The 144,179-nt window shown below is 41.9% G+C and overlaps 1 protein-coding gene across 1 annotated transcript; it reads right to left on the bottom strand.

Annotated features, from left to right (window-relative positions):
* Window positions 1-53,824: 53,824 nt before the first annotated feature.
* Window positions 53,825-137,708, bottom strand: PARVA (parvin alpha). The gene is made up of 14 exons (XM_048484027.1): window positions 137,439-137,708; window positions 80,413-80,502; window positions 80,286-80,300; window positions 77,149-77,307; window positions 74,384-74,524; window positions 72,627-72,742; window positions 69,662-69,720; window positions 69,065-69,084; window positions 65,081-65,142; window positions 64,818-64,886; window positions 62,676-62,777; window positions 61,270-61,342; window positions 57,600-59,282; window positions 53,825-57,456 (listed from the first exon to the last, which is right to left on the bottom strand). Exons 1-13 carry the CDS (start codon window positions 137,572-137,574, stop codon window positions 59,206-59,208), a joined length of 1,119 nt encoding a protein of 372 aa, XP_048339984.1. The 5' UTR covers window positions 137,575-137,708; the 3' UTR covers window positions 53,825-57,456; window positions 57,600-59,205.
* Window positions 137,709-144,179: the final 6,471 nt, after the last annotated feature.

Here is a 144,179-nt window from a genome sequence, read left to right as displayed (position 1 = left end):
TCACACAGCCCGGAAAACCCACAACAACCAGTTGAATCCATCTGTGAAAGCCTTCTACAATACTTTCAATTTTTTAAAATCTAGGGAGCCAAGATTCTCCCTTTAAATCCATGCAGAAGGGGGAGGGGTGATTTAAAGGGAGAATCTGGGGGAAATTGGAAGGTGCCTGTCAGGGGAGCAATGTTTAAGTTAGCAGTACCAAAATTTCAGGCTACTTTCAGGAGACTCTCTTGATGATGCCACCCAGGTTTGGTGAAGTTTGGTTCAGGGGGCCCAAAGTTATGGACCCTCAAAAGGGTAGCCCATCTACTATTAGCTCCCATTTAAAACAATGGGGGATGGGGCATCCCCTTTGGGGGTCCATAACTTTGGATCCTCTGAACCAAACTTTACCAAACCTGGCTGATATCATCAAGAGACTCTCCTGATGATACCATCCAGGTTTGTTGAAGTATGGCTCAGGGGATCCAAAGTTATGGACCCTCAAAAGGGTAGCCCCATCTACTATTAGCTCCCATTGAATACAATGGAGGGATGGGGCACCCCCTTTGGGGGTCCATAACTTTGGATCCCCTCAACCAAACTTCACCAAACCTGGCTGGTATCATCAGGAGTGTTGTCTGAGGGTAGCCTGAAATTTTGGTGCTGCTAGCCTAAAAACTGCGCCCCCTGCCGGCCGACAAAATAAAAACACAAAAAAAAGCTTTAAAGTATTTTTTCGATTTTGGTGCCCCCTGCAGGTGCGCCCGGTGCATCATGAACACACACACCCTGTCCCCTGGTAGCTTTGCCACTGTTCCCAACAGATGACTGTGCGGTGTGCAGCCTCTGACTAAAGGTGTAGTGAAGTAGCAGCCACTCCCCTGGCAATTGTCAAATTGGTCTTGGTGGTTGAAAATGCAATCAAGCTGTAGCTGTTTTCAAAGCAGAGGTGGTTTTCCATTGACTGCCTCTGTGTATCAGCCCTGACCTTCCCTGGAGATCTCCCATCCAAGTACTAACCAGGGCCAACCCTACTTAGCAGCCAATATCTGCCAGGATTGAGCTAGCCTGGGCTAACCAAGTTGGACAAAGTGGTCTTACGTTTTGAATGTTTCTCCTAACATGCAAGTGAAACCTAGCCTCTTGTAATTGATCCTGTTAGATCTAGTCTTGCCTTCTGGAGCAGCAGAGAATGGTTTTTGCCCTCCTTCATGTGATTATAGTTTCAGTTTTTTCTCATTAAGGCTAAATATACCTATTCCACTTTTCCTCATAGGATTTATTTGCCAGTCTCCTTGACCATTTTCATTGCTTTCCTCTGAATCAGTTCCAATTTCCCTACATCTTTCTTGAAGTGCTATATGCAGAAAAGGACACAGTATGCCAAATTGTTGTGAGGGGAGGGGGCAACTGCCATCAAAGAAAATACACAGAGATATCCTGTTTCCCCAAAAATAAGACATCCCCAGAAAATAAGACGTAGTAGAGGTTTTGCTGAAGTGCTAAATATAAAGCATCCCCCGAAAGTAAGACGTAGCAAAGTTTTTGTTTGGAAGCATGCCCATCAAACAGTACACCAGAGCATGCAGCTGTGGAGCGGAAAAATAAGACATCCCCTGAAAATAAGACATAGTGCATCTTTGGGAGCAAAAATTAATATAAGACACTTATTTTTGGGGAAACACAGTATGTACAATCAATTATATTTTCATTTGGTGTGCTCAGGAAATAAACTTTTACTTTTATTGTGACTAATTTATGGGAAAGCAGAGACAGATGGGTAGGTTTTAATATCTTGTCAGCTATAAAGGACAGTGGAACAAGAAGTCATAGGTTGGTTAGTGGAGCTTTGGAGGGCTTCTAGCGACTCAGCCCTAGAGATGGTAGTGGTCCAACAGCAATCTATGCAACTGGAAGGGAAAGGGTTAAAACAGACATGGAGGACTGGTGAGTATCATCCACGTGCCTCCTGTTATTCTATCATATTCTTCTCAAAAGACAAGAGCATCCTGAGAATACAAGGTTTGACGTCTAGATGGCTAATATTTTTTCTGTTTTATTTCTTAGAAATGGTATGTTTTGCCAATTGAGGTAATCCTAGCTCATCTGTATTGGTATATTTGACCAGAATGCATGTTAGTTTTAAAAAATCATCTTCTTAAAGTGTGTGTTGACTGCATCTTTACTCAGTAGGAACTACAAACAGGAGTACAAATAATACTAAATAAATAAAATCCCCAAGCTGCTTGGTCAATCTAAACCTATTTGCCTTCTTGGTGACTTCAATCTCCATGAGAATTTGAGAGGAGTAAAGTCTTGGAAAGAATTTATTTTTAGAGAAATCTCTTGAGAGGCATGAGTATTTTCCCTTACCAACCTGTGCATTTCTGGGTGCCAACTCAGCTCTCTCTACCCTTTGGTGTCTTGGAGTAAGTGACAGAGGAAAAGATAAAGGGTGAGAAATCTGACATGGGGTTGCGATAAATTGGGTCTGATTAATACAGAGGAGAGCGGAACTATTTCTTAATATAATCTTATTAATTAATATTATTAAGTTAAAATTGCATTATCCTTTTTGCAGCCTCATATACAGCTTTCAAATGAAGCAAAAGTCCAGGGACACATTAAAGATTAACAGAATTTGTTCCCACATAAGCTTTTATGAGTCAGAGCTCATGTCGTCAAGAGGTATAAATCATTAGGTATATTTATATACACAACAGAATGGAAGGGGGAGATGATCATTAAAAAAAACCCAGTGAAAAGAATAATCAGTCTGCTTAGAGTGAATGAGAACTAGTCTGAACTTTTAACAGGCAGCCATAAGTAAAATAACCATTGAATAAGTTTAGTTTAGGGTGAACCAAGATGAACATATCCAATTAGAACACTACACAGTTATACTTTAATTAACAATGATGAGGAGTGGGATGTTTTAAGATATTAGCATCAATAGCCAGTGAGAAGTGACAGGCTGTTGGTTAAAGTTTTTGGTGAATGCTAATTCAGCAATTTCCTATTAGATTCTGCAGGAGAACAGCGACTTTGAGATTAGCAATAGATTGCTTGAAGATAAAAATGTTGAAGATAAAAATGTTCTCCCACTGGTTTCAGAATACTGCAATTTTTAAATACCAACTTTTTTAAATACCAACTTATTCATTTGTATAAGGACTATGCTGTTTTTCTAATGTTGAGGCAAATGTTTCTGGGTACCATTCTGGCTGTGTTGATTTGTTTCTCTACTTCATTCATTGGGAACAGTAGTCTTAGACTTCCTATTGTAAATTCTTAAGATGAGGGAGGGTCCATGTCAGAGGGTTTGGAGTGGATGCTTTTATAACATAGTGCTTGACTGTAAACAATGGATTGTTCATCATGTTTTTGATTCCTCTCCCATTATGTATAATATGGTCCTCCAAGTTACAAACGCAGTAGAAACAATTTCCACATAATTCAACCCCACCTCATCCCTTTTTGACTGTTCTTCACCTCCAGTATACAAACACCTTCTGCTTTTATGTTACCTTTCAGGAACATCTCATGCTAGGTTCTCCTGCTTGGTGCCTATGGGTGACATGGCGACCACCAGTACTTGTCCTGGTGTCCACCAGTCTTTTCAGAAAGTGGGACTTTTGCAAGGCAGAACTTGTTATTGGCTGCCCTCATTTAAATTAATAATAATAATAAGCCTTTATTTGGCATAATACAATAAGATCATAACACAATACAAAAACTGTGATAAGGAGTATACAGATACAAAAGTGTGAGATAAAATATAGACTATTGGTTATGCATCACCTCCAATTAAAAGCATGCTACCAATTCACAAGTTTCATTATCAGAACTGTCCAAGAGGAAAGGGAGTTTACCTGACTCTCCCATTTCGCTGGGTATCCTAGAAAAGATATTGGAATATTTTAATCTGATGTTTGCAGATTTAGGGCAGCAGAGCAATTTATGTGCCAATGTTTCAATTTGTTGTTCACCACAAGAGCACACCCTTTCGCTCATTTTCAAGTTGTTAAATCTACCACGCAATAAAGCAGAGGGAAAAACATTGAAACGAGCAAGTGTGAGAGCTCTTCTCTGAATAGGATTAGTCAGAAAATACAAATAAGGAGCCATCCTATTTTGATGTTGAGGTATTGAAAGATGTAAGGGTGAACAAATTTTCATAGCAGCCCTAATTAAATTAATTCATTCACTTTCCAACAGTTTTTGTTTTAACAAGTTGTAAGATTCTGAACTGGATAGCGGGAAAAGTGAGTTGAGGGATATATCAAGTGATTCAATCTTTCTCTCTATTAGAGAGAACCATAGATTAACCTGGGTATTAGATAAAAGCAGGTGAACCAGCGAATGCTCGTTGTATAAGAAATGCAGATGAAGCCTGATTTTAAAGGCTCTCGACCAGGCCCTATAAACGAATGAATTTTGGCCCAGCTCTAAACAAAGGGCCGCATAGGGTGCACAATTTGGCAGGCCCATAATTTTACGAAAAAATTTGGATTGGACCATATTCAAGGAATCGTCAACTGCGCTAAGCCAGATAGGAACTCCATAAAGTAGCTGCGCTTCTATCTTGGAATTAAAGATTTTTAGTGCTGCTGGGACAAGGGAGTGGCCCTTTCCATAAAAAAAGCGTACAATGGTTGAATAACTGTTGGTAGTCATTTAAATTAAAGGGTTTCCATGGAGGCAGTAGCAGCAGCAGCCACTGGAGGATCAGATGCTGATAGACACCAGGGCTTCTAGTTCCATTTCAACCTCAGGCATTCCTTCTTTTTATTTCCACTTCTTTTTCTCCTTCTCACCCAGGGCTTTCCTTCATTTCTCTTCAGTCGACTTCTGTGACTTTTTTGCGAAGTGAGGAAAGTGGGATTGTGTTTGACTCTGCTTTCTATGGTACTCATCTCAAAATTCCAAAGATGACTGAAAAAGGTTGGGAAGCCTTGATCTAGTTCAGGGGTAGGGAACCTGCGGCTCTCCAGATGTTCAGGAACTACAATTCCCATCAGCCTCTGTCAGCATGGCCAATTGGCCATGCTGGTAGGGGCTGATGGGAATTGTAGTTCCTGAACATCTGGAGAGCCGCAGGTTCCCTACCCCTGATCTAGTTTGATCAGGATACTGTGAATTGTTTTGACAATGACTTTCAGAATGGCATCAGTGTGGTATTGTTCAGAACTATGGCTTGGTGTTTTTCAGTACAAAATCCCTTGCAACCCTGTTTGCTTTCTGCCAAAGTGGCAGAAAGTCCAAATGAGCAATGCATATACACCCTAAAAAATGTTGGGATACAAAGGACAGAAATCAGAGAAAAAACAGCACTTGGTAAATCTCTTCATAAAATTTTGAGGGTCTAGATTTAGAGTCTTGGATGTTGTGAAGTACTACTTCAACAAATGGCAATTGGACTGTGGCCTTGCTATGGAGTAATCCCTTATGAACAATGAGTGAGACATCAAAATTGAAATAATGCCCATCCAATCAGAAAGCAATAAAAAGCCCTGTCAAAGCAGCTGCATAATTCAGCAGACATTGTGATAAAACAGTGAACAGCTTTCTTCACATTACAAATGCAGCTGCCAGGCTTGGTAAAACCTGTAGACAGGGTAAGGGGACAAAACAAATAACAGTTGAGTAATTAAGCACAATGCATGAATCTAGAGGGAAGCAAGGCAGGGACAAAGGATGCCAGTGTCATTCAGAAAGGGAGCCAAGAACTGGAAACAGGCAATTCCCCACACAGTCAGTTTTAAAAAGTGAGCAGAACCACTATAAGAAAAGGCCATGACCTGTGTTTCAATTTTTCTGATTTTATTAATAGCGACATGGTGAAAGCAACAATGTACTATTTTAAGGAATGAAGACCTAAAACAGTTCAGTGCCTGTTAGTAGTGGTCCTCTTCTTCTATAGAGATAAATGCTGCTTCTCCTAGTATAAAGCCCAACTACAGCTAATGTAGATTGAAAACATGTAATAGTTCACTTTAAAAAATGAAATATTTTAATATCTTTGCAAGCTACTTTGATTCCAAATTCATAAGACTTATTTGACCTAAATTAATTTTAGGAGAGTTTTTTGCTCGTTAAAAATGCCCCATTGTGGGCACAGGGAATGCTTCGGTACAATGGGAAGTTCCCCACAGCACTCGGTGCTGCAGCGTTTCTGCCATGCTGTTGCCCTGCCACCGCTCCGCAGTAGTGGCTTTGCTATGGGGTTTTCCAGAACCTCAAAGGTTGAGGACCTTTTGGAATGCCCCTCTGTTGCTCCGGTGGCTTCCACTGCTGTGGAAACTCCTCGGCAGCAGAACAAGGCCATTTTTCCTACTTGCCGTTCTGGCCCACCCCTCCAAAGAACAGGCACCTCTCCCCCTTGCAGTGGAATAAAAAAACCACAGAGGGATAAACCTTGCAAAATCTTGAGAGACTTTGCAGAAAAGCAGCATGTGAAGGCGCTGCGAATGGGAGGGCAGCGATTTCCTGGCACATGCAAGGAGTTTAGATGGGGGGGGGGGGGTAAGGGCTCCGATTCCCAACACCTGTTTTGTGCAGAGTCAACTAAATTGGTGAAAGTGAGTGGGGGGAGCGAGGGAGGGGAGATTCAGCCAATCAGAACGCGGGAAACGGAAGTTGCCTATGCATGCCTGGAAGACATTGCCGAAAACCTCACAGTGTAAGTGGAGGAGAGCCGGGGAGCAGTCCAAAGTTAATAGCAGGGTAAAGATCACCATGGCAGCTATGCTCCCAGATATAGCACGGGGCACGGGGCATTTTTACTGTGCAAGATCATCCTAAGATTAGAAGCTGCAGAGCCATATTGCTTAAAAGCAACTCTGCTTTAGTCAGGAATGTGCAGTTCCCAAATCATTCTCATTCTTTGTATAAGAAAGGCATCTGGTCAGTAAACTTTGTGCCTTATGTATCCGACCTAGATGATACCCTATCAACTTGTTATTGATCACTATGTATAGGAAGAGGGGAGTAATCCTGTTGGCAGCTCTTCTTGTTAGTAATTTACAGTAAAGTCCTAAGCATGTATACTCAAAAGCAAGTCCTAATGAGGTCAGTGGGACCTCTGTCTCTCAGAAAGAATATCACAAAGCTAGTGAAAGTACAGAAGAGGGAAACAAAGATGATTATGGGGTTGGAATAACTTTACTATAAGGAAAGACAAAAGAGCCTGGACTTATCAGCTTACAAAAAAGGATGGTTGTGTAGGTATATGATCAATAGTTCTTCTAAGCAGTCCTGGCTGCTGTGTGGAACTTCCAAAATGCTGCCAGGCAGCTCTTTATCTGCATGGCACAAATATAGTGGCCATGAGGCCAAGCACATGCACAACTTACAGGGAACTTTGGATATGATAGAGGTTTATAAAGTTAAGCATGATATAGAGAAAGTCAATAGAACCTTTTTCCCCTCTCCCATAATTTTAGCACTCAGAGCACCCAATAAAATTGATGTGAGGCAAAGGCAAAAGGAAATACTTCTTTACTAGATAAGTATTTAAACTATGGAATATTCTGCCAGAAGACATAGCAAAAATTCTGATGATAACTGTCTTTAAAATGAGATTAACAAAATCCATGGAGGAGAAGGAGAAGTCCATCAGTGGCTAGGAGCCATGGTGACTAAAGGGAACCTCTGTATTCAGAGGCAGAAAACATCTGAGTAACTGTGCTAGGAAACACCATCAGACAAAAGTCATGCATCTATTTCTGTCTTTGGTCATCCAGGGCAATGGGCTATAGGGTTGACAACTCCAGTTTGGGAAATTCCTAGATATTTGGAAGTACAGCCTAGTGATAGTGGAATTTGGAACAGCAAGGGACTTCAGTATGTTATAAAGCCATACAGTCCACCCTCCAAAACAATAATCTTATCCAGAGAAAGTAATATGGAAATCAATTGACTACCCTAACTAATGCATGGAGGTTGACAACCCTAACTGCTACATGAAGCATGTTTCCTAATTAGGCAAACCACCAGTTTGATCCAGAAGTCTTATGCGCTAAGAGTGTTTAGGATGCCATCCTCAGCTATCCTTTTTCAAGGTCCTATCCTCATTACATCCTTTAGAAACTTCAGCTTATGTTATATGGACAGTGCAATTGTACCAGGTCTGCTCAGAATCCTACTCATATTTAACAAAGCTTAGACCTACAAAAGCATTCTTAGAATTTCATTGGATGGTAAGTTGTGCTTAAATTATCATGGCCTACATCTGAGTAGGAGAGTTTAAATAGAGATTGAAAAGAGATTGAAGGATAGGATCACACTGTGTGGTACTCCACATAATAGGTCCCACAGTAATGATAACTAGCCTCCAATGGCAATTCTTTGAGTCAATCCATGAACCAGTCTAATGCATGTCTCCTCATATTTAATTTTGCCTCCAAGCACATCAACATAAGGGTATGTGGCACTATACCAAAGGCTGCAGATCAATCCTGTAGCAACAATGAAGAAGCATAGTCTTTATATATATTCATACAGAAGTTTTCATTTAAAGCCACCAATGCCATTTCTGTCCCATAGCCCCACCTGAAGCAATACTGAAAAAAAGAACTAGTAATCTCAACTGGTCTCTCAAATACTTTGCCTAGAGAAGCAGCTTTGAGACTACATGATAATTGGTCATGTCACTTTTTTAGAGACAAGATAATGGATAATTACCTCATTGAGTGGCTGAGGGAAGGTGCTTTGGTTTAGTAACTTGATTTATGCTAGATACTCAGGGATTGATGATGTTTTCATTTCATGGTTTTAGCAGTCAGGATGGGCAAGGATACAGGACACAAGTAGTGGTCTTCCCAGATCCCAGGATCCTGTCAACATCCATCTTTCATGTGTTCAACCTGTAATGATTTTAGAAAGATCCAAGGCAATAAAAGAAGCTTTAAAATTTTGGGTCATCCCTGGTGAGGTATCCTCAGGATGAATGTTACAATCCCAGAAGTCCCTCAGAACAAACCATCCTGTCTCCATCACCTAATCCAAGAGTGCCTCTGCCAACTAAGAGAGGGCGTCACTGGGAAACAAGGCAGCCAGTAAACAAGCAGAATGCCTAATCTATCCTTAGTCCCTAATATCAGGAGAATACATTCAATGCAAGAGATAGTTTGCATTGGAAAATGTCTAGAGACCATGTTGGAATAGTTGAAACAAAGTTGGCTGAAACTGGATCTAAGATGGAGTTCCTGTGGATGGGCTGGGGGCATTCAGGATTGAATCACCAGCTTCTGATTTTGGATGGCAAGAAATTAACACTAGCACCAATAATCAGGAGTCTGAGTGTGATTGTGGATGGCTCTCTTCCCACAGAGGCCCAATTCACAAATATAGCTTTTGGGAATGTTTAGCTTAACTGGCAGAGTTAAGAGTAGGTTTAGTGAAACCCCAGAGCTTATTCTGCCCCAAACCAGTGTGAGTTCCTTTTTGGAGTAAGGGTGGGAGTTTTAGGAGAGTGTTCAGAACTGTGGTGTAAAGAATTACCGTACGTAAAGATACCTGTGCATGTGTGAACCTATGTGTGAAGTCATCTGTAAAAGTGTGAAGTCATCTGCCCCTAGGGCAGTTACATCAGGGTCCCCTCATATTGAGGGGTCCTGCCATCCCCCCCCATGGGGGTAGGTTTTAAATTGGGGTCGGACGCCTTTTATTATGTATTATGGTTTTTTGCTGTTTTATGAGTTTTAAGCTATTTTATGGGATGGAGCCTATGTGTTTATATTTGTACGACCGCTCCTGTTGATGTTGTAGTGAATGTTGTTCACCGCCCGGAGCCCTTCGGGGATCGGGCGGTATACAAATTAAATAAATAAATAAATAAATAAATAAATAAATAAATAAATAATAATAATAATAATAATAATAATAATAAATGAAACTACGATCTCTAAGTAAAGCTAAATCTTGTAACTGAAACAGTCATATAAGTGAACCTGCATTTGCTCAGTAACTTCTAAGACGTATCTGCCTAAAATAATGCTTAAGTGCCTCTCTGAAACAACAACCTGAGAAGAGAACTTTGTAAAATAAAATCTAGTTTTTTTTAATCTTTCAAACACCTCTCTAGGATATATTTTTACCTCAGTTTCTGGTGGCAGCAAATATAGATTTAAATTTTCCTGACCGGATTTTGGTTTAGAAAGGCCTGTGTGTGTGTGCACGTGGGAGTGTGGGAGGGCCAAGGCCAACAAACAACTACCAGTCATCTTATCCTTAGCAACAGGATTTCCTCCCCTTTTGGGGCCTCTGTCTCTCCCCAGGGAGTGGGTGCTGTTGCAGGGACCATCATACCTGTGGGTCCACTTTTACTGATACACCCCGAAAGAGTATTATGTTCAGCTGGTAATAACTTCCTGGGAGTAGCATCTGGCTGTCCTCAGCTTTCTCATCTCTCGCCCAAGCCTGCTGGAACTCTCTATTACGTGAGATGTGAGCTCCACAGAATCTGACTCAGTTCTGCAAGTCTGCAAGACTGAGATGTTCCACCAGGCCTACAGTTGATGCAGAGATGGTTGCATCTTAGCTGGTCTCCCTACCCCTATCTTTGTGTTTCACAACTGTTTTTCTTTTTTCTTTTTGGATTTGCTTTCCTTTTTCTCCTTCCCCTCCCTGCCCTTACCTGTTGACCCTATCATTGTATTGAATTTCAAAGGCACTGATCAGAATTTTAAAACTAGAATTTTAAAATTAGTAAGATTTTAAAATATTATGTGTAGTTTAAGCTGATTGTATAAATCTGGATGTCAGGCACCCTGAGCCTGACTACAGTTAGGAAAGGGTGGGATATAAATCTAATAAAATAAAATAAAAAAGTTGAAAGATGCATGGAGAACAATAGCCAGGCCTGCACACCATTACCAGAGTGGTGTTAGTTGGGATAGACATATACCTTTTAAGGCCATCTAAGCCATGGATATCACCACAACTGTAGCAGGGAATTCCATAAATGAATTATATGTTTGAAATTCTGTGAAAAATACTTTATGTTTAGGGTTCAGCAATACTGAAAATATTTGTTAAAATTCTGATTCAGGCTTATTTGGGCATAAAATTATCTATATACCCAAATAAGATGAATATCATATTCGGTATCCCAAATAATTCAGGTCCGTCTAATTTCTTTTTATTTTTTTGGTGTTTTTTCTGGTTTTGGCCAGCAGGGGCACATTTTTAAAACTAGTGGAACCAAACTTTCAGGGTATTTTGCGGAGACTCTCCTGATGATACCACCCATGTTTGGTGATGTTTGGTTCAGGAGGGTCAAAGTTATGGATCCCCAAAGGGTGTGCCCCACCCCCATTGTTTCCAATGGGAGCTAACAGGAGATGGGGGCTACCCCTTTGAGGGTCCATAACTTTGGATCCCCTGAACCAAACTGCACCAAACTTGGATGGTATCATCAGGAGATTCTCTGGAAAATATCCTGGTGCTGATAGCTTTAACAATGTGCACCCCATAGACCCCACCAGAAATTCCCCATTGGCTAAAATGGAGCCACTTCAGAGCACAGAATCTCCCAGCTCTTCAGTAAGTTATATGGTGGGAAAAATTAATTGTTTTTTCCATACATTGACTTCAAAGGAAATTGCTGTTATGCCCAGCTGGCTCTGTTCTGGAGATTTTATTGTGGGCTCTGGGAGAGGGGTCGTGCTTTGGGTAGGGGCACCTATTTTCTGCAGGGCTGCTGATGTGTCGCCTGAAAGGAACCAGCCTCTTTGCTGAAGTTTGGATGGTTGGGCATTCATTCTGTGGACATCAGGTTCACCTTCAATCAGATGCCCACAGCATTTGCTCCTCCCACGCAAACTTCAGCAAAGTTGGGTGCTGATTCCTTTCAGGAGACTCACCAGCAGTCCTGTGGGAAATTTGGTGTCCCTACCCAGAGCAATACCCCCAGCAGAGCCCCCTCATTGAAATCTCTACCACAGAGACAGCTGGGCTCACCCCAGTCCACACTTACCACTGCTTTTTTGTGCCACTGCAGTGCCACAGAGCATGGGATGCGTGATTGTTGTATTCAAACATGTGGCCAGGGTCATGAGCTGTTATGCGATGGTGCTTTTGGGATGACCAAGTGGAAAAATCAGGAGGATCCATGAGGATCTGTGCTTATTATCCACATTTTTGTGCCATTGTGCCATGACGGAGCATGGGATGTGTGATTGTTGTGGGGAGTGGCAAGCAGGGCCACTGGGAGAGGAAGGTGGTGGTGCAAGCAGGGGCAGCGGGAGCAGGAGCGGAAGGTGTGGGGGTGCAAGCAGGGGAAAAGGCAGGGGAGAAGGGATAGAGAGAGAAGGGACAGAAATGCTGACTGGAGGAAGGGAGAGAAAGAGAGACCAATTATCATCTAACCCTTTATCTCCCTTCCTCTAGCCAGCATTTCTCTCCCTTTCTCTCCCTTCGCCATGGCATGGGGCATTAGTTCAGGCCAGTGATCTTTAAAGTTTAAAGATCACTAGCCTGAAGGAATGCCGATTTGGCAGTGCCGAATCTATAAAAGCCGATCCAAATAGCTTGAATTCAGATCAGCTTGCATTTGGGTGGCTTGCCTTCAACCCGAAAGCAAGCCAAATTAGCTCTTTTTGCGATTTGGCATACCCAAATCACCAAGCCTATTTATGTTCTTTATTCTGATAAAAAGCACTTATACTGCTTTTAAGTTTAGAAAATATCATCTAGAAAATATCACTATGAGGTACTGATGTTGAATTCTTTCCTAGCCTGCCAGTGTTCCTGCTACAAATGTGCATTTCTCCTCCTCTAACATTTCAGATTAATGGTAACACATATCACTACATATAAGGGCCAAGTTAAATTTCCACCATGGGGCCAGTTATGGCTACCAGCTGGGGTTCTGGAACCCTCAGGTATGCAGGAAAAATCTAAAATTATAAAAGAAAAATATGTTGTAACCATCTTATCCTTAACTATATTATGTATGCAGAAATTGTGGTATAATAACTCTAGCATGCATACCCAAGGCACTTGCCTGGAAAACCAAGATAGCTTGGTTGAGCCACAATAATGGAAGAAAGAAGAGGTAAATGGCAGTGCTTGGGAGGAGGGAGCTATTTGGTGAGGGTGAGACAACAGGGAGCAGGAAGTGAGAGTAACTACTGAATTTCCCCCCATTATGTTTGGAATTATTGGGGATGGGAAAAACCTGGAGTGGTAAAAAAATGGGAAAGAAGGCCTAAGAGGTCCCGTCTTCTCATTGCTTTTTTGTTCTCAGTTGCTTTCTCTTGAAGATATTTTTTTCTCAAAAAGTATGTCAGGAAGGAGAATCTAACCTAATGATTGTTTGTAATGTGTAGTTGGCCCATTTCACCTAAAATGCATACAAATACATACAGTTGCATTTGTAACTTGTGTCAATCACAAACCTACCTTTTAACGAAGACCTCAAATTTTAAAAATACATTCACTGGAATTAATGCTCTGATACTCATATAGGACTCACAACCCTTGCCTTCATCAGTGTAGGCAATGATGACAATATCCTCAGCTATCTCTAACAGCAAAAGGTTCTGACTAATAGGGTTCTGCCCTGCCAGAAATTGCTGCCAATTGGTGTAGAGCTATTGTTAGTCCTTGCTAAGGACAAAATTGGCACTGGGACTTGGCACAGCTAACTTATCCACCCTCACCCAGTAATGCTTGATACTGGTCTTTGCTGCTTATCCCAGCATATGTTGCTCTCTGTAATTAATAGGTACAGATAGTCATTCTGACTAAGATTACACTGTTAGAATGAAAATTTCGCCTGCACTTCACCACATGGAAAAATTTTAAAAATTGTATTTTTAGGGCCAACTATAAAGACATGAGAGCTACAAAATAACAGTTTCCTAATTTCATTTCTATACTGAAATGGGGAAGTGCGCAAATTTATCAGGGTAATTGTTAAGGAACCTACAATTTAATTTTTCCACATAAGCCATTTTTTTATTGTTCCCTTAAGCCTTCTTATGGGACAATATGGAGTCTGCATATATTTCCATTGTGAAAGAAGAGGCTGCTGGCGGAAATAATTATGATCAAACATGGCTGAAGGCACATAGCCTTTGCCCCTTGTAGCTGAATTTCAGTATTTTTTAAAAAGAAAAGCACTGTGCATTTCACACACCTACTTCTTGCTCTCAAGTATGTTTATAACCTTCCTCCCCACAAAAATGCCTGTAGCCTCCACCCCATTTGAAATCTTGCACAGGAGTCATCAACGCTTTATTTAATGAAAGCTACTTCTGAGTAATGAAAAATATGTATTTATTAAATTTAGTTCTGAAATATGTATATCCCACTTTTCTCTAATCTACATCCAAGGCAGCTTACAAAAATCACAATAAAATTACAGTAAATACATATATCAAAACAACAGTTTAGAACTGTCAGGCCTGGCTCCTGCCTGGGCCTGGCATTGGTGAGCTGGAGCCAAGGTCACACCTGCACTTGCTGTTATCTGAGTTTTGAGGCCCCAGTCTGTTTTCTATTGCTGTGCTTGTAACTAGAGAAGTATGCATACCTCACTCCTACCTCCGCTTCCTGGAGAAGGGAGTGAGCCCTATCACTGTCCTTGGGCTGAACACATAACAATACTGTCATCACACTATCCTTTTCTTATGCAAGGTATTGTGGGAATTGGTGGGAGGGAAGAACAGCCAAATGGGCAATGTTTGAAGAGATATACCTGCTGCAAAAGCTTGAGTGCCAGCTGTGGCTTTCTGCAGCAAAGGTCTTGACACAGTTCAGTAAAGCTTTTTCTAAGTCTCAATTATTTTCCTAAGTCTCAATTATTGACTGGAGTAACAGACCCTTACATTAAGCTTCTGGATTCCCAACCTTATGCCCAGACCTACTACCCGGCTGGGTCGAAGTGGACCCTAACCACTTCCAACAGTGGTTCAAACTCCAATGATGGAGCCCCTCCACCTGACTGACTGAAGCAGGAACCCCTAACTGCCCTCCCTTGGGAATGTGCCCAGCCCAGCTCCCAAACGTGGCCAAGGGACTCTGGCTGGGGCCTATGGCTGGGAGTGAGGCTGCCGTACCCTGGGGCTCTGGGATTTGTGGATGATGGAGGGGCCCCTGGCCTGTGACTGGCCTGTGACTGGTGGGAGCTCTGACAGTTCGAGCATGGCCCCAAGCCAAGGCAGTGTGCTGACGCCAAGAGACGGAAGAGCTCCATCAAGAGAGTCGACCTCCAGAGGGAGAAAGGTGAGATGTGCTTCGAACTGTGGGCTATGCCAAAATCCTAGGCTCCATCTTATGGAGAGGAGGGGCACTGCTCTGGCTCTCAGCTGTCTCAAAGGCTCCCAGCTGCTTTGCTCATGCTTGTCCTACCCAAACACTGCAGGCTAATGGCCAAGAATATGAACAGGCATCCCCCAGCACTACTTGCAGGAAAAGGTCAGCCAGAAAAGGCTGGAACCACTGTAATAGTGTCCCCAAGGCCTAATTCATCCAGGGGAAGGATACCATGATCCATGGTACTGAAAGCTGCTGGAAGGTCCATCAGAACCAGCAGGAATGCATCCCCCCTGTCTAGTTCCTGGCATAGATAATCTAGTATGGCAAACAAGGCTATTTCCTTCCCATACCCAGGTTTGAAACTAGAGTGAAATCAATCCACAACATCTGCATCACCCAGTCACCTCTAAACTGGGGTATTCCAAGCTATACTTCCCACCAGAAAGTTTTGTTCTGACCTAGAAATGGAATATACGCTAGGCAGAAATGAATCTATTAGCTCATCAGTGCAGAGAAAATTGCAGTGAAATATATATATAAAATATAAAAAAGGAGGGAAGACAGAAAAAAAGTCTAAAGTAGATGTTTTTCATAATCCATCGCAAGAGTTGTCCAGGGGGTGCATGAGTTACTCTACAGCAGCCAGTGAGTTACTGGCAGTTTTCAAACTCACTGGTGCAGGTGTCTGCCCTATCAAATAAAATGGCTTGGCAACAGTTTGTAAAAACTTTCAGAAATAATTCTCCCCCACCTATTCAGGAAGTCCATGCATAGGAAGAGACAGTCATTTAGATTTATGAGTTCTAAGCCATGAAGGACTTTAAAAGTCATAAATAGCACCTTGAATTGAAAAGAGCCAATGTGGTATAGCAGTTAGGGTGTTAAGAACAGAATCTGGGAGACCTGGGTTCAAATCCTAACTCTGCCATGGAATCTTGCTGTGCCAGTCACATGACCACAGTACCTCACAGGGTTAGTGTAAGGATAAAATTGAGGAGAGGAGAATAATGTTAGCTGCTTTGGATCCTTTTTGGAGAGAATTTGGGAACAAACTGGCAGCTAGTGAAGCTGTTTTAGAATAGCCAAGATAGTTCCCATGGTCCATCAATGGTCCATCATGGTCTGTCAATAGTTGGACTAATGTATTCTGATGCAGTTGTAGTTTTCAGGCTGTCTGGAGGGACAGCCCATCATAAAGCAATTTAATCATCATGTTACAAAAGCATGGATTAGTACAGGCAGGTCGGTTGAGTCTAAAATAACAAGAGAGTTGGTGAAACGAGAGTTTGTGCTTTGATTGTGTGATCCTGCAGCAGGGGGTTGAACTGAATGGTCCTTGTGGTCTCTCCCAACTCTATGATTCTATGGTTCAAATGTAGCTGGTAGAAAGCACTCTTGGCTACTATACAACCTGCTACTCAAACATCAATGTTGGGTCCATGAGAACCCCCAAATACTTAACTTGCTCTGCAACTGCCAACTCTTCTCCATCCAAGAAAAGTGGATCTAATCCAAAGTATCAGTTGTCCCAACAAACATAATCTATGTCTTACCTGGTGGGATTCAGCTTCACCTTAGCCACTTTTCTGTAATTACAGATAGGAAAAAAAGGAAAACATTCACATGCTATATTATTAACTAATGGAAGTTGCTGCCACATATTTGATGATTGCCACTGCTTTAGATGGCTTTAGAAGAAAGTTATAGGAAGTCATTAAGAATGGGAGAAATTTTAATTTTGACTGTGAACATGAATATTAAGTGTTCAGCGTATTTAACAGTATTAAAGAAGAATAAATGATTTTGATGTTGAAAAAAAGAATGGGAGTAGAAAGCACTCTTGGCTATCAACCTCAAGGCTGTTAACCTTCAAAGAACCAGGACACGTACAAAAGCAGTTGAAAATGGACTCCACCTGGATACTTGCAAATGTGCTTCACCCACCTGGACACATACTAATACAATTGCAAATGAACTCCACCAGATACCAGCAAATGCATCTCATCTCCTCCCACCTGAGAGAAGGCCAAAACAGATACCCATCCACAGAAATCACTCTACACAGTGCCATGGAGAGAAACACATCTGACTATGGTGTACCTCTGAATATGCCAGTCATAGCTGCAGATGCAACATTAGGAGCTAAAACCACACAGCCTGGAAAATGGCCACACAGCCTGGAAAACCCACTATAGCCAGCTATTATCCAGCAAGCATTGCAAAACTGGCTCTTCAGAGTCAGAAGGCCATGCATATCTGCCCCAGGCACCCCCAATGAAGACACAAGACAAAGCATTGGTTTTCACTGGTTTATTTAAATAATTAATTGTGTTAATCTATCATTAACATATTTAAATAGTCAGGCTATGCTAGACAACCTGTCAATAAAACCACCCAGACACCAAACTCAAACTGCTTCTACTGCTGACATTGTTTATTATTGCTTTAATACAATATGCAGAGAAATGTTGTTCAGCACTGAGGACACTCCTTCCCAGCCACAGCTCACTGCACAGCCAGTGATGTGCTGTTCCAGACATGCCCTCCATCACTATTGAAGTTTCAGTGTGTTTGCTGATAATTTCAACCCATCATGATCAGCCTGCTCTATCCCTGCTGAACTAGTTATGGCCTAAAACTGTCTGAAAGACTAGGCCTATTTAACCATCTCTGCCCCAACATCGCAAAGCAAAAAAACAAAAAAAAGAGGCCTCCACAAGCAATCAGAGAAACTCCCAAAAATTTCTGCTTGGGTCCAAGGTGACACCCTGTGATGTTAAATGGAGGGTGAGAGCATCAGCAGTGAGGAGAAAAGTCTGCATAAAGAAGATGTGGCCACAATTTATGTGATAAAATCATGCTTTCTTATTGGCTGCTTCAAATGTGGCAACCTAATTAAGCTTCATGTCTTCCTTATCTCCAGGAAAGTGCAATGAGACAAACCAATCCCTGGCATGAAACTGAAATCATGGCCTTAGTTTCAACAAAGGACCGAGAACTCTCCCCCATGTTCTGCTTATGGGCTTCCCAGAAGCATTTGGCTGGATGATGTTGGAAACAAGATAGGGATGCCAGATCCAGGTTTGGAAATACCTGGAGATTTTTTGGGTGGAGCCTGAGGAAAGCAGGGTTTCGGAAGGAAAGGGATTTCAATGGGGTATAATGTCATACAGTCCACCTTCCAAAGTGACCAATTTCTCCAGGTGAATTTATCTCTGCCCCTGGAAATCAACTGTAACAGCGGGAGATCTCCAACTATCACCTGGAGGTTGGGTACCCTAAAACAAGAGGTTGGACTAGATGGACAACTTGTTATTACTTTACAGTTTTGCCACTTGTATTAAAACCTACATCTTCATGCTTTCCCTGAGCATACCACATAAGCCATTGCATTCATCAAGCACTGTGACAGAACCATATTTGCTCCAGCTGCTTGGGCAAAAACTCACACTGGAAAGATTTACAACAGGCATTCTTTGGCTTAAAATACTTACCCAATGAAGAAATCACAAGGCTAGACTGGTTTCTCAAAATAGCCTTGTACAAAACCAACCCCAAAGAGATACAGAACAGCAGTGGTTGTTACCTACAATTCCAAGCTCAAACATATTTATTTTATTTATTTATTTATTTATTTTTTCAATTTATATACCGCCCGATCCCCGGGGGGCTCCGGGCGGTGAACAACAGGAGCAATCATACAATTATAAATACATAGGCCCCATCATAAAATAACTTAAAACTCATAAAAACAGCGAATACTATAATACGTAATAAATAAATAAATAGAAGGCGTCTGGCCCAATTTAAAACCTACCTCCCTGAGGGGGGGGCCAGTGGGGCTCCTCATGTGAGGAGACCCTGATGCTGTAAATCAGCCCCAGGTGCATAGAGCGGTGAGGGGGGCACCATATTGGGGCAGCTGGACACTCCAAAGGCCCGGAGGAACAACACGGGCGTACAGGCCCTGCGGAAGTCACCCAGGTCCCGCAGGGCCCGGACAGCCGGGAGGGAAGGGGTGTTCCATCAGGCCGGGGCCAGTGCCGTAAAGAGGCCCTGGCCCGCGTGGAGGGCTACAGCTCGCGATCAATAGAGGGGCCGGGGACCACCAGCAGATTGGCCTCCTCTGCAGAACGCATGAGGCCGCATTTGGGACCATATGGGGTGATGCGGTCCCGCTAAGATACGATGGCCCCAGGCCGCCGCGAAAGCCTTAAAGGTCAAAACCCACACCTTTGAAGGTGATTCCTCCGAATTCAACCCGGAAGCCAAATGCAGCTGCCGCAACACAGGCTGGATGTGGTGTTCTCTGAAGGCTTCTCCTGTGAGCAGGCGTGCATGCCGCATGTTGGACCAGTTTTAACTTCCGAATCAGAACGCAAGGGGAAGGCCGGCGTGAAATGAGAGTTGCAATAGTCCAGCCTGGAGGTGACCGTTGCATGGATCACTGTGGCCAGATCCAGCCTGGGAGAGGAAGGGGGCCAACCGCGGGGCCTTGCCGGAAGATGGAAAAATGCAGTCCGGGTTGTGCCATGGGCCACCCGGGTCTCCATTGAGAGAGAGCGAATCCAGAGTGGGACCCTCCAGACTCACCGAACGGAGGAGGGTCCCTGGCGCCTAATAGAGACCCCCCTCCCACACCGGCGGCTGGAAATCCCCTTAACCTCACCCCTCATTGCCTAGCCAGAGCAGATCTCCGATCTTCGATGGATTCAGTTGCAGCCTGCTCTGCTGCAACTAACCAGCTACCCGCCTCCAAACAATGCTGGAGAGCAGCGGGCTGCAACCGCCCCTCCATCAACAGAATGAGCTGAGTGTCATCGGCATATTGATGACAAATCAGCCCAAAGCTCCGCACCAGCTGAGCAAGTGGTCGCATATAGATGTTAAATAGCCATAGCCCGGGGATAGCAGCGCTCCCTGAGGCACTCCGCGACTGAAGCGGGCACTTCCTGGAGGCTTCATCCCCGCGACCACACTTGCTGACTCCCGGTCCCGGAGGAAATCGAGGCAATCCACCTGAAGGACAGTGCCCTCAGAACCCCCCGGAAGCGGCCAGATGGGTGGGTCAAAAGGTCATGAGTCCGTAACCATATCAAAGCGCTGCTGTAAGATCTAAATGGCAAAACCTAAAGCAGCCGATCCGGGCCTTCGGGTCAAGCTGGATACGGAGCTGTCTGGCCCTGTGACGGCGACAAGGAAGCGGTCTTCCGTCCCATGCCCAGCACGGAAGCCGGATCTGGAGAGCGATCCGAAGGCGTCGATGCGTCATCCAGGAAAACCCCTGAAGCTGCGCCAACACCACTCTCTCAATTACCTTCCCAGAAACGGTAGCGACATTCGAGACGGGGCGGTAATGGTGGCCAGATCCCCTGGATCTAATGATGGTCTTTTAAGAGTGGAAGCGGACCACTGCCTCCTTCAACCCATCCCGAAAGACCCCTTGCTCAAGGGAGCCATTGATGATATTCAACAGATGGGGTTACGTAGCTCCCACCCGGCAAGTTTTTATGCCGCCAAGCCAGGAGGGCACGGATCCAGAGGAAGGGACAGGTAGTAGGTCTAACAGCAGCCAAGGCCCTGTCAACAGCGGGCTTCGGAGCAGCAGGTAGAACTGGGCCAAACTTGGGCCCGAAGACGCGCAAGGGAGCCTCCAGTTTCCCCTAATTGTAGATAACGTGGCGGGAAGCGTCCTGGCCGAGGGCTTAACAGCGACTTTATCTGCAAAAAAAAGCTCATAAATGCCTCACAGCCAACAGCCAATGCGATGGTTTGTGGACCTCTTCCGATAAGGAGGTCAAGGACCCGGATTATGCGAAATAATTGTGCCGGGCGAGAGCTAGCAGACGCAAGAGAGGAGGAGAAGAAAGCCCTCTTCGGGCCTCCCTTCATTGCCATCTCATAGAGCCTTCATAAACGTCCTATAGGATGTTCGCGCCCGCTCCGTCATGAGATTTCCGCCACACCGGGCTTCTAGTCGTCTAAGCACCCACGTTTCATCTGGCGCAGCTCCTCGGTATACCAGGGCCTGCCTACCACGCCAGCTTAAGAGGACGCCGAGGGAGCAAACAGTCTCGGATGGCATCGGAGAGCGGGAATTCCAGGTCCTCCACCTGCCTTCATCGAGTGTGCCGGCGGGTTCAGGGTCCCGGCAGAGCATCTCAGGAACCCCATTGGATCCATAGAGTCTCCGAGGCGAGGGCATAAATCAGCCCTCGCCTAGAGCGAAGGGTTTTGGCGCTGCAGGTCCATCCGAAATCTCTTCAGGGCGTAATGGTCCAGACCATGGCACTTCTATCCATAGAGGATATGACCATATTAACCCCCAAACCGAAGACCAAGTCCAGCGTGTGACCCGCCCTCGCCCAAGAGTGGGGCCCAGAGACTTACTCAAGGAGGTGCGCTCCAGTGTCGCCATGGATGGACACTAGGTCCGCTGACCATCGCGTGCATGAGGCGGCGTCTACATGGACATTGAAGTCCCCCAGAACAATAAGTCTGGGGAACCGCAATGCCCAGTCCGCCACCACCTCCAGCAGCCGCAGCAGGCTATCCCCTGGTGCGCTAGGCGACCGGTACACCAGGAGGACCGCCATCCTCTCCGCAGCCAACCACTCTAGGCCGACACATTCCATGCCGGTGATCTCCGGGATGGGGGCCGCCCTGAAGGGAATAGAGTCACGGATGAACATCGCCACACCTCCCCCCCGGCCCTGTGTTCGTGGCTGATGGAAACACTCAGGTAATACCCTACAGGATTACCATAAGTCAGCTGTGACTTGACAGTCCCCACCCCACCCCCAGATACAGCTATGCCATGCTGGGGTAATCCTCCAATATGATATATGCCACCATAAGTCACCATTGCTCTTCTACTCTTATGCAGGGGAAAATACCTTACAATAAAACAAAATAATTGGTCAAAAGAATAACAATCTGACATGGCACAATACATAAAACCGGTACACACCGGTTTTATATAGTACTGTTTTAATTGTTTTTTAACTGATGTTCACTGCCCTGAACCCTGTTGGGAAGGTACAGGATACAAATTTAAGAAATAAACTAGTGGGAGAACATTCAGTCTCCCAGCACTTTTGTTTATCAGTGTCCAGCAGATCCACACTGGGTCAGGTTTCAGGGATCAGACTGCTGATAAACACATTACAGTAAACAAAGGTAAAGTACCAGACAGCCATTAGATCATATCTTGACTTAGCCTTCTTTGTGATGTGTAAAGGTTATACCAGCACAGTACTCTAGGAAAGAGGAAGAGGGTGTCAGGGGAAAACCAAACAGCTTCCATAGATTCAGTGTGATCTTAGAAGAGTTCAGTCAGAGTTTGGTGGTTTTTCGCAGCAAAATTGTACCAATGTTAGCATGGGGAATATCCCAGTACAGCCTGGAATTCTTCATGGTCCTCGAAGCTGCTCTGGGCCTGCCCATACATTGCACTGCCATTTTCCCTTTTCCCCACGGCTTAAAAAAACCGCCAAATTGGAGGTTCTTTTGAAATGCTCCTGTGTGACTCTGCTTGCTCTGTGTGCTTCCACTGCCATGAAAGCACCACGGCAGCAGAACCAGGATGATTTTTCCTGCCTTGCCACTCTGGCCCACCCCACCAATCAACAGGTGCTGGGATTTTGACAGAATCAGCGCCCTGCACCCCACCCCCAATCTAAAATCCTAGTGCATTTGAGAGGACCAGCACCCTGCACATCCCCCCTTGTCTAAAATCTGCATCCATTTGAGAGGATTGGCACCCTCCACCCCCTGTCTAAAATCCACGGTTTCTCCCTCTGTGTTTTTTTCCACTGCAATGAAAGCCATGTCTCTTCTCAACTTGGAAGGAGTTTTGGGTTCAGACTAGAGTCATTTAAAACTAAACCAGTGAAAGTGAGTGGAGGGAGAATCAGCCAATCAGAACGCAGAAAATGGTTGTCCACGCATGCATGGAAGAGATTGTGGAAATGCTCACAGTGCATATGGAAAATCCCTGGGCTCGAGCAGAAACAGCTGGGGCATATCACACTGGCCCTGTCTTGACTCCTGAGAAGAACCGGGTAGCAGTGGAGAATCAGAAACAGGGAAAAAAGCACCGGGGCATGTAAGTTCCCTGGGGCAATATGTTTGTGCCCTGCGCCCCTGCCCTGCCCTCATCCTGCCCCCACATCAGAATGCCCCCACCCTGGAATGCCCCCCCACCCCTGCACTGGCGCATGCCCGGTGCAAGACGCCCCACCCCACTCCAGGGCGCTACGCCACTGAATGTACTATTAATCAAATTCCAATTACATAGTCCAGTGGTACTAGAGAAGATTTTATGGACTCAGATACTCAGTTACATATTAAGAATTCCTCTTTTAAGCAATAACCTCTGTTCCTTGCACTGCATGCAAAGATCTCCCCTCCAGCCCTGCCAAACAAATGATCACAGCTCTCAGTGTAATAGTGTGGGTGGAACTCAGTAAGAATTAAGGAATTAAGAAAGCAGACAGAATATCTCAGTGATGCAAGGGAAGACAAAGAATGGGAAGACAACATCTGGAAAACAACAACAAAGTCAAAACTAAGAGGGATCCAGAGCAGGAAATGATAAGCAGACATGCCCCCCCCCCCCACCTCTGCAGCCATAGGGCCTTGCTGCCAGCAAAAACATAAGGGAGTCAAAGTGAACAAGAGCACCCAAAAAGGCACAGAACACCTTCTCCCCAAATAAAACCCTCACCCATTCTGTTGCAAGAAATCACGCCCCCTGAGAGGATGCCAAGGAGAAATCACCAATGATCATCTGCAGTGGCCTCAGCACCAGGCAGCAATTATATTTTCAATGTTAATGTTTATGGAATGTTTTAAACTTTGTTGTAACCCATACAGAGTCCTTCAGGGATAGGGTGGGATATAAATCCAACAAAATAAAAATAAATAAAATTGGAGAGGCCATCCCCTCAGTGGGGGCTGTGCCCATGGGACCAATGCAACAAACAAACCCAGTTCAACCCCCCCCCCCCATACAACTGGACTGATTGGACAACCCAGAGGACCTGGCATGCACACATGAGGGAGTTTCTGGTCTTCATCTGCACCCATGTACATGACCGCAACAGAGATTAGCCGTTCCCCATTTGCTTGACCCCACTTTAGGAATGACAGGGGTAATCATGGATAATGGTAAAAATGTTCACACTCAGTTCCAATGTGCCTTACATTAGGAAAGCATAAGGTTGGTCAGAACATAAGAAAAGTCTTGCTGAATCAGACCAAGACCCATCAAGTCCAGCAGTCTGTTCACATAATGGCCTGCTTGGTGCCTCTGGAAAGCCCACAAACAAGATAATTAGCAAGGTAGTTAAAATTTGTTGCTGATGAAAGAAGAGAAAACAGTTGAAATGTAAATCCTTTTTGCAGGAAAGAGATTATGAATTGAAAATATGATACATTAATAAAATTAATTCTTAAGGGAGGCAGGAAAAATGAATGAATTTTTAATGTTATCAGACACAGAATGACAATTGGAAATAATAACAGTGCTTGGAACAACTGGAACAAAAATTGCTGTCCGCCTTTTCAGGAAAATACAGAAGCAGAACTGAACACAATATAAGGCAATAGTAAAGATGATTTTCATAAAATCAGATTAAATTAATATAGACGTTAACCTAAAAGTACAGCATAGCAGTATAAAGTTACTCAGGGAAACAGTGGAATTCCTTTCCATTATGGTTTACAAGCACCAAAACATGAAAGAAATTCCTCAGACTGTTCTAGTATCATGTGGAGATATTTTTGTACGTTGCTTGCCATGATTGAATAAGGTGGAAAGACTGCTGTGCACACTTTCTATATGATCTAGCCAGCATATTGTAAAAATACAACCTTCTCTCATTAAGTTACTACCGTGTTGAAGCATTTTTGGCTGTTTCAGTACAAAACAGATCTTGAGAAAACACTGCATGAGCAACTGCCAGGAATACAAGCCCAACACATCCTACTGTTGAATGATTTTAAATGTAAATCCTTGGTTAAAACTCTTGATTTAGTGCTTAGGGAGTAGCCTGAAGTGAGCCCTAATATTGTGGGTGTAATTTTTGTGCTCCTAAATTATTGCATCCTCAGTAAACCACAGGTACTGCCAGTGGCTTCTGATGTCTAACAGCTTGTTAATTCACTCGGCAAATTACTATTTAATTCATTGTGGTTACAGAATTACAGGCTCAATTTATTAGAGGTCATTGCTGAAAATCAGGTGCTAAATGAGCTTTGTATGGGAGCCTTCTAATTTAATTAAATGTCCAGGAACAGAGCAATTTCAGAGGCCTTGTTGCTGATTTTAGCCTTGCTCAGGTTATCAGGAATGCCTAGAGATTGCTACAGTACAATTCTGAGTATTGTTCTCAAAGTGTTCAACTGGAAACTTTTAGTTTATTAACAGCATGAGTAGTTTTATTAATGGCTATACAGATACCATATGTTCACGCACAAGTAGCTATGATTATTTATTTGTATTGTTATTTTTAAGAACCCCAAATAGTATAACTGGGACCACACCATGTTTTCCTCACACCAACAATGTGAGGGAGTTTTCACTGAATTGGGATCTAATGAAGTTAATGCTAAATTGAAATTTGAATCCAGATCTCACTGTCCTAGTCCCACACTCCATCCTTAACACCATGATAGATCTAGCATTGAATCACTTTTAAATCATCTGTTAAGTACTAAAGAATAATATTTGCTACTCAGAATATTTAATCTGATTAGTTCAAGCAAAGTAGGAGTAATTTAACTGTGCAAGATTATGCTTCATGGCACTATTCCCTCACTAACATCAAACCAACTGTACCTCAAACTGTGCTTATTTATTACAATCTTACATTCACTATTCATAAATAAAGACCTCTTCTAGATAAGTAGCTTGCCACCTAAGCAACTTCATGAAACAAGACATATGTAGTTGTGTGGGTTCTTTTTGAAGATATAAACATCTACATAAACCTCTCTGTTTATAACCAAATAGTAGCAGTGTAACCACGAAGAGATGGGTTAAAACTAAATAAGCTTAAGAAAGCTCAAGCCGATACAGAATAAAATCAGAGAGAATTTTATTCGGCCAACAACAGGCTAGATAGTATCAAGGGAGCCACACAAAATGGCAGTGTGTTCTCACTTTTATAGTATAAAGACAGGTTACATCAAAATGGCAGAAAAGAACACACCCCCAAATGCCCACATCATCAATCAATCATACAAAAAGGTGGAGATCTTTCTTTTCCCCAAAACAATTGGGGTTGTCCAGAATCCTTATTGGAAGATGTCAGCATTTCGTCCTTTGACGTTGTGTGAACTAAAGCCCTGTTACTTTCTTATCGGTATTGTTCTTGTTGCCCCCTTTCCCTAGACAAAGCGTCTAAACAATTTCATGTTTCTTTCTCTTGTCTCAGGAAAAGGGCAGCTTCAAGGTATCTTTCTGGGGACAGTAGGACCTCGAAAACAGTTTGTTTGCACATTTTGTATAATTGTGAACAAGGGGCATTCTTCAGGGTTATCAAGCTTGCCTAGTAACAGTAAAAAAAATAGATCTTAAGGCCTGCATGATTTCTTTTGTCAGCAGCTTTCTGGTTGCCATCTCTCCACCACAGGAAAAGTAATGGAGGGAAAGAAGAAAGCTTTTATAGTAAGCAAAACTAAACCCCTCTTTCTATCTTCTGCGCCTACAGCAGTATAGTCACATAGTGTGTAACAAGAACTGAGTTTCAGGTTTTCAGTTTGAGGATGTAACAATGTCATATGAAGACTATTGTTAGGTCTAAAAATAGTCTTCCTTTCCTTTCCTTTTCTTCTCCTTTTTTGCTGTCAAGTCACCATTGACTTATGGTGGTCTGATAGGATTTGCAAGGCAAGAGACCTGCAGATGTGGTTTGCCATTGCCTGCCTCAGTGTCACACCTCTGATATTTTTTGGAGGTCTCCCATCCAAATACTGGCCCAAGGTTACACAGCAAGTTTCCATGGCATGAGTGGGGATTCTGACACCTTAATCACTATGCCATGCTGACTTACGCAAGGACAAGTCTTGGCAGTGAATAATCCAAAATGAAGGCACCCTTAATTTCTATCTCATCTGGCAACCCAAAGTCTTCATAATCTATCTGCAAAAACAGAGGTTTCATAACTTGTTTCCTCACTGTATTGGAAGAAGGATTTGCAACAGAGCCCTATACAAAAGCTGCCAAGACAGTCAGTAGACCAGGTCCTATACTCTTGTTGCAAGGTCCAGAATTCCAGATTAAAGGTCATTAGGTTCCAAAGGAGCAATGATTTTGTAAGTGGAAAGTAGTCACCACTTTTCTTAATAGGAAAATACTACTCAACTGCTTACTTTACAAGGATTATCTTGTTAACTGTGACTGCAGAAATCATTGTAGTGTCATAGAAAAATGGATCAACAGGCTGCCCATCTCAGGAAGAGAAAACAAATAACAAATAAACATATCCTTTTCTACCAGAAAAAAAAAACTAGTAGAAAGCTATAGACACCACATCTAATTCAGCAAGGGCTACCAGGTTCTTTTTGGCCATTGTGAAAGATTTGAGGGGGAGGGGGAGGGTGCCAGATGCAGGCTGGGAAACTCCTGGAGATTTGGGGATGGAGCCTGAGGAGAAAAAGGACCTCAATGGGATACAATGCCATGGAGTCCCACCTACCTCACAAGGTGTCTGTTATGGGAAGAAGAAGGGAAAGGAGCTTGTAAACCACTTTGAGTTTCGTTTCAGGAGAGAAAGTTGGGGTATAAATCCAAACTCCTCTTCAAAACATTCATTTTTCCAGGGAAATGGATCTCTGTCATCTGATAATGAACTATGATTCTGGAGAATCCCCAGGTCCTACCTGGAGGCTGTCATCCCTACAGCAGATCATGTAATGTGCCCCCAAAATTACATTCATAAGCATCTCCACTTTCATTTCCCAATTCCTCTTCAAGCAGATTGACATGATGATTGCTTTGAACTGTACTGCAAGGCCTGACCCTTGGCAAATTCACAGAGCATCACTCAAGGGGTAAAAGACTGCTCTACAAGGAATTGTCCAAACTTTTTCATTTTCCTGCACTGTTCCGTGAGAGCAATCTCTGTTCCTGCTGTTACTGAGCAGTTGCAGCAATAGAACAAGGTCTATGCTCTAGATTTTCACATGCCAAATCTGAAAATGTCACTCTCTAACAGATGGTGATGGTGGTGCAATAGGTCACCAAACACCAGCTTGAAAAGGCATTTGGAGAAAAAAATAAACATGTGAGGGTGGAACATTCTACCCTGAGATTATTCTGGCAATTTTAGGAGGAAACTATGCTAGGAAAAATATATAAACAATGCACACTATGGGCAGAGGAACATTTTGCATGTGTTGCTTTATTTTGTTTTAGCTGTTCTGAGTTTGCTTTAGATTAGAACACAAAGCCATCTCAGTTCTTTATGGTGATCCAAACGTAAAAATATCTATGAAGTTATATAACCTTATTATTTTCCTCTGAGGTGCTTCAGAACAAAAGTCATAACATTTTGCGGGAATTTTGACTTGTTCTGAACACTACAGATTTTAGGGCCCCCACCAGTTACACTCCCTTTAGTCCATTGAGGTCAATGGGGTAAGAAGGATGATACTTTTGTTAAGATTCCCTTGCAAGCTGCTTCATAATCCTAGAGTGATTTTGACCCATCACACTGAAAGCTCAGCATATTCCTCTCAGCCTTGCCCTATTCCAGATTCATTGTCTACTTTTGTTCCCCTTCCCCAAGGCTACGTCTACCACTGTCATTAGTACAATCACTAAGGAAGAGCAGATAAGTGCCAGTGAATAATCCATTTTGTCAGATTCCTGTTTCTTCCTTCTCCAAAACTGAATCTACTGTTTTTAGAATTCCATTGACCCCCAGGGGTACAATACAGTAAGACAAAGAAGACTATGATAGGAGGAACAGACAAGAAAATTGCCCTAGACCAGTGACGGCGAACTTTTTCAAGACCGAGTGCCCAAATTGCAACCCAAAACCTACTTATTTATCGCAAAGTGCCAACATGGCAATTCAACTTGAACACTGAGGGTTTAGTTTAGAAAAAATGGTTGGCTCCGAGGTACGTGTTACTTGGAAGTAAGCTTGTTGGTAGTCAGTGGGTTTGCTTTGAAGCAACCGTGCAACTCTTCAAACGGGTGAATCATGACCCTAGGAGGGTTTACTCAGAAGCAAGCCCCATTGCCAGCAACTGAGCTTACTCTCAGGTAAAGAATCACGGTTTAGTTCTTCCCATGAAAATCAGTGGGGTTTAACAGTGCTTCCCCCCCTCCCCCCACATGACGCACTCTGTGTGTGTAATCCCCATGCCCAGAATGGGTTGAACCAGTAAGGGGGTGGAGACTCAGAGCAGCAGAAAGGCTGCAGAGCTCTTTGGAGAAGACAAGGCTACCAGACTCGGACCTTGATTTCTATAAGCCCTTAACACCTTGTTAAGGTAAACTGCAATATTATTGGGAACTACTGGGAAGGTAGTTGTTTGTTTTTGCTATGTTGTAAATGTTGGAGTTTATTGTTTCAGGGTTTCCTTTTGTGGTTGTAATGGGTGAGAGTTCTCCTGGAAACCTTCATCATGTTGCATCCTGTTCATCAAGCCCTTGGAGTCTTCAGGAGCCAACCCACTTGCAAAGAGGAATTGGACTTGGCAGTATCAGTAGACTGTAACTAGAAGGACTTGAAATGCAACCTGAACAGGACCTTGAATTGTAATATTAAATGTTGATGTTTAAATGTTATTTGTAAAGAGAAGTAAACTGTTTTGTTTAAATTTGGTTCTTTGCAACTCCTTCCAAGTACTGCCCCACAGAACCCACAAGCTGAGGTTACATGTGCACATGCCCACAGAGAAGGCTCTGAGTACTACCTCTGGCATCTGTGCAATAGGTTCGCCACCACTACCCTAGACAACACCACATGCACATTTTTGGATCCAGGCTAGTAGTTTTTGTTACCTGAATTTTCCATAAAACCACATCTTATTTTACCTATCAGCAGCCCCGTCTAGTCAGGATTCTGATTATTAGAAAGATGTGCAAGTTATTTCCTGTTACAAAGAACCTCTTCAACTTAATTTTACATTCAGCATATGGTTGACAAAAAAGATACGATCATATCCATACAATCTCTTTTGAAGAGTTGGAATTGATTCTGGGGCTGCTTAACACAAACTGGAAACAGAGCCCGATCTCTCAGACTATGTGTGTGCAAGGTGCCATCAAGTTGCAGCTGACCTATGGAAACCCCAGCAAGTGGCTTTTAAGCAGAGAAGAAGAGGTGATTTGCCACTGCCTTTCTCTGCAGAGTTTTCCTTGGTGGTTTCCATTCCAAGTACCGACCCTGCTTGGCTTTCAGAATCTGATGAGACTGGGCTATACCATGCTACCTTCCCTCCCACTGAGACCATAAACATTGCTTAAAGCCATTTTTTCTACACAAGTCATGTTGGCAAATGTTTCAGAGGTCAAGTGCTTGTAATGGATTTAAAACTTACTTTTTCTTGTACAGTTGCACTTGCACCAGAGATATACAAAAACTGATCGGTCTTGATTACAGAACAGTGCTTCAGGTATCATTTTTTAAAAGGCATTGTGAAAACATGGAAACAATATACTGGAGAACTATACAGAAGAAAAGAAATAAAAGGATGACAGATTCCTTCTGAGAAGAATCTTTTGAAGAAAAACCTACAGTTTTAGAAAGTGAAGTAAAAGCTGCACTGAAAGCAATTGACAGAAACAAATAACCAAGAGTAGATGGAACATCAACAGAGCTTTTCCAAGCCACAGAAATTAAGTCCATCAAAATCTTGACAAGAATATGCCAACAAATACGGAAAACAAAACAATGGCTCACAGACTGAAAATGGTCAAAACAATTACAATAAATTGTCGAAGGCTTTCACGGCTGGAATCACTGGGGTGCTGTGTGGTTTCTGGGCTGTATGGCCGTGTTCTAGCAGCATTCTCTCCTGATGTTTTGCCTGCATCTGTGGCTGGCATCTTCAGAAGATCTTCAGAAGATGCCATCTTCAGATCCTCTGAAGATGCCAGCCACAGATGCAGGCGAGACATCAGGAGAGAATGCTGCTAGAACATGGCCATACAGCCGGGAAACCACACAGCACCCCAATTACAATAAAATTACTATAAGTATGTATAACAAAGCAAGAATTTAAAACTATTTTATTTATTAAAATATTTAGATCCCCAGATTACAAAGATTTGTTCCCCCTGAAGAAATTGCACCTTTGGAGGCTAAACTCTATGGCATAATATTGCTGGTGAGTTTTGTTACTTCCCAAAACTCTGTCTTCCCAGGCAACCCCCCCCATCTCCAGGAATTTTCCAGGCCAGTGTTAGTAATCCTATTGTACCTTGGCCTGGCTCAGTAGTTGGCACCATGATACTGGGCTACAGTTTTCGCAGACAGAGGCTTCCAAGAGGGATGGAAGGATGGAAAGCTGAAAAGAGAGACAGATAATGGTAAGTTGGCTAAGTGATGGGAGACACAGAAAGAAACAGATAAGGCTGAGGATATGGAGGCTAGCAGGAGAGAAAGAGGAAATAGTATAGGGATAGGGTACATGAGAACTTGAGAAAGGGATGCCAGTCACCAGGGGCTTTCAGGGGAGTTAAAGAGGAAATAGTGAGGAGGAAGAAAGGTTAAGAATTTATGGCACAGAATTTGTAATCATTTTGCTTTAGGAGAGGAAGAGAATAGTTATAAGCTTTACCTACCTGTGGAATATCCATATGTTTATAGTGTATGGGTTATTTATTCTCTGAATAAAGCTTATCATTTGAAATGAACATTCTACCCATCACCCTGCTGAATCAGATTAGTAGACAATGTAGTCTGGCATCCCGTCTCACACTGTGGACAACCAGATGCTCTGTAGGGCATATAACCGGGCATAGAAGTTTACTGTTGCCCCCTAGCACTAGTGCCCATTGGATAAAGTGGCCCCAAATGCTATACAACAAAATATCAGTAGCCTAGCTGCCTTAGCAATACAAGTCTATTCTTCATCTTCATACCCTTATTCTCACTGAGGGGAATACTTCATTTATTTGTAGTGACATTGTCACATAGCTAAATCTAATTTGATGCATGGTTATATTGTCACATTCACATTGTGATTCCTGATCAGCTGGGATCCTGTTTGAAAAAGGAACTCAAAAATGGTGCTGCGGGAACAGCTAAAAGGGGAGATGTGGAAGCTATCAACCAGGAGAAAACTGAAAGAAAAGAACGCTTGTGAGGATTGAGGGGTGATTTTATCTCTACCTAGTCTTCATGTTAAAAATGTTCGATTGTGAATCTTTCATGCAACTCCACTCCACAGGATAAAGTTCTTTAATGAGATGCTTTCTGCTTCAGGAGCTGTCTTTCTACTACTTTCACTCTGAGCTGAAATGTCTCTAAAAACAATAGTTAGACTGGATTGCACCTTCTTCTGAATCACAAGAGAGAATAACTGAATGCCATCACTAGCCCATGTATTATTCCAGGGAGCCATGCATTTGAAGACTATGTAGGCAAGCCAGAAGGGAGCCAGAAATGTAGGCTGGCCACCTGGTCTTTCTACAAAATAGCAGCTGGGGAGTCACAATGAGGGGAAAAAGCACTTTCCACCCCTGACTAAAAATGTTTCTACCCCCTCTTTTTTTTGGCACACGTGGAGAAATAAAGTTCTGGAAAAGGCCATCTAGACATCATTATTTATTTTATTTTTAATTAGATTTAATATTCCATCCTTTCCCAGCACATGGTCAGGCTCAAGGTGGCAAACAAGTAAGAATATTCTGAAGAGTAATATTTAAAATTATTCAAAACACATACAACAATATCAATAAATATCAATAAATAATTTTATAAACTTGTTAAAACTTCTCCACTAAATGATTGCTCTCTTTAAGTATTTGAAGGGCTGTCATAAAAAGGAAAAAAGGGAGCTGTTCCTGTTGGCAGTGGAGAACAGAACTTGCAATAATGGGTTTATATTATGGGCAGAAAGGTACTTTAGGATTTGTTTTTACAATAAGGATTGTTCAGCAGTGGAATCAGCTGCCTAGGGAGGTGGTAAGCTCCCCTTCATAGACAGACTTTAAGCAGTGGCTGGACAAACATTTGTCTGAGATGCTCTAGGATAATTTTGCATTGAGCAGGGGGTTGGACTAGGTGGCCTGTATGGCCTCTTCCAACTCTATGATTCTATCATTTTACTGAAACTCTTATGGCCTTACCACATTTTAATCATTCATTGTTTAAAGGTGTATTTCCTTTTGTTCAATTCTGAATCCACTTCCCATCAACTTCAACCTCTAATATTTTGGAGAAGGTGAAAAAATTCTCTTTGTCAACTCTCTCTGCCCCCTGCATAATTTTATAAACCTCTATCACAGTGATAGCGAACCTTTTCGAGACCGAGTGCCCAACTGCAACCCAAAACCCACTTATTTATCGCAAAGTGCCAACACGGCAATTTAACCTGAATACTGAGGTTTTAGTTTAGAAAACACGGTTGGCTCCGAGGCGTGCGTTACTCAGGAGTAAGCTTGGTGGTAGTCAGTGGCTTTGCTTTGAAGCAACCGTGCAACTCTTCCAACGGGTGAATCACGACCTTAGGAGGGTTTACTCAGAAGCAAGCCCCATTGTCAGCAACCAAGCTTACTCCCAGGAAAAGGATTGTGCTTTAGTTCTTCGCATGAAAATCAGTGGGGTTTAACAGTGCTTAACAGGGCTACCTACACTGCTTCCCCAAAAGTAGATCTTAGGTTTAATGCTAATAATCGAGCCCAGCGGCCCAGGCCAGCCTAGATGAGGGGGGGCGACTCTGTTTGCGTGTGCCCACAGAGAGGTGCCACCTCTGTAACCGTGCCACAGGTTTGCCACCACTGCTCTATCATGCCCCCCCCCCTTAGTCATCACTTTTCTAAACTGAAAAGTCCCAGAAAGTCTTTCCTCAGGGAAGGTGCTACAACCCACTAATCATCTTGATGGCACTCTTCTCTGCTTTCTTCAGCTCTGCAATGTCTTTTTTGAGATATAGTGACCAGAACTGCACAAAGTATTCCAAATGAGACTGCACTATAGATCTATGCAGGGGCATTATAGTATCAGCATTTTATTTTCAATCCCTTTTCTAATTAACATACAATTTTCCCTTTTGGCTACAGGTTCTAGCTGTACACAGCACACAGTGTTGACACTTTCATTTAATTTTTTAATTTTTCCATATTAGCTCCCATTGGAAACAATGGGGGATGGGGGCACCTGGGTGGTACTGGTATCAGGAGAGTCTCCCAAAAAATTCCTGAAATTTTGGTACTGCTCACCTAAAAGCTGCACCCCCTACAGGCCAAAAATTGAAAAAAAACCACTAAAATATTTTAAAAACCACGAACAGGAGGCAGAGTTTTGGACATGTAATGGGGGGGGGGGGTTGAACGCAGGAATCCCCCCCTTACCTACATCCTTGGTTATGATTGTATCCAGCTGGAAATCAGAGTTCAACTTCAAGTATTATATAACATAAAGACTTATTTAGGCATATACATAGTTATTTATGATGTTACTAAGAATAATGCCTACCTTTTATACACACACACACACACTCACTCACTAGATAAGTTCAAGTTAATTATAAATACCATTCACATGCTAAAGGGGTGGATCCCACCCAACACATGCAAATCAGGCTTGCTAATCGCACCCTTTACACTTGTTAACAGACAAATGGTTATTTCTCCCACCTTGGACATTCCACAGGTATATATACTCCACTTGCTTTACTACCATCAGATCCTCTGAAGATGCCAGCCACAGATGCAGGTGAAACGTCAGGAGAAAATGCAACTAGAACATGACCTTACAGCCCAGAAACCACACAGCACCCCAATGATTACTGCCATGAAAGCCTTCAACGATACCATTTTAATAACCTGATTAGAGGAAGACTTTCATGAACTATCATAAGATTGTTTTCTTTTTGTGTACAAAAAAGTATATGTATTTGTCTAATGATTTTTGAAAATATAATCAATAAGAATGAAACAAGAAATAACTAGATTGCTTAATGACTAATGATTAAGGTTGTTCCTATCCAGTGTAATATCTAATGTTAAACTATTTTTATTAATATCACTATGAAGTAAACAAGATTATAAATGCAGATCCATCTAATATAATCACTCTAAAATGTAACATTACTATTATCATTATCATTATTATTATTACTAGCATTGTTATATTTGCTCATTTTTATTTATTTTGTATTAAATTTCTTTTCCTTTCTTGTAACTTTTTGTTGATAAAATAAAAACTATTCTAGCATGTATTCTAGTAGTCAGTTTATCAGTTTATGTGCCCCCAAAGAGTTTGATGCGGTCACATTATATGCATGCATACATACATACATACATACGTACATACATACATACATACATACATACATACATACATACATACATACATACAGTGGTGGGATTCAGCAGGTTCGCAATACTTCGGCAGAACCGGTTGTTAAAATTGTGCTTGTAAACAACTTCGGCAGAACTGGTTGTTAAAATTGTGCTTGTATTTGAATCCCACCACTATGCATGCACATGCGCACGCATGCATGCACGCATGCACGCACGCACGCGCGCACACACACACACACACACACACACACACTAGATTCTGACTATTTTAAGACCAGCTGATGTAAATAGAAGTCCAGCTGATTTAAATAGAAGTCCAGCTTAACAGTCCTGTGAAGATTTATGAGACTTCAAAGTGCTTAATTGTGGCTGCATCTTGACCATTGTCTATCACAGTACAAAAGTGGTTGCACCAAACCTAGATTTTTCTTTAGGCAAATTCCAGTGCACTGTTATGGAAAGGAAGCAGAATAATCTACTGAGGATTCCAGCAGTTATGGTAGGGTCTACATTTAGGGTTTTTGTTTTTTTGGGATCACACAGTCCTCATTTCAGATTGTAATACCAAAGCCCTTCTGAGTGCATGCAGCAATATGTACTATTGCCATCTAGTGGAAAGGTAAGTTAAGACTGCAAGTGTTTAATTTTGATAAACCAAGCTTTTTAAATATACATTTTAGCACAGTCTGAATGTTAGATTTCGTTTAGAGTCATGGATATGCCCAGTAGTGTGTGTGACTGCAGTTTATAGAAAGTTCTCCAGAGACATAAATGTAAAAGGTAAAACTTACATTTATTCAATCATCTTCAGTTCACAACTTTGTTCCAAGAAAAGTAAATAGAAAGAACCCTAGTCTAAAGAGATTACTTTCCCTACAACAAGTGGGCACAACTAACGCGCCATCACGTGTGTGGAAGTGAGTGGATGCTGCAGTGGGAAAGGCCCCACTGAGCAGGCTGCCATTGACCATGCTACTACTGTTCAAAGGCTAGAGCAGGAAGTGAAGCTAGCATGGGGAAGAAAGGAAGTTAGTGGGATGGGTCTCCCTGGCCCAGACAAGCGAGTGGCAAACAAGAGAGGCAACATCACAGAGTGAGATACACAAAGGCACCCCCCTGTGTCCAGGTATAATGCAGAAGTCGCTTATTCCAACAACACTCCCTCTCGACACTGTACATGCAAGTTTCCAGGTATACAATGTTCAGTTTGTCACGCAGGCTTTGGAACTTGTCTCTCTTGGCAGTGGTTTGGTCAAGATGTCTGCCAGTCAGCTAAGTATCTGTCATCATATCAGTAGGACTAGTAGCTTTGGTTTCACAGTTCCTTTCCTTGGCCTGTAAGAGTCTTACATATTGGATCCTTAATTCCAATGTGTTTAGTACGTGTACTGTTCTTTCTGGAAAGAGAAAAGAGCTATACAAACTCTGGTTATCTCTAGCATTTGTACAGGTAAAGGTTCATCAATACCAAAAAAATCTCTCTAACAACATTAAAAAAAGCTATTGTAATTCTCTACATGCCTCTAGAAACTGATACTCAATTCTGATTCAGTAGATGAGTGAGCAACAACACTTTGTTTCACGGCTCGCCCAACTTACAGCACTTCCCCCATAGAAAAAAAACACCATTATTAGCCACTGGTGGTAGATCTTTAGATCTGTTCTTTCCCAGCCCAATCTGCATCAGCATATCCCAAATAGTGTGGATCTTTAGTTGCTGGAAGTTTCCAGTTTAAAGTCTAAAGTGTCTCTTTAAGTACTCCTCACCACTCGCTTAACAGCAGTCCAGCGTCTCCTTGTGGTGGGTGTGCTAAACCCTTCTGGACAATATACTCACAGCTAGGCCAGCAATGTCAGGTTCTGGCTTGTCATTGCTAAGTACAAAAGCTTGCCTATTGCAGTCCTTGTAATCATTGTTGTCAGGTAGCAAGTCATCAGGTAGTACTTTGTCTGTAGAAATCAGAACTCATTGGGGTAGGTGGCATTTCTGATTGACACCTCTTCCAGGTTCAGACTCTGTAGCAGTTCCAATATTTTCTTGCTTCTGGCTATTAAGAAGATAGCTTCCATCTGGTTCACGTTTCTGATTTGGATCCCCAAGTAGAAGCTTTCGGCATCTCCCAGGTGCTTGACTTCTACTTCCCTTGTTGAGTTGGGATATAATCCTCAGCACAGCCGCTCAGTTTCATTTTCATGGTAAATAATCAAATCATCAAACATATGTCAGGATAAACTGTCCATCTCCCATTTCTGGGTGTCTTGGGCTATAAAGACAGGGGTCTGCATTGCCTTGTTTGAAGTCCCTGACTTAGTAGCATCTTGGTTGGGGCTTTATCTGGACTCAAGCTTTTAGCTGCTTGTTTCAATCCATAAAGTCCCTTTCTCTGAAGTTTACAGACTAAATGTTTATTCTTTTCATCTATGAACCCTGGTGGTTGTTTCATATAAAGCTCCTGTTCAATTTCGCCATGCAAAAAATGCGGTTTTAAACGTCCAAAATGCTCAGTTCTCCCATGTTTCTAGATGCAGCAATGCTTAAGAGCATTCTCTAATTGTAGAATATTTTACAACAGGTGCAAAAGTCTGATCATAATCTGTTCCATAGATCTGAGAGAATCCTTTTGGTAGCAACAAGTCTGGCCTTATATCTCTCAATCTGACCTTCCACATCTTGTTTAGCTTTAAAAACCCATTTACAACCTGGAGCAACGCTTCTTACCCTTAGGGTAGTTCTGTGGAGAGTCCATGTTTGGTTTTTAAGTGTAGTGCAGCTGATTTCTTCTTGTGCTGCCTCTTTCCACTTCTTTGCTTCCTGGTTCAGGTATCTGCTGTAACTCCTTCAGACTCATGAAGCTGGAGTTCACATGCAGTGATGGCGCCCTTGTGGTAGGTAAGTTTCGCTCGGCTGGAACTCCCCTTTGTTAGGCTGCACATGAGGAGCCTGAGGAGGGCCAAAGGTCTGTCTGCCTCCACAGTAGTCTGTGACTCCTCTGCCTCACCTGTCAGGGTCTGGGATTTCCAACTGCTCCCTCTTCAGGTTGAGCATTTGCTGGTATCTGCACCGATGATGTCATCCTGGGACTTCTGGGCCATGTAGGATCAGCTGGTCGCTATCGCCCATCTCCCTCTGAATGGTCATCCATCACCAGCAGGCTTGCCATCTCTGGGTCGCTTATCAAACTCGCACAACCTCTGCATATAGTAATTTGGTGTTAGTTTCCTGGATCAAAAAATCCTGTATCCTTTTACTTTCTGGAGAATAGCCCAAAAAAATATACCTGCTTAAGCGTAGGGTAGGGTCTAGCTTGGATCTCTTTTCTTTGGGTATGTGAGCATATTTACATCCAAAGACTCTGATGTGTTCTAGCATTTGGTTTCCTGCCATGCCATAACAACATATGGAGTTGCTTCTGTGGCTTTGGTTGGCAATCTATTTTGTAGGTAAACTGCAGTCATTGCATGCCTCTCCCCAGTAGCTTGCGGGGAAGGCCTGAATCAATGAGCATGCACCTAATCATGTCCATTATATAAATCGCATTTCTTTCTTTCTGAAATTCCATTTTGTTCCATGGCTAATGGGCTACAGTAAGTTCTATGTTGGATCCCATGTTCCCTCAAGAAATTGTTTATAGATATGGAATTGTATTCTCCGGCCTCTATCCATTTTGAAAACACCCTTGGGTTTCCTATTAAAACTTATTAGATACTCATAGCAAACATAACTTTTAATTTCTGTTCAGTCTGAGACTTTTCTTTTTAGCAAATAACACACAGTGTATCTCGAGTAGTCACTACCAATAAAAGACAAACAGATAGGTGTTAAGCATACTTCAGTTGGATGCTGGTTTGATTGGTCCACATTAGGATCAGAGTGAATTAAGTCAAGAGGCTGCTTAGAGCATCTTTGGCTTTGCTTTGGGAATGAAGGCCTTAGTTCTCTCTCCTCTTAAACAACAATCACACAATTGGTTATCATTGGGACAGTCTTTTATGGAAATACCTGTTACCAAGTCCTTGCTTTCAGCTTCTCTTCCAGGATGGCCTCTCTTTTATCACGTGGGCAAACCTCCCATGCCAGGAGCTCCAAAGACTGTTGGTGGTAGAAGGGTTACCTTGGCTGTGCAGGCTTGTAGTTCCCTCACAAGTCCAGTTCAAAAAGACCTCCATTTCTTAGGGTACCTTGTGGAATATAGCTCACCACCACGCTGTAGATAGTGCACACATACCATTCTCAAAAGTGAACAGGCAAATCCTTTTTCTGATAGTGTAGGGACGCTGATCAGATTAGCCAAAGCAAGGTCTGTAAATGTACAGTGACATTTTCAGCCACAATCTCAGTTCCATTACCATCTAGAAGTTGGCAAATGTAAAGTAACTTTGCCCTTTCCATTCACACTGGAATCTGTTTTTCCATTGGCTAAATACATTGCATCCAGTGCATCTCTGTCTAATTCCATTGAACAAAGCAACATCTGGAAGCCATGTGCCTTAGGAAGCACCGCTATCAATAATCCAAGGCTTATATTTTTTCAATAATTAGTTTTGTATCATGTGGGTTGGTGCAAAAGTTGAACGAATTTTTAGGAGTAAATCCCTTTGTCTCAGTGTGGAATAAGCAGTGTGAGATGGCTCTGCTGCCAGTCTCAGCATTCTTATTGCGCTTCGACACTCCCTCTGAGGTGACCCAGGTTTCTATTACACTTGAAACAGATGGGTGGCCTCCTTTCCCCTGTGGGATTGTATTTTCTGTATTCAAATGATTTAGTTCCCAAATTCTCTGCCTCTGGCTTCTTGGGCAATGTAACTTGAGCTCATTCTTCCCTCTGCCTCTCTAGAGAGATACTCTTGCTGCTTCATGTAAATTCAGACCTAGTTAGTCCTAGAATTTCCTCAAATGTGCAAAGGCCTGCCCTTTGAAGCATTTCACAGGTAGAGACAAAAGCTGAATATTTCTCTAGGCAATGAGCTTAAAAGTAGTCCAATTTTCTTAAGTTCTTCCTCCAGAACTGTGCCAGTGGTTGCTAACTTATCAATCAGATTCAGCAATTTCTCTATATGGCAATCAGCATCTCCACTTTTCTTGCAATTTGGATTGGAAAATAGTTGTTTGAATAAACTCACTTTGCTATTTCTGTCTCTTGTATCCAAAGACCCCTTTTAATGCTTCTAGCATGTCTCTTTTGGCAGAATCTTGTCCTTTTAACATACACTAGTTGTGAGTTTGTGAGAGTACTAACACCATTACATTCATGGCCTTTCATCTGCTCTTTGCCATCTGGTCTCTTTCATTTCCACTGTTTGGTTTCCTTTGGTGTAGTTAAAAAACAAAACCTATGCCCCTCTTTCCCCTTATTTGGGATTGAATTCTGTAGAGCCATGAGTTAAAGTTCAGGCTCTGTAAGCTTCCTCAAGAATTGCCTTAATGCTTGAGCCATTTTAATCGCAAAAGGCTTTCTCTGGCAATCTCACCATAGTCACACACACATAAGAAAGGGGGAGCAAGCTTTCAGGCTATGCAACCTTTTGTTACTCGCTGGCCTGTTAGAGCCAGGTGAGCAAGAAAACACACAAGAACTCAAGGCAATGGCATGTTAAGGCTTCATGTAAGGAAAAAATTTTGTCTCTAACTTTAAAAAAATATCTGGCTTCCAAAAAATAACCATCCCTCTGCTACCATGTTAGATTTCTGCTTAGAGTCATGGATATGCCCAGTAGTGTGTGTGTGTGGACTGCAGTTTATAGAAAGTTCTCCAGAGACATTACAAATGTAAAAGGTAAACTTACATTTATTCCCAATCATCTTTCTCAGTTCACAACTCTTTGTTCCAAGAAAAAGTAAATAGAAAGAACCCTAGTCTAAAGAGATTACTTTCCCTACAACAAGTGGGCACAACTAACACGCCATCACGTGTGTGGAAGTGAGTGGATGCTGCAGTGGGAAAGGCCCCACTGAGCAGGCTGCCATTGACCATGCGCTCGGTTCAAAGGCTAGAGCAGAAGTGAAGCTAGCATGGGGAAGAAAGGAAGTTAGTGGGCGGTCTCCTGGCCCAGACAAGGAGGGCAAACAAGAGAGGCAACATCACAGAGTGAGATACACAGCACCCCCCAGTGTCCAGGCATGCAGAAGTCGCTTATTCCAACACTGAAAAGCACATCTCATATTTTATTTAAGCTGCTCTTATGTTTCTCAGAAAAGATTACTTGAACAAAACAGGTCCTTCTTGGAAAAAAATAGACTATGGACTGTTTCTTAGGGCAAGTTCCCAAGATATTCTGCAAATGCATTTGCAAGATATACACTGGGAGCTGTAGTGGCAAGCACCATACATGCTTAGAATGATTATTGTATTTATCAACAGCAGTGGACTTATTCCTTTCCACTGCATATAACCATGCTTCCAAATTCATGTTCATACTTTTCACTTTCCAGTGCTTAATGGGCCAGACACTTGTGTGTACATATTGCAAAACTCTTGCTTCATATAGTGGGAGTTGGCCCTTAAGATGGACTTTGTGTCCAGCAAAATGGTCCCGCTGTTATATAAACCCTAAACTGATCAGTATCTAGATACATATATAAATGACATCATTACTGTAAATGACACATGACCCCCTCCAAGGAACCCTTGGACATATGAAGGAAAAAACAGATGCTTTCTTCATCTTCTTGGAGTTCCTAAGGCTGAACAAACATAAAACACTTCATATGCTACAACAGCTCAGTCACAGAAAAGGTGGAAAAACCTGCCCAGCATAGTTAGGAGGATGCCTGAGTCTGCCACAAATAGTTAGGAGGGTGGAGCGTTGGCAACAATGGTATTTTTCCAACTAGCATTTTGAAAATATTTTCTTCTATTTGCAGTCATATAATGTTGAAATATGAATCTTTAAAAATGCCATCTGTGGCACAAGTATGTTGGATGCATGGAATGCACTTATTCAAGAAGGGTTCCACATGATTTAGCATTATGTTTAAAGAGTTCTTAATCTATTCATTAGCCTGTATGTGCACAGTATCTGGGCCCTAAATTGCTTCTGTGACTATAAAACACCTAGCATACTGATTAAGGACCTGTTTAATGTGACATCAGACCATGTGGAACAGTGCATGATGACATCAGGCCCAATGGAACCCTGCATTTAGAGTAGGCATTTTAAAATGGTGTTACTGGCAGATCTTAGAAGAAATTTCACTAGGAAATAGGTCTTCATTGGAGCAGCAACTGATCAAGGAAATGTTATGAGCTGTGGCTTTATGGTGGCAATGAAAGCTGACCCAAACAAAGCTTTTCAGTGTAGGTCTAGATAGAGTTATATCCTTCTGTCCATTAAAGCAATGGGCTTAGAAGGGTATATTGTCAGAATTGCTATGATTTTAACTGGTTGTTTCAAGCACAGCGCTGAACAGAGAAAGTATATGACAGAAACATAATAAAATAAATGTTGCAGGTATCCCAAAGGCCACTGTAGCAAATTGTGTTGTCTTGCATGCCTAATATTTAATAGATATATTTACAATGCAATTAGAAATGATAGGCACCATAACAGATGGATTTTAAGTGCTGTGGTAACTATGCCTACAGAAGTCACTTTGAAATTAGAGCTGCCCATGGCTTTAAGAATATGAAAGTTCTAGATCGTTATATTAAGGGCTAATGTACATTGTATTACTTCAGAATACAAACAGGCAAATCCTATGATTGGAAGTTTGGGATAGGCTTTGAATAACCACGGAGTAAAATAAAAATTGATTACACAAAATATTCAGGAAATCCAACTTCAATCAAATCAAAAACAAGCTAAGCAACCATGACAGTAATTTTATTCAGGTGACAATCTGCAAATAGGCTTTAGTTTTTAAAGATCACAGAATCTTAGCTATCTAGATAATCTTTGCCAAATTAGATAGAACAACTTTGCCCAATTATCAAGTTGGTATTCAATTAAATGGATGAACTGAGATCATCAAGAGTTAAATAGAACTTCTTGCTCATCAATAGAAGGCTTTCTCTGACACAGGAGTAGCATTGCAACTCCTGGTATGCTAGAAGGATGTCTCCTTTGAAGCTTTAATTAACACCAAGGCTGATGTAAGAAGTAAGAATATGAATATGAGTTCATCAGTTCAAATTATACCTTAGCAGTAAACTCAGTAGATAATACTGGACCAGCCGCTGTATCTCAGCCTCAGCTGCCCTTTTGCACTAAGAGAGTAACAGTGCTGGTATATTTTACTAAGGTTTATCTCAGGTGTGTGAATGAGACTTCATACATCAGGTCACAATACTGTTCAATAGGTGTGGTGGAGCATGTGAACAGAATCATCCAATTATACAAAGCCAAATGATGGACTTAACATGTAAATCAACCCTTTGTAAGTGAGCACTGAGTATGTGAGTTTATTTGTGAAATGCAGGGGTGGAGTGAGGGTGGGGGACTCATGCTTCTGCTGTTCTAACCCAAATCAAACAGCCATTTGATGAGTGAGAAGACTGGAAGTATGTGCTGACTGACTCTTACAGCTGATGCAGGTTCACTTTGGAATAGCATAATACTTCACGTGCGATGTTTAAAAAATCAGCTTAGATGCAAATTTATGGTCAGAAAGGGTTCTGATCTTATGTTCCTCTGCAGCACTTTACATCTCAGTATAGGCAGTCTGGGCCACATTTTAGGGAGGAAGTCCATTACTCACTCGGATCTTTAGGAACAATGAGAAGGTTTAGGAACAATGAGAACATTTATATCAACAGTGTAATGCTCAGGCTTGATTCCCCATCCCCCACACTGCTTTTGTGACAGCATGTAACTGCCGGACATATGGCAGAAGAATATACCTCATTAAAAAATCTTATCTATTGCTTTGGAAGTTTATTGCAAAAGCATACAATTAAATATCTGAGTACTATGATGGAGAAAATAGTTCTGTCACTATGAGATGGTCTGAATGTTTTCCTTTCCACCAAGCTGTAACCAGTTACCTTCCTCTTCTGAGACTTCCTTTGATGGTACAATGCATCCTTCATTCATGAGAAAGTTCATTGGTGGGCTTCCTCCTCTGTTGGAAGAATTCTTTTCCCCTTAGAGAAGGTTTTTTTCCCTCAATCAAAGTAGAACTTACGGGGAGGAAGTCAGCAAACACAACTTTTATAAGAAATTAATTGGATCCAGCCCCATGTGAAGTATCTCTACTGTATACTATTTATTTGTCCACATCATTTTCAATAAGTCATAGCATTGTATGGCTATTGAGTTACAGTTTTTACCCTCTAGGAGCTCCATGCTAAAAACGAGTATGGTTTGCATGGCACAGAATTGTGAAAATGCAGCCCGGGCCATAAAGCAAGTATAATGTTTAGAGATAAGGCACACTGAGTTCAGTTGCATTTACTTCTTAGGAACTGTCCCTAAGATTGGAACCTCATGAAACCCAGTGAATAGTGCCTGAAATACTGGAAAAGTTTTCATGACTCGATAAAGTATATAGGATTCAAAACACTCTCTTTCATTTATTGATACCAGTGTTTGCTACTTCTGTTTTGCAAATGAGAGTGATTTCAATGACATGGCAAGCAACTTGGCCTGAGAGATAAACTGCTGTGGTTTTTCTTTCCTTTTACATTCTTTCATGGAATTATTTCCCTCCTTTCATGATCTCATAAAATTTTACAACTGATCTAATATCTCTTCCTTGTAAAATGTGTTCGTGTGGAAGCCAAGTTAATTAAAACTTTATTACTAGTGTAGTAAGCTCTGACTTGCATTGCATGTGTGTATGGAAAGTATAACTGTATGCAAGTAAAGACTTAATAATTAACAATGTTCAACCATAGATTCTGTTGCCCATATGACACACTTGGGTCAGCCAGTCTCTAGTCCTGTTTCTCCCTGGATTCTAAGGCTGTTCTCTGATGCTGCTTTTCATATCATGGCACTGAACTTTGTTTCTATCTCCTCCTCTCCCAGTCTAAGCTGTAACTAGATATTTATGCTTGTAGTAGTAGTAGTAGTAGTAGTAGTAGTAGTAGGTTATTATTACGGCCTTTAGGCCAGCCAATAATTTAAAGTCAGAATACATATAAATACATAGCATTCCATTTGTACAAAAATTAAAAGTATAAAATCCAATTTAAAATCTATTCATTAATAACATTGACTTCAGATATTATTACAGTCGTCATCACACAATGCGGCTCTCTGTCTTAATAGTAATCTACGCTTGTTGTATACCAGTATACAAAATTTGGCTACCTTCTGTGATGTAGAAGGAACACGATCTTCTAATAAGCATTCTTACAGAGTTTTTTATGCTTGTTTTTTCTAATTTTTGTTTCAGTTCTGTAGTTGCCATAATCATTCAATCAGGTTTTCTCTAAACTCTCAGTCTCATCATTGTTAGCCCTTCCTCCTTATAAGAGAGGCCCACTCCCCCTATTTTCCAGAAAGGGATCATTCCTCATGGATTGTTGGGAAGAGATATAACATTAAAAATATTATATACAAAACTATCATGATGGGTTTTTTTTGTCTCTGGCTACTACAGAAAATTGTATTAAGGTGTGATTTGCTTTGAGTGTGTAAATCAATGTAATGTTGGGTACTTATAACTTGAAAGTTGAACAGCCAATTTTGAATCCTGCAAATGTCAAATTGTATTATGTAACATAATAGCACTAAATAATCGATTTTTAATTAGAAGATGCAGCTTTGATCAGCATTGTTCATTTTTAAATGAGGTATCATCTCAGCCCGACTGATTACTTTCCACTGAAAACTCTGAATCTTAGCATTCAGTAAAACAGCACAGAATAACTTTTCAATAACCGTAATTATACTGGCTTTGTAAGATTAATTTTCTTCTGATTTGTATTGCGCAAACCTCAAAGGTAAAGAATATCTGAAGCAGACTATCTGATGCAGTGCAAAACTTAATCTGACAGAAATGGTTGCCTAGGACAAAAGGATTAATTCCCAAATTGTTTAGAGAGCTGGCCAAACCATTTCAAAACCATCACAATGCTCTGTTGGTTATGCGATTGGGTGTGGTTTAGGGATTTTTTTTTAGCTGCTCACAGGTAAGTCCATTTGTGAAGTTAATGTCTGGGCATGAAGAGAATTGGTGCAGTACAAAACCCAATAGGTATATCTGGTTAGAATGCACTAGTCATCCAACCTTAACACCCTATTTAGAAATATAGCAAAACGTCCTAATACAAATAAAAATATTTCTGACATTTGGAAACACTTGGAATTTTGAGTGAACCATTATTTTGGCATATCATCGTCTGATTTCATTTTCCCGTACTCTGAAGCAGGAGGAACTGGGCAACAAGAAGGGAAGTGACAGCAAATACATATGTGCCTGGGGATATCATCTAATGAGAATGTTCCCATGAAACATGATTGTCCCAGTTGGCATTTTTAGTGTGGGCCAGACATAGAGATATTGCTGTAAAAGGAAGTTATCACACTGCTTCAGCAGTGGTAAAGTTTTTTCATACCAGGGGAAGGAGATATATCCCAGCAGCTCTAAAGGTTTTCAACTCCAAGGTAGTTCAGCAACTTCTCTATGGAGTTCCTTTATGGATAACTGCATGGAACAATTCCATTGAAAGAATACAATCTGGCTTCCTCTATAAAATACTCGGATTACCACACTCTGTACCATATGCTGTACTATGCTTAGAAACTGGTCAGAACCTACTTGAAACAAGAGCATGGCTGAATACATTCAAGTATTGGATCAAATTATGTTTTAACTCTGATGTGCGCAGTTTAATATACAATGCGCGCCCAGACCTATTTGCCTCCGAATGGTATCAACTTCTCAAATCAAAAATTTACTCAGTAGGTTTATTATTTGAAGATCTCTGTATGCTGACACCCAGAGAGATTTTCCGAACCTTAAAAAGCAGACTTTTAGAACAGGAATATCATATCTTGTTGGGGCAAGCAAATAATTCATGCTCACCTCTCTTTGTCGGAATAATACCGGAACAGGGGCACATAGCCAAATATTTTGAATTATTAGCTGAACCCCAACAGACATGGATTATCACAAGGGCAAGATCCAATACCTTCCCATCGGCCATTACAAAGGGTCGTTACTTATCCATCCCTCTCCAGGATCGGGTTTGTCCACACTGTAAAAATCAAGTGGAGACTCTTGCTCACATTATTCTTGACTGTCCGAGATATGTGAGCATTAGGAATTTGTCCCTCAGGCTGGCCCTAGACAAATCTGAAAGAGACTCTGACTGTTCTGTTGTGGAGCTTCTGTTAAACAATACAAATGTAATGCTCTTGGAAAAAGTAGCAAAATTTCTTTTACAAGTGACAGAACTTTCTAAGTAATGTATACTGCTATATACAGTCTTCCTGTCTGCGTTTTGAATGTACTCTTGATTTGTATTTCAAAAATGTCTGGCAACGGTCTAGAATCTATTTTAAATGCCAAATAAAGGTTGTCGTTGTTGTTGGCATTTTTAGTGCTCAGTGTCTTCACATTTTTTAAGTTATTGCATGCCCTTTGTGACAGATTCCAGGACTTTTGCTGATTTGGAACAGAGCAGAAGCTCCTGAAACCAAAGAATTAACAACCAAAGCTTCTGAGTGGCTGGTGGGAAGAATGCCAGTTCTTCAGTTAGTGCTGCTGGAAAATAGAAGTTAATTTGGGGCTGCTTTCCCTCCCTTTCTCCCCGCCCCCATTCTGTAACACCTTCTCATGGATAAAACCTAATAGTATCGTCCCATTTTGACACTGTTTATGCCCTCCTCCTCTTAATTCTCACTGTGGAAAACAGCACCCAAGGAATACCTTCCTCTTCCCACTGCCAGTGCACACCAACCCAGCGGCCTGCATTGATGCACTACTTAGGTAGCAGTTGTTACATACCATACTCTCCAATAATACCAGACAGTTCTGGCTGCTGACAAATAATGTTATGCACAAAACTATTTCTGTCTCACCAGATATTACTCCTTTCAATTGGCAAAAATACTTTTTAGGCATATTTGGCAATGCCAATCCAGATTTCACTGACTCTAGGAAGTACCAGGCAGCGGAACCTCCCACATGGTCCCCAGGGATGCATCCAGAGATGAAAGAACTAATCTACCAACTAAAAACAGACAAAGCAGCTGGCCCTGGTATGTTAATTGCAGAAATGCTAAAAATCGATCCAGATTGGTGGGCCCCTCTGCTGGCTTCTCTATTTACAGCAATACATAGTTTTATGCAATCACCAAAGTCCTGTCTAAGTGCCATTGTAATTCCCACTTACAAAAAGGGAGATCCCACCTGCCCTTCTAATTTCAGACCTATTAGCCTTTTGTCAATAATGGGCAAACTACATGCCTAATACTTATTAAATAAACTGATGTGCTGGGTGGACCAATATCAGATTCTCAGACCTGAACAAATAGGCTTTCACCCAGGTTATTCTGTCCTGAATCACTAGTATTCTAGTATTCCATCACCCAGAAATCAAATATGCAATCAAGAAAAAAGGCAGACTATATGCGGCCTTTCTTGACTTGAAAGGAGCATTCAATTCAGTGGACAGAGCACTACTCTGGCATAAACCTGATCTCTAATAGATGGATGGCCAATTTCTGGAGAAGGTCAAGGACAATGACAACAACAACGAAAAGACCTGGCTGTGGTTAACAACTGGAAGTCTGAAAAAGGAAACTGAATCCCTGATTTTAGCCATCCAAGAGCAAGTCATTAGAACAAATTCGATCAAGGCTAGAATTGAAAAATCCTTGAATGATGCAAAATATACATTGTGTAAAGAAGCTGACAAAACTGTAGATCATGTCCTCAGCTGCTGCAAAAAGATTGCCCAGACTGAATACAAGCAGAGGCACAATTCAGTGGCCCAGATGATCCACTAGAATTTATGCAAGAATTACTATTTATGATCAGTTAAGAACTGGTGGAAACATTGTCCAGAGAAAGTAATGGAAAATGAGAAGGTCAAGATCCTGAGGGACTTTCAAATCCAAACGGACAAAGTGTTGAAACACAATACACCAGACATCACCGTGATCGAGGACAAGAAAGTGACCATCATTGACATAGCAGTGCCCAGTACAAGCAGAGTCATTGAAAAAGAACACAAGAAGGTCATTAGATACCACAATTTGAAAATCGAGTTTCAGCGTCTATGGCACAAACCAGCTGAGGTTGTCCCAGTGGTAATCGGCACACTGGGCGCCATCCCAAAAACACTAGGGCAGCACTTGAAACATGTTTGAATGGACAAAATTAATATCTGTCAAATTCAGAAGGCAGCTCTGCTGGGATCCGCACGAATACTATGCCGATACATTACAACTTCCTAGGCCTCTGGGTGAGGCTCGAATTGTAATGAAGGCCAACAACCAGCTGTGAAATTTACCATCATCATCATCATCATCATCATCATCATCATCATCATCATCATCATCATCATCATCATCATCATCATCATCATCATCATCATCATCATATTTTGGCTCAAATATCTGACCAGCCTGCACTCAAAAATGGCCAAACAATTCAATGAAATGCTGCAAACTGGAAACATCAGTGAATGAGTGAATGGATAGTAACTGGGAAAACATATTTGATACAGAAAGATTCAGCAAAAGGGCATGCTAAGTTCATGAACAATGGACTCCACCCAAACACAGGATTTGCATTCACTAATACTGCTGCTGCTGCAGGGCATGAAAATGTGAATCACTTCCTGGACTGATATGTGCTATAGCTATATGCATCTGTTTGAGCCATGTGCAACTGATAAGACACCTGCATCTGATAGATAAATGTTTTGTATATATGTAGCACACAGAAGGCAGAGGAGTGGTGCCTTGAAACACCTGTTGCCTGGCGAAGCATTTTGTTAGTTAGTATTGCAACAATCTTTGGAGCTGACTGCGTGTCTGTGTTCTGTTCCTGGTTTGCATACTACTGGGTGATCTACTGGTGTGTAACACATCTGCTGGAAAATCTGTCTACACCCCCCACGGTCTTGACAAAACCAGTGTTAGGCAGAGTGGCTACCACCAGGCTCTGCTCCCTATCAAGGTTTTTGACGAGGTGCACAAGGAAGATGTCTTCTTTGCTGGTATCAAGAAACAAATAGGGGAGTGGGCAGACAAGACTATCTATGCCAAACTAGGCTGCAGGACGGGGTAACAAATTACAGTATGTAGCATTACCTGGTGAGAGGCAGTCTGTTAAGCAACAGTGAGCTGGAAGTCAGCAACAAAGTCTGCAAACTGAGTTGGTTTTTTCAAAGTCAGAGCCAGGTTACCAGTACAATAAGTCAACTGTTTGCCATAAGTGTTCATGCAGTCCACAGAGTTCAATATGGTGAATGGAAGTGATGCAGCAATCAAGTTGTCCTGTTGGGTCGAGGCCAGTGTGCCTTGCAAACCCCCACGTTATAGGTCTTCACAGGAGCCTAATCTTCTTCTGTGGGGACTCAGATTCTCCATGCTGAAGAAGGTACTTCCTTTGAGCCAGCAACTGTGCACTTTGTTTTTTTGCTTGCAATGCCTCTCTAAACCACTGTCTGCTTTGGTCAACTGGCTCAGGTAAACTAATTGCTTGAGGCACCTTAGATGGGGTTGGGTCAGGTAAACAAGCTGCTTCTGAAGGCACTTTGGCTCTGAGCCCTGGCTAGTCCGCTGTTCAGGACCACCCTGCAGGGGTCTGGCTGGGCTGAACTCTCTTGGCCCAGCTCTTCCCCCAAGGGCTCACTTTCCAGAGGCTGGCCCATGACAATGTCTTGATTGACTTCAGGGTGACCAATGTAATGCAAACATTAGGACAGCAACCCAGGCATTGGGCCATAAGGACATTTACTATGCAGCTCACAACCTCTGCCTCATCATTTAGGATGCCTTGGGTCTGGGTTCTGCAGAGAATCCCAGGCTGGACACTGAGATTTATGATTTCTGGCATTTCTTCCAGAAATACTCCCAGGCTGTACTACCACTGAGCCCAGCATGGCTCCTGAGCTGTGCTGCTGTCAGGAACAACTGACTAAGGAAGTGTGTTCTCTGTGCTTGTGAAGAGAATATTCTTTTATTTTAGGGGGAATTGAAACCCCTCGATGTGAGAACCAGCATGGTGCAGTGGTTAAGAGTGGTGGACAATTTTCTCCCCATCTTTTCAGTAGGGCTGGGTCTCACTTGGTTGAGAGCTGTCTATCTGAGTAGGGAGTATGGTCTGTCAGGTACTGGGGTGGAAGTGTAAATATCCACATTGTTGTAACCTCATACACTGGTTACTCAATTACTCTTGATTTTTGACTGCCCCTAAAGACAATCCAGAAGTAAAGCTAGTGTAAAATGTAGCTCAGTGTCACACTGGGTGCCGTGCCCCCTCCCATAGCTGCACCCCTTCTCGGAACTCCCTGGAAGTTCAAACCCTGCAACCCCCCCCCCCCCCCCAGCTAGGTCACTGTCTACATCCTAATAAGTATAGATAGGCGAGAATATATTCAGCTAGTTTTGGGCAACTGCAATGGCTGCTTGTGGTATTCCAGAGCTGAGTTCAAGATACTGGTGCTTAACTTTAAAGCCCTTCATGAGCTGTGTCCAATACACTGTACATACTTCCTCTTCTCAAATGACTGTCTGCTCCAGTGAATACATCTGCATCATATCCTGCTCAGTTTACCTTCATCATGTGAGTGAAACTGTAAAAAACCAAGCGTGGGTTTTTTTTTTTTACTGCTAGTGACTTGCACTAATGGGCTGCTTGCATATTACCCAGGTAAACTAAACATATGAAAGCCATAAGTTTGCCTGGTTCAGTAGTTTCCTAGCGTGACTGGGCCCTGTCATAATCTTGCAACCATAGTCCTTCCACCTTGGTGTCCCAAGGTCCTGCCATAGAACTATACAGAGATTAAGAATAGCTTCTTAATGACAGACATGATGACTTTTGTGGATATTTTGACGGATGAGGGTCTAGTCTGAATAGTATAATTTTGGCTGCTGAATTTGAATCTGTTGCAGCTTTTAAATTTGTATTGCATTTTTATATAAACTACTTTAATCTAGTGAGATAAACATTTCACACAATAACCAGATTTGTTCACATTACTTGCTTCCTCCAGAGTAGTGAGAATCCTTACCTAAGATATGAAAGACAACACTGAAACTCAACTGGTGCTTAACATTCATTAATGCTATCATGATTAGATCTACAGGGATTTTTTTTCTCTTGCATTTGAAGAGCCTGTTTACAAACTTTATAAGTGCTTTTAAATTTGTAGTTGAGGCATTCTAGTTAATTTAGACAAAATATAATCAAAAGCATTCTGTCACAAAATACACGGATGACAAACTAATAAGTTTAGATTCAAAAACTCATTCATTTGTCAATTGTCAGTTCAGGGAAAAATGCATCAAATATGTATATCTATCTAATTTTCTGCCCTGACCTGAATGGCCCATGTTACCCTGATCTCTTCAGATCTTGGAAGCTAAGTGTGGTTGGATGAGACCACCAAGGAATACCTGTGTGTTTGTGAAGAGAAAGGCAGTGGCAAACTACCTGCTAGTTCTTGCCTTGAAAACCTTATGGGATTTCCATACGTTGGCTGTAACTTGACTGCACATTTTCTAATCTGAAGAACTGCAGAGTTACAGTTGCTTGGAACCAAACATTCTCTCAAGGGAAGGAGGGCGGGTGGCAATTACAATTTATTCTTCTCCCAAAGCAGACAATCCCCTCATGCCTCTCATTCATCTATTGGGTCCTCTGACCAGCTTGAAGGCAGCATTTTCAAGGCTACAGAAAGAGACAGAAAATTTAATTTCTGTCAGTGGGCTCTGCTTGTACAGTGTTTGGGTCTAACCAAATTTCACAGGACATATCATAGAGATAACTTCACCATATGCTTCGCTCAGTTCAGTGGATTAATAATATGTAATTGATTATAAAACTAACTAGTACTCAGGATGGTAGGTAAACCTCCAAAGTCTAATTTTCATTTATTTGGTTGAGAAAGAACAAGCGTTGAGAATTATGACAAATTATCCACAATTAATTGGCAAATAAATTCCACAAAAGACTATAATTTCAAGGTGCTGTTTTACTGTATAACATTCAGCATAATCAGGAAATAACTGTTCATACAGAAAAGCCATAGTAAAAAAAACAGAAGAAAAAAACTTTAAATGTGAGGTGTGTTACATATTGATACAACTTTCTGGCTACTGAATGAAAACCATTTTTAAAATAAATACTTCAATTTAGTATTGTTGGTGTTGTCTTAAAAACAAAGCACTGTCAAAACTAATCAAGAATAACTGGACATTACAAAAGATCTATTTTTTGACATGAAGGAAAGGTTAGGCACGCTGATCAAGTACCGTTTATTTTAATATCCATGCAAGCTGTTTTGATTATAAATCTGGTGTATGAGTCTCTGATAAAAATCCCTACCTGATGTAATATTTGAACATTTTTTAAAAAGATACATGGATAAAATGTTACAGGCAGCTTGTGGTAGGAAGGATGAGTGGGACAAAAAAATCAATCTTCATTCCTGTCTAATCTAGCATAGTTCTGAATATTCAGATTTTTTTTTCTTTTCTGTAACTGCGTGGACTAAAAACTTTCTCTCTGTGTTTGAGAAATCAGGTTCTTGGAAATCTAATTTCTAATCCTTAAGATTCAGCAGCAGCTTTGTCTATGAAGGTACACAGTACCAGGCAGGATGTAGCACCAAACAGGAATTCACCCAGATCCTTTTTTGTATATTCCTTTTCAGTTATCTGACTATAAATCTCTATAGACAAGACCATAACATATTTAATGTGGATGGCAAGCTGGTCATATTTTTTTTGGGGTGGGGGGTGGTATCTTCCCAGATGGTTAGAGGCAGTTGCAAAAGGAACGTAATAATCAATGAATGCGCGTGGAAATGAAACTCTTTTTAGGATCAACAAAGCTAGTGGTCAAGTTCAGAGATTCAACAGACTCCATAAGTTTACCTGGAATTGTGTGGTACTGCTGTGGGCTCAGATCAAACAGAGTTGCCATCTGTATTATTTAGAGCCTCAAGGTCATTGGATGATAAGCAACATTCGTTCAATCACACCAACATTTTTCAAGCTTCCAATATTGTGCAAATCATGGTAACCATGTGGTAGTAATTCATAACAATACCTTGTGGGATTCTTCCTGGGTGGTGACAGGACTACAGCATCCCACAGGCAATTGCTTATGGGATGCTGAGAGTCTGAACAAGGATGTATGGAGCAACAGTTGGAAATAGATAAAAATGCTGCTCTGTGTGGCACCGCACAGTATACCATGACAGAGTTTTTGTTGTTTGTTCCTCATCCTACCAGCATGAGGTCTGGGCCTGGATGAATCTAGATGTTATGCTGTGCTGGCCCAATCAAGACATAATTGCAAAGCCACTGCAATTCTTTTTATGAAACACAAAATCATTTTACTTTCTAGTATTATAAACAAGGCTGTGCTTGGCGTTAAGTTCTCCAACAACCAAAGGGATGAATTTTGGATGAATCCGAACTTTATGCTAATCACACAATTTTACTCAACTATAACATTCATTTTCACATCTTAAAAAAGGACTATTTTATGTGATGGAGACATAATCCTACTATGGCAATATAGCATTGTTATAGGATATAGTATAGTATATATGTCTATATTTTTCAGCTCTAATATATAATATGTAGATTCTATTTCATATTAAATTCACATAGGTGATAAATCTGTTAGAAATATAAACTAGGATGATTTAGGACATATAAAGCTTGGTCTTTGGTTTGACAAAATAAATGTTACTCGTGATCTCAAAACACATGTATTTTTTAGAAAATGTAACCAGCTTCATATTTACTCACAAGACATTTTGTTGATTCTTGAAGTAACATACCGGAATTTGGACAGAAACAGTTCCAGGAAATAAAATGCTATCACCAAATTATTATAAAATGTTCAAAATGTAAGCAATGCTTAACATAGGAGCAATTTAGCAATGGAACACTTGAACAGGATTTCCTCACTGCAAATGGCAAAAGGGATTAATGCATGTGTAAAGTACATTGTCTAAGAGAGTGCATAGATCGAGCCAGTCATTCTAATCCAGATAAAGACCTTATCCATAGCTAGATGAGTGCTGCACATGCAGTTCAATCACTGATCCAGTTGAAACCTCTATGAATACAGGACCAATTTTTAAAAATTAGCAGAGCTGATGACATGTTCTGAAAAAAGAATGGAGCAGCTGGATTCAGTTCCTTTCCTCCTGAAGCACTGCAAACATGTTACTGTTGCATTTTGGACTGTTTTAAACATGTACATCCACATTTCCTCTTAAAAAAATATATGAAGAGCAGTATATTTGCAAGAATATCTAACTGGTCATCAGTACTAACATGTTAGCCTCATATTTGTTATATCTGCAAATAAATGCAGACACAATTTTTACAAATTGAGCATTTCATAAATAGAGACTAATTGCTAACAATTGTCAACAAGTTTAGAAATGAACTGATACCCTTGGCACAGACCTCTGAGCTTTGTTGAGGACTGTTTCTGACTTCTTGGTTAAACATTGGACAGAAAACTGATCTCAATATGCTCTTCTCAAACTCTCAATTACTTCTAAAAATAAGATTTGTTTATTGTTTCAGATACACCAGAGAGCTTCCCTATTGTTCAGAGAATTCTATTTTTAATCTATTAGTTGCATTCAGTACAAAGCTAACTGATATGAAATGATAATCTATGTAACTTCATATTTAGCTAATGACTGGAGGGAAATCATACAAAGTAAAATTAGTGCCAGAATTCTATAGCTTGTTGGTGCTACTCTGTGAAGGGTAATCCAGGAATTTTGGCTGCAAGTTTTCCCCTTGTTCATAGAATAACTATAAGCTAGATATTGAATTACTGTTCAAGTGATGAAGACTTTTCTGTTTTTCTTTGCTAGCACTAAACTTCAATAGTCTCTTAATTTTGACAATCTCAGGGAACTCCGAGTAGGATGGGAAGGGGTCTGAGCAGGTTTAAACAGAGAACTCAACTTTTGTTTTAAAAGTTTTTGGAAAGGCTTTTTTGGCCAACACTTACAAAGACACAAAGAAAAAAGGAGGGAGTATTCTATCTTAACCTGAATTATCTTAACAAATGATATTATACAGGCTTTTCTTACATCCATGTGATTTGAAATAGGTTCTTAATCAGAGTAGTCTTTTATAATACAAAAATGGAACCACACTGTTTGCAGGCATCCTTGTAGCCAGAAATAATTGGCCTTATTTAAATACTTCACTATATTACAAATCATCACAGACACATTAAATCCTAGCTGTTACTGAACATGGGAGTATTCAGACCATGTATTTTACACCAAAAAGTATTGTGGGACAACATAATTCTGCAGCTTCACCACATTAAAGGATAAAATGAGAATAGCTTCTAGGATTCTGAATATCTAAGTACAGTAGATCAGAATGAGAAGGGTAGCCAGTACGTTCCTGTATAATATGAGCAATTTTATACATACTCCAAAAAGAAAAGAAAAATCCAAGGTGAACTAAACTAAGACGGATTCCTCATGGGCCAAAAATAGCGGTGTGAAAATGGTGTAAAATGGTTTTAAATGGTTTCACACTGCAGTTTTTGGCCCATGCGGAATCCGTCTAAAGTAGGGGTAGGGAACCTGCGGCTCTCCAGATGTTCAGGAACTACAATTCCCATCAGCCCCTTTCAGCATGGCCAATTGGCCATGCTGAAAGGGGCTGATGGGAATTGTAGTTCCTGAACATCTGGAGAGCCGCAGGTTCCCTACCCCTGGTAGGGAACTTAGATACAAATTCATTATAAATTTGCATGTCAAATATATACAATAGAGAGTTAATGTTTTTTTTCTGTAAATTAAGTCACGTCCTCAAGAGGATTACAGAATTGCTTTTTCCAAAATTTCAGTATAGTACTAAAAATGAAATAGTACTAAATACTGAGCATAGTGCATCACAGTGTGATGTGCTGTGAGCTTTCATTTTTGCATACAGGTACTTTTTACCAAATCCTGATAAAATTCAGACACTTTAAAATTTTAATGTCAGGCCCAATATAAATAATGTTGCAGTTGCATAGCATGATTTTCAGTAAACTTTCAACACTCTTCATTAATGATAAATCTGTAAAAACCAAAGTACAGAAGAATATTTCTCTGTTTCAATAATATGTATTTGTTTGCAGTTAAACCTCTTGTGCCAACTGTTTTGTTTTAATGCTTCATTCCAATTAAGTCAAGTTTATTTTAATCTTTCAGAGGCCTAAGAGCAGATATTCTATTCTGTCATTGTGTCACCATGATGACTTTTCTGTGTTTTGCTAAAGACCTGTGAGTTTGAAATTATCTACACATTTAGTACCAACTAGCCAAGAGTTTTCTAGTCCATAAATACCATGAAGTGTGCTGTTCTGCATCTATAAAGCATATCGTAAACGTTAAGGAATAAAAAATTATGAGGAATGTATACACAGGCCCCTATTGCATAGGAAATAATAGGTGAAGCCTGTTTTTAAGGGTTTTTCAAAAAAATCTCATTTAAGTCATACTACTAACGGTCTGCCTGTATACTTTCCATTGTCTTTACAGCAGCATTTTTATATCTCATTATGGGGAGGAGGAATTCTTTTGTGAAATAAATATGTATCACACATACACACAGTATCATGGAAAATTCCCTGCGGCTTGACTCACAACTCCATTAAACTGGACCATCCAAAACCAAGTTGTTTATCTGCCAAACCTAAAGCACCATTTTGCCCCATGACAACTTAGATGGCTTCTTCCTGGTAATAAGGCAGTGCCACAAGCTTGTTTATAACTGAGGAAAACTGAGGAAACCAGAACTGTGGTTGAGCTCCAGCAACAATGAAAAGGCCACATTCCTGGACTGATTGTTTTGCATGGTGCACATAAAAGGGAGAAGAGCACTGGAGCAGAGGCACCAAAGTCAGAAGATGGACTGGATCTTTGGTCCCAAAGAAGGACTGTTTCCAATGTAGAAATGAAAGAGCCTGCAAGGCATGAACTTCTGGGTCACTGCCTCTGGGTGGTAAAAAAGGGGAAATGCTGCTGTTTTCATTTCTATTTCTCAACCCAGTTCTGGATCAGGCTTTATGCCTATTCTGCGCAAAATTAAGAGAGAGCTTAAATAAAAGAATTGTATAACAGTATAAAAATCTCAGCAGAAAATAGGTGCACTGGGTTTTTACTTTATAACATATTTTGGTAGTACTAGTTTATGTCACACAAGCACAGAAGGGTATTCTGAGAAGCATGGTGTCTCCTTTGAGGAAAGCACAGCGTTTAATTAAAACAGAAAGACTGCAAAGATTAGAGTAGCTTCCTTGGCTGGTTCATTTACAGCTATCTGTGGCAATTCCAACAAATTCTTCATTCCAAGTTTCTGTATTTCGTGAACAGATTGTACAGCACTCTCAAGGTTGACTTTAAATCACAATTTACAATGTCTAGAGAAGAAAAAGAAGAAAGAAGAGTCAGCTCTTTGAATGTTATGCAATAAGCAAAGGACCAAAAGTTTGAGGAAGAATCAGCCATCAACATATCTTTGCTTAAAATGCCAGTGGCTTAAGTGCATTTGACTTCAGTGGGATCTTAACAGACTTTATTCAATACTATTGCCAATTATTTACCAGTAAAAAAAAGACACACACAACTTGCAATTGACCAAACCAAACATAGCCAGCTGTCCAGATATTATCTCATGACAAGTCCATAAGCTTCATAAATTCCTGACGCAGCTGGCAAAAACATAGAGTTGTCAGTGGCAAGTCATGGTTTTGAGTCACAAATTATAGCCTCATAGATTGGCTCTAGCATTCTCTCTCCCCTCCCATTCCACAAGCATGATAGTTTTTTCCAGGTTCACAGAAAACCACAATTTGTTACACTTGTACCAGCAAACTATGGCTTCTGAAAAAAGAAGAAAAAAGAAAAAAAGAAGAAGTACAAATCATTCTTTGCCATTTTTGGTATAGCAGTGACTTTTGGTTTTATGAAGACAAAGAAATAGCTAATTAGCTTCCAGTACATAAGAGAAGAAAAGGGAAGGGAGCAAGATACAGATCTTGTCAGATCTTGGAAGCTAAGAAAGATTGGCACTTGTACAGACAATACCAAGAAGAACTCTACAATGGCAAACCATCTGTAATGAGAGATCACCATCCCAAACCACCACTGGTAAAGGCAGCCTGAGCAGAGAGCGAGCAGGCACACACCTAAAGCTCTTCTTATCAGACTGGATTGGGCACTCTTGAATGACTCCTTGAGGCTTATTAACAAGCAAATAAAGATGGAATGTTTATTTACAGATTTACAAGAATATAAGGCTCATTCCGCACATGCAGAATAATGCACTTTCAAACTGCTTTCAGTGCTCTTTGAAGCTGTGCAGAATGGCAAAATCCACTTGCAAACTGTTGTGAAAGTGGTTTGAAAACGCATTATTTTGCGTGTGCGGAAAGGGCCTAAGTTTCAGAGATAGTTAGACCTTTCTTAGGCAGGAATGCTTTGATACATCTTTTAGTTCTTTGACTCAGTTTTAATATTACTTCCCTCTACTAAACTACTTTCTTCAGGGAAAATCTTTTTTCACATATCTTTACAAATACTTAAATATTCTACTCCTTCCTCTAAAGGAGAGGCACACAGGGCTTCACAGAGCAGACCCTGGAACCCACTCCTGACTCTGCCATTTAAATAACACACACCCTCAGAGACTTCACTGTCCCAGATCTAGGTGCTTTCTTTGCAGATACCTGTAACCAAGCCTTCTGTGTGTTGGAAGTATTGCCTTTGTGATGATGTTTCCCTTTGGACTACAGCTTAGGTATCACACACAGCCTGGCCTTTCCCAGTCCTTCACTAAAAACTGACTATTCAGCCTCTTAAGCAGCAAAGCTCTCTTTCTCTCTGGTCTCCCCTTTCTGGCTTTCTTTCTGGTCTCTTCTCATCAGAAAACACACACGCCTTTTATAGACAGATGAAGCAGCAGCCAGCCAAACAGATGGAGCTCTGGGTTAACTCCTCACATTCCTTTTCTCTGTCAGAAATGCGCTTTAAAATTAACCCTTCTTAAGCAGTCCACCACACCATATTTGCTTCTCACTTGCCCTTGCTGGAGTTATAAATCAATTGCAGCTTGACAGCACATATGTAAGTACATGAGGAAAGTCTTCTAGCTCAGGTGTCCTCCCCCAGCCCCACTATTTGAATCTGAGCAACAGTAACTTGCAATATGAGTCCCAGTTTTAACTGTTTTCTCTACACAATCATTTTTCTGATTCTCTCTAGCCCTCTTCACCTTTTCTTCCATTTGATCTCCCTCATCCTTCACCTTTTAAAAAATTATAAACAAACAAAATAAGAAAGTCAGTGTTATGACCCACAGTAGTTCTCTTACAAGAAAGATGCATTACAAGAAGTTCAACACGATACCTTCTGGCCTTGGTTTGGGTTTTTCCAATCCTCCATCTTGCATTAGCTCAAATGCAAAGGACACATTAAGGACCTAGTGATTTATTTAAGAGAAATTGATCACTGACTTTTTAATACTACTATATAAAACCTATTGTGAGGCTCATTATTAGCCAAGATTATTTTGCACAGAAATATCTAATTTGTATAAACAGGAAAAAAATGATTTATAAAGCTAAAGAACATACAACTACATCACATAAATTAAGTAGTGGTGTTAAGGATCATATTTATTTTAACAGACAAGTGAGTTTTCTCCCTTATTAATGGAATTACAGTAGGAAAATTTAAGTTAACTGCTAATCCTACAATTGTGTCTTATACAGATAAACTTATAGAAGTACAGTATTCTCCATACAGAATCAAGATATATTTTAGCTGGAATTTATCATAACTGGATTCTTTATAATTATGGATAGTTTTCAAAACAGGTAAACAAGAATAATAATTTGTTAACATAAAATAGTTTGAATTTCTTTATCACTCATCTATTAGTCACAAGTTAGATTAGTAATATTACAGGTTTACATACTAGGAACTCAGTCTGACAGTGAGTTACCATAATCACTAAGTAAATCATATCTGATAGCAAGGCTGTAAACTCTGATGATCCAAGAAACTGAGAGGATACTACACTGGCTATCGGTGAGGAATGACACTCACTCAAACCTACCCATACTGCCACACTTTCTTACATAGCTCAGTGCTTTAATTATGGACATAGTTTAAGCTTCTCAAGGAAATTTCTGTTGAGATTTGGGGGTGGGGGGAACCTCAGAACAACATCTTCTCATACATAATAATTATATATACAAGAACACAACATTTGCAAAATAGGGCTAGCCATATTCACCATTTAGAATTCCACAAGAAATGCAAGGCTTATAGAAAAAGTCAGTATATTAAAAAAAATTAGAGTAGAAGAACAATGAGAAGTTAAAAGTCTGAAGGTGGGGAAAGGGAGGGGAGAAGAGTTGTATGGCATCTTGAGTTATTGTGGGAAACCAAGTTGATATTGAAATAGTGGTGCCACCAAATGGTATCACAAGAAGTAAAATCACAGAGCCCTTCGGGGGTTGGGCGGTATAAAAATCCCATAAATAAATAAATAAATAAATAAATAAATAAATAAATAAATAAATAAATAAAACTAAATGGGGATATTAGAGAGAGGAAAGCAAGTTGGAGACAGGAGACAGTAGAAAGGAGGGAAGAACATGGGAGAGAAGAAATAGAGCTAGAGGCAAACCAGGGCCAATAAGGTGGTGGAATTTCTCTTCCCTAAGTGTCCTTATAGCTTGTTATACACAATGTATTTCTGCTATGTGGATTAAGAATAGCAATATAAACTCCAATTACAAAATTACCTTTTGTTCAAAACTATCAGGAGTCAAGAAAAAGCTGTGGAGAGGCACAAAATAACCTTCAAGAAGACCCATCAGGAGAACCAGGTACACTCCATCTGCAAACTTTAACATAGGATAATTGCCTTAGCATAGGCTCTCAAAATCATTGTTCTGTGCTGAAATGAAATTATGAATGAACAAATAAACAATACTGTGTTGACAGTCAATGAGGTGTAGTGGTTAAAGTGCTGCAGTATGATCTGGGAGACCCAGGTTTGAATCCCACTCTGCCATAAAAACGTGTTGGGTGACCTCAGGCCAGTCACACACACTCAGCCTCAACTACCTCACAGGGTTGTTGTGAATAAAAGGTTAGGAGAAGAGAGCTATATAAGCTACTCTGGCTCCTCATTGGAGAGAAAGGTAGAGTATGGATGAAGTGAGTAAATAAACAAACAAATAATCTGTTAACAGTAGTGTAATTCTGCAGCAAAGTGCAAATAAATGTGTCCAAAGCTGAGGTAAGAAGAATAATGCCTGGATTGAACCTGAGATCCTGAGTTTAGGGTTTTTTCCGGTGCACAACCCGATCCCCGGCACCAGCTTCGGCCACATGCTCCTCCTCTCCTATCTTGACTTCAACATGAGCTGATGCCGATGCCGTGGCCGTCTCTATTCGGGTAAGTAAAGAGTTTTGCCCTGGGCCCATCGGGGTGTGTGTCTGCGTGCGTGCATGCATGTGTGTGTGTGTGCTGAAAATTCAGGTTTTGCCCTGGGCTTTCTTTTCTGGTTCATTGTGCTTTTTTAATTCCCTTTTTCCCTTTTACTTTATTTGTTTATCTTCTTTTAATTAATAAAATTCATTCAAGTTGCTTTGAAAGGAAATTTTGTAGGGGAAGTCCATTATTATTAAAAGGGTTTTAAGGGTAGGGTTGGGAGGGTAGGGTAGGGAGGGTTAGAAACATTTAGAACATGTCTCTTTTAGTTATAATAGGCCGTTTCTGCACGGCCCATTAATGACGGCCTGGGGGCGCCAAAAAAGGCGCCCCCAGGCCGCCGTTCGCACAGGCCAGCTGCTGCTTGCCAGCTTAGCGGCGACCTGAATGCGCTTCCCTCCCCCCAAGTCAAGGGTTGTTGTTGGGGAGGGAGCATCTTCCCCTGCTTGGCGCAGTGCGAACAGCGCCGCCCGAGCGGCGCTTTCTCCTGGCTCAGCCCCTCCCACGGTGTCCTCCCTGCATTAAGCCTGCGAGGCGTCGCAGCCCCCGCATACACTGTCCTCCGGCCTCCAGGGGTCAGAGGGCAGCGTCAAGCGAGACTCTGACGCGCTGCTAGCGACGAGGACACCGTGAAGCGGGGGAGGGCGCAGAGGCGGCTCCGTGCGGAGCCGCCTGCCGCCCTCCCCTTCGCCTGCTCGCACGCTTGCGTGCGAGCAGGCTCCCGCCCCCAGGCCGGCAGAACTCCTGCCGGCTTGGGGGTGCCTCCTGGCCGTGCAGAAACGGCCATAGTTAGTTTAGTAGGATTATAAAATAGCTATATTTTTTCTTCCTTTTTGTTCAAATATGTGTATTAAACTATATAATAATATGTAACAAGTACAAATTTGTAAAATTGTATAACTTTCAATCCTCTACTCTGAATGGTATGAGACATGGAATTTATTGTTACTTTGCAATCTTTTTTTTACTTGAAAGCAATTTCAAAAAAATAAATAAAAAAGGAAACACATGAACTTGCATATACATGCAGAGACCAAGAGATAAAACAGAGGGTTCCCCCCGCCCCCGTTTCTAGCATATCAACTCAGTGCCTGAAACCGCTTCAGCTAGCTTGCATTCTGGTTAATCAAACATACTACTACTACTACTACTACTACTACTACTACTACTACTACTACTACTACTACTACGTGACTTCCTCAAGGTAAGCAAGGTTGCTTGAACTAAAACATGCTTATCACTATCTACAGTTAACAATTATCAAAAACATGTATGTTACATGTACTTACCAAATGTGCTTAGTAAAAAAAAATCAACCTGGGAATACCTTGATACATTCCAATCTCACCCAGAATGGTCCGAAACAGAAAAATCAGGAATAGACTGGAAAAGATGGAAGATGACAAGACACTGCTCTCCTTTACAAAACAAAACTACGTGGTCTTACCTGGGTTTCTAGCTCTGTAACTTCCAAATTCAACTTGTTCAGGTGCTTATTCACAAAAGTTATGAGGGTCTGAAAATTAAGAGCAACATTTTACCTTTTTTTTAAAGGACATATTTGTTACCTTACAGCAAAGGAAAATCCTGTCAAACATATTACAAACATTAAACTAATGATAGAGCCATGAAATAGATACTACCGTTAAAAAACCCAAATCATTACTGTTATAGTAATATAATTTAAAAAAAACAGAAAGTCAGTCCAACCTTTTTTACAACATTGAGTTTGTCTGGAGCATGATCAAATAGGGTATCAAATGCATCCCGTTCTGAAACAAATGGGATAAAAACGTGTTAAGTACTAAAAACAGTCCTAGGATGCTGATATTGTTCATAGCACATTTTATAAATTCAGAAACCTTTATGCTGCCCTCCAGAAACCTGCCCAAGGCAGCTTACAAAATAAAAATAATAAAATGAAAACATTAAAAGATATTAATTAAAATCCAGCACTGGGTGGGAGGAAAGCCCAGTATAACAACATAGAACATAAAAACAGATCAGAGACAGCTTAAAATAAGTTTCCATAATGAAATAGTGTTTAAAAATCACACTCTTAATTAAAAGCCTGAATGAACACATATGTTTTAGCCTAGCACCTAAAAGCACACAGGTGCCTGGTGGAACCTCAAGGGGAAGGGCATTCTATATCGAAGGTGCCACTACTGAAAAATCCTTGACTTGGTTGCTGTTCACCTCATCTGAAGGTACGGGCAAAAAGAACAGCGACTGTGAAAGAGATCATAACTGTCAAGCTGGACAATATGAGAGGAGGCGATCCTTCAAGTACCCTGGCCCCAAGCCATTTATGGCTTTAAAGATAACAACCAGAACTTTGAATTGTGCACAGGAACAGATGGGCAGCCTGTGCAGGTTTTTCAGCACTTGCATGATATAAGCTCTGCATTCTGCTCCTGACAACAACCAGGCTTTTTAAATGAAGTTTCTAGCTCGTGTTCAAAGGCAATTTCATGGTAAAGAGCATCACAGTAATGTAACTGGAATATAATCAGAACGTGGCTCACTGTAGCCAGATCATGCTTTTTTGGAGAAAAAGTCATAGCTGCAAATCAGCTAAAGCTGATACAAACATTACATGCCACAGAGGAGATCAAAGTCTTCAACTGTAGGCCAGGATCTAGTAATATCCTCCAAACTACAAACCAGTGCCTTCAGGGGAATACAGCCCCGGCCTCCCAGCCAGGCTGACTCTTCGATCCCCAAGCAGCTTAGTAATTCAACAGCAGCACCTCCATCTTGTCAGCTTCAGTTTCCTGGCTCCCATCTATTACCATCTCCAGGATGTTCCCAAACCCACTTGATGCAACTGCTAAGGAGAAGTAGAGTTAGGTGTCATCCCCATATTGGTGGCACCTTACTGCAAATCTCAGTGAACTCTCCCAGCAGCTTCACGTAGATGTTAAACAGCATGGGAAGCAAGATGGAGCCCTGAGGGACACTACCACATAAAGGCCATTGGGCCGCACAGCAGACCCCCAGGCCACCTTCTGGAATCAAGAGTGGAACCATTGAAGACATTGCACACAGAGATCTAGCAGAATAAACAGGGAGACACTCCCATCATTCTGCCATGAAGATAATCTGTCAAGTTGATGAAATATGTGGTGATTGTTTCAGTTGTGCACTGCAGCATTTATTCCCTACCACTACAATGTGGCCATGAACAGTGAACTTTTACTGATGTGCACTGCAGGGATTGTGATTCAGATTTTGAAGAATTTGTATATAGCAAACAACTATGGTTTATAGTTGTCCTAGACCCAAGTCAATCTGGTTTCAGGCATGGCTGTGGCACAGAAATGGTCATGGTCGCTCTGATGGGTGACCTGTATCAGGAGAGAGATGGGGGAATACTATCACGTTGATTCTCCTTGATCTCTCAGCAGCTTTTGATAGACCATGGTATTTTGCTGAACCAGCTCCGGGGATTGGGGTTGTGGGGCACTGATACAGTGGTTATCCTCCTACCTTTGGGGTCAGTTCTAGAACATAGTATTGAGGGTCTCGTGCTTGCAGTCTTGGGAGTTCTCTTGTGGGGTTCCCCAGAGCCCCTATGCTATACAACATCTACATGAAGCTGCTGGATGAGGTCATCAAGGGATTTAAAGTCAAGTATCAATATGCAGATAACACCCAGCTCTATCTCTCCATTTCATCAAAGTCAGGAAAGGCGTTCCACATGCGGGACCACTTCCTTGAAGCAATTATGGGCTGGATGAGGATCAACAAACTGAGGTGACTCCAGACAAGACAGAGGTTCTTTGAATTCCAGGCTCCCAAATTTGCAAGAACATGGGGCACCTGGTTCTGGATGAGGTTGTATTTCCCAAAAAGGACAGGGTACGAGATCTGGGGATGCACTTGGATTCATTGCTTTCTTTTGAGGTTCAGGTGATGGAAGTTCCATCTGGTTTGCAAGCTCCACCCGTTTTTCGACAAAGGGGACATGACCACAGTATTACATGCTCTGGTAACCTCTTGTCAGGACTACTATAATGCACTCAATGTGAGGCTGCTCTAAAAACAGTCTGGAAGCTGGAGCTTGTGCAGCATGCAGCAGCTAGGCTGATAGCCAGTGCATCTGGCTAGATGCACATCACAGCAGTCCTTAAGGAACTACACTGGTTCTCAATTTACTCTCAAGCCCAATTCAAGATGTTGACATTGAAACATAAAGCTCTAAATGGTTTGGGTCCTGCCTACCTGTATGTACCTGCATTGGCACTGAGGCTACAGAAGGAAGGGCTCTTAGTGGTACCTCACCCACACTCAAGTGTCAGGGCACATGGGAGGGTTATCTCTCTGATTGGCCCTAGACACTGGAATAGCTTCCCATTGGAGGATATAAGCCAGCCATGGGTTTTAGGGGAAGAATCGGTGAAGAATGTGTGCTCAGTTTTAGCCAGCCTCCACCAGGCGTCACCGGGGCGGCTACCGATGCCAGGGGCGAAGCAGATCCTCAATTGGGGCTTCAGGTTAATTTTATATGGTTTTCACCACTTTTACTTGTCATAGTTTTATGATCTTTTATTATGTTCTTTTACTGTGTATGCCTCCTAGAGACTTGGTATAAGGCGGGAATACATATTTTTAAATAAAAGTAATAAATAAAATTAGTAATACTATAATAAATAAAAATCCAATATAACTGAACTAAGTCTGTACAAGAAGTGGCAATTTCATACAAGGGTCTCCATCTTAACTATTAGGTGTCTTTTGACAATTAAATTTGTCTATAGTCTGTTCAATATAAAGATACAAGGGCGACTGAATTAATATACAAGCACTTCCTTCTGGACCAACTTTGTAGAGCAATGCTTGATGGGGGCCTAGTGCCCGTTTTATAAGACACTCCAGGCAACCATTAAACCACCTATACAGGATTCTCTTCTTCACACTCAGGCGGTGTGCAGACAAGGGCTGGTGGAGGGGAAAATCTCATTTTCCCATCCCCCCCTTGCTTCTCACCTTTCAAAGCACTCCCTGCAGTGTTCAAAAAGCCTAGTTCTGCTTTGTTGATCATTTTTTCAGTGGGAAAGGGAAGCTTAGGTTTGAAAACCACAAGTTTCGTCTAAACTAGTTTTAACTAATATATGCTTTGCTAACAAAGGTCCATGTTTAAAGATCACAGATTTCTGTCTTTTATTAAGATGGCTCTTAACAACTATTCTAAAAGGTTCATACATACTGGGGACTATTTTGTATAGCATAAACATGCTGATTTCACTTCCATCTAAGAATGCAAGACTGCACTTGGTTCTTTATGTTGAACAGAGTATATATTTTGCCAACTACTTCCCTCACATATGTTATTCTGGAGCAAAAAAGAAAAACTGCAGGACATTGTGCCTTTCATTAGCTTTAGAGTACACTTCACAGAATCTTTCACTTTATTTAATAGGATAGGGCAGTTGTAATTGTACAGAGATTAAGCAATTCAAGATAGGCATAGAAAGTTTTATATGTTGGACTCTATATATAAGAAAAAATGAGATGGGCAAATTTTTCTTTGGTTCATAGACAGTACTGTAGCACTAATGTAAGCATGTTAAGCAATGACAACTGTGACTCTGAATTAAATTCATCTTGAAAAAACTGTGGCTGCAGCAGAATTAACTGAAGTACACTTTGGAAACCTCTGGAAAATGCTTAGAATCCAACGAGGCTTACCATGCCGTCCTGACAGTGCCCTGCAGAAAAAGAAATAATGAAATTATATGCATGTACACTTGCACAGTAATTTAATATATTTTTCATGTGTGGAAAAAAACTGATGTATATAACTGCCGTAAGCATGCACATAGTCATCATATAAGGCTTTCTGTTCATACCAACCAAAGAACACACGTACATGGCATTCAATTAGACCACCAGTATTCATAAAACCAAAACTTCCCTCAACTGAGTCCAATGAAGAAGAAAAAAAGGATTCAAAGATTCCTGCTTTCATTTTTTTCTAAAATGAAAAAAGGTTACAGAGGAAGGATTACATTACTCATATTCTTGGGGCTCAGATAATGTTCAAATGTAAATGTACTAAAACGAAGCAAAAAGTATTCTTAACGGTATGAAAACAAAAATGAACCTTCCATCCTTTTGAATATAACACCCTTCACATACTGGAAATTCATATAATTTTTAGTAAAGTATATTTGGTGCCCTTTTATCAGCAAAGCTACGTACAGCTCTTAGGACACTCAATGATCAAGATTTAATACTGTCAAACGGTTCAATTTTGAGGATATAACAGGGACGCTGACCACATACTCAGTGTTACCAGTAATTTCCTCTTGTATCTGTCGGGACTGGAGGATTCCATCGCGTTTCTGGAAAAGAGATATTTATTTATCTGCAGATTCCATTTTTTAAAAACTGATTCATGGACTGCTTTTAACCTGAAGGAGTATTTTAGCAATACTGTACTGTCAGTGTCTGTTGCATGCTATGTTTAATGCCTGTTTTGTTTTTTAATGGCTTGTTTGGTTTTGTTGTATTATTTTAGGTGCCTCCGCCAGTCTCTGCAGAGGAAACATACACATTTTCTAAATAAATTATACATTTCAAATTGTGAACATTAACCACAAATGTAACTAACTTCATAAGAAACATGGACATAAAAGGTTTTTTGACTGAATTACAGTGTTTCTACTTCCGAATAGTCCACATTGGCTAAATACCTCTTCAGTGGAATGAGACTGGTATGAAATGTAGCAGGATGATATAATGGTTATGGAATCTATTGCCTTGTATCTGCAAACCATGTCAGAAAAAAAAGTTTAAATTGATGTATGATAAATGAAATACAACATACTTTAAAAATAATGTGAAGATGGTCTGCTTAGAGCCCATGTCCGTCTTGACACAATAACTGGGACAGAAGCTATGCAATGTGGAACAATTTGGAGGACATCAGGGCATGAATTAGGGCTGCAACTAGCTTTTGTGTATTTCTAGTGCTGTTCAAACTAGGTAGTTCCACTGGTAGTTCAACCTCTTATTTGGTGACTACTCAAAAGGACAAGCAAATCCGGCTCTACGGAAGTGCTGTTTAAATGAAGAATGCAAAATTGGAATTCTAAGTGGTTACAAATAGGCACTTTTCCTGAGTGCCACATTCTTATGTTGCATTTTTGTTAGTGCTCATGTTTAGAGATAAGCTTGCAGTTCTCATGTATTTAAAGCACTGATGTGATAAAACCAAACTGTTTGGCTTATGGTACTTTTCCTCTAAAATCAGTGCAGAATCATTCTAGATTTTTAATGTAATCTTAACAGCTTGGAAGTTAAATATTTGACTTCAACAGCATCTACCAAAAGTTTCCTGGTCTTTATATCTTAGCAACATATTTCCACTCACGCATAGTTCAAGAAGCTGAAGAAAGTGGTACTGAAGTTAAGGGGTACAGCACAGGGCCAGCTAAGTAACATGACTAAACAGTCGCAGAGCTACAAGGGGGCGGTGTGTGTGCAAAAATCGCCCCCAGGCCCCTCCCCCTTCCCCCCGCGGTGCCTCCCCACCCCCCTTCCCACACTTACCTTAGTCCCTTTCCTTTTCCAAAACTTTTTCAGGCTGCAAAAGGCCTGTTCTCAGTAAAAACGGCCTGAGGAACTACAGTTCCCAGGAGACCTTGGGGCTCTCAAGGTCTCCTGGGAAGTACAGTTCCCACCAGCCTGTGGGGGGGGCATGGGGCGGAAAATGTAGAATGGGCACCGGGTGCAGTTTGGCCCACCTACGCCTCTGTGGCTAAATCCATGAAGGGATCAAAAATATAGGTGGGGTGCTGGAGGAGGAGGAGGTGAACTACTAGTAGTAGTAAAATTGGATACAAACAATACAAAATTCAGCAAAAATCAAAATGAGCAAAGACCAGTTTTATTAAAAAATTAAAAGAGTAAAGTTCAAAAGTTTAGGGAACAAGTCTCAGTGTAGAGCAATTGGCAAACATTTCACATACCTATGGAAGAGTGTAAACTTGTCAACAGACTAGATTAAAACTGTTTATTAAACTTGTATTCAATAAACAATAGATGTCAACTCAAAACAAAGTACAACTGAATATTTAAAATTGGAAGGGGATGTACCAGAAGTGTTAACAACATTAACTTTACATTTACATTCCTAGCTAAAATAGCATTTGATATTAAATGTGATAATATCACCATCTAGCACATTATGGCATCAGGAAATGATGGTTTCATTGACCAGAAGCGTATCGAGGGGAATTAGCATCCGGGGGCAACATCTCCTCTGAGTGCCCCCCCACACTCAGGGGCAGGGTTTGGGGCAGGGCTTGGGGGTGGCCATCTGACTGAGCCCCGCCCCTGCCTCTCTGCAGGCCAACTCCTGTCACCCCCAGGGCCTGGGGAGTGCAAAAGTCAGCTTGCACAGAGGCCGGGGGGGGGGGCCTCAGAGGTGGCGGCCGGTCCAGGTGGGGGGCCAAGGCTTGGTGGCATCTTTTGGTTGCTGGAGTGCACGCCGTTTCATCATGGGTGGGACGCTACTTGACCAAAGAGTGCATCTGAGGACATGGGTGACCCCATGTCCCTATAGGCTGTACGCCTCTGTCATTGACTGAGTGAAGAAGTATCAGTCAGAACACATATTGATTAATTTGATAGCTTTTTCACCTAAGTGGGGGTTCAGAGAGGATTCCTATATTGCCAGATGAGGGGAAAAAAGTAGTCACAGGGAAGGCAGTTGTTCCTTTTAGCTGAGCCCATTGCAAGCAATAGCCTTTATGAAGCAAAGGAGGCAATAAAACAGAATAACTGAAGACAATATATCAATAGGCAAGATGAAGGGTGACACAGAAAAGGAAAACAGCTTCCCTGGAGAGCGGGAGAGAAACAGACAGAACACTGAGTCCTAGGAGACTCAGCAGATGAGGAAACAGAATGGGAATAACTGTTTCCTCTGTGGTGGTGGTAGAAAGTGATGTCAAGTTGTAGCCAACTTATAGCGATCTTGTAGGTTTTCAAGGAAAGAGACATTCAGTGGTGGTTTGCCATTCTCTGCCTCTGTGTAGCTATCCTGGACTTCCTTGGTGGTCTCCCACCCAAGTATTTACCAATGACTTTCTTATATATTCTGAGATCTGATGAGATCAGATAGGCTGCACCATCAAGTGCTGAGGCCAAATGCCCCTCTCCCATACTTTTCTGATACACAGCTTTTCTATTTAAAAAGAAATGCACAGAAATTTCAAAGAGTAATGGATTTCATCTTTCATACCTGGACCACAACAACTTGAATGGACACATGATCTGGCAGTCTGATTGGAGCACGGAAATATTGTGATAATGCAACCAAAAGATGCAGTATTGCAACTAGACTTTTGGCATGGACAGCTGAAACAAATTGAGAACTCGAGTTACACAACTAAAACAAGTATTTATTTTTGCATGCAGTCTCCCTATCCCTGACAGTGTAGGATATGTTTTTCTTTGATGTGTGTACAAACTAGAGATTGCTGAAAGATTATGTATGTTCTTTTTAACTGTTTTTCCTTCCTACCATAAATCAACTGGTGCTATGAAAACAATAAAATCAACTATATTCCTCAGGTTAGGTTTTGCAGCTTGCTTGTATTCCATTGGCTGGAAAGATGGAAATATAAGCATGAATCAAGAGGTAGATTTTATTATGCAGTAATATTAAGTGCTGTCTATTCACACTGTCCATTTTGTTACCCTCACTATTCCAGTGTTGATTTATGAACTATCAGAAGGATATTTCTGTATTCATAACATGCACTTAATTCATTTTTAAGTGTCATGATGTTTCCAGAAAGACGAATGAGCCCATTTAGCCTGCACCCTTGAGCAATAACTTACTAAACTGAGTGACTCAAAAATTCCTCATGAACTTGTTAAGTATTCTTGTTGTTGTAAGCTTATTCACAGCAGGTTTCCAATGCTTATTTAACACTAACAAGACTGCAAAGTATCAAAAGACTTACTGTAGAAAATCTTTAATCCAATATCAGGATCCTAGCTTCAAAGGAAATAATTTGCATCGAGCTTTCCACTTTTTCTAATTCTTTTTAGTGCCTGTGTGACTATTGAATCTACAGACACTGGGGAGAGGATGGAGACATCTGGGGATCACGTCCTATTTTGGAACAGGAAGTCAGGAAGTGATGTCACAATGCTCTATGAATTTTCAAATTTATTTGGGAAGAAAGAGATTTTTGAAATTCCTAGAGTTCCTTTTCTGAAACAGGAAGTGAAGCCCAGGTTGACACCATTTTTCCCACAAATCTCTCCCATGCAAACTCATTTCAACTAAATAGTGCCTCAGTTTTCCTTAAGAGCTAGTACAATACAGTGGGTTACAGGATTAGGCTTGGACCAAAGTATCCTGAGCTTCAAACCCCTCTCAGCCAAGAAGTTACCTAGGCGGAACTGGGCAAATCTCAGTCTCTCAGTCTATATATATATTTTTTTGCCACCACTTAATAGTATAATTCTAAACATTCACTTCATTGGTCTGTTTAGCATGTCACTGTACATCATTTTGCAGGGTTACAGTGCTCAGCTCTCCAGAGAGAGAATGGAAAATAAATGACTTCTTTATCACAGCAACCCATGCCCATAGTTTTCATATCCATAGTTCCTCCAAGTCTCATAGGGAGAAGTAGCCGAAACACATCATCCATATTTACAGAGAAAATTCTCAGAATGTACACATAGGTACCTATGTACACAACAGAAACTTAAACATCCAGCTTTTTAAAAGTCCAATATATTACTGTGTATATAGATGACAGCAGTAACTACTCAGGAGTTACATTTATACAATTATCTAGACTTTGGCATACACAAAATGATAATTCTAGTTGTATACAGGGCCATAAACCTGAGAAAACATGGGGAGACTTTGGCTAAATCTCCTTCAACTAATTTATATTCAAGATTTTACAAACTACAATAAGATAACTTTTCATATTATTCGTAAGTGAAAATTCCAGTGTAAAATACACAACTCACAGTCAACATTCCACTTGATGCTCCTTGGAGGGAGTTTAAGAGTTTCATTGATCTTTTCAAGTACTGTCTGCAGCTTCTGTTTCTGAGCTATTTCTGACTGCGTGACTTCAGCAACATTGAGTTTCTCACTCTCAAGCTTCTCTAAAGTGATAATGGGAGAAAAAAAGCAACATCTACACCTCAATTCCATGTACTAAGTGCAATGCGCAGACATTCTGTTCCACATATCACAATGGATTTTCTATAGATAACCAGTCCGAAGTTTCAGGTTAACTACTGGCAATTTTTCATTTTGCCTAGGTACAGCCATTCATTTTTCCAGGACAAACCCCTATTCCCTCAGGAAAGTGCAAACATATCAAATAAGATGTTCTATTTAGTTTGCCAAAATGAATGTAAAGTATGATGGAATCACAGCCTTACATGTTATATCACTTGGAGCATTTCAGTCTTCTAAAGGGTTATTATCAATTATCTAAGGGGTGCTCTTTCCAGATGAGAATGTTATCCAGATAATTTCAGTGATAACTACCAACACATCAGTTTGTCGCCTAATCCTAGAAAGGTTTTAGAACAAATCCGCAGGCAGGCAGTCCTGGAGCATTTAGAAAAGGTGGCTGTGATTACTAAGGGTCAGCACAGGTTCCTCAAAAGCAGGTCATGTCAGACTAACCTTATCTCCTTTTTTGAAATAATTACTAGTTTGTTGGATCAGGAAAGTGCTGTTGATTTCAAGAAGCCCTTTGATAAGGTTCACATGATATTCTTGTTGACAAGTTGATAAAATGTGATTTGGATCCTACTGCTATTAGGTGATCTGTCACCCAAAGAGTCTTGTTAATTGTTCCTCATCCTCTTGGAGAGGAGTGACAAGTGGAGTGTCTCCGATACCTGCCCTGGGTCCTATATTATTTGACATCTCTATAAATTGTTTGGGTGAAGGAAAAGAGGGGATATTCATTACATTTGCAGATGACATCAAGTTGTAAGGGGTAGCAAATACAACAGAATCAAGATTCTGGATTATGTTGGCAGGTTGGAAAACTGGGCTAAAACTAATATCACAAATTTTAACGGAGATAAATGTAAAGTTCTGAATTTAGTCTGGAAAAATCAAATGCATAATTATGTGATGGGGGACACTTGTGGCGGTACAGTAGTACCCATGAAAGGGATCTAGGGTTCTTCATAGACACTGAACATGAGTCAGCAGTGTGATGTGATAGCAAAAAGGCAAATGAGATTTTGGGCTGTATCAACAGAAATATAGAATCCAGATCATGCAAAGTGCTAATATTACTTTGCTCTGGTTAGACCACACTTGGAGTATTGTGTTCAGTTTTGGACATTACAGTTGATGATAAGCAGGAATGTTTCCAGCGATGGTGAGCTGTCTGGAGACCAAGTCCTATGATGAAAAACTGGACATGATTAACTTAGAGAGGACACAATTGAGAGGTGATAAAATAGCCATTTTCAAATATCTGAAGGGCTATCATATAGAGGATAGAGCAGAGTTATCTTCTGTTTGCCCTAGAACAGGGGTCTGCAACCTGTGGCTCTCCAGATGTTCATGGACTACAATTGGCCATGTTGGCAGGGGCTGATGGGATTTGTAGTTCATGAACATCTGGAGAGCCACAGGTTGCAGACCCCTGCCCTAGAAGGTCAGACCAGAACAGGTTGAAATTAAATCAGTACAGTTTTCAGATAAATTTTACAAAGAATGACCTGATAATCAGAGCCATCCCTCAGTGGAACAGTCTTCTTCAGGAGGTGGTAGATTCTCCTTCTTTAAGCAGATACAGCCATTCTGACACTATGAATTTAGGCAGATCATGAAAGGGAGGGCAGGAAAGGATAAGCCAGTGCTCAGTTCTTGCGGCTCATTCTAATATGTCTTGGGTAATATCAATCACCACTTTGGGCTCAGGAAGGAATTTTCTTCCAGACCAGATTAGCAAAGGGATCCTGGAGTTTGTTTGTTTGCATTCCTCTGGACACAGAGCAGAGGTCACTGCCGGTGATGGGTGGGGGAGGTAGCTGTGCAATTCCTGCATTGTGCAGGGAGTTGGACTTGATGACCCTTGGGTTCATTTCAGCTGTTTCTGTGATTCTACAATGAATCATGATACAAAACAGTCAGCTTCAGAAACCTTTTAAGGTCTTAGTGTGCATAAACAGGAGTGCAACAGTTGCAAGAATTTTTGTGAAAATGAGGAGTCTACAAGCAAAGTGGACTAGGTGTTGATATAAAATGGACAGGTAATACTTGATATTTTAAGTTATTGCCATACCATGAAGTTGAAATGGGCTACAACACTACTGAGAGATGTCTGATGGATAAAAGAGAAGGAACAACAGAAAAAAACAACAGCCTCTAAGTATGGGATGAACAGGCAATATTTTTAGCCTGTTCCCCACACTACTAGCATCATATATAATAGTAAAGATTAGACAAGGTAGGAGTAGAATGAAGTGGTATGGAATATAAAACAGCCTCCCGGGAAATCCCCTCTACAGTTGTGGGTCTGGAAGGGATGGAGAAAATGGGGTGGGATGGAATTGGGCTATTTTATTGCTGTTTTAATTGTTTTATTCTATTTTTTGTGTTTTTAAATTATTTTTAATATCTGTAAGCCACATAGAGATGCTGGTATGAGATGGGGTACAAATTTTCATAAATAAACAAACTAATAACAATTAATGCCTTGATGACAAATGTTTCCCTCATCTTCAACGATGTGTGCATATGTGTTTCTTACCAAAGAGTTTTTGCAGTACTTGGCCATCATACAGATCTTCAGCGAGATCTTTCACAATGATGCGTTCTCCTACCAACACATCATTAATCCAGTCAATTAATACCTGTGCAAGAGATAAAACATTAGCAATATTGCATATGTGCATAAACACATGAGCTACTGGAAACAATGATAAATTGTTTAGAAAGCAAATCACCAAGTGAGCAATGAAGTAAAGTTATAGATACAAAATTAGTATAAAAATTATAGGAAATATACCTATCATAGGGATTAACATGTAAGAACAAGGCCTTGTGTGCATATTACATAAAGAAAAAATAGTTTTACCTCAAGGAAGTTACTATTCATCCCCACATTATACTAGAGGTAGGATGCAATTACTCTCTTGCTTACGCAATGCATGCAACTCTTACTTTAAGAAAAGTTTGCAGCTACCTAGGAGACATACCAGTTACCTGCAGAGATGAAGGACTAAAATGTAAGGACTGTAAACCAGAGCACAGTTAAAAGCACGTAACTCTCACTGCACTCAGTAGGACTCAAGCACAATTAATTGTGAGCTGAATCAAAAGTTTAATTGATACTATATAGAGATACTTTTTAACGTCCACTATAAATGGCCTCAGTGGACACTAACTTTTGGAAGGACACACATGTCTACAAATATTCTGGAAATGGTCCCAGGGTGCTGACTTGACCAGTTGTGCAGAGTAACTTTCAGCTTGTTCAGTATGAGGATGTGGACAAGATTTTTGGAAGTTTGCGACTTGCCTGTGCAACTCTTTAAAAAATCTACTCTGTATTCAGAACAGCTAAACAACTACAACTAATCTCAAATGTATCATTCATGAACAAAGTGATTAAATGCATATTGGCTGGATAACTTCAAGGATTTCTGAATGACGTAGATTGTTTGGATCCATTCCAATGTGGTTTCAGGATTTGTTATAGAACTGACATGGCCTTGGTCACTCTGGTTGATGACCTGAGCTGGCAGATGGACATGGGGAGTGCAACTTAATTAATTCTTCTAAACCATCTTTCAGGGCTGGGACTGGAGGCACTGTTTTGAAGTAGTTTAGCCCTACCTTGAAAGTAGGTCTTGGAGTGTGATGTTGGGAGGCTGCTGCTCTGGGCTTCTGGAGTCCTGCAAGGTTTCATCCTTTCCCCCTTATTTTTTAACATCTATGTGAAGCCACTGAGAAAGGTCATTTGGAGATTTCAGCTGAACTGCTGCTAAAATGCAAATGACAGCTCTTCCAGTGGATCACAGGAAGGCTGTGGAGGCAGTTTTGAGATAGATGAGGGTTAACAAGCTAAAATGGAGGTACTACTTAGTGGGAGGAAAGTCAGACTGAGGAGATGAGATATCTTCCCCACCTAAAAGAACAGATTTGTAGCTTGGGGTACTACTAGACCTAAGCAGATAGAAGCAGTGGCATGAGCACCTTTCACCAGCTTTGACTGGTGAAGCAACTCCAGGTATTCCTGGGCAAGAAAAGGTCTGCTCCAATTTGGTTGGAAACGCTTGGTGGCTTTTATCTGGACTAGACTACTGAAATGCCAAAGTGCAGCACGATTAAGCCTCTTCCCAACAATTATGCCTGTGCGCTGTTCTGCTGACTTAACAGTTATTGCTCCTTTTGCGTCCTGCAGCCCTGCCGGCAGCAAATTTGCACACATGGAACACTTTGAAAAACAAGCTCTGGAAACAGCACCCAAAAAGCCCACTATATGGTTTTGTTTTGTGGATGACACGTTCACAATTTGATGACACGTGGATGACATGTTCATGGAGAAGAACTAAACAAGTTTCTGGACCATATTAACAATATCCACCCTAACATCCAATTTACTAAGGAAAAAGAAAATGAGGGAAAACTACAATTTCTCAATGTCTTAGTCATCTGTAAACTGAACCAATAATTGGGCCACACAGTATACAGAAAACCCCCACACACTGATAGATATCCACATAAAAATTCCAGTCATCACCCAGGACAAAAAAAGGAGTACAATAAACACTCTGGTAGATCATGCAAAATGAATCTGTGAACCCCACCTCCTTCAAGGTGAACTGAATCACCTAAACTGGGCTCTACAGGCTAATGGTTACTCTACTACAGACATCAGAAGAGCTGCAGACCAAGAACAAACCACAGGAATGAAGATAAACAGCCACCCAGAAGGAAGGTGCTGTTACCATAGAACAAGGGAATCACTGATTGCATAGGCAAACTGATGAAGAAACATAACCTCCAAACAATCTACAGACCCACTAAGAAAATTCAACAAATGCTACATTCAGCAAAGGATAAGAGTGATCTTCTAACCTCTGCAGGAGTCTACCACGTACCGTAAAGTTGTGGACAAGTCTACATAGGGAACACAAAACGCAGCACCCAGACATGTATCAAAGAACATGAAAGGCACTGCAGACTAATTCAGCCAGAAAAATCAGCAACAGCAGAACACGTAATAAACCAAGCTGGACACAGAATGTTATTTGAAAACACAGAAATTCTAGACCACTCTGACAACCACTACGTCAGACTACACAGAGAAGCCATTGAAATCCACAAGCACATGGACAATTTCAACAGAAAGGAAAAAAACCAAGAAAATGAACAAAATTTTGCTACCAGTGCTTAAAAATACTAAAATCAAGACAATGGTTAGTGAACACCAACCATACACAGGATGTCTCCAGGCAGGAAGTAATCAAATGGATTAAAATGCCAGGCAACTACTATGCAGATGCCCTCACTGATTGCTTATGTAACTTCATTGTTACTTACATTTGCTAAAATGGGTGGATTCCACTCAACACATGCAAATCACACTTGCTAATTGCACCCTTTACACTTGTTAATCAATGCAAACGGTTCTTTCTCCCACCTTGGACATTCCACAAGTAAATATACTCCACTTGCTTTACTACCATCAGGTCCTCTGAAGATGCCAACCACAAATGCAGGTGAAACATCAGGAGAAAATGCTACTGGAACACGGCCATACAGCCTGGAAACCCGACAACCTTTACCCAGATTTTTAAGGCAGTATTTCGCCATCACGCTAAGCTCATCGGCTCTACTGTAGTTTTGGATCGTTTCTTGGCGTTAGAGTCAATCGGTGACGGACTTCATTTTCCTCTTTAGTAAATGTTAGAAGAAAACAAGAGAAATGCATGTTACTACAAATGCATCTGGTATAGTATTTTACTTCAGAAATGTAGGTTGAGGCAAAAAAATTTTTTAAGGTTACCTAGCATAGTATCTTCAGGATCTAGTTCAAAAGGTATTGGGCTGAGTGGTAAGTTAATAGCATTTATCCCTTCTTCTTGTAACTCAGACACTAGGAGGGGGAAAAAAAGAAAAGTTTAGTGACATTATTTCTTAGTTAGCCACAAGAATGTGAATGTCCACTTCATTTCTGCATTAATCTCAGGGGCCAGCGAATGTAATCAACTGTATAAAATACAAGCCTGGAAAAAGAAGATGTGGCCTTCTACTTTTGAACAAATATAAATTGCGACTCATGCATGATACAACTCTGGATCTCCTTGGTTAACATAACCCTTGGGTATGGAATTCAGCTGTCTGTATGCTGACAAAGATCCTTTATAACAGTGGTAATCAACCTTACTAATGCCTTGACCCTTTAATACAGTTCCTCATGTTGTGGTGACCCCCAACCCTAACATTTATCCATTTTACAGATGGAGAACACTAATGCAGACAGTCTTAGACGACCCCTGTGAAAGGGTCGTTCGACCCCCAAAGGGGTCCTGACCCACAGGTTGAGAACCACTGCTTTATAATTTTGTTGTGGTGTTCATCACTTGCAAAAAAGAAAAAGAAAGAAACAGTTTCTGCCAGTTTTACTGTCCCAGTTTGTGAACTCTTCAAACCTGAGTAAATCGAAGAGCTCCTGGTTTGGCTCCCACCCCTCACATTTTTGAAACAAAATCCCGCAAACAAATTCAGAACTCTCAAGGAGATGGCCCAAGAAACATGCTTTCAAATCCATTTTCTTGGCCACAAATGGAACAATACAGCAGGGATTGCCAACTTTTTTGAGGTTGAGGAAACCTTTGGAACTTTGAGAGGCAATCACAGGAGTCAGAACCAAACTCAAACAGTGGCACACTGAACACATGAAACCACCTTATGCATAGTTCACCACTGGCCTTTCACATTTAGTTTGTACTTTGGCTAGAAACATGGTCTAGCCACAGGAAGGACCCTAAGCCTTCTGAACACTTATCTCTCCTCAGACAACAGCCCAGGTCCCTGGACTCTAAGGCTAAAACAAAACACTCTTTGCTCTGCAAAAGAAGCACAAGCCAATAGTCAGCAAAGGTAATGGGAACCACACACTTGCAAAGGAAAGCAAGCATGATTATCGTTATCCTGATCTTCCAGAGCCAGTAGCTGCTATTGCAGGTGTGGAAAACCCTTTCACTTGTATAAGGGCAGTCAATAACTAGACCTACACTACACTGGCCTGGAGTATTCACAGTGGCACAGTGGTTAGGAGCAGGTGTACTCTAATCTGGAGGAACGGGGTTTGATTCCCCGCTCTGCTGCTTAAACTGTGGAGGCTTATCTGGGGAATTCAGATTAGCCTGTGCACTCCAACACACGCCAGCTGGGTGACTTTGGGCTAGTCATAGTTCTGATACCTCTAAATCCTCCCTATCTTCCTATCAACCATTAAATAAATAATGGTTGGTTATTTATTTAAAATATTTAAAGCCGCTATTCTACTAAATCAGGTCGATACAGAGCTCAAGGCAGCTTACAGTAATGATAAAATCCATTAAAAAATTAAAATCATAGCTCAAAAATAAAGGAGCTACACATGCCTCCCTGGGGGATTGTTCTATTATTGTGGGGCTGCCACTGAGAAGGCAAGGACAGCTCCATGTCAAGGTACACACACCCCAATTAACAGTGTTTATATTTGTAAGACATTTCCATCCAAGGTAAAGATTCCCAAAGCAACTTAAAATACTTAACAGAGCAGAACATAAATGAATGAAATAAGCAGCCTGGTTTTTATATAGCTTATTGTCTTGTCTGCATAAATAAAAACCTAGTGCACACTGGCATTGTGAAATGTCTGGGTCTGAATTTGTGTGCCCACTGAAGACATTCTAAACAAAGAATTTAGTGCAAAAAACTCTGCTTTAAAAAAAATTCTGAAATCATCATGCAAAACATACAGTAAAATATACTTAGCAGTCTTTCAGGGGCCTCTCTTGTGACAAAGGGTAGTGTCCTTTCCTTAGGGAGTGGATTATACAATTATATGTTCATAGTGTAGATCATATCCAAACCCTTCATGGGGGAGGGGGTGTCCCAATACCTGCTATTCCTCTTGGATTTAGCATGTCCCTTGCCCCAGAGGGGTGCTACCATTATGTCTAAACAGCAATAGTAGTTGAAAACTGTTGCAGCTGATGTCTTCCTTAAAGAGTTAACTAAATAGTACTGGGAAGGGGACCTGCATGTTTCAGGGCAGATCTAGTTATATTGTAATTATTCATTTATTTGAATTTCTATTCTATGTGAACTATACGGTATGTTAAAAGCTACCATAAGAGAAGAGAAAATAGCTTTATACCGAATCATTCCCCCTAATTCATTGGATAATTAAATTAATCATACAAAAATGGTCTCTACTGAATCAATTATATTTAATACTTCTGACTCAAAGGCAGCAAAATGCAAATTTATATCCATGTATGCTTGCTAGAACATTTATTTTTAGCTGGATAAAGCCTTTAATGAGTTGATACAGGAATACAAAGTCACAAATCTACTCTGTGGAATCCAACATGGGCCACGTTAGTACTTTAATAATGATATATACAATTACTCTGTCAGTAGAAACTGATGTTTCAAACTAAAGGCACAAATACTATTGCCCATACTACTGGTTTAATTATATACAAATCACAGTTTCAAGTTATAATTTCTAGACTTTTCCCATTTGTCTTTATATGCATTTGTTTTTCCTTAGATCAGCGTTGTTTTTTAGCTTGGTGGAACCAAAATTAGTCACTTCCTACATAAGCAGTCATCAGACATTTAACCTTTTCACATTTGTAGGTCTGATCACATAGCTAACCACATTTGTAAGCAAAAATCCAGTTACTATGTTTAAGTTAATCATAATATCAGGACTATTTCCTGTTATACTCAGCTTCTGACCCACCCACCCCCAGCCCAAGTTACTAATAAAGGAAATAAATTACTTTGAAGCCTGAAACTAGCAGATAAAGTAATTTAATTTATCACAGAATACCCTCTACCCAAAGGAAGGAAATCGAGTATATAATGTCTGGGATTTATTTTATTTTATCTTTATTTGTTTTAATTTTTTTTATGCCATCCTCACACCCAATGCCGGGTTCCCAAGGTGGCAAACATGAAAACCTTCAGCTGTTAAAAAAAGAGAGAGAGTGTGTACACACATAAACATACACATAAGCACATAAACATATAAAAACACACACACAAAAGGGTCAGATTTTTCCATCATGGCCTATTTCCACTACTAAGGAGACAAAATACACAGTTCAGGACTGGTAGCTACAATATAACTTCTCTGTTATTCTTAATGTGCCATCTTTCTCTCATTGTAGTCCATAGCCCCCACATTTTTCCTCTTTGTTGCTTTAACATGACTCTATCTTGCCCAAATTTCTTAAAAACCATCAAAGAAGGAGTGCAATCACACAAACTATTAGTATGGTTGTCTAAAAGCTTTGTCACAGCAAAACAAAACAACACACATTATGGGATACAATACATATGTAAACACATGTTAATATGTAAACACATTTGCTCCATTCTTATATTATGGCTTAAGCGACAATCTCTTCTGCATTCTAGAGTTCTTCAACTTCTGTTCTATGCCGCTGACTGGCATCTGTGGCTAAGTGGTGGAGAGAGAACAAACTGAGACTGCATCCAGACAAATCATATTTGATATCAATTAAGACTGACAAGCTATAAAACATCAGAACTTTGATTCATTTTAATTGAGTATTCAAAGCTTGGGAGACTTCTTGGATACAGTCCTCCAATCAGAAAAAAAAAACAAATTTTGCAATAAATGCCTTTTTCTCAGCCTCACCTCCCATGGAAATTCTCATTTCTTAGATTTGGCTGACATAGACACAATGATCTACAATATGGTTACTTCAAGGCTATCTGGTTATTGTGGCACAGAGGCAGCAGTGGAGGCCAGAGGAGGCTCAACCTACTGGGCCAAAGGCAGCAACTGTTCCAGGGCAAAGTGGGTCACTGCTTGGGATGGCAATAGCAGCATGATGGTCCCCCACAGAAGTGTGTGTGTGTGTATGTGCGTGTGTGTCACCTGCAAGACAGTCTCCCCCACCAAACAACTGTTGAGCACATCAGCAGGGGCAGGATATTTGCCAGTCCAAGGCATTGGTTGTGGCACAGCTGGCAAAGAAACATTCCAACCCAGTTGGGGTGGGGCAAGGCAAAGAATAAAGACTGGGGTCCACAACCTTTTCTAATCTATGGGCACCTTCCTAATACTAACACAGGGTAGTGGGAACAACAACAAAATAGCTACTGCAGGAGGTGGAGCCAACCACAAAATGACAAATTGTGACCCTGTCAACAATGTCAAGTGAGGCCATGAATATGCTCTTTGTGGGGCTGCCCTTCAATTGATCCAGTATACAACAACTTGATTATTATCTGGAGTTCTGAACTTTGAACATAGCACTACCTATCTTTATATCTTTATTGATTGATTGATTGATTGATTGCATTTGTATACCGCCCTCCCCGAAGGCTTTGCACTGGTTTACTGTTTATTTCCAAGTTAAATTGAAGGTGGGATGCTGTGTGGTTTCCGGGCTGTATGGCCGTGTTCTAGCAGCATTCTCTCCTGACGTTTAAGCCATCAGACTGTGGTGGCATGCCAGCCACAGGATGCAAGTAACACGGCCAGGAAAAATGCTATATGACTCCTTACACATACAGCCCGGAAACCACACAGCACCCCAGTGATTCCGGCCGTGAAAGCCTTCGACAATACATTAAATTGAAGGTGTTGATTTACTTTTAAAGCACTTTATGACACAGATTCACATATTTGAACCTTTCTTCTAGTACAGTGGTCGTGAACCTAGGGCACTCCAGATGTTCATGGACTACAATTCCCATCAGCCCCTGCCAGTATGGCCAATTGTGAATCCAGAGAACATCTGAGAGCCCTAAATTCTCCTCAACTCATGGTTTCAATTAATGAAGCTCATCGTGGCAACTCCAATTATTGCAGATGTTCTTTCCATCTGTCCCTAATGAAAGTAAGTGAGGTCAGTCATGACCCACAGTGGGATCTTTGTGCAGGGGCCCATTACTGTGGAATGGTCTTCCCAAGATTGTGAGAAATGTGCCTACCCTCATGGTCTTCAGGAAGTCCTGTGAAACGAATTTGAAGAAATATAGTAGTAAGGTTTAGTTGCAGATTGGTTTCAGGTTTTGTAATTCCTTTTGTCTTTGATTTGTTCTTGTGCATTTTGAGGGTCCCACTGATAAGGATCAGTCGTCTTAATTTATATCATATACCACTTTGGATCCTAATATGAGTGAAATGGATTCAATAAGCAATTTAAATAAATTAATATCAGATACAGAAGCTACTGAAACGCCCGTAGACCAGCCTTCCTTAACAGTTACATTTATTTTTAAAGCAGCAATTCCTCAGCTCTTTTGGGAGTAGCTTATTTCCCCTACCTCAGAAAAGTCAGGAGTTGCTGGAGAAAACCAGATGCATTCCTGAAATCATGTAAATATGATGTGCATTGTTTATTGTGTTATGCTTTGTTTATCAGTGAATCTGATATCTACTTAAAGAGAAGTTCTATGTGACTCCATGGATATTAGTCTATACTAACAATCACTAGTGGATATTAATCTATGCTTACAAGCACAAGCAGACATTTTAATGAGTTGCATACAGGGTGGAAAATGGAAAGAAAAGCAGGTAATACAGATAGAAAATGGAAGTTTCACCTCCCAAAAGAATCAACTGAAATATCTGGATGGTCCGTGAACATTTTCTGATATCTGAGTCAATCTCTTCTGAATCAGCATTTACAAGTGGACTGTCTGAGCCAGTTCTTGAGACCATTGGTGGTTAAGCCCATGACATCCAAATCAGTTGAATGTGCTATTTATCAGTATGAAAAACATTCATTACAATGTACCATCTACACCCAATGATAAAGGGTAATCTAGAACTGCAAGCTTTTATTTCAAAAAGCTGGATTTATATTAGTATAATTGCTTTCTAAGATGCAATGCAGCATAATATTTTATTAGCATTTTCAGAACAGAGAGGGAAATTTAATAAAGACTGAATGGCAACATTGCTTTCAAAAATGCCCGTATGCATATTCAGTGTCTAAATTATCACAATGTTGTGATACTAACTTAAACACTATTTGTACAGTGCTACAAAAATTGATATAATAGATTCTGCAGTACATATGCTTGATGTCTATGAACAATAAATTCAGACTGCTACCACAACATAATCTATTGTGCATTATGGACTCCAATGCAACTAAAAAGCAGACACAGGATGAATTCTGATGTACTATAGTGTTGAATTTCAGTAAAGCCTACTTTATGAAACATCCGATTGTCATTTTTCCACAATTTATTTAGATATTCCAATTTTGTTTTGGGTACTGTTTCTCTTCTTTTATGCATGAAATACATGCATTTTTCTAGTTTACAAATGACCATATGAGCAGCAGCTGTAGTTGAATCATGAATGTCTATTTGCCTAAAGGCTTGTACTGAGAAAATGGAAAACTACGATTCCCCCAGACGCTCAGATACAGATTAGTGAATGACTGAATTAGCTTCACGAAGAATGCCTTCTGTAAGAGTAACTGCTCAGCTCTTTTAATACCAGCTGGGAACACTTTGTGGAATGCTTAGAACTGATATGGTTACTAAACCATCATTGTCCAAAGATAGCGTCTGCATAATTAGAAGATGTCTGTTTATTATAACAAAGGAAAAAATAAACATCAATATGATTTTACTTGTTTATTTGTTATTTGTTGAATACAGAATATGTAACTGTAATATGAAAATCATGGCTTATATTCACAGTAACCTTTCACAGGCAACTGGCATTTCCATTTGTGCATCTTTCTGTGTTTTTGAATTACATCAGTTTTCCTCTCCTGTGTTGCACTGCACTGTTCCAAAACATACCCTAACACTCAGAAAGCAGATAAAGAAAGCTCTGCTGTATATGCTAAACGTAGCATATGGTTCCTTGGATCTAAACCCTGACACTAACATATAAAACAGCCAGCCAGTGTGGTTTAGTGGTTAAGATGTTAGACTAGGACCTGAGAAACTTAGGTTCAGATCCTCACTCACGCCATGTAAGCTTGGTGAGTGACCTTGGGCCAGTCACATACTATTAGCCCTGACCCTGGCAAAAATTTCAATGACAGATCTCCAAGGAATATCAGGGTTATGACGCAGAGAGAAGACAATAGCACACTACCTGTGAAAACCCTACAGCGTCACCATTAATCAGCTGTGACTTGACAGCAAAAAAAGGGAATGTATACAGTTATTTCTGAAAAGGAAGACTGGATAAAGAAGACATCTAAAGAACAAACAAAATAATAATAAGCAATCTGCATATAGAAGATGCTTTTCTTTTCAGGAGGCTCATGTTAAAATTCTGGGCAACTCTCGTATTGAGGGATAGTATGGGCTAATGCAAAATGAAAAGCAAATCAAAATAAGCAGAAGAGAAAATATATTACTAATTTGTCTGTGATATTAATCCACACATATTCCATGGTACGTTCCATCTAGCCAGCTGGGTTGATTGTATTAATCCATATTTTCATCTTGGTCTCTCGTGGTCCGGTTGGGGGTGGGTTTGTCACCATCTGCTATTGTTATTATTTCCTATTTTATAGTATTTTATTGTTTGATTTTATTGTTTTATCCTTGTGTCGTTCACAAGGTTTATAATTTTAATTAATAAATAAATAAACCTTTTCCCACACAAATTATTGCCAAATGCTACTTTTTTCTTTCAATTCCACATTCCCCTACCCACATTTTGTTCCAGAAACGGACCATTGGATACTCACCGTGAGGACATCTTGGTAGGGTTATTTCTCACCCCATTCCTTGGGAGGCAGGAACTAGTTTTTTCATCACTTCCTGTCTGGACCAAGCGACTCCATTTTGCTTCAGTATAACTTTTAACAGTACAACATGTGTCAACAAACAACATTAACCACAACCAGAATTACAAATGAAGATGGAGAGGACCAGATTGCAGCCTTGCAAATCTGTTCAATGGTTGCATTATTCCAAAATTCTGCATTGGTTGCAGAACTTCATACTGAATGGGCCGTAATTCCATTTGGGACTGGAGGCTTTGTGCACTTCTATGATGCAGGCTTTGATGGTTGAACTGATAGCAGCCATGGATATTTGACATCCAGTGTTTAGGGGTGAAACATTGATGAAGATACTCTCTGATTGTCGTATGTTTTCCGTGCGAATGGAGAAAGACTTCAATGCCAATCAGAATGTGGCCCTTCCTGATGAATGGCAAGAATTGTTGGAGAGCTAGTAGGATGGCTCGAGTCTCTAGGATGTTTACTGGCAGTTGTGACTTGGTCTCTGTCTACTTGCTTTGTATGAATCATTCTTCCAAGGTGGCTCTCCAGTCCTTGAGACTGGCATCTGTGAATATTTGAATTCTGTCCAGTATCAGATACGCTTTCCCTTGAGCTAGGTTTGTCCGAAATGTCCAACATTTCAGACTGGATTTCAGTTCGCTTTTTTTCAGGTATGTGTGGGCTGGAAGGGTCAGAAAAGACTTATAGAGGGTTAGACATAAAACTAGGTCCCCACTGAAACATATCGATGGTCGATATGAACAACCCTAGTAGACTGGTCAGATATAACAGAGAGGAACGTCATGCTTGAATGATGGCTGACGTTGCCCAATGAAACTTGAGGATCTTGTCTCTGGGTAGAAACAACATGCTCTATGTTGAGTCGATTATTGCTTCCAGATGTTCCATGAATCTGTAGGGCACTAAGGAGCTTTTCTGACAATTTATCTGGAACCCATGTGTCTCCAGAACTTGTATGACCTGGGCCAGGTCAACCAACACTTGTTCCTTGGATCTGGAGCAAACCACTAAGTCATCCAGATATTTATTTATTTATTTATTGAATTTGTAGACCGCCCCATCCCCGGGGGGGTCTGGGCGGTGCACAACAATATTCATTACAATCAGTAAAGTTATTAAACCAATAAAATCTATTAAAGTCTATTAAAGCATGGGTCGGTACACAAAGATATCAGGCTATTTAAAACCCAATTTAATTAGAGGCCTCCTAAGGGGAGAGGGAGCGACAGGACTCCCCTCTAAGAGGGGGTAGCATATGGTGGTAATGAACATATGGATAGACATGTATCCCCCTTTCTCAAAGCAAGATTACTGGTGCCAGCAGAATTTTGGAGATAGTGTGGAGACTGCTTCCAACCCAAAGGGTGGGGCCCAGAATTGAAAGTGGTTGTCCTGGGCTGTGAAGCATAGAATCTTCCTGTGAGCAGGATGAATTGGCACATGGAGATATGCCTCCATCAGATCTAGGAAAATTAAGAAATCTCTTGATCTCATAGCCTCTTTCAGACGTTTACATGCTTGTTTACATATTGCAGATTTAGAATGACTCACCAGTCCCCGTTCTTCTTGGGGACAGGAAAGAAATGGGAGCAAACTCCTGAGCATCTCTCTGAAGGTGGGACCGATTCGATGGCTCTGTGTAAGGCGTTGTATGGCCGTCTTGGTTCGTAGTGCTTTGTCACAGTTGACCCTTAGAGGAGACACAATCATCTGAGGTTTGGAAAACCAGAATAACTCAATGGTATAGCTGCTGGATACTACTTCCCTTGTCCAGGCATCCATTGGTCATCTTCTCCACTTGAAGGGTTGGAAGTAGTTGAAGTGACCCAACTGGGACTTGTAGGTAGTGGTCTGGAGGGTTTGTCAGGTATCTGGAACTTGTAGGGCTAGGTGGTGATGAAAGGATCCCCTGCCATGAAAGGGTTGCCAGTTCTTGCACTGTCCCTCAGGAAATGCTCTCTGGAAGTTCCTGTTTGGTCGAAAGGAGGGCTTGGAGTAAGACGGAGTTGAATCCGACTTGATAAATTTGGGCAGTGTTTTCTTTTTAACTTTGGTTTCTACCCAAATCTGACCAAGATCATTGCCAAACAGTCTATCTCCATGAAATGAGTACCCAGCCACCACTACTTTAGAATGGGGATCGGCTTGCCAGACCCTAATCCAAGGATTCCTCCTCGCTACAACTGCAGAAGCCATGGATCTAGCAGAGCAGGACATGGCATCGAAACTGGAATCTGCCAGGAATCTGCCATGGCTACCCATTCCAATCCTTCCCTGAGGCTGTGGTCCTCTGGAAACAGCATATCCATACAATATTGGCTCTAGCTACTGTGGATGAGAGAGCTAAAGCCTTAATAGCCACTGCCAACCATTCATGGGACTGCTTAAGTGCCACATCGAATCTTTTATCCATGGGATCTTTTGGGGCTTTCTCTCCATCTCTGGAGACCAGGCCCCCTGATTGCAAACCTGCTATGGGAGCATCCACTAGTGCAGGGGTCTGCAACCTGCAGCTCTCCAGATGTTCATGGACTACAATTCCCATCAGCCAATTGGCCATGCTGGCAGGGGCTGATGGGATTTGTAGTCTATGAACATCTGGAAGAGAAGCTTTTACAGACTCCATGAACTAGTGTGAGACCTAAGCATCTGCGTGGAAACACTCCAGGGTACAATGTAAACTTGTTTAACCACTGCTGGCAGCCCTTTACTACTGGCTGGATTCAACCAGTCCTAATACGTTTCTCAAAAGCTTCTGGGATCGGGAAGCACAATGGGGAGTGTCTTCTGATGGGAAATATGCTCTATTTCCTTTGGGCATCCTCTTAATAGTTTTATTGCCACCCGCAGTTCCAGGAGGATCCTGGGCATCTTCAGGGTCTTGGAGATCAAGGGCAGAGATCGTTTTAGTAAACAACAAGGGAAGGGTTTCCAGTTTGAAAAAACGCAAACCCTTATCTATGGGATCTGAGGAGATGTCCTCCAAGTCTGAAAGTCTGTCAGCAGACTCATGTTTCTCCCCCTCAGTCAACTGCTCATCATCAAGCAGTGAGCAAGAATCTCTAATTGGATTGCCCTGGGAATCTCCATGGTGCCTAACTGTGGATCTAGATTGGGACCTTGGATGTGAGGAAGAAGACCCTGCATTCCTCTCCCTCCAGTGTCCCTGAAAAAACATTCTATTTGCTGCCTTACTGCATTATTCAACATGGTCTCAAAATCTGCTGGGGAAAAGCCTTGCCATTGTTGTACCGATGGCTGCAAGAGACTTGGGGAGGGAGCCTCCTCCAGATTTTCCCCATTCTCCCCAGGGCTGGAATGGGGGGAATCTTGCTTTAAAGATGCAGTTTCCAGTGTCCCCAATGCAGTCTGTTGAAGCCTCCTGCGCTTCTCTGGTTGACGGTTGTTTTGCACGCACTCAGGAGTGGCCCTGCAGCATTTCTCTGAGCCGCAGTACTTTCTCTTTTCTTTCTCTTTCTTTCCCGGCCTTGGGTCAGCTAAGCAGCTTCCTGGACCAGGTTCATTGCCCTCCTCTTGGTCAGCCCTGCAGCTTCCTGAGGGGGATGGCTTTTCCCATCGAGCACCCTTCACCCTGGTGCCTTCAGTCGCTGACTTGGCAAATTCCTCCCTTTCGGGAGAAAAGGCGCAATCCACCATTTTCCTTAAAAAAGGCAGCACAACTAAAATACTACTCCTGTCTCTACCACACACAAACACTCAAAAGGCCCCGGGAGAGACAGATTAGATGATACACCATGTTAATATAGACACGAAACAACACAGAATCACCGCAAAACTAACAAGAGATAAGGAGAGTGTAAAAGTTCCAAGTGCTCTCCCGTTCAAGGAGCAGGAAAAAATACTGAAGCAAAATGGAGTCGCTTGGTCCAGACAGGAAGTGATGAAAAAACTAGTTTCTGTCTCCCAAGGAAGAAGAGGAGGAGGAGGAGGAGGAGGAGGAGTTTGGATTTATATCCCCCCTTTCTCTCCTGCAGGAGACTCAAGGGGCTTATGATCTTCCCAGTTCTCCTCCTCACAAGCAAACACCCCTGTGAGGAGTAGGTGGAGCTGAGAGAGGCTCGAAGAAGCTGTGACTAGCCCAAGGTCACCCAGCTGGCATGTGTGGGGTGCACAGGCTAATCTGAATTCCCTTAGATAGAAAGCTCTCCACAGCGGGGGTGGGGAACCCTGACTCCAGATGTTCAGGAACTACAATTCCCATCAGCCTCTGTCAGCATGGCCAATTGGCCATGCTGGTAGGGGCTGATGGAAATTGTAGTTCCTGAACATCTGGAGAGCCGCAGGTTCCCTACCCCTGCTCCACAGGCTTGGGGTGAGAAATAACCCTACCAAAATGTCCTCCGCCTCCAGGAGAACATTTTGCTTTCATTTGTGTTCTTTTGTTTTCCCAAGCACTTTTACCACTAAGTTTTTAAAATCCATTTCCAAGCCAACTTCCTTCGAGTGTACAATCATGTTGAAACAGTCTTTGTTTCTCTGCCTCACCAAACACCTGATCCTTACCTACCCACCCCCGGTGTAGTAGCCCAACCTCCCCTTCAGCCACTTTCTTCTCTCCCTCACTCTCTGTTTTTGAAAGACTTTTAAATTTTTTTAGTCATATTGTATTAGAGATGTAATGTTAGCGCACAGACACAGATCGTTTGTGTTAGCTTTGTCAATTTCATCTTGAATTACCAATGTAACATTAAAGCAAAGATACATTGTGTCCACAGTTAGGAGAAAGTGAAATTGACAAGGGATGTTGCTTTTGCAGGAGGAAATTGACAATGGACTGCTCTTTGTATGTGTTTTTATTCCTTCAAGTAATGATGCCTGCTGCAGGAGTTGTTTTGTCTTTGCTAGTTCTCAATAGGAGAATTGAAAGCTGAAACATTTTTGAATTGCCGCTTCTAAATGTAACTCTGGAGTAACACTACAGTGTTTTCACAAAAGGGAAACAAGAAGAGTGCTGTTCTTCTGTGTCATGGATGACATTCCATCACCATCAGGAATAATACGTTTTCACCAACAGTCTGTGAAATAAATGCAACTGAATAGACGCAGTGGGGGGAATCCAAAATGACACGGAAAAAGGGGGTGTGCAGAATGATGTCATAGAAAATGTTTCTAAAGACACAAGATTTGAACAGTGGGTAAAATCTGTAGTAAGCTGTGAATGTGGAAAAGGCCCACTGTATTTATTACAGCTGCACTACATAGGCTAATACCGTGGTGCCGAACCTATGGCACTCCACTAGTGCAGGGGTCTGCAACCTGCGGCTCTCCAGATGTTCATGGACTACAATTCCCATTAGCCAATTGGCCATGCTGGCAGGGGCTGATGGGAATTGTAGTCCATAACATCTGGAGTGCCAAAGGTTCGCCACCACTGGGCTAATATCTAATCTAAATGTTTGATAGCAGCAGCAAAACAAAAGACTCATTTACTGACAAGACACAAATCTACATTTTCAGTCAAGTAACAAAGTGACAGAGCTAACAGTCAAACATTTAAATATGTGGTTTGATATTAAATATTGACTTCACAAAATCTCATAATATCTTTGCAACTGCACAGATGGCTTTTTATGGAGGCAGGATCAGTGGAAGCAGTTATCTTCAAAACATAAACCTTACATTGTTAAGTGATAACTATCCGTTTGTTCTCAAAGACCTCATAAATGCAAAATAAAATCAAACTGAACAAGGATATGTTTACAATTTAAAATGTTTTTCAGGAAACCATCTGTAGCAGATCACCATCCCTCATCCATTAACTTCTGTCTCCAAGCCAATCCCTTGTAAAACAGAAAACGTAAACATGCACCACTCTCCAGAAAGCACCCATTTTCTTTAGCAGACCCATTTCTCTCTTAAATAGAACATAACCGAATAGAATAGAACATAACCGAAATAGGAAATAAGAAGGGTGAAAATCACAATATAATTGCCTTGTATATAATACACATTAAAGCCTAATAACTCTCCAGTTATTCAGTAGAGCTTATTTATTGGTATCTGGCCAATCATCACCTTTCCCACTTTTTGTTAAATAGGTCCAATACATATCGTCATTGATAAAAATGGACAAGGACCAAAGAATATACACACTAGCAAAACAAGCATTTTGTGGCTTTCAATATTAAAAATATACAAATGTGTTGGGGGGGGGGGAGTAATTAGCACCTTAAATGGTTCTTCTGTATCCCAAAGGAATTTCCCAAGAATTGCAGTGATAGTATGAGATTAGCAGATGAATATATTTTGAGTAACAGAAGTACCTCAGTTGAAAGCACCTTAAATTCTTAATGCCTTACTGACTTTTGTACAAAAGGGGATGTAAACAAGCATTTTCATATAAGAGAGATATTAATAATACTGATAGGAAGCCCACTGAGTCCAAGAAATTAATTCACAATTTTCTAAAGAAGACGCCTAGAGTTTTATTTGTCTACAATTTCTGGCAGAATTCCACAGTAGGTGGCTATACAAGAAAAATAGGAGCTGTTTTTGGTTTGTCATTGCAAATGTGGCTGACCACTTTTTGAAGAAAGAGAACAGAACAGAGTCTGGAACCTTTTTCTCCTCTGTTCTTTTTCTTTCAGGAAAAAACCCCAAAGCCCTTGTTTATATCCTCAACTGGAGAAAACAAGCACAGGCTCCCATATTCTTCCCCAGTGGTTGTGAAAGCCGCTACAAGTGAAATTAGCGGAAGGGGAAAACCAAAAATGAAGAAAACTTCCCATGAACTCTCTTTCAGCCAGAGTTTTTATTATTGGGAGGTGAGGCTTTTAAAATGGAAGGAGACATAGAATGTAGTTTGACCATTTCCTTTTCCACATGGATTATATACCCTGGATTTGGTGCTGTTGAGAAATGAGGTTTTTTTCTGCTCCACATTCTACTGAGTACATTTGTGCAACTCTTGGATTTTCCCTGGCTTTTCTCTGACCTTTCCCAAACTTAGGGTGTTGTGGGTTTTCCGGGTTGTATGGCCATGTTCCAGTAGCATGGTAGATCCTCTGAAAATGCTAGCCACAGATGCAGGCAAAACATCAGGAGAAAATGCTACTAGAACACGGCCATACAACCTGGAAAACCCACAACACCCTAGTGATTCCAGCCGTGAAAGCCTTTGACAATACATTTCCCAAACTTGCTTTGCTGCAAAGTTATTAGGACTGAGGCAATTCTTGCATGGCTGCCATGTAGGTGAGAAAGTTTGGATTTTCCCCATCTCAGTCACATGGCACCATGTTTTAGTGGCCATGGCAACCATTCTGCTCTACTATGAGGGGGTGGTTTCTGTTTTGGCAATAAATATTGGTAAATGTTATAACAATGTGGCTATATGGTTCTCTGTATCTCCAGCTTTCTTGGTTTAGAAACAAAGCCGCCATTTTTTGCAGAGCTATGCTGTTCCCCTTATACCACTGCAAGGAAAGAGGCTTTAGATTGGGGGGGGGGGGTAGCTAGGAATTTTGATAATCTGAGTCACACGTTCTTACAATGTTATACCACAATGGAAAGCTGGTATAATATTACATCCAGAAGAGTTGTAAAAAGAGTCCCCTACAATCCAGAAGAGTTGCAAATAATTTGCATAGTCCTGCCTGAACAGCTTGGATGATGAAGTCCCACAGAAGGAGAATGAAAAAGCCATGGTGATGTGTGGGAAAGCCACCAATGGAAGACTGATGGTATAAGTGATTTTATTTTTGTTTACATTATTTACAGTGAGTCAGTACAATAAACAAAATGTGACATTCACCACCAATGCATTAGAAATTCAGAAGTCTGGAACCATCAGAAAGAACTGAACCTTGTGCAAGTATTCACATGATGCATTAAGTAGTACAAAAATTACATAGGATCCTACTTGCAACAAGCTATACACAGCAGTATAAACCACAGTCCCTAATCATTTATCAAAGCATGTTTGTAAAACCATTTTGTACAGTGCAGCCCTATTACCTGTACAGAAAAGCCTTCTGGAATAGTTTAATTTTGCACAGTTTGTAAATAGCCAGGAAAGTGGACGCTTTCCTTAACTCCTTGGGTAAACTGGGACAAGGTGGAAGCCACAACAGAGAGAGTACACGAATGGGCAGTTGCCAATTTTGCCCATTAGAGTTGTTAGTAAAACTATCTTATAATTTTAAAACCATTGGGCAAAGAATGAAGAAAAGGATTCATTGGGTACTCACCGTGAAGGGCCTTTCTCCTGGTAGGCTGGAGGACATCTCATTGGGTTGTTCTCTTCCTTTAACCAGGAGACAGAAACTTCAAATTTTTCGTCACCTCCCCTCTCGGTGCTAGATATTCTTCCTTGCCAGTATCAGACTGACCATGAAGTACTGACCACGCAGTACGACAGTATCAGACTGACCACGCAGAACCACACACACACACACACACACACACACACACACACACACACACACACACACACACACACAGATATAGTTCTCTCTCTCTCTCTCTCATCTATATCTATATCTATATCTATATCTATACAAATTTATTTTTAAACCATACTAGCAAATAACTGAAGACCCTCAGAGTAAATAGACCAACTGAAAACGTTTTCGGAAACTGCAAGAGGGAGGGCCGAGATGTCCTCCATCCTACCAGGAGAAAGGTCCTTCACAGTGAGTACCCAATGGACCCTTCTCCTGCAGGCAGAGGACATCTCATTGGGACCTACCAAAGCAGTGTTCCCCTTCTCTCTGGGAGGGTCTTAAGAGTTTCCAGAATGTGTTGGAGTACTTTAGTGCCAAAGGCAGTCCTGGAGGCTGCCCAAGATTATATTTTATAGTGTTGGACGAAGGAGGAAAAAGACCATACTGCTGCCTTACATATATCCTCCACTGACACTTGTTGTCTGAATGCAGCATTAGCAGATGCGCTGCGAATCGAATGGAAAGTAATGCCCGAAGGGACAGAAAGATTAGTGCTCTTGTACGCTTCTGTTATACAGGTCTTTAAGTGCAGCACTAGTTGCCGCCTTCAACATCTGTTGTCCCAATTTAGGGTTAGATAGGATGATGAAAAGGCTGTTGGCCTGTCTGATTGGTTCTGTATGCAGAATGAATATTTTAAGTGTTCTACGTACATCAAGTTTGTGCCACAATTTTTCTCCATCCCCTTTGGGCTTGGGAAAAAAGGTGGGCAGTACAATATCCTGCTGTAAATGGAAAGTTGAGCAAACCTTAGGCCTAAAAGTGGGATCCATACGCAAAATCACTTTGTCTGGGTGAAAAGAACATAGATTAATATTGATGGATAGGGCCCTGAGCTCTGTCTCCCTCCTGGCTGATGTGACAGGAATAAGAAAAAGTATTTTCATCCAAAGTTATCTAATATGGATAGAGCTAATGGGCTTGAATGGTGATCTAGTTAGCACTAGCAGAACAGTATGTAAATTCCAGGAGGGGAAGCAATGCAGCACCGTAGGTTGGGATTGAAATACTCCTTTGAGAAACCTGATGACATCTGGGTGTCTGGAAGCAGGGATCCCTTGAATCTCAGGCCACATTGTGGATAAAGCTGCTAATTGTCTCCCATGGGTAGATGAGCATAAACTGGAACTAAAACCATCTTGCAGAAAGCTGAGAATCTCCGATATGTGGAGACTCTGCATCTAAGCCGTTTTTCCTGCACCATCTAACGAAGACCTTCAACATGTAATTATAGATCTGAGTGGTGGATCCTCTTCCTGAAGACAGTAAGATAGTTATGACATCATCAGAATAGCCTTTGGCTTTTAATTTGGACCTCTCAAGAGTCAGGCGGTCAAATGTAGTCTGTCTGGTTCTGGATGCCAAACTGGCCCCTGCACTAGCAGGTCTAGTCTGCTTGGAAGGTGAAATGGCTCTCTGCAGGTCAGCTCTTGGATGGTGGAGAACCAAGGTCTCCTGGGCCAGAATGGTGCTACAAGGATCAATGTTGGCCATTCTCTCAACAGATGTTGGAGGAGCTTGGAGATGAGAGGAAACGGGGGAAAGGCATATAGTGTGACCTTGGGCCAGAGTGCCAGAAGTGCATCTGCCGTGCAGACTGTTGGATGATAGCAGCGGGTCATGAACTGAGGTAGTTGACCATTGTCTGGAGCTGCGAAGAGGTCTATCTACGGTGTTGGGAACTTTTTTTATATTTCCCTGAATGCTTCTGGAATGAGTTTCTATTCCGTGTTGGACCCTACCTGTCTGCTCAATCAGTCTGCTTGGGTGTTCAGGTTCCCGCTGATATGCTCTGCCCATAGTGACAGGAGATGTTTCTTGATGGCTTCCTTCTGAAGTGTGTCTGAGAATTGGGTCTCTTCCTCCAAGCACTCTCCTTCACTAATGCCTTCCTCTCCTGAATAACAATGAGGAAGACTGTAGGATTCCCTGCAGGGTGCCCCTGAACAGCAGACAGATTGCCTGTTTTGGGAAGAACTTCCCTACTGGGTCAAAGAAAACTCCTGTCTGAGGGATTGAGTGAGAAACCTGGCAAATTCCATAGGGGGAAAACTATTCCAGGCATTGGAATAATTGGAGAGTATCATATTATTGGAGGATTGGGTTAAAGACTGCCTCCCCACATCCTGATGAGGAAAGGTTGGGGGAATATTGCCTGACTGCTGAGGTAGAGGCTGCAGCGTGGCTGGTCTGCTCCTTTTGCCTTCTGACTGTGGATGGGGGACTGAACGCGCTTTGCACCTCCATCTGGCCCTTTCCTGGAGCATTTTGCCCTTGTCGCAATGCTCCCAGACCCAGGGTGGGTTAGGCAATTGCTTGTTCCCTCTGGAGGATCCTTCTGTCCTAACCCTGGGTGAGAGGAGGAAGTCTGTGCCACAAATGCCCTGGAAGCCTCCGCATAGGGTCAGGCAAAGGAGTCTCTGGCTGGAGAAAAAGAACCATCGGCCATTTTGGAGTTGTCGTGCCAAAAAGGGGGAGGCACTGGCCTCTTAAAGCCCCTGTCAAAGCCGGTGCCTCCCAGGCACACACATACACACAAAACGCGAGGAGGGGGGAGACGGAAGGAGACACGCAGATTAACAAGAGTAAACAAACGGAGAGAGGGGAGACTAAGACTCGACGAACCAAAATAACTCACTCACACCACACAGTCATGGAGCGAGTAGAAAAGCTGAGCTCTCCTGTGAGAGGCAGGAACAATACTGGCAAGGAAGGATATCTAGCACCGAGAGGGGAAGTGAAAAAAAAAAGTGAAGTTCCTGCCTCCTGGTTAAAGGAAGAGAACAACCCAATGAGATGTTCTCCGCCTCCAGGAGAATACTACTCCAAATTTGTTTCTGGGGTATCCATTACAAATGTTTTCTGCCATGTATCACATAGGAATAATATACCTTATTATAACACAAGAATTGAAAGGTATTGCAAGAAGTAGATAGGATAAGTAGTTTAGAGAGCTTAAAATCATTACCACACCACTGAGAGATGATGCTTTTGCAAGACTGTAAAAGACTTGTGGTCAAAGATCTGACTATTTGAAGATCAATTCAATACTTGAAGTTCAGCCAGTTGTTCTTCCTCTCTGGAAAGTATTCAACCGTGAGCTCCCTGGCATCCCAACTCTTCTCCATTTGTCCAGGTGAAGTTTTCCAAGATCCGCTTTGTTTCTGTTAATTTTCACCCTTGCTCACACCTACTCCTCCCCACCCCCCTGCCACCTACACAACACCTTGAGGTTATTCAGAAGAGAGACATTGATTGCTCTGTTATGATTCCTCCACCTATTCTAAACCCTGGACTTTTTGATCCTTAAATTCTCTGCTTCTTGCAATTAGTCTCCAATTTCCCCAAATACCTGTCCCCCTACCCTTTACTGGGATAGAATCTCCTCCTTATGCCTGGGACCCTTTAAGCACAGTTTAGTTTACTATCCAGTCCTTACAAAGCAACTGCACTGACTATCAAAATTCCATCAACCATTCAAAATACATGAGTTGACATTAATTTAGGAAAATGCATAGGTGGAGTTCACAGGGGAAAGCTTGTTACTTAACAAAAACATCTTCAATCCTAACTAATCCCTAGGTTATAATACTGTCCCCACTTGTGTGCAAGTCAACACTACTCGTTTCAGTGGAATTTAAGCTCATGTCACTACATACAGAATTGCAGCCATTACACTTTGATGTGCATACTGGTTTAAGTACTTTTACTTTTCAATATCTACAATATTGTGACTATTAAATGTCCAATATAATTGCTTCCCATGCCATTGCACAGCAATAATCTATTACAAAAAACCCCTTCAAATAAATAATTTCCAACTGGGGAGTGCCATTTGAACAAGCATCATCCCTTAATGCCATAAATACCAATCTTCAGGCGCCACATGCAGCCATTTATAATAAAGGCTCTTGAACACAATTAAATACTTTCCCCAGCGCTCATATTTGGAAAACCAATCAAATTTGTTCAGAATATAAGGAAACAAATCACCTCATAGTATTATCAAGGAAGGTTATTTCACGTTACTGTTAAAGTAAAGAAGATCCAAATATAATACTATTAACGTTAGAGGTATTTTGCTGCAATACAAATGCGAAACAGTATGGAAAAAAGACTTTTGGTCGTGGAAATGCAGCCCATAGTTTGTGCTACTTTTCAGTTCAATTATTGCTGAGCTGAACTCACTAAAATGAACATTCACTGAAAAAAGAATCAAGCTTTTAGCACATTAGCTGAAGTTATTGACTGCAGCATTACCCGATCACCACAATGCAACAGATAATAAACGCAACTTAAAAACTGTATTACTGCTTTCAGAAAATAAAATAGTAGCAAACAAATGGGAACATCACTACTGAAAAACCTAAATGCTAAAGACAGATCACCATGCAATCAACACAAATCACAATTTAGGAAGGGCGGCAACATCCCTTACCTTTGGGGCACAATACTCCACAGCCCATTGTATGTTGTCCAAACCCTCATTTTATCAGCACAAGGAGAACTGGCTAAAACATTCCAATTTTGAAACTGTGCTTTCTGCTGCTGACCTGTGCAGCTGTATTAAGCTTTCAAGTCTGTTTCTCAACAGAATGCTCAATGCGCATTGCAACTCTTAGCTCAATGTATCATCGTACAACTGCCTGTCTGTCTATATAATTTAATATGTTGCCACATGAGACTCATAGACCATCTGCAAAACAAACAAAGTTTGCCATTTTCCATCACGGCAAATTTCTGGAAAGCCTAGTGTTTCTGAGACACAAAGCAACACTGTTTATTCAGTCAGCCTACATAATTTACCAAAAGAGTTGTTGCCACAAGAATGGTGATGGGCCCAGATCCCTTGTAACACAGATACTAAGAACGTGGTGAGCAGGACCGGAACAAACTCTCCTCTCCCTTAAACCACATTTTCACTGACTGATCAATATTTGCCAAGAGTTTGGGAATACTACACTGCAGCTGTTATATCACCCCTTGATCTCCTGTCTCCTCCTACCTAAGCCCATTCTTTTCCTGAGCCCCATTTTATTTCTCTGACTCCTACTGCTTCACCCTCACTCTGCTAATGAAATCCCCACATTTGAACATATATCTGACACCCAGAAAGCAAAATGCAGCAAATGGTGGCAAAAGTCCCAGCTGGTAAGTATCTTCATGGGGAAGGAAGACAGAAAGAACTGGGCTTGTTAATGGTGGTTTCTGCACAGAACTCCAATAATGTGTGTAAATGAACCCGTTTTCCCCTGTTTGCCTTCGCACTGGAGATTTCATCCCTCCAGGAAGCGATTACAAGTAGTCAGGTGGCGGTGGCTGTGGCTCCTTTGCATGAGAACACTCTCCCCCACCCCACCCCAGGAATGCGTAGCTACAGAGGTAAGAATTCTGTGGGTATCTCCGTGGCTATGCATTGGTTACATCCAAAATAAAAAAAGAATCCTCCCTGCTTGGGACATTTAAAAGGAGCTCAGTCAAAGAATCCCCCTCCCCCATACACTTAGCGAATTGTGGGGAGAAAAGTGGCTGGCAGAGTCACCTCCTGCAATGGCAGACAGCTGCAGTGTGAACCGTTGCAGGGAGGCGCTAAAATCAGGCTGCCAGCAAGAAAAGTGAAACAGAAGCTGCTTCCATGCTATTTGCTCAGGAGGTGGTTCTACCTGGGTTCTCCAACAAGATTGCTAGTTTAGCAATTTTTGTAAAACCCAGGTTGAGGGAAATATAACAGGCTGAACCCATTTTGAGGAAGAGCCCAGTGTGAAGTTCTTCCCCAAAACAGGATAAATAGTTCCTCAGCTCATTATACTTGGGTTGTACAGAAACCACCAATGAGCCTATGCAGGGTTGTAAACAAAATTTAAGGGGCGTTGCCTACAGAGAACTCTACAGGATTCGTTAGAGCTTCTATGCTGTTTCAAGATGGTAAGGCAGCACTGATGTTCACCAACATTATTCTGTCTTCAGATTACATCCCGTTAGCCTACCCGTATTCTTCCTGTCCCAAAAGAACATCTGAAGTAGCTTGTTGACAGGACACAAGAACAGAGGGTGGGAAGGGAGCAGGGAAACTATGTCTCTAGTTTACATTTCTCCAATTTCCCCTTGCTAGCTCGGTGCAGGCGATATATCTCAGATCTGTGAAAGGGTAGTTTGCTGTTGCTGTCTTTTGTGCCAAATATGTGCTGTATAGACAATGTCAGCTATCTAAAGCAGAACGGTAATTGTTGCCCATGTAGAATATCTTGATTACCACTGAATGGGGAAAGACCAGATTGCACTTACTCCCCATACCGACTCTTATAAGGGAAGTGACCTTATACACTAAAGTAACATAAGAATTGAGCTCAAGTTCAAAGCAGGAAACATATGTTGTTGTGATGTTTAGCTGGTGCATGAGACTTTGGAGGGCCCTCCATTGGCTGCAGAATAAAAATACCAACCCCACATACCCTAGAAAGATAAGGATAAGGTACACAGGAACACCTTAACAATCAGAAATGTTATAGGGGTTTTTTTTAATGGCTTCAAGATACTAGTGAGGGAAAAGGGAAAATCAGCTCAGAAGGCTGAAATCATAAGAAAACTACCCACTGACAAAACAAATTGGGAATTTGATTAATCACATGTATTTATTTAGATTTATGCAGACTGCATCTCTGGGACCTGCTCTGCAGCTAGTAGCATAAAACTCTCAATAATAAAAAAATGCAGATTTAAAGCAATAGTTAAATACATACATGCATTAAATGTTACTACATGACCATTACTTGGTTGGCTGCATCAATGTGAGAAATTGATTGTCTCCAGTGATGCTAGCTTACTGTGCCCCATCTTATTTTCAAAGTCAAGGTACTGAATTCTGGAACAGACGTGTAAAAATTTCCAATGCCCTGCTTGTGTTTGGAAAATGTACAGCACTGGGTGTGTAGTAGAAAATAGAAACACTATTTTCATCTAAAGTTCAGGTATAATTCTGCTACAATATACACCAAGGACTGCATTTTAACTTCAATATAATAACACACGAGCTGAGCTGTGTTCTCTGTGGTGCTGAGGAAATGAGCTTTCAAAAATGAAAGCCCCCCACTGAACTATTCACAGGACCAAGTAGATGAGCATTAGAAGAAAAATCTACACAACTCGCAGAAACTAAAGGTCAAACAATTTGATTTACAGTGGACTATCGCCTTCCTAATAGTGCTTCCCACCTCTGGTATTGATTTCAGCGCTATGTTAAGGGTCTCTGTCAAAAGGAAAAACCATCTAGGCTTGCCCTCAAATTAATAGGGACAATGGGTCCCTCCTTTCTCTCAAAAACCTCAAAATTGGGTCTTGACCAGCATATATATCGACGGTCCTTCTCCTGGCTTCCTCCACCCTCGATGTGGCATGGTCAGGTATTTTCCAGGGCCCTGTTATGAAGCAGATATTGTGTCTCCCTGGTTTACACAAAACACATCACATCCATTTCTATAATGGAGGTTTTACACTATGAAGGAATGATTCACTACAGCAAAAGACCACCAAATCAAGAGATTGTTTCAACTGCTCCACTGAAGCATCTGTTGAAAAAGGAACCTCACTTCAGCTGACAGCATCCTTAGTCATAAAACAACTACATCCCATTCACAAAGCACAAAGTACTGTTCTACCACCAATCTGTCTGCTTCCCTTCATCTTGTGACCCCTTTCTTAACAATATGCCAACACATCTTCATGCACCCCCTGGCAAGATTGGTCCAGAGTTTTGGGCTGTGGTGTCACCAATATGTGGATGACACCCAGCTCGTGTTCACACCTTCAGTCCCTAGTGCTCTCCCCTAGTTTGGACGCCGTTGCTGGTTGGTTGAGTGCGAGTTGGAGATCTTGTGGCTGGGCCGGGGGGAGTGTCCAGTGGACTTTGGCTGGGCCGGGGGGAGTGTCCAGTGGACTTTGGCCTGCCTACGCTAAATGGCGAGGTTTTAAACTAACCTTGTTGGCCAAAAGCCTGGGGGTGATCCTGGATTTGGAACTATCACCGCAAGTCCAGGTCACCCGAACAGCTCAGACGGCATTCTACCATCTGTGTTAGGCATGGCAACTGGCCCCATATCTCTCCCACTCCGACTTGGCCACAGTGATTCATGCAATGGTCACCTCCAGACTAGACTATTGTAACTCGTCGTATGCTGGCCTACCCTTGTCCATGCTCCGGAAGTTAAAACTCATACAACATGTGGCAGCCAGGCTCCTTATGGGGGCATCTAGCAGGGACCGGATTATGCCGGTCCTGTATCAGCTGCACTGGCTGCCGATCGAGTTCCGGGTCATATTCAAGGTATTGGTTTTTACCTTTAAGGCCATTATCTGAGGGACTGCCACAGCCTGACATCTTTACCCTGTGCATGGAGGGTGGGTGGGTGAAGCACTGGACAGCTGCAGAGGCATGTGTGGGCCTAGGCCAGGTGCTGGAAGAGTGGAGGGTGGGTGAGTGGTGAGTGGAGGGTGGGTGGGTGGGTGAAGCACTGGACAGCTGCAGAGGCATGTGTGGGCCTAGGCCAGGTGCTGGAAGAGTCCGTGATGGCAGCGGCTGCCATTTCCGGACAGTAATAATAACAACACTAATGCAACGTAGCTAGGAGATTATGTAGTAACATGTGAGAACAATTAGGTTAGGGATTTCACTGACCAATTCTGGTCTACAACTTGTGGGAGAATGAGGGGGAAATGAGATTCTGGAATGGAATGTACTATTTCAAAATGCAAGTTTGTGATTCCAATTTTAAATATCCTGCCATGTAAAACAAAAATTCTGCTTGGAAACAGATCAGATAGAAGAGATCTAGCCTGGCAATTTGGCTGCTATACTTGTTTTCTGTTTGCAAGGGGTTTAAAATAAAGGAGTGTTCAAAACTGTGTTCCTCCATTTGTGATCAATGTATCATATTGTCTCATACTATTGTATGCACAGGCTAAAACAAACACTATAGAATAGGGAGGAAAATTCTGTAAATATATCCAGTCTTGTATATCCAGCCTTGCTTGTCACATGTTTTGAAAAGTAGCATCCTCTCTCCTGATGCATAACAGACATTTTCTATCATTACCTTTTCACTAGGTAGCAAAAAGTCCACAACATTATTTAAAGCTTTATGTTTTCATGTGTCACGAAAGGTTACTTTCTTACCCCCCGGTTTTCAGTTTAGCAGAAACAAAAAGGTTTGGAAGAAGTGGTAGGAATTCTTTCATTGGTGGTTTTGTTCATTTGTTCAAGAAACAATTTACAGGCAACATAACATTAACAGTTAACTGGTTCTGGAGGGTTTTCTGGGCTGTATGGCCGTGGGCACAGGATTTTATTCCTAACTGTGTATTGTTGTATTACAGCCACAGATGTAGTGGAAACGTTAGAAATGTAATCCACCAGACTGACGTGCCATTGAGTCCGGAAAACCCTCCAGCACCAGTTGAATCCGGACGTGAAAGCCTTCCACAATACATTAACAGTTAAATTTGTGAAAATAGATAAATACCATATATGCTACATAACATGTTTACACTGCAGTTTTATGCAGAGTTAAGTCACTCGAAGACCATTGATTTTAACTGACTTAGAAAGGTGCAAGTCTTCTTAGGATTGCACTGTTAGTCACATAACAAGTAAATACAGAAATAGCACTGGAATGGTGGGTTAAAAGGTTTTCATTCACAGAAGAGGAAATTGAATTAAACTATGTAATGCCAATTTCTGTCATTTCTAATCATATTATAGCTACCTAGAAATAATGCAGATGCAGAATTCTGAAGATACCTGGATGTTTGATGTTAATAGGATAAAATTATCTAGGCTCTGAGAAAATCCAGACAATAGTATGAACATTTTTTGTGTGTGAAACCTGACTTTGTGTGTTAGCAATTTAATTATTAGACCTTCTTTAAAGTGCTCATTTCCAGAGAAATAACATGCTTCCAATTTTATATATCATAAATAATTTTTGAATAAACTTTATTTTTCAAATGAGCAAGATTATTTTTGAAGCAGGTGGGCAAATTTGGTCTTTATACAAACCACCAGAGACAATCTATTTCAGAGTGTTCAATACCCTGTACTATTAGTTTGGCTTCAGTAGGAAAAAGAACTCACCTCTGTCATTTTGTTTTTCTCTTACTATCATGGATTGAAAAAGTACTGCTGAAGAAATCAAATAACAAATACACAGTAAACCAAGAGTATGATAATACTGTCACTGTGAAACCTGTTCTGGAGATATGCTTATTTTTATTAGGCTAAATAGGTCCCCTTCTAGAACAGAGCCTTTGGCTGAGTTCTCTATTTAGTTTTCACTAAGCATTAATTTAATAAGGGGGAATCCTAAACAAGTCTTCTCAGATATGTCTCATTTTATTCAGTGGGGCTTACTCTCAGGAAAATTAAGGGTTAAGGACAGCAGTGCATGTGTGCTAAAAGACCTCAACAAGTCCGCATTTCTGAAGTTTTGGTACCCAAGTAATATGGACAAAAATTTTGAAAAGAGACAACAACGTTGACTAGGGAGCAAGGTGTTGTGTAGCTTGACCAGAATTGAACTGTGCCCAACAGATGATGATAATGGATGAGGACAAAGCAGATTTTACAATGTAATTTTAAAGAAAGGGTCAGACAGGCCCAAATGAATTGGCTAAGCAGACAGAAAGGAAGATGAGATAGGAGGTAAGACATATCCTTTCCAGGCACCTGTCCATGACCCAAGTGTCTGATCAATATATTTATTGTTATCATAGTTCCATCTGTAGATAAACTCAGAAACTGAGATAAAAATAACAAGACAAAACTTGGGTGCTGTGTGGTTTCCGGGCTGTATGGCCGTGTTCTAGCAGCATTCTCTCCTGACGTTTCGCCTGCATCTGTATTACAATAGCATTGCTCTTAGCGATCCTTCGAAGACGTTGTTAGCTGGTGATGCAGGCGAAACGTCAGGAGAGAATGCTGCTAGAACACGGCCATACAGCCCGGAAACCACACAGCACCCAAGTGATTCCGGCCGTGAAAGCCTTCGACAATACATTAAGACAAATCTTTCCACAAACCTGAGAAAACAAAGCAAGGTATAAATGAATTAAATAAATAATAAATTAGACTGAAGACTAGAGGCGGGGAAGGGTAGTTGCTAGGAGAGGAGGAAGCAGAGAAAGGTTAAAATACAGGGTGTGATGGAATAGTACTGTAAAACTAGCAGAATCACACCTACATGTTAAAATCGGCCTTTCTCAAGACCTCCAGACAGAGAAACCAAAAAGCCATGGACATTTACCAAGGACAGGAAGATGCCCAAATAAGGCACTTCAAAAAGCTTTGCGGACCAAATGGCAAGGAAAAAAGTTTTCTTGGAGATTAAGAACAAAGACCAAGGTGACTCTATCAGGGGCTAAGCTAAGAGAAGCACCTCTGGGCTGGATGTCCCAAGAGATCCATAAGAATATATTCAGATGAGCAATCTCTATAACTGCATTTTATTTTATTTCTTTGATTTCCGTTTTTCAATAAATCTTTGAGATCCTCTGAAGATGCCAGCCACAGATGCAGGCGAAACGTCAGGAGAGAATGCTGCTAGAACACGGCCATACAGCCCGGAAACCACACAGCACCCAAGTGATTCCGGCCGTGAAAGCCTTCGACAATACAATCTTTGAGAACTCAGCTGGTTGGAGTTATTGGAGAAAAGGACCCAGATATTTTCTTTTAGAATTGTGCTCAGTATAAGGCAGCAATTCGCCTCCTTGTTGCTTTAGTACTGGGTGCATTTACAGTTTTGTTCATAAAACATTAAGAGCCCCATCCAGAGGAGGGACCAAATCCGCCTGTGGGAGTGGCATGTGGCTGGTCGGCAGATTTTCCCTTCCTGGGACACTTACCTTGGCAAAGCAGGGATTCCGCCAGTGTGCAGCAGCTGCAGCCCCTCCTCCTGCAGCAATGGAATGTGATGCTGAACGCTGCACAAGCATCCCAGTGCCCTCGCCGTAGCTGACATTAGTTGATTCCCTCCTGGCATAGTCAGTGTTATGCCTTTTGGCTGGTGTAAGTCCACTGTGGCCCATAGAGGCTCCTTGGTGGTGGATAAGCTGTTTGACTTTTCCAGCCTCTCTGCACTGCCAGAAAGGCTTGGGGGATGGGGTGGCGGCCAGGTGCAGCCATGGTGCCACAGCCAAATGCCTGGCTCATGGATGAGGCTCCCCAGAATTTAAATCCCATAAATATGCCAATTAAGACAATTTTATCTGTTAAGTAAGTTAAAAATTATGCACTGATGTTGTGAAAGCAGAAGAATGAGTTTATGTTTGATAGAAAAGTAAGTATTGCATATATTTCAATTATTATATTTCTAATATACTGGAAATCTGTTTCTCCAATCACATTTGTCAGCTTTGTAGGGCAAAAATATTTATAGAGGTACAAACCAATTATGAAACCCTTTTCTCCTTCTAGAGAATTCTAATATGAAAGCAGTCTACATTCCATTTCTAGTGCTAATTTAAAGAAAGGGAATATAGAAAAGCTATCTGCTCATTTGATATATTGAATATTTTTATTTTAAAAGCCTGCTTTCCTGGTAAATCATTAACCTCCCACTGTATAGTGCAGCAGAGTGTTTAATCTCATATTTATGACTGTTAGATTATTTCTATTTAAATTATATGTTACTTTTCTACTAAATGCTTTATAATACAAGATGCCAAAAAACCCACAGATTTTTAAAGACAGTACAATATAATAAAATAAACAGCACATTGAAAATCTCTTAAAATTTGACACAATGACACTAACCACAATAAAGCTTCAGAAGTCACTTCCACCTGTACACACACTGTGAGTTTCCAATACAGGAAGGTCTCTGAGTGCTGGTGGAAACTGGAAAAGAAAGTGCCTAGAAAAGAGACCTTCGCAAGTCACTCCCATAAAGTATGTAGCATAACAAAGGCTGCCTGCTCCTCACCCATAGATAAATGGCAGAGAGTGGAAGCTTTTACAACAGCTCCCAATGGATCTGAAAGAATATATAGGAAAAAGTGTTTCTTTAAGTATGAAAGACCAAGTATGAAAGGATTTTGCAAAGGAAACCAGAGACCCTCTGAGTTGAACTCTAAAACTTAGCAGCATTCCACATTATTGAGCAAAAATTGATATAATAGTACAGCTTTGGGTTTTGCTCTTATTTTCTTATATATTTCATTAAATTTTTATATCATCCCTCCTCCCTTGAGATGAAACAGAAACAACAGCAGTAGTCCAAAGAACGGTACCAATGAACAGTTATTAGTGCAAGTCAGTGGTGGGATTCAGCAGGTTCGTACCACTTTGGCAGAACCGGTTGTTAAAATGGTGCTTGTAAACAACCAGTTGTTAAATTATTTGAATCCCACCACTGGAACTGGTTGTTAAATTATTTGAGTCCCACCAGTGTTGCAAGTCCTTCCGAGTAGATGGTTTGCAGCCAGCTCTTCTAGAAGCAATGTTAGAAAAAAAGGTCTACTTCACTAGAACAAATTTATTTATTTTATTATATTTATACCCCACCCAATTCCCAACCAGAGTTGGGCTCAGGTTACTTACAAAGGTAGGCTAAAAATAATGCAAACAATAAAATCATAGGTGGATTCTGCATGGGCGAAAAACAGCCCCCCCTAGAACAGTAAAAACACCATTCCAGGGGTGCTGTTTGCACGGCTGCTGCCTCAGAATCAAGGCAGTGCTGTCCTTTTCCTGGGGAAGTGCTGTTTCCCTGCTGGCGCCATGCAAATGGCCCCAGCTTGGAAGCTCTGCTTTTCGGTGCCTCAGTTTTTCCCCACACTCACCTTCTCTCTTTGCTGAGCTGAGAAAGGATGGGGAGGCATGCTCAAACTACCCTACAACCCCTGGGGATTGGAGGGCAATGTGGGCATGGCTCCTCGTCCCTGTAGAGCTCAGCAACGACAGAAGGTGAGTGTGGGGAAAGGAAATGGAGGCACCTCTGGCAATGGCTGCTTGGGGACCACTGGCACCTCAGCGTGCGAAAGGTCCCAGGGCTCCACCGGCATATGTCGCTGCCCAGCCCATGCTGAATCCGCCATAGATAAAACCCTTCAATACAGATCTAAGCAATTATACATATTTCTTAAAAACAAAATAGATGGCTACCAATTAATATCTGCAAACCTAGTATGACTTTCTCTCCATTCTCCATTATTTATTTACCAGGAGAGATAAAGGAAACGGAGGGGGAAGCAAATGCTGATGATGGCAATAATCTAGACCAAATGCAAATATGGGTATGGGAAGCTGGCTAGTGCAGACAGAGTACTCAACTCATGCTATGGCCTCCACCAAAGGTCTGGTAGAACATCTCTGTCTGACAGGTCCTGCAAAATTGATTAAGGTCCCTTGTGTCAGCTGACAGAGAATTCCACCAGGCCAGTGCTAGGGCCGAGAAAGCCCTGGCTCTGGGTGAGGCCAACCAGATATTCTTCAAGCCGGGGACCACCAGCAAATTACCACCAGATGATAGAAGAGGCCTTTTTAGGGGTGGATAGCTGGGGCAGAGAAAAGAAATTTTAATCAACTGCCCAAGATGACCTTGAATCTAGGCTAATAAAACCAAACTGCCTTTTCCTGGACAACACTTTGCCTTCATACCAGTTTAGTCTTCCTCCTGGATCCATTCTGTGACAGAAGCCGCTTCTATCATCTGGTGGTAATTTGCTGGTAGAGGTCATATCATGAGTTGAGTGCTCTATCTGCAGTAGCCAGCTTCCCTTACCTATATTTACATTCGGTCTAGATTATTGCCATCATCAGCATTTGCTTCCCCCTCTGTTTCCCTTCTCTCTCCTAGAGAGCTACTTCACAGCAGAATTGTAAAAGGTATAAAAATTGGAAAGGGCCATGTTAAATTGTATGACAGTTTTAATATACAACATCAGATTGGTTTGTCACTATTTCATTTTCTTCCCAAGAAAGTAGTTTTAGGGGGGGGGGGGAATTCTGCATCTGAATTTGGATCTAAAGCCTATGGTTTTTGAATTGTCAAAGTAGCCATCATGTAAACAAGAATGCTCAGGTGAGCGGGAAATCCACTCTGTGTAGACTGTGTATTTTCAGCAGCTGACGAAACACTAGTCAGGGTTTTCAATTTATTTAATTCAGCTTCTTCACCCTTGGTAATTTCAGACACTGAACAGATTTACGATTTTGGCTTTCTCCACTCCCATGGTTTATGCTAGCTGGAACAACTGTGCTAAGTGGCAGAAGCACCTAAAATACAGCCATGTCAGCATTGAAACTCCAAAAAACAGTCGTGCATCATCAGACTGGCCTGCAGAGATACGCCATGATTTTCATGGTGTTTCTCTATTCCCCTCTATGGGGGATTTTTGCCCTTTAAAAAAAACTGCCCACCCAAAAGCTCTGGAGTGGCTGTTAGTTTCTTTTCTTACCTGTTTTAAAAGCATAGGAAAGGGAATAAATATTTTAAAGAAATTACATGCTTTTTAGTACTCGATTGTATGTGTTTGTTAATGTCACTGAAATGTAGTGAAATGAAATAAAAAGTAGGGCAACATTTGTTTTAAAAAAATCAGAACTTTAGTTGATCAGCGATTTCAAAGTAAACAGGTAACACTAGACAGTTCTCAGACTGCCTCCTCACATTTCTGCATTTGTTTTTTATCTGTGGGATCAAGTGTGTTAGGGAGGCCTGGAAAGCTTGGCCTCAGTCATCATTCCTGCTTATGTACATCTGCAGTCAATTTTCCACACTTTCTTCCATAAAAGGTAAACAAGGCACTGTACTGGCAATGGGATAATCTAAACAATATGAACAATGTTACTGTTAAAGACCATCTGGCTCATCAAGAACAGTTCTGTATTCTCAACTCTTTGAGGTGAAATATGAAATGAGATAGGATGCTTTTTGCTACCTGAAATCTACTTCTCAACTGAAGTGTTCAAAGCACACAAGGGATGCTATTTCTCTTCTGTTTTTATACTCCTTACGTTCACTGCTATCAGAACTGGGATTATCATTAACATACAGCATTTTCTGAAAATGGTCTCAAGTCTCCTTTATGGGAGCCTCTGTCTCTGTGGTTTCCTACAGTTAGGTCATTCTGGATTTTAAAAATGTTTTGTACAAGCTTCTAAAGCTGTGTCTTGGATACACTCCAACTTCCACATGTGCTCAAGCTCACCAATTCAAACCCCCACTGCATCCCTTGTGCTCCAAAAAATCACTCCAAAGGCTCCTCCAGCTTTCAAGAGAGTCCTTTTTATAGAGGCTGCCATTAGAAAAAAACACAGAAGTAACTTGTTCAAGTATAAGAAAGAAAGTTGCTTCTATTCAAGCTCTAGAAATAATTTTATAAAGACAGATTCTTAGATAATATACAGGAATAAGTACTGATAAGGAGATTTGTACACACAGCAGAAGCCATGAGAATAAACTAGATGCAAGGAATATGAATGTTGTCTAACTAACCTATACTAATTTCAACAGATGCCTATTCTGGGATAGTTGCATAAACAATGTTCAAAAATATTTCATGTTGGGACTAGCAAGGTTGGCATTTTCTGCCTCCCCATGCATCCAGAAAGCCCTCTGGAGGCGACAGGGCAGTGCTGCAGCAGCAGCGCCATCCCCAGCCACCTAGGACTCTGGATTGGGCTCCCACGTACTTATTAGCAAGCTTAAATAAGTAGTGGAAACTGAAGGAACCTCTAAATCAGCAGTTCCCAGCAGTTCCCAATATGGTGCCTGCCAGGACCTTTCCTAGTGTCCACCAAGTGCTTTTAGAGAGGGTGCAGGACTAGGTGGGACTTTTTCCAGCAAGGCCTCTGATTGACCATTGGAGATTTGATTGGTTTGCAGATCTCTCAAAATGTTGCTTTGGCAGCAGGTGCCACCACAATACAAATCTCTTCACTGTGTCATTGAAGATAAGCCATGGCAGCCATTTTGGCGCACTCGGTCTCCAATCCCACTTCCAGGATCAGTTCTTCCGCACAGCCAATTAACACCAAGCAGCCGTGGCCACCAGGTGTTATTGGCAGGCGGCGCGCAGCCACGGAGCCTGCTTGCATGTACAGTGGGCTTCCATGGAGGAGTGCAGCAAGTGCATCCATTGCACTGCGGCAGTTCGCACTGCAATGCTTGGGAAACAGCATCCTTTTTTCATCCAGTTGCTGCTGCACAGCAACATTGCCACGTTGCTCAGATGTCACTGGCGTTCGGCACCAGGACTGGTTATGGTCCTGGCACTGATGGGATTGGCTCCCCCTCCCCCATCTTCCTGACAATGTTTCTCTGTGCCACTATAGGCTGCCCCTGGCTGTCCAGCAGAGGTGATTGACCAGGCAGTGATTGCAGGTATGAGGCTGTGGGGTGAAACGCAGGCAGCATCCGACACCTATGTGTCTGATGGTGGGCGGCTGTTGGAGCAGCTATTGCGGTGGCTGGAGGGTTGACCACAGCTGCCACCAGCTGAGCTGGCAATCAGCAGCTGCTCCTGGTCCATGGTCTGGAGTCCCCACAGGCTCGCAATACAATGCTGGCGCGTGATACAATGCTGGTTCGCCCTCGCATGTGCCCCCTGAACACCCTGCTACTGGATGGCCTCCCAGAGCAAGACCTGGTGGGAGGACCTCTTGTTGACATTCTGGGTTGATGAGGAATGGATGGCCAATTTCAGGATGACGGCCATGGTCATGTACCTTGCCCACACCCTGCACCCACACCTAGAACGACAAGACACCAACATGCAGCTTGCCATCCCAGTCAAGAAGTGGGTGGCCGTGGCCCTGTGGTACCTGGCAAGCGCCAACACATTATCGGGAGGTGTCCCAGCAGTTTGGTGTTGGCCTGGCCACTGTGACAGAATGTGTGCTGGAGTTCTGCATGGCCGTTGAAATTGCCATGTTCGGCAGGGTGGTCTGGTTCAGCAGACAGCTAGAGGAGGTGGGTGGATTCTTGGGTCTGTGCAGCATGTCCACACACCTGGCCCTGCACAGACCCCAAGAGGCGCACTGGGAGAGGTGCATGCCCCACACCCACAAGGGACCCTTGACTAACTCTGTCTCCCTCCCCCACCCTTCCCGCCCATGCAGGTGATGGCTGGATTTGGTAGCCTAGAATTCCAGCACTGTGTTGGAGCCATAGACAGGAGCCATATCCAGATCTGCCACCTTGATGGGGTCCCAGGCCACCACATCAGCCGCAAGAATGTCTCCTCCAAGCTGCTGTTGGCAACCTGAGACCACACAGGGATGTTCATCAATGCAGAGACGGGCTACTCTGGCTGCAACAATGACACCTTCATCTTTCTGAGTCAGAGACTCTTCTGCCGCTTCATGGACATAGGTATCTAATGGCAGGGTCTCCAATTATTTCGACTCATCGATGCATGCGTCACCATCCCTCCCTTGGTAATGGCAGATGGCACCTTCCCCAGGCGAAAATAGATGGTCACACCGTGCTGGATCCCCACCAATGTGCGGCAGACCTACTTCAACTTGTGCCCGTCCCGCGCAAGAAATGTGGTGGACCGTGCCTTTGGCCGCTTGAAAGCGAGGTGGAGATGCCTGTCAACTTGCTAAATAAAGAAAACATCTGGGTGTCTTTCAGAAGTGTATTTGTTGGAATTGGCTTTAAGGGCAGACAGAACCAAATCAATAAAAAGGTAATATTTTAGTACTAGGATGTATTTCCTGTCCTCAGTAATGTGCCCTCACGTGGACATTTCAATCTTAGTACTGTCTAATTCTATTAGGATTCTTGATTGGATCCCATATAGCCCCCATGCAATTGGAAAGCACTTCTGCTTGCGCAGGGAGTAGTTGATAAACTTCTGCAGAATTTACCACTTCACCTGTAGAACTCCACATCTCAGGGGATTCCAAAGGGACCACTGTTCTTTTGGGCTAGAGAGCAAAGTGGGCTGCAGAAGACAAAAGAGAAATGATCTATCCCACAAGGTTATTTTTTTAAAGCCAGCATGTAAATTTTAAGACTGCCAGCCTTTGAAGAAGAGCTGGAATAAAGGATCTGGATGGCTGGGTCATTTTTACTGTTACCTGCATGCTATTTTTAGTGCTGTGATGGTATTTCTCTGTTTTAATTGTTTGTTTTTGATATTATTCTGTCTTGGGAAAAGCAACATAAAAATGTATAATTCAAATACCGAATAAATATTTTATAGATATTTCTAAAATGCAGCACTTTCACAGAAGTGTAAAAACTAAACAAAAAACTAATCTTCTATATATATAAAAAGCTAACAGTGTTTTTGTTGATGACAGTATACCTCAGTAACTGTTGGGCCAATTCCTCTGAAAATTCCCAGCCACTATAGTCATCCAGGCGAGAGTGCTTTTAGATGTTCACATACCTGAAATTTCACACCTGGCCCAGGTAAAACGCCTTTTTCCTGGCGCTCCCTGGTGAAAGACATGCAGCTGCCTGTGTGTAACTGTCACCCTTAGAATGTTCGTGCTGCTTAGAATGTTCACTCAGATGGCCAGATATGAGCAGTGGAAACAGCACATAGGCAGTCACTCCAGTGGATGTGAAACACATACACACGAGGGAGAGGGGAGGGAGGGAGAGGGAGGGGTGGCATGCAAGGGAAGAGAGGGAGGGAGAGGAAAGGGACGGAAGGTGAGGCATGCAAGGGAAAAGAAGTGAGGCAGGGAGGGAAGAGAATGAGGGGCGACATGCAAGGGACGGGAGGGAGGGGCCAGGCACCCTACATTCCCTGAATACTGCGGTTACAGTTAAGAAAACCAGGCATGCATTACTCAGGAGTAAGCTTGGTACAGCAACCGTGACATACTTTGAATGGCTGCATCACGCCCCTCAGAGGGTTTCCTCAGAAGTGACACCCATTGCCACCAACCAAACTTACTCCCAGGTAAAGGATCATGACCAGCCAGCCTAGATGTGTGGGAGGGGTGCCTTTCCATCCCCCCCCCACAAGGAATGCGGGCACACACATCACTGACATCGCACAGTATCAGGCTGCGTATTTCCATGAGCACATACTGCTGGCCTCTGCAATTGATTTGCCGCTACTGTTCCTTTCCCATTTCACCACAATAAGCCACAGCAACGCGTGGCGGGGCCCCGCTAGTAGATGAATAAATATACTGTCTCAAAAAACAAAATGATCACATAAGCCAACGTACTTTCAAAGCATGTCACAGAAACTACTGTTTGAGAGAGAGAAAAAACACTTTCTTTCAAAAATAGACACTCACAATCTTCCAGGAATACACTAAACTTACTTTTGTAAGGAAAGTGTTAATGTTATCTTCTCAGTTGCAGCTGTGCAAACCTTAGCTGGGTAGCTTGATAAAACAGCTCCAAAGGGTGCACCATCCACACAAAAATTATTTTACTTTGTTAAATAAAATCATCCTACTTCATCAGCTTCAGAGTTTTTTTGCTTGCATCTTTTTCCAAAAGCAATTTTTAGATGGAAGCAAAACAACAGTTAAGTAGGAATTCACTTGGTTTCTTTAAACATAAGCAACAACTGGGGGTGAAGGAAAGAAGGTTCATATTCATTGAGTTACTGACTGTGGTTCCATGCTGCCATATTAAACAGATATCCAAGGTATCTGATATCCAAGGTAGGATGCATATTATCATATCCTCAACCAGCTCCATCATGTTTTTCTGTCTTTCTGTCATGTTTTTCAGGTCTTTCTAGAAATCTGCATTGGCAAACATCTGATATTCTCTCCCATTTTAAAAGTTGTAATAAATGTATTTTATTCACATTGGAATTATTGTTAAAAAGTTATGTAAATATGTATTGCAACAAATACACTACATTCTGTCCGTCATCCCAAATTGTTACAAATACACATGAAGCATTTTTTCAGTCGTTCCATTTAGCGCCTGCCAGCATTATCAATATTTAAAAAGTATTAATTATTAAAGTCAGACATGATTAGGAGAGACCAGAAAGTTACTATTTGTATTTTGAAACTTAGGTCATTGAAGTACCAACTCAAGGATAAGAGTAAAAGGTAAAGGTTTAAGGATAAGCATCTAAATTAAGTACCTACACTATAATTAAGATTTTGCAAAATACCTTCAGAATATGCTAACCGGAAATCAGACCGTGCTGATTTCCTCGTCTAGGAAATGACAAACAATGACATTTTATGGCTAACAGAAAGTAATATTGTTGCACAGAATTCTGCTAACACAGGGCCACTTAATATGCAACAATTTCATTCACAGGTATCACTTGAATGTAGAGATACCAACTCCTAATGGAGCCTGGAATTCTCCTGGCTCCACAAATGATTCCTGGACTAGAGATCAGTTCCTCTAGAGAAAAGTGTCACTTTGCAGAACAGACTCTATGCATCACATCTCCACTGAACTCCTTCCTTTCTCCAAACTCTAGTCTCCACAGGTACCAAACCCTAAATCCCCAGGAATTTTCCAAGCCAGAGTTGCAGCTGTACTTGAATTCAAGCAAACAATACATAGCATAAAAATATCTTGTGTGGAATAGTAGTTATACTGTCAAACCAGGATCTGAAGGGTACCAGCAAAGAGTGGTGCAAGCGCAGGACATGTGGAAGCCAGCCAGAGGTGGGATTCAGACGGTGCGCAGTGGTTCGGTGGAACCCGTTGTTAATTTGTCCTTTAAATTCTGCGAACCGGTTGTTAATCCCACCTCTGGCACTCACTGAAGCGAGATCTGCTAAATTTTTCCCCCTCTTCCTGTCATTGGCTGTTAGTGGCGTGAGGATCATTTTGCAACGGAGGGTCATTTTGGAAATGGGGGAGGGGCAAAAAGCAGTACAGGAGCAGGACGAGTGGGTCTGTGGGTGCACAAATGGGGAAGGGAGGCGCATTTGGTGTTGAAGTGGTTGTGTGCATGCGGAGGGGTGGGCTTATGAAGGAGGCAATTTTCAAATTGAGCACTTCTCTTTTCTCTCCCACTCCCTGCTTCCCTCCTATCTTCTTCTTCCTCTTCCCTTTCCGTCTTTCCCCTTTTATTACCTTTCCATGCACCTTCCACCCAGAGGTGGGATTCAGCCAGCTTGGCCTGGTTTGGGTGATTACAGAACAACCATGGAGATTTCTATTTTCCCAATTCAGTAGAAAAATCACAGCAATCCAATAGAAATTAGAGGCAGACCTCAGTTTAAACCTAAAATAACATTAACAGTAGCAAACCATATTTAAGAAGGAAGAAGAGTTCAACTGCCTAAGAAACATATTTCCAAAAATGTAAAATTAATACAATTACTAGGGCAATAAAAACTGGCTTCCCTCTTCCCCTTCCCTGGAGACATGTTCTTATCCATGTACCCTGCCCCCCCCCCCCCCACACACACACTCACACCACTTCAGAAGTCAGTGCAAAGACAATTTTAAATTTCTGTATTGTTTCTATTGACAAAGAAAGTTGTTTATAAAGTAACCTAAGATAAAACCAGCTCCCCCAACGCTGTAACTAAATCAGACCTGCTTGCACAAGTTAATTTCAGTTTCTTGTGAAGCTGATGCTCTGCACTTCTATTTCAGATGCTGTATATTTTAAATATTATGTTATCAGTTCTTCTTGACATTAAATAAATACGATAGAAGGAAGTGTGAATGTTTATGACCATTTTAGCAATCAGTTTACTTAAACGGTTACAGTAGAGTCAAGTTCAAAAAAGGAGAGCCAAGTTTGTAAGAAATGAAGTCCCCAAAAGTAAAAATCACACACTTTAATTTTCTCTGCTATCTGGCACAGAAATAATGCATTGGATAGTTCGCTTTCAAAACCTTACCATCATTTGCGTTTCATACACCTAACATCCAGTGACATAACTGGGAAGAAAAATACTTTTAAGTAGGAAATGAGTGGAGAAAAATGTTGCAGAAAAAATACAGCATCCAACTGGCTGCCTCTAGTTTTTGGCATTTATTATTTAAGTTCAGTGCATATTATCTAACCTTGGAGTGCACTACTGACTCATACTCTTTAATTTTCAATTTCCTGTAAAGGGATCCATTAGTTTTTGGCAAGATTCAAGCCACATCGTACTGCAACAAAAGGACAATACTTAAACTTGGTTTTGCAATTATTCCTATGGCACAACTTTAATCAGAACAATTATTTGTAGACAGAGCTTTTTTTCTTGGCTAACTCTACACCCTGAAGTTGTACAACATAGCAGCACTAAAGGTGGAATGTGTCTCAGCACTTCCTTGAACATTCTTTTTGATTTATACAAATCTACTAGAACTGCAGCTGTGTATGATCCATGGTGATCCTTGAAACAGAGACATTAATCTTCCTTTTTTGCAAATATTGCCTATTAGCCAACTTTAAAACCACCCCATTATACAAAAGTCAAATAAAGGTAAATCCAGACTTCACAGTGACAATGGCTGGATTTCCCCTCATTTACTATACTGAACGATATACAAGATATAACTGTGGTTCCATTGTGTTTTTACTAGAATCCCTTCTTCACTGGAATAAACTCTAAATCAGCCCTTAGCGCCATGGCACTTACATAGGGCAGTTTAATGCACATTCATCTGTGGTTAGAACTGTTTTTCTAAAAGGTTGTTGAGAGTCCAACACAACACATGTTTAAATATCATCTAGACCACTCAAAAAAGTTGAGACAAGTGTTTATCTACATTCAGAAAACCTAAATGATCTGAACAATGCTTGTTATCCTGATCAAGGAACTCTAAGAGGTTTGGAGATAGGACTTGTTTGGAGATAGGACTTGTGATTTTTCCCATAGCAGGCTGTTGTTCAGTGTGCTTAATATGTCTACTAATTTATCTGGAACAGATATTAGGCCAACTAATCTGAAATAGCTAATTTCTGTTTTGTTTTTGGCTTGGGTCTGTCCCAGTGCACACCCCTAGAACAGGAACATGTAAGCCTAAAGTTGCATGCTTGCAGAGCACTTTGACTGACCCAATGCCAGAGGCGGAGCTACCAGGGGGCCAGGGAGTGTGCGTTGCACCGGGTGCATGCCGGGGGAGTGGGGTGGAAAATCGGCTATTGGTTCACTCACCGTGAAGAGCCTTTCTCCGGTTAGGCGTAGGAAGTCTGCGATGGGTGTTCCTGTTCTCTGCTACCAGGAGGCAGGATCTTCTTAAAACGAATTGCTTCCCTTTGACCCCTCGTCAGGGTTAAGATCCCCAGTTGCGAACTGACCACGTAGTCTAAACAAACAACACTCAAGAAAAAACAGTCTTAAAACTAAAACTAACCCCCTAACATGAGGGAATATAACTAGGAATTGAGTAGGATAACATTCAAGATCTGGACGGAAAACTGCTCCAAGGGAGGGCGGAGACTTCCTACGCCTGACGGGCGAAAGGCGCTTTACGGTGAGTGAACCAATAGCCGCATTCTCCGTAGACGTGTGAGGGGAAGTCTCGGCGCGATGGGACCTACAACGCTGTGTCCCTGCTCCCTGGGTGGGAATTTCAGTTTTCCTTGACCAGGTCCAGAACTTCCTGGAGCCGAAGGCAGTCTGTACCATCGCGGACCAGGAATCTAACCTATAGTGTTTGACGAAGGTAGATGAAGAGGACCATATGGCCGCTCTGCAAATATCATCCCTCGACTGGGATTTGCTGTCTAATAGCTGCGCGCTTGGTAGCAGCACATCGGACAGAGTGAGCTGTAATGCCGTTGGCACCCCATAGGTTATTGGTGGAAGCGTAAGCCTCTGGAAATGCAGGTGCTTAATGGCGCATTTCTTATAGCAGCTGTCCAACATTTGGTCACCCATCCTAGGATGGGGACACATTGATGAACAGGCTGTTAGATTTCCTGATATCCTCCGCCAGACGTGATATCAGGAACATTTTAAGGGACCTGCGTGACGCCTAATTTGTGCCACAATTTTTCTCTATCATTGGTGGGTTTGGGTAGAAGACCGAAGCACTACTTCTTGTCTTAAATGGAAATTAGGAGGCTGCTTTGGGCTGAAATGAAGGGTCTGATCTAGGATGACCCTATCCGATGTATTGTGCAGCAGGCCGGAGAGATGCTGAGTGATCTGAGTTCTGAAACTCTCCTGGCTGATGTTAATGCCACGAGGAATAAGAGTTTCATTCTCAGCCAACGGAGATGAATGGCCCGGATAGGCTCGAAGGGAGATCTAGTGAGAGCCAATAGTACTGTGTGCAAGTTCCAGGAGGGGAACATGTGGGTCTTAGGGGCCTGTGTTTGGGAAACTCCTTTCAGGAACCACAGGATGTCTGGATGTACTGATACACGGTGACCCTGGATTTTGGGCCAAACCGTTGAGAGGGCTGGGCGAAAGTTGCTCATGGCGGAGGGTCTGATGCCTCTAAGGCCTTCTGTTACCCCCTCCCCTGGAGGAAGTCTAGGATGTGCAATCTCAACCCCGGCTTCTGGGGATTAACCTGTCTTTGGGAGGCTCCATTTGACAAACACCCTTTCCACGTGTAATCGTAGAGATTCTGGTGGTGGATCTACTGCCTAGAGTCTAGGATGGCTTTGTATAACCTGAGCTGAGTAACCTTTTTTTCTCTAACCCTGCCCCTCTCAATAGCCATGCGGTGTTAGATGTAACCTCCGTCTGGGTCCGATGCCATACTGGGCCCTGGAATCAGGAGGTCTGGTCTGGAAGGTGGCAGGGGATCGGCTCCCACTGCTAGTTCTAGTATGGTGGAGTAACTCAGGGTCTGCGTGGGCCAGTAAAGTGGGGGCTATTAGGGATCACTGCTGGCTCTGTTCCTGGAACAGACGCCTCAGTAGCTTTGGAATGAGTGGAATGGGTGGAAATGCATAGAGTGTCTCCTGGGGCCAGGGGGGGTCACAGTGCTGGTTGCTAAGGCTGGGTACACTTGCAGAAGTAGCTAGACATGAACTGGCGCAGTTGAGCCGCTGGTTCTGATGTAGCAAAAGGTCTGGTTCTTTGGACTGGGAAAGTGACTCATTAGTTGCTGGAAGACCTCCGGGAGAAGAGTCCACTCTGCATTGTCCAGGGTCTGTCGGCTGAGCCAGTCCGCTGTGATATTCAATTGACCCTTGATGTGTTCTGCCTGTATGGACAACAGATTGGCCTCGCCCAGTTCATGATCTTGTCCCTCCTTCTGTAGGAGCTCCTTCCAGCGATCTGAGCCTCCCTGGTGATTTATGTAGGCCCTTGCGGCTATATTGTCCGTTTTGATTAGTATGTGTTGGTGAACTATCTGATCCTTGAAATGAAGGAGGGCCAGAAGGATTGTACGTGTCTCTAAGAGGTTGATGTGAAGGGTTTTCTGAGATTGTGACCAGTGCCCTTGGACCGTCTGAGTTCCCAGGGTAGCCCCCCCAGCCGGACAGACTGGCATCTGTGAAGATCTTCGGGGTCCGCTTCTCCGACCAGATAGATTCTTCCCCTGGGTGAGATTTAATAGTGTTTTGGTCCACCATCTCGAGGTTGGACTTCACTCGGAGAGGGGGAACAGTTATTTGTTGATCCCGGGCTTGCCAGGGTGATGTCCCATTGGTACTGGCTTAGGAAGGTCTGCAGGGGTCTTGCATGCACATTCTGCCCACTGAACTGCATCGATGTAATGGTCAGCTATCATCTGGCCTAGGATGCTCGCCAGGTGCATTAGGGACGTTTGCTTTCTGGAGATGAGGAAGGAAACTTCCTTCTGAATCTTCTGGACTTTGGATTTTGAAGCCGAAGAGCTTAATTTAATCTTGTGTCTACAATTACACCTAAATGCTCCATTCCCATGCGTGTGGGTCTGAGTGAGCTTTTGGCCTTGTTTATAAGGAACTACCGAATTGTTGGAAGAGTTTGAATTACTAGTTTGACGCTCTGCTAGTGCAACTGGTTTTGGTTTTGGACCTAATTAAGATGTACCGCCCAAGGCAAGGGCAGGACGGGATCCCTTGTTGCTTTCGTCAGTAAGGAATTATGGGGTAACAGTATTTTGAGAAAACTCGGGGCGCAGATGCAAGCCCGAACGGCAAAGCCTTTGAACTGAATGTTCCTGTTCCACCGCTGCCGGAGGAACTTTCTGTGTCTTGGATGGATGGGGACGTGGAGGTATGCCTCCGAGAGGTCGAGGGAGGTCAGGAATTTCTCCCTTCCTGATGGATGCTGTGGATAGTGCGCATGCTGCTTCTTATCTTGAATTTTGCGATCCTTATGTTGATTTACGTATCGCAGGATTGAGGATCGCCTCCAGTCCTTCGCTGGATTTTTTTCGGGACCGTAACAGAAAAGTGTGAGTACACCTCCGTGTTTGTGTTGTGCAGGTACATGTTCGATGGCTTGTATGGAGAGTAGGTGTTGAATTGCATTCAGGGTTCTGTGTCTCTTTTGTGGGATTTGGCTTAGTGGGGATGGGAAGAATCGGTGTTTTGGGAAGTGTAAGAACTCTATGGTGTAACCCGATTGAACTACTTCCCTGGCCCAAGCATCTACAGGTTGTTGTTCCCATTGTAGGCTGAAGTGAGACAGCCTCTCTCCCACAGGGATCTGAGAGTAGTCATTGCCTATTTGTTTTGTCTGATTTGGAGAATCGGTCGCCTCTCCTAAAGGGCCGAAAGGATCCCCTTCTTGAAACTCCACTGGGTTGGTATTGCTGCTGCCAATTTGACCTGTTTCTGTCTCCGGTTCGAGGAAAGGAACGAAAGGAACGAAAGGATCTGAAGGAACTGGAGGAACCCCTATTGTAAGAACTATCTTGTCTAACGTAACGTGGGAGGGTTCTCCTATCATCTTTGTCTTTAACTAGGATTTGATCCAGTTCTTGGCCGAAAAGTTTCTCTCCCTGGAAATGGTAGCTGGTGACGGCAGCCTTAGATAGAGCATCTGCTTTCCAGGAGCGTAGCCAAATGGTGCGTCTAGTGGCAACTGAATGGGCCATTGATCTGGCCGCCATAGCCAGGGCATCCAAGGTGGAGTCCGCTAAAAATGAGGCTCCTATTCTGACCCTATCTATTCCTTCTTTGATGGCTCTGTGTTCAGGTGGAAGAAGTTCTGAAATTCTTTTGAGCCAAGCTAGGAGTGCTCTAGCCACAGTAGCGGATGGGAGAAGTGCCTTCATGGACATGGCTAAGCACTCGTGTGCCCTTTTGAGGTGCACATCTGCCTTCCTGTCTTGAGGGTCTCTGATGGAGCCATCTCCATCCCTGGGAACTAAGCTACCTGATTGGATGGCTGCGACAGGTGCATCAATTAGGGGGACCTGCAAGGATTGGTGTACATATGTTGGGAGAGCGTAGAGTTTCTTAGCTAGAGGAGGAGGATTTTTGCTAGAGGTAGGGTTCTGCCACTCCTTCCTAATTCGCTGTTTGAAGGCTTCTGGGATGGGGAAGCACGATTTGTCTGTTCCATCCTGCTGGAAATAATCCTGATTTCCCTTGGGTCTGCCTTTGATTAGTTTGAGTTGTTGAGAATTGGGGATCTCCTCTGCCTCTGCAGAATCTTGGAGATCCAGGGCAGAAATAGTTCTAGAAAATCAGGAATGGAAGGTCCTCAACTTGAAAAAATCTGGGGTTTGCTCACTGGGTTCAATCTGGACTATCTTCTGTGTCAGAGAATCTTTTCCTCTTCTTCTACACACTCCCCCCTCGCTGATGCCTGCTTCGGGCTCTCTGATTCATGTGTGAGTTAGAGTGGGCTGAACTGACCCAGCCGGGCAGTTAGGTGCATGTACTGGAGTGCCCTGCTGTTGGAGTTGCTTGGATGCAAGTAAGTTAGCAAACCGCAAGGGGAGAAATAGAATTCCAGGCATCGGGTTATCTGAAAGGTTGACCTGGCCTCCCTCCTGAAGCGAACCGGAGTTTGGTTGTCTCCGACATTAACACCTCCCTCGGACACACACTTTGCACTTGCCGCGGGTTCAGGAGTTTGTTGCACCTCGTCTCGACATGTGCTTGGCGCTTCTTTGTCAGCCTTTGCGTCCCTGGGACGGTATCAGGGGCTCCCCACGCTTTTAGGGGCTGTGCCCTTTAGGGCGCTTTTGGGGGTTGCTGGTCCGCCGATTTAGAGCCTCCCGGATTTGGGAGACAACTGACGGCTGGACTGTAGTGGCTGGGCGCTCTGCTGAGGGAGCATTCCTTGCCTGCCTCGGATTGGAGTGGGAGGAAGCTCTGGCGTAGACGCTGAAGTGGCCTCCTCCGCCACAGCGGGTGTAGGTTTCCCTCTCAGGGGAAAAACGGCCATCCGCCATCGTTGCCGGCCACTATACTGGAAAAAATGCCTCCGAAACGAGCTCTGGGGGAGCGCACGGTTTTCGGCGAAAGAAAAGCGGGGGCGCTCGTAAATGGCGCCATTTCTTCACGAAGGCCAAGCAAATCGGCCGGCCGATCAAGCCGACGAAGCCGCGAGGGTTTGCGCTGCCAAAAGCGCTGGGCGGGCGCTTTGTAGAGAGCGCTTGCTCTTCGCCTTCCTCCTCGCGTGTGGAGCGTTAAAGCTCCGTGAAGTCTCCGCGGACGACGGGAGCCCTTCTGAGGTGAAAAATAATCTATCATTCGCTACAGTTGAGGGAAGGGGGGAAGGGGATCACAAACATACATAAGGAAAGATGAAAAGGGGAAGCTAAAAACTTAGAGTCCTGAGCGTATTGAGGAGCTCTGGAAAAAACCTTGCTCTCCTGTAGAGGCAGGAAGTCAACTGGGGATCTTAACCCTGACGAGGGGTCAAAGGGAAGCAATTCGTTTTAAGAAGATCCTGCCTCCTGGTAGCAGAGAACAGGAACACCCATCGCAGACTTTCTACGTCTACCGGAGAATCACCCAGCGGTGCCCCCCACGGTACCCCTGTGCCCCCACACTTACTTTATTAAAACAGTGCAGGCTGGAGAAGCAGCCTATTCCCTTCAGACTGAAAATGGCCTGGCGGGAACTACATTTCCCAGGAGACCTTGCGAGCCCCAAGGTCTCATGGGAAGTGCAGTTCCCACCAGGCTGTTTTCAGCCTGAAGGGAACAGGCCACTTTTCCAGGCTGAGGTAAATGTGGTGGGTGAGGTGCCATGGAGGGGCGGGACGAGGCAGAAAAACACAGAGTGTGCACTGGGCACACTCTGGCCCAGCTACGCCTCTGCCCAATGCAACATTTGACTCAAGTCAAGACAGGAAGAACGGTCTCTTCAGACATTTAGCCTTCATATCAGCAAAATCTTTCATTTATTTAAAACCTTTTCTGAATCTGAAGGCACCATCTTTTTTTTTGTCTACCATAATCAGTTCTGGAAAAAAACAGCTAAAATTAAATTGAATTTAATCAAGAAAATTAACTCCAGATTGCTATGTAACAAAGCTCTTGTAAGAATGAAGTACTGGATAAAGCTGATTAAGTTCACTGACTTTATTTAAGAGACAATTAAACAATACATCAATGGTGACACAGTATCATAATAAGTCCTAGATTCAAATTTCCACTTAATGAGGTTTGTTTGTTTATTTATTTATTTTTATCCCGCCCTATCCCCACAGGGCTCAGGGCGGTTCACAACAATTCAGCAATATAACAGCTTAAATTTAAACATTTAAATACATATAAGAATAATAAAATATATAGTACTATTGTACTAAACCAATATTGCACAGGTGTTAAAATACTAAATTATGCCTTTTTCAGCATAAAGATGACAGGAGATTTGAGGATTTATCCGCCATTTCCTGGACCATCTTTGTTCTAGAATGCCCCATTTGGGTCCCGGTGCCCACCTAGTTCTGTCCCCAAGGCAAAAAAAAAAAGGTAGTGTCACAAAAGGTATAGCAGTGTACCCCTACTTTCTCTCCTCTTCTACAAACAACTATTTACAAGCTAGATGGTATTTTTCTTTAAATTTTGGAAACTTGATTATAAAATTGTGTTGTGTACTACTGACATTAGCACACTTTAGTGCATCACTGTCACAAACCTGCTGGTTGGAAAAGGAATTGTACTGAGAATAATAGTCAGAAGATACAGACTGCTTCACCATCTCCAGTATAAAGTTTCTACTGATGGATTTTCATCATGGAAGTTCATCACTGAAGTTTTTATCACTGAAGTCCATCCCATCATATTCTGTGTACCTGTGTAATGCAAACTGGAAACCAGTTTCAGATTTCAACTCATACCAGAATATAATACAGTAATCTTAGGTAAACCAGTACTTAAAAAATATAATTTACTAGTGAACACAGCTATTTTGAATTCTCTTTGGAATACTGGAGGTAGCCACTGCTAAAAGAATTTACAATACAAAACTTTGAAGGGTCATTGCGACGTTTTAACTATAATTTTACAAATTATATTAATTTACGGAGCATTCTTTCTGCTCTGTATTAAAAGTCAGCATGATGTCATGGTTAGTGTTAGACTAGGATTTGAGAGAACCAGGTTTATTTATTTATTATTTCTGCAATTTATACCCTGCCCTATACCGTAGTCTCAGGGCAGCTAACAAATGGGGATGAAACCCTGTTAAAACATCCAAAGTTAACATCAGAATAAAAACATAGTTAACACAATAACGTCCGTTAAAACCCCATTAAAAATCCCACCCCACCCCACTGTGACTGACATCAATAAGACGATCCCCTGGAAATGTAAATCACCCCAGTGTCCAAACGCAGCAAACAATAAAACATGAAAGAGTTAATTAAATATACCAGCTAACTCCCAAACCACAGATCCCACAACTACAAAAACTGAAATACAATGAACTAAAATTGAGTCTGCTTCACCTACAGCATAACCTTCCCCAAACAGTCCCCAAACAGGTGGCGCCCTTGTGCCACTGCCCAAGGCCATTGCCTTAGGATGCCGGCGGAACTCCTGCTGTAACTGGCAGACCCCACCCCCTGCAGGTGTTTCCAATGGGGTGGGTGGGGAAGGACTCTCACTCCTTCCCATGGGCAGCAGGCAGCAGCTCACCAGGTCAACTTCTGCTTGGCTGGCAGGCAGGCAAGCCAACAGGGAGGCTCTGTATCAGGCAGGGCTGAACAAGCTGGCTGCCTTGGGCAGCTGGTGGAATTCCTGTTGTAGTTTAAATAATTACTCTGCCGTGGAAGCTTGCTGGATGATCCTGGGTCAGTAACTTTCTCTCAGATTAAACTACCTCACAGGGTTGTTGTGAGGTTCAAGTGGAAGTCAGAAGAATGATAATGTAAGCCTTTTGCTTTCAATCACCATTGGGGAGAAAAGTGGGATAGAAATATTTAAAATAAATATCTGTATCTCTTTCTATGTTTTTCATCTTTCTACTGTTTTTTTAAAAAGTAGTACATATTTAAATCCACACAACAAAATCATTTCTATATTAAACATGAAACAGCATATTTTTTACATCAGGCAGTTGACCCCTTTAATCCATGACTAATATAAACTCAATTCCAAAGAATGTTTGCAGATTAATCCTCAAGCCTGTTATGCAGATTTTAAAAAATACAAAATATGAACAGAATGCTCAGAGCATCTCTCACAAAGAAGTAATATTGAGACTTCAAGGGGGATTAAGAATGGCATTCAATAACAGATCAGCCTGTGCCAAAAAACTGGGAATCAAAGGCTGAGCAAAAAAAAAAAGTTACAATTTCACTGTCTATAAATGCACTGATGCATCTCTCAAACATCTTGATCTTGAAAGGAGTCCATTTTGTATGTGTCAAATTCAATAAACTTACCCTTCAAAGTGAACCTATACCTGTGCTGTGTAACTATCACTCAGTCCCAGTATTGGCAAGAAAGGCAGAGAGGATCAAGGCATATTTCTCAGGGGAGCACTTTAGAACAATCAGGGGAAAAGTTGGATTTGCATAGTCATTTTTCTCCAGCTATATGCTGATTGTGTTTACTATCTGTTGTGAGAATTACAGTGTAGTAGATCTTTTGACAGCTCCAACATTCATCAAACGCTCCACATGCACAGAGGCTATGGGGTTCAATACATACTGAAACCCTTCACAGAATATCTTTCTACAATTAAGAAATCAAGGATGAGGGGAAATAAACAGCAAATCATCACAAGCACAGTATACAGATATACCATCTTCCTCAAGGGAGTCTTGGCACCTGGTGTATAACACTGGGCAAAAAAACAGTAGTTAAGGAAAGTTATGTTTTTTGAAGCAGCAGACTTCCTTTTACAGTAGGAAGGGGGGACCTGCAAGGATTTTCAAGTGGCATCTCATTTCCCGCTCCCCCAGTATTTCCTCTTGCTTTTTCTGAAAACGGTCACAATCACTTCCCTTTCCTACCTCCTTCTGTCCTTCCCACCACCAGCCAATCTAACTTTCAGGTGCAGTAATGCTTTAAACTCACATTTGCTTTGGCTTAGTGTCAGATTATTTTCATGTAAAACAAAAGCAAGATGTACGTCATGCACTTCAGATGTGGTATCAAACACCTAAATTTCACTTGCATTCAGAATCCCTGGAAGTCCTGTCAAAACAATGGGAGTAATGTCTCTCTCTCATCCAATAGACTGGTTAGGTTCATGCATATCCACACAAATTCATCTTTTCCCTGGTTGTTTAGGTTTTTGCACCAATACTATTGGAGACATCCAAGGGGCGGACTTTTTACAGACTCAATGATGTCAAATTGTTCCAAATTTGATGGTTATTCTTCAGTTTTATGCTATTCTTGCTAGTTTTATGATATGGAAGTGAATGCATCTATTAGGAAGAGCAACTGGCCAAACAGTATCATAAGTGGGGGATTTTTATTTGTTTGACATGAAATTTGCCAGTTCCTTGAAACAGAGTTTCATTAATTTGGAGGCTTTGAGACACCCATCATGGTGTATAGTTCTGATCATTTTTTTTAGTCCTAAGGAATTTGCCATGTCATTTCTAGTCAGTGTATTAGTACCACTGGATAATACATACACTGGGCATATAATAGGTGTATCATTAAAGACAATGTGAGCTTGGAACATGCAGAGGCTGATAATGCTTGTGAAGTTCCATTTTACAGTTGTGGTTTGCAGAAAAGGCTTCTGAGGGATTTCTTCATAGGCATTCTGAGATATCATGTTGACTGATGTACCAGTGTCCATTAGAACTTTGAATTCTATGCCTTTATATTAAGACATGACCATTTTGTTAGAAGCAGTGGCCTGTGTGGAAAACACTGTATACACATACAAGTAAGCCTGAACAGTATTTGCTTGGTTTGGGTCATGTTGGTGTATATTTGAAACAGGGAATTATTGCTATCCCCTATATCATGTTACACTTTGCTCTATGGTGCTCCTACATGGATTGGTGCTTGGAACTGCTCAGTTGAATCCCTAACCCTGTACAATCCTGCTTCCTATATAAGTTACTCGGTTTGCCACATTGTGTGCCCTACACTGTCCTTTGTCTTGAAACTGGTCAACACCTTTTAGAGATCAGAGGCTGGCTTGCTACATTTAGGTTCTGACTACATCTCTGTTTTAACTTTGAGGACTCAAGCCTAACATACAAACCTCTTGAAGATCTTCAAAACTCTGACTGGTGGAACTTAGCAGAACAAAAAATATTAACATTGGGATTTACATTAGAGCTATGCTGTCTGCCCATTAAATTTTTTGTTTCTTAAAGCAAAGATTATTTGATCAGGAATTCCAGTTTCTTGGCAGTGCAGCAAATAAGTCCTGCTCTCCCCCCTTTTTTAAGGAATTCCCTTTAACACAGCTAGGGAGGCCAAATACCTGAGTCAATTAACCTTACCCAACCAGCAAAAAGCTCTCTCTTAGGCAAGGTGAAATGTGCTTCTTTCAGCTGTAATAACAGGAAGACGTCTAAAAATTCCCTACCAGGACAGAATTTGCGATTGCAGCATGAAGCAGACTCAATCTGTAATTCATATGCTTCTGTACTGCCCATTTTATAACAATCAGGTCCACACTGCTGACCCCTCTACTCACTAATAAAGAAGGTCTATCAGATCAACAAAAAAAATTATCTTTCAAGCAATGATTTTTCCACTGTCTCTGAAATGGTGGCTAAGTACCTGTGCCATGTCATTAAATTGCAACCATGATTGTGTTAGTCTGTGATTACTACCAATCTGTATTGTTTATTGTGCCAAAAAAAGGTTTGATTTGAAATGCTTCCAAGGATAGCTCCTGATCTTCTAATACTGATCTCTTAAGTCATAATTTCAGTCCTGCAAGCCAGCAACCATAACATGGAAAGTTTTCACCATTCAGAAAGATGAGCTCTTTGTGTACATTCAACCTAGTATCTATCCCAAAATGTGTAGTTAAACTGCATATTTCAGATAACCACCATTTAAGAAGGGGGACTGGATTAAGTTAGCAAAGTACCATGCTGAAGTGTCAGATGCCGATCTACACTACATAAAACTTCCCTTAGGAATAGTCAACTTCTCTGCAAAGACATAGGGCTGTCTTCCTTTGATTTGTGTAGTTGCACAGATGCCAAATACTATCCATAAAATTCTAACATTAAATGAAAATAATAAGATGATATATAGAGAAGTAACTATAGAGAACTGGTGGAGGAACACTGTATATAAATCTACACATAGCACCAAGAGTATCTTTTCCTTGTAGTTCAGACATCCAATAGATCTTCCCCAACGAGGTGTTCTGAACTACTGCCTGATAAGCCAGCAGTTGCGTTTTTTTAAAAAAATCCAACATTATCAACAGTGTAATGTGTTCCAATTCTGATTACATTTACTTTGAGGACAATCCTATTAATATAATTCAGTTCCAAGTAAGCATGCATGTGGCAGTAGAATGCACCATGCCAATCTCCAAGTGATGGAAAACAATGAACACAACATTTTCAGTCTTATTTCTGACAAATATGTACTACAAAAATAGAAAAAGGGGGAAATCACCAAAGAGGAATTGAAACAAATAACCAGGATGTGTAGGGAGAAAGTCAGAAAAGATAAAGCTCACAATGAGTTGAGGCTTGCCAGAGAGGTTAGAAACAACAAAAAAGACTTTTTTGGTCAAGTCCATAGCAAAAGGAAGAAAAAAAAAGATAGGACAGAGTCATTGCATGGAGAAAATGGCAATATGCTAACAGGGGATGGAGAAAAGGCAAAACTACTCAACACCTTCTTTGCCACAGTCTTTTCCCCAATAGGACCAGGAGTAATGGGTTCAAAGTGAAGGAAAGGAGATTCCACCTAAACATCAGGAAATACTTCCTGACAGTAAGGGCTGTTAGACAGTGGAATGCACTACCTTGGAGTATGGTGGAGTCTCCTTCTTTGGAGGTTTTAAAGAGAGGCTGGATGGCCACCTGTCAGGAGTGCCTTGATTATGTGTTCCTGCATTGCAGGAGGTTGGACTTGATGGCCCTTGGAGTCTCTTCCAACTCAAGGATTCTATGACTATGGAACACATTCAACTTCCAATACCTTCATCTACATCCACAACAAAAATATAATAAATAGTTCAAATTACACGTTGCTTATAATGGATTGGCTTGACCAACTGTTTGCATATTATTATGGGAGTGCAATGCTATGAGTGTAGGACTAGAATCTAAGAGTCCCCACACTGCCAAGGAAGCTCGTTGGGAGTGGTCTTGGGCCTGAGACCCTATTTATTTGGCTTTCTGATTATACATTATTTTATGAGCTACAGACAATTCAAGTCAAAGATCATATTATCCAGAAACATTAGGTTCACTTCACTGCTTGTTCAAGCTTTTTCCAACAACAGTGACAAGATAATGGCAAGACTTTAAAAAAATAAGAAAAACCTGAGTCACAAAAGCTAGAGCAAGATTTGTTCTTTTTGCACCATCAAAGCTAAATAAGCCAAGAAGAAAAGTGGGCAAATTACTTAAATTGAAGTCATATCAACTGGAAGACTGACTGAGACATACATGGTACTGTAATTGCAGTCCATCAAATGTACAGGTCCAAACTGTCTGTTTTCTATCTGCTCCTACACCAATTTAAGCAATTTTAAACTTTGCTCTCCCTTGGGGAGTGTTTCAGAGATTTATTAGAATGTCAGGGTCCAATTGTTAAGATTCTTTAAGACGAGTTATTACAAGGTGTGGATTTTTGATGTCCATCACTGAATCCCAGGAACACTGAAAGAGAACAATCACTGGAGCTTTACTCACCCTGGAAACCCATAATATAAGATAATGAGATACTTCAGTAAGAGGAAGAAGCAGGGTTTGTTCTCATTTCCCACTGCTTAAAAATACTACACAGAAAATGGTTCTGATCATTGTGCTTTTAAAACACTACCTACCTGAAGTCACCACTATTAATATCACAGGTTATATATCCATGTATTACAGAGACTGAATCTGTGATAATTTCAAGTGACAAATGAGACACAAAACCTTTTCATACTTCTCACTCTATTCACACTTGCACTACTGCCTTAAAAGACGGTTCATATAAAAATATTTCAAAGATGATCAGTGGGCCTTGGAACTGGTTTAATTATTTGCTGATGTTTTGAACAAATGCACATTGATAACACATGTCATTCTTAGGTCTAGTAGAACATACCAGTCTTTGAAAACATTCAGCTAAGACACACAAATGTGCTTTGCAGAGAGCTACCCTCAATACCAGCTATGGAACCTGAAATAGTATACTGTTAGCCACAGCATTAAGAATAAGAAGAGTTTGGATTTATATCCCCCCTTTCTCTCCTGTAGGAGACTCAAAGGGGCTGACAATCTCCTTGCCTTTCCTCCCTCACAACAAACACCCTGTGAGGTAGGTGGAGCTGAGAGAGCTCCGAGAAGCTGTGACTAGCCCAAGGTCACCCAGCTGGCGTGTGTGGGAGTGCACAGGCTAATCTGAATTCCTTAGATAAGCCTCCACAGCTCAGGCGGCAGAGCAGGGAATCAAACCCGGTTCCTCCAGATTAGATACACGAGCTCTTAACCTCCTAACCACTTTAGCATGCAGTATAGTCCACATGAAACTGTATTTCCAATCAAATTAAGCGCTAATCCAAAAGCAAGTAGAAATGCTCAGGAAAAAAATTACCATACTGAGGGAGTAATCCCAAGGGGGTCTAGTCAGAAGTAATTCCCATTTTATTCAGTGGGGCTTATTCCCAGGGAAACAGTGTTGTAAGCTGTGGTTGGTTCTTGGTGGCAGCTAGTACAGAACCCTTCATATGCTCTCAATTTTTTTTTGCATTCATATACTTGTTTCACTACTGCAAATGAAAGCATGAACAGTGAATCCAAGACATTCAAAAGTTACACTAATTGCAACATTCAGAATTATTTTTAACTTTAATATTTTATGATCAAAAACAGATGTGTTATGCTGTCTGAGAAAAATCCGTACTACAAATTACATTTTTCTTGCAGTTTACAAGAACTATCCACTTGGCTCAAGACAATTTTTCCTTCTTGCTGGAGACTGAATTTTTGAAAGCAGTGGTAAGTTGAACAGAATATTAGAACAAGACTAATGAGATGTGTTACTGAAAGACAACAAAGTGGCTCATAAATTATGAAATTCTACAGCTGGATTTTTTTTATCAACTAGATGTAATTTGAAAAAACAACGAAGATAATATAAAACACTGCCTCTCTCTCTGATGGTGGCAAGTGCAGTCAAGTCACAGTCAAGTCACAGCAACTTTGTAGGAGTTTCAAGGCAAGAGAAGTTTGCCACTGCCTGTTCTGCATAGTGACCCTGGACTTTCCATCCAAATACTAATCAGGGCTAACCCTGCTTAGCTTCCAAGAGCTAGCCTGGACCATCCTAGTCAGACACACGTGTCTGTGGGTGTGAATGTGTACATGCCTAAAAAGTCTGACAGTCTATTGCAGCCTGCCATTGTCAGACTTTTGTAACCCTAATATTCTGCTTCTTTCTTTTCAGGTTATTTTGTAGTCTTAAACATCCATCTGGCCACATAAATCTGTTTTGACTTTCTTTATTGGGCATGTCTGAAGAATGGAGGTGCAAATCCTTCACATGTTAATATATCTGTGGAATTGGAACAAATATGGTTGTTCAAATAAATCTGACTATACATAATCGATTTTGTGATAGTTCATTCTGACTTCCATGAACAGACCACTTAACATAGGTGGTAACATAAAAGAACTTCACGATCGGACTACTGTAATGTGAAGGCTATCCAGAAGCTGCAGCTGGTACAGAACAGAGCTGTTTCTTTACCACCCAAAGACCAATCATATGATCATGTTACTCTGATTTTAGGAGGCCTCTGCTGTTCATCTATATGCTTCCATAACCAATTCTAATTTAAAAGCCTTAAATAATCTCGGACATACATACCTAAAAGACCATTTCACCATGTATGAACCTGAGATTTTTGCTGACCTCCCTCCTGTATCTTTCTCCCTCAGGTTTACTAGACCTGTCACAGCTCAAGAGCAATTCTTGTCAATAACTTTAGCCCTTTGGAATTATCTTCCCAAAGAGGCAACAATATTTTCATAAAACATTTGTCAATAGATTTTTTTCACTCTGAATATGCATCTGTTTAGTTCATCTACATCTGCATATAACTATAATAGACATAGACCAAAAAGATACGTTTCTCAGACATCATCAAATAAGCTGAGTCCCGCAAGAAATGTATATATTCTTAAGGGTGTAGACAGCAAAGATCCTATCAGATCCTCTGAAGATGCCAGCCACAGATGCAGGCGAAACGTCAGGAGAGAATGCTGATAGAACACGGCCATACAGCCCGGAAACCACACAGCTCCCCAAGGATCCTACTGTTTGGTGCATGGATGATAAGATGCTTTGCAGTTTTCCAATCGCAATAAGGCAGGTATTACATGAGCAAGTGTTTTGAGTGTTCAAGTAATTTCACAGAAAGCCTCAGCATTTTTGTTAAGACTTATTGAAACAGTTTCCACTCTTTAAAAAAAGGCCGTTTCCCTAGCATCCCAACCAGCAAGTTTACTCAAGGCACAGGAGCTTTTTAAAAATGGTGTGACAAACGTCTTCCGAGAAACAAACTGGTTCCACCACAGAAAGTTACTTCCCGCATGCATCTTATTCCAGCAATTGCTCTACATAACCATGGACGATACCCAAGAGAATGCTGCACTCCGGCCATCAGCACTCGCCATCCCTCTTCTCCTCCCTCGTTTCAGAAAACACGTCGAAATGCTTAAACATTAGATTTCCATTCTAGGAACAAACTGCTTCCCAGAACGCAGCGCACCAGAGGCCCCTTCCAAGAAGGCCCCAGAACCAGAAGGAAATCTGGAGTCTCGCCAGACAGCCCCAGCCCAGGAGCGTCTGCAAAACAGACGAAGCCTAAAAAGGCCTTGCAAGCGAGTGGGGAGGCCGCTTCCTGGTTCAGAACGGCCAGCAAATCAGCTGAAAGCGCCCAGCCCAGGCGGAATCGGCTCCGGGCTACAACATTTTGCAACAGTGACGCGTTCCTCTAGGGCAGAGGCTGCCTGCCAGCCGGGACACACCCAAACTCCAAGGGCCAGGCTGGCAGGCACGCTCTCCGGTAGTCGCCCCCTCGCCTCTTGCACCCAGTTCGAGGGCAGCCCCGACACCCACCTCCCCCATGCCCCCCTTCTTTTTAAAGGCGCCGCGCAAAAACCAGGATGGCAAACCTACGGCCTCCCCCCACCCTTTTTTTACCTTCTTTCGCTTTTTTCCTCCTCGCCAGGGTGCCCCCCAGTTTGCCCAAGAAGGAATCATCTTTCTTTCGGGAAGGGGGTGACTTGGGGGTTGGAGACTTGGGGGCGGAAGGTGATTTCTGAGGAGAGGTTGCCATGCCGGAGGCCCCGCAAAGCGCGCGAGCTTCCACGAGAAGAAACCCAGACGGAGTGGGCTAGCGGTGGCTGGCCTCTATTCCCGACGGAAGCAGAATTATTCCAAGCACTCAGGGCTGCTCTCGCTCGCTCGCTCGCTCGCTCTCCGCTTCCTCCCTCCCTCCCTCCCCCGGAGAAGGATTTTCTCTGACACACAGAGTAGTGAGAGCAGTGGCTACGGTTACGCTACTATGCTCTTCCCCTTTCCGTCTCACCACCCACGTCCTGAAATAGTAACTTCGACTGCAAAAATATGGAACTGTAAAGACGTGCTGCGGAGCCTCAGCCTAGGCGTGGGGGCTCAATGGGAAACCTAGGGGCTGACACCCCAATAAACGTGCGCGCTGAGTCACTCGAAAGGAAAACCCCATTGAAGCCCGTAAGGCTTACTTGGGGGTAAACATGTATCAGATCTTATAGGAGGGGAACGGCAAGAAGAAGAAAAAAAGGTTTGTGGTGTTCTTAGAATTCAGTAAAAGATTCCAGACTCGGCAGCAAGTTGGAGAAGGGCTGTCTGTGGTCTCTTAACCGATGGGTTTTAGGGTCAGCCAGTTCTCAAGTAAGATTACATTACAGTAACCATGGGAGGGAGCCAGGCCAGGGGCGGCGAGTGCTGCATACGGCAACCACGGTTTGTGAGTTCAGCACGCGCAAACCTAGGGACGCTGCTCTTTTCAGCCTCTACAGTTGCAATAGAATGGCGCGCGAGTTTCCTGTCTTTTGTGTATCGCCTAATGCCAGTGTCACTACAGATCAGTTTTAAAGTTACTCACCTTATCAATTATAATCAGGATTTTATTCCTGATCAATTAATCTTTATTTTATTTATTTATTTTATTTATTGTTTCAGCTTCTATACCGCCCGATCCCCAAAGGGCTCTGGGCGGTGAACAACAAAAATTCAGAGACAGCAGGAGCAAATCACACATACAATATAAATACATAGGCTCCATCTTATGTCAACAATAAAATAACTTAAAACCAGCAAAAACAGATTAATACATAAAGAACAGGTGTCCAACCTCAAATTTAAAACTTACCCCCAGAAGAGGGGGGGACGGTAGGCCCCTCAATATGAGGGGACCCTGATGTAACAGCCCCGAAAACGAGGGGCAATAGAGAGCAGTAGGGGGCACCACATCAGCGGCCGGACACTCCAAAGGCCCGGTGGAACAACACTAGCGTCTTACATGGTGTCTCCCATGAACTCACCCAGGGAATATGCCCGGCAGGGCCCACCAGGACAAAGCTTGTGGAGAAGAAGTGGTGGTTCCGACCAGGCCGGGGCAGCAGTGTTGTAAAGTCCTCCTGGCCCGCGTGGAGGCCAGCCGCATCATCGAGGGGCCAGGGATCACCAGCAAGTTGGCCTCTGCTGATCGCAGAGGTCGAGTAGGGACATATGGGGTGATGCCCTTGTGCCCTTGTGCTTTAAACGTAAATCGAGCAATATGTATTAGATTGCTGTTGCAAAAAATCAGCAGCAGCAGAAAAAGAAGAATTTGGATCTGTAGCCTGCCTTTCTCTCCTGTAAGGAATCCCAAAGCAGCTTACAAACTCCTGCCTTTCCTCACAACTGGCACCTTGTGAGGTAGGTGGATAGGGGCTAAGTTTTGAGAGAATTGTGACTAACCCAAGGTCACCCAGCAGGCTTCATGTGTAGGAGTGGGGAAACAAATCCAATTCACCAGATTAGAGTCTGCCATTCATTTCGAGGAGTGGGGAATCAAACCCGGTTTTCCAGATCAGAGACTATGGCTCTTAACCACTACACGATGCTGGTGTTCAAAGTTTCCATTCGGATTGGATAGAAACAAGTATTCAGACTGTTTAACTAGCAGTCAGTGGACTATGCAGCATTGAATATATTCACAACTATAATCTACTGAATATTTAAAAGGACTTTTGGGTGTTCTAAAAGGAATGACAACAATATCCACTGCGGAAGAGGGAATACGCCTGAAGGATGACTAGATCTACTGAGAGTCAGAAATGCCAATTGATTTGAACAGGCTTCACTGGAAAACTTTAGAGGAGGTGGACCCACTTTTGATACCCCTGCTTTCAAGGACAGAAAAGTTGCCATGAAAATGCAGAACATATTTTGATAAACCTGCCTTTGGTTTGAAATGACAAGTTCCCGGACTGGAATGAGGGTCCCTGGTCCAGTCCCAAAGCAGTGCATCTGGTCCCAGGGATTGTGATTCCACTCTGGAGATTCTGATTCCAGTTGCAGAGCACTTATATTTTCAGGCTCATCATTCTGTTCGGGGGGGGGGGGGGTGTTATTCCAGTCCCAGGCCATCATTCCACTGTGAAGCTTTCATTCCAGGCCCAGATCAGTTTATCTGGTCCCAAAGATCATCATTACTCTCTAGGGCAGGGGTAGGGAACCTGCGGCTCTCCAGATGTTCAGGAACTACAATTCCCAGCTGATGGGAATTGTAGTTCCTGAACATCTGGAGAGCCGCAGGTTCCCTACCCCTGCTCTAGGGGCTGTCATTCTCGTCACAGAACATGTCAAAAGAACCATCATTTCAGTCTCCGGAGCAGGATTCTTGAAAACTATTCCTCAGTTTCTTCACAACTTTTGTATGCCGTAATGTATTTCTGTTGAGTCAATGGAAGTGAATATGCATCCCTGTATCCCATTATATCCAATGGGCCTTCAGATACCACCAGAGGCGTAGCTCCAAGGCGGGGGTGCGCGACGCATCAGGCGTGCGCCCCTGTGGGGGCGTAGCGAGGGCATTCCGGGGTTCGGGGCAGGGGCATTCTGGAGTGGGGCGAAGGACACACCAGTGCACCAGGCGCTTTCCCCCCTTGCTACACCTCTGGACACCACCCATTGTTCTCAATGGGCATTCAGATAATTTGTTCTAGTAAATACCCTTTGGGACCAAACTAGATATGATAGCATTGTGCCAGATCCCTATATTTAAACAAAGCACGTAGGAAGAGGGTCTGTTTTTCAACAGCCAAAGAGCTGTGCAGGTGAGGAGTTTTATTTCCTGCTTGCCTGCTTTTCATTAAATCTCCAAAACAGTATTTGGGCTTGGATAAAAGTGTGCCTTAAGGGCAGAGGTGGGATCCAACCAGTTCTCACCACTTCTCTAGAAGTGGTTACTAATTTTTTTCTGAGTGCCGAGAAGGGGTTACTAAAGCAACCTCCCTGCCCAATAGGGACTGGAGGTGCGTGTGTGCGGCGGCGCCACTGTTTGAATCCCATCACCACCATCGGAACCTGTTATTAAAATTTTTGGATCCCACCATTGCTTAAGGGTATGCCATTTATGTGGTTTGAAAGTGCAGGGAAGGAGTCTGCATCCCAATGCATGCCCTTTGGTGAGGGGGGACAGACTGGCAGGTCAAGTGTGCCAGGGCTGTGCTGCCCCTCCCTGCTCCTATAGCCCCTCCATCCACCATGCACCCTTTGCCTGATAGAGGACAACAGAGCCAGCTGAAGAGAAAGGAAGGGCTGCTGCACTCATCCTTATTGCCTGGGCTGACAGGGAAAGGCCAGGGGCTGTCAGGTCTGTGTTCTTCCTTATCTGGTAAAGCTAGATTCTGCCTTGCCTGTGTTCCTCCTCACTGGTTGGACAAGTCCTAGGCTGGTACAGGATAAAACCAGGTCCTACTTTACCAGTGTTCCTGCTTGCAGGATAAATTTGAATGCTGTGGTGCCTATTCTTCTCCTTACATCCCAATAGAGCCTGTACAAGGCAAAGCTGGGTAATAATATACTCTTTCTCACTGGCCACACCATGCACAGGCAAAGTCTGGTGCTTCAGCGCCCATGCTTGTCCTTGCAGGATGAAGCTGGGTACTGCCTACCACTTGTTCTTCCTCACTGCCCAAGCTGGGCATAGAATGAAACTGGGCATTGCCATGCCTGTATTTCTCCTTACATGCTGCCATGGGCGATACCATTTGTCACAGGACAAAGGTGAATGTCATCATGCCTATCATTTCCACCACACTAGACCCAGGCTGGCACAAGGTGAAGCTGGGTGTTGCCATTCCCATGTTTCTCTTTGCAAAGTGAAGCTTGGCAGCACAGCACCCTTCTCCTTGCTGGCCACAACAAGGCCAGACTGGCACAGTGCTCCTCACACGATGCCTGAGCTGGCAGACTGAAGCCAGACACCATTATGCTCCTTCCACCATTGCAGTGGTGGAATTCCAGAGTGGTTCACTGGGATTTTCCCAGTAAACTTAAATGGCCAGTCTGCACTTTTTCCTGTTAAAAATCAACATTCCATCATGCCATATTCTATGTCATTGGGGAAGAGTTGTATTAAAACACAGATTTGCAAGCATCTCATCAAGGGTGGTGAGCTTCAGGATTCCCACAACCAAACTAGTCTAAAGTTGGAAATGGAAAAAACATTTTTGATCTAGAGATTGTGCTTTTGTCTTTTAAAAAACTTGTTTTACTGGATACTGTTCAGCTATTAATACTAATCAGTCTCATAGTTTCCATTGACTTCAGTGGTAACATATTGCCAGTTACAACTGTTCTTTTGCTTTACCTAATTTAGGGGGTCATACTTTTCCCACAAGGGGTTCATCCAACTGAATTGCAGACAGATACGTAAGAGACAGCATCGTCATTTTACAGCCAATTCTGATTCTCCCTTGCAAAATGGGCACAAGGATACGTGACAATAGTAGTGTGTGGCTTTCTTTCCCAGTATTGTCAAACAAGCATTAGGAGGAGAGGTCTGCTTTTTAAAAAATGAGAACTAAAGTTATGGGTGTGGGAAAACAAATCTTGATCCCATCCCTATACCTTATCCTAATGTGTTCACTGTTTTCAGTGTTTGCCCCCCAGTGTAGATGACTTCCATTATGAGAGTTTTGTGGAGAGAAGAAGTCTGAAGGCACTGGAGTAGGGCTTGGCATGGACCAGGATTTGGCTTGCCTGCTGCATATGCCTCAGTTTCATTTAAAGCATTCCATTTATGGTGGACTAGGTACAAAATAAACTATTTAATGCAGGGGAGCTCAACATGCACCATGGCACCTGCCAACACCTTTTCTGGCACCAGCCAAATGTTTTTAGAAAGTGGGTGGGGCTGGATGGGACTTTTAAGCCACAAGGCTTCTGAATGGCTGTGCAGGTTTTTAAAAAACCATTTGTTTGGAATCAGCCAGTGGTGGGATTCAAATAATTTAACAACTGGTTCCGGTGGTGGGATTCAAATAATTTAACAGCTGGTTGTTTATAAGCACCATTTTAACAACCAGTTCTGCTGAAGTGGTGCGAACCTGCTGAATCCCACCACTGGAATCAGCTACCTGTACAGCCTAAGGATCTTCACAATGTACCTGAGGATGAGCCATGGCAGCCATTGTGTGGTTGCGCCTGTCATTATATCCAAATTCCAAAGGTGCATGTAGGCTAAAAAAGATTGGGGACCCCTGAATTAGTGTGTAATGTACATTGAGTAGATAACACTGGTTGAGAGACCTGTTCTCTACAAAGTAGCAGCAGAAAATGGCAGTTTCATTTAGCAATCTGTGCAAGGATCTGTGCAAGGAGAATAAAGTATTCATCATATCACTGCAGACATACACAACTTAGCTCATTCTAAAGTTTGAAAACAAATATGATGTGGAAATAAATTCTGTTTTAAAAATGCTACTGTAGAATTTATGTAAACCAAATGCTTATCTTTCATACTATATACTCATAAGCTATACAGAATGAAAGAGAACACAAGGAACAATGTCAAGAGAAATCCAAGTTCATAAAGTAGCTCTCATGTGAAGAGATATCTATATCTCTGTTTAAAAAGATGTATGTAAGAGGAGCCACTGGAAGGCATATATAAAAAGGATTTCTTATAGCCAAAAGATGTGAATTTTCAGTGACACTGAAAAAGCAGCAAGTTGAAAACAATGCCAAAGGGGAGGAACGGTATAAAAATTTAATAAAATAAATAATGTAAAATTGATATTTGGACTATAAATATAGTTACAGATATCTAAGTCTTGCACTTCATTCTTCTGTGAAATACAATGTTGGATCATTGTGCTCTAATTATGAAATCCAGTTTATGTGACATTATTTGTTCTTGTCTATTCCATTATTCCTTGACTTGCATAATCCAGTTTTATTATGGATTGTCCATTTATATAGTATACTTTTTTGCATTGTCTTTTATAACCGTAATCTACCATGAGTCTTTGTGAGAAAGGGAGACAAGAAATGAAGTCAAATAAATTCTAGTGTTTTGGAAATAGTACAGGACTTCTTGCAGTAGTTTTCTTTCTTTCCATATAAGAAATCTTAACGAAATATTCTCTAAATCCGGAAAGAGCCATGCCTAAATTAATTTGATATCACTGGTTCCAGATATCATTGGTTCCAGATATCTGCATAGCCAGTTCTACAAATCCAGTGGAATACTGTATTGTTGAAGACTTTCATGGCCGGATTCAACTGGTTGTTGTGAGTTTTCCGGGCTGTGTGGCTGTGGTCTGGTAGATCTTGTTCCTAACATTTTGCCTGCATCTGTGGCTGGCATCTTCAGAGGTGTATCACAAAGGGAAGTCTGTTACACAC

The sequence above is a fragment of the Sphaerodactylus townsendi genome, linkage group LG02 (genome assembly GCF_021028975.2).
Source record: "Sphaerodactylus townsendi isolate TG3544 linkage group LG02, MPM_Stown_v2.3, whole genome shotgun sequence".
Taxonomy (NCBI): Eukaryota; Metazoa; Chordata; class Lepidosauria; order Squamata; family Sphaerodactylidae; genus Sphaerodactylus; species Sphaerodactylus townsendi.
The sequence above is the reverse complement of the archived record's forward strand: the minus strand, read 5'-3'. Positions and strand labels throughout refer to the sequence as shown.

Coding starts and splice junctions, on each gene's coding strand:
- PARVA (XM_048484027.1), bottom strand. CDS start 137,574: ATGGCAACCTCTCCTCAGAAATCACCTTCCGCCCCCAAGTCTCCAACC. Junction 72,743..74,383: donor CATCAAGTGGAATGTTGACT/GTGAGTTGTGTA, acceptor AATTTGTTTCAG/CTGTCCATGCCAAAAGTCTA. Junction 61,343..62,675: donor CTGATAGTTTTGAACAAAAG/GTAATTTTGTAA, acceptor ATAAATCACTAG/GTCCTTAATGTGTCCTTTGC.